Source organism: Neopelma chrysocephalum, unplaced genomic scaffold (assembly GCF_003984885.1).
Source record: "Neopelma chrysocephalum unplaced genomic scaffold, ASM398488v2 Primary Assembly neopelma1_26, whole genome shotgun sequence".
Classification (NCBI taxonomy): domain Eukaryota; kingdom Metazoa; phylum Chordata; class Aves; order Passeriformes; family Pipridae; genus Neopelma; species Neopelma chrysocephalum.
The window spans coordinates 10,395,523-10,539,701 of NW_020897695.1; the positions used below are offsets into that span (position 1 = coordinate 10,395,523).

General features: G+C 40.8%; 3 protein-coding genes and 1 long non-coding RNA gene across 12 annotated transcripts; 3 read left to right on the forward strand and 1 right to left on the reverse strand.

Moving 5' to 3' along the window:
* The first annotated feature begins 6,679 nt into the window (after window positions 1-6,679).
* GGCT (gamma-glutamylcyclotransferase) lies at window positions 6,680-16,584 on the forward strand. Its single transcript, XM_027675496.1, has 4 exons — window positions 6,680-6,863; window positions 10,461-10,606; window positions 14,120-14,255; window positions 16,173-16,584. Exons 1-4 carry the CDS (start codon window positions 6,723-6,725, stop codon window positions 16,320-16,322), a joined length of 573 nt encoding a protein of 190 aa, XP_027531297.1. The 5' UTR covers window positions 6,680-6,722; the 3' UTR covers window positions 16,323-16,584.
* A 1,748-nt stretch (window positions 16,585-18,332) lies between these two features.
* On the forward strand, window positions 18,333-47,168 carry NOD1 (nucleotide binding oligomerization domain containing 1). Of its 8 annotated transcripts, XM_027675498.1 has the most exons (14): window positions 20,106-20,450; window positions 21,171-21,282; window positions 25,284-25,335; window positions 25,896-26,233; window positions 28,080-28,254; window positions 29,063-30,866; window positions 32,910-32,993; window positions 34,025-34,108; window positions 35,631-35,714; window positions 37,766-37,849; window positions 39,914-39,997; window positions 40,615-40,698; window positions 42,765-42,848; window positions 44,282-47,168. In XM_027675498.1, the coding sequence occupies exons 4-14, from the start codon at window positions 26,018-26,020 to the stop codon at window positions 44,352-44,354; spliced, it is 2,856 nt and encodes a 951-aa protein (XP_027531299.1). In that variant the 5' UTR covers window positions 20,106-20,450; window positions 21,171-21,282; window positions 25,284-25,335; window positions 25,896-26,017; the 3' UTR covers window positions 44,355-47,168. The 8 variants fall into 8 exon arrangements, 7 of the variants coding, with proteins under 7 accessions (XP_027531300.1, XP_027531299.1, XP_027531304.1 ...); XM_027675499.1 differs by lacking the exons at window positions 20,106-20,450; window positions 21,171-21,282 and adding an exon at window positions 18,333-18,369; XM_027675500.1 differs by lacking the exons at window positions 20,106-20,450; window positions 21,171-21,282 and adding an exon at window positions 22,993-23,031.
* Window positions 47,169-57,586: 10,418 nt separating this feature from the next.
* Window positions 57,587-112,278, reverse strand: ZNRF2 (zinc and ring finger 2). Of its 2 annotated transcripts, none has more exons than XR_003533011.1 (5): window positions 111,310-112,278; window positions 80,006-80,112; window positions 60,020-60,125; window positions 59,230-59,307; window positions 57,587-58,083 (listed from the first exon to the last, which is right to left on the reverse strand). XR_003533011.1 is itself a non-coding variant. In XM_027675505.1 (5 exons), exons 1-4 carry the CDS (start codon window positions 111,791-111,793, stop codon window positions 59,250-59,252), a joined length of 744 nt encoding a protein of 247 aa, XP_027531306.1. In that variant the 5' UTR covers window positions 111,794-112,214; the 3' UTR covers window positions 57,587-58,083; window positions 59,230-59,249. The 2 variants fall into 2 exon arrangements, 1 of the variants encoding a protein (XP_027531306.1); XM_027675505.1 differs by having other exon boundaries at window positions 80,017-80,112; window positions 111,310-112,214.
* Window positions 80,646-87,961, forward strand: LOC113963933. The gene is made up of 3 exons (XR_003533012.1): window positions 80,646-81,003; window positions 81,394-81,489; window positions 87,453-87,961. It is a non-coding gene; the product is annotated as an uncharacterized LOC113963933 (long non-coding RNA).
* Window positions 112,279-144,179: the final 31,901 nt, after the last annotated feature.

Below are 144,179 nucleotides of genomic sequence, written 5' to 3' on the forward strand. Positions count from 1 at the left end.
CGCAGGAGAGGTGCTCCATCCCTCTAATCATCTTAGTGGCTCTCCTCTGGACTCACTCCAACAGGTGAGAAAGTGAGGAAAACACTGCCAAACCCCTAACCACAGTTAAGTTCTGTGCAGCTGAGCTGGACCAGATCTTGTCACTGGTCAAAGATCTGCTTACATAGAAGAGTAGAGCAATGGTAAGCCGCAGCATGAGCTCAAACTGCTGTTGTCACACCAGTGCAATGCTCAGGGCCAACCTCTTTTTCTGACACACAGGGATTTTTCTGGTTTAGCTTATGTCATGCTAAAATGAGTTTAAAACAAGTGAAAAAACGGTGCTGCTTTTATTCCTCAACAAAAGCATCCGCACAGGCCACCAGCCTAGTGGAAGGACTGAATTAGATGTACCAGTAGTTGTTACATTTCTGCCCAGAATCACTCGGTGGGGATCCGTACCGTGTTTTGCGAGATCTGTGCAGAACTAGGAGGAATAGTACAACCAGGGCCTGTTTTGACATTCATGTCACGTGCCTCTGCAACAGTTCTAGCACTGCTCTTACAAACAGGGAAATACTACTGCCTTTCTCCATTCCAACACCTCTCAGGCCATAGCTGCCCTCAGAACTCAAGAAGGGCATCAGAGTTGCTTCTGGGAAAGGATGTGGCTATGAGACACATTACTGCATCGTGGCTGGTGCCACGTGATGTCTTCTGCAGGCTGAAGGTTAGCAGCACAGAAATGCTTACAGACTTAGCAGTGCAAAAGGAGAAGTATTAACTTAGTTCCTGTGAAATACATGGCATTCAAATGTAAAGCCATAGGGTTAATACAGGACTGGAAAATACCATCTGGAACTGACTTTATTCAATACTTTTCCTGTGCTGAAAGAGAATAAAAGGAGAAATAAACAAGAGTGCTCTCAGCCTACAGAAGGTAAAGGGATGGGAAGAAAGCAAATGCACATTAAACTGTAAATAATACTAAATATTAAAGATAATAAAAAAAAACCAGAAATGCATTGTAAAAAGGACACTGAATAGCAGAGCTGTCTAAAGACAGCAGGATACAGCCCTTTTATCTGACAGTCTACATTTGATAGTTATAACTTTCATAGGAAAAAAAACCTTAAGTTCTTGACAGACTCGAGACAACCTGTTTGGTGAGACACGAGTCCCAGCCAGAGGCAGATGGCAATGCAAACTGGTCTTCTGGAAGGAGCCATCACTTCTGAGGTGGGAGATGCTAATGCACCCCGAGACAACAGGACACAGAAACGTCACACTGACAAATCCTCTTGACACAGCAAACTAAGAGACTTAAGTATCAGGGGAAACTATTTTGATAAAAATGTCCTGTAACCATTTGTGTTGTATCAGTAGAGAGCTGCTGTCATTCAGAGGAGCTGCATGAGGGAAGTAAAACACTAAGTCATAGTATAGAAGACAGATTTGGAATGTACTTACACAAAGTTGAGCAGAAATTCAACATTTAATTGTTCCCACTGTATATTCATATACAAGATAAAAACATTGGGCGCCAGGTACAGTCTGTGCAGTACAATCCAGCATTATTCCTTTGAAACAAGATGTATTTGGCAGGATTTATTAACCAGTTGTTGAAGTCACACCTGCAAGTACTTGTAGGCCTGTAAGCAGAGTAGTTGACCTCACAAGCCAAAGTGACTAAAGCCAGCTGCACGCCAGGACTGCATGCACTGGAATCTGTTTGCAAAAGCTCTTTCCCACTTTTTATGTATCCAGATTTCATACACATTAAATTTTTAGGGCCTTTTTTTTTTAATAGATCCCATACGTTTTGTCCTTCCGAGAGTTAGAAGGAGCTCAAGCAGCAAGAATCTCGTCACAGTCTGTCTGTACAGACCTGAGCTCCAGGAGTTACAAGCAAAAGCAAGACACGGATGCACACCCTCCTCCTTCTAACATTTGATCTGGAAGGGGGATTCACATGACTGTCCTTTTCCTTTGCCCCTTCCTCCACCTTGGATGGCACTGATCACACAGTGACATCTCAGGACCACACTAAGTGTGCAGCAGCCAGGGAGAGCTTGGGGCTGCTTCAGGATGGGCCCAAAACTCACTCTGGCATCAGGCAGAGCCAAAAAAAAAAGGCAGGTGGATACATGCACAGACCTAGCCACTTTAATAGTTCATCTCTCCTAAATGACTGCACATTCTGTAAAAACAGAATTGCGAAATGAATGATGGATATCCCTCCTGGTTGCCAGTGGAGCTGAGCCACAAGCCCCACGGGTGGCTATTCGGTCAGGCAGGGGGGGGAAGGAGGCTGGGTTTCTGCAGGACGGCGTGGTCCCTTTATTGTAGAGAAGGAACAAGCACAGCAACATCATGACACCTTGTAAAATCATTTGCATTCATTTGCATGAACATGAAATCTCTGCAGACCCCCAGACCTTGCACACTGTATTAAGGAGCTACCACCAGCTGTAACGATCTTGCAGCAAAAAGGTATAATTTCGATGAAATACTAATTGCAGAGCACATCCTACTAGGGCTCCTCAGGGAGGAGAGAAAAGCTGGGGGGGGGGACTGCACACGCAGTTTATTTGCATCAGTTGCCCTTATTATTCCTCCAGGTTCTCTTTTTCTTCTTCAATATCAATTATGGCTCATGCTGTGACAACCATGGGGTGTAGAGGGAGTGATGGAGAGTCACATTGAGTGACTGGCAGACATTTCAGCAGGTTTAACTTACCCTACTGCATCTCATTTTTTCCTAATTTCTTATTTTTTACTGATTTCCCTTTTCCTTCCCTAAAACCTAAGTTGGATATGCTCAGGAATATATTGCATCTAGGGTTAAAAACGTGATGGAAACAAATTCCTGCTTTCTGTGCATCAGTAATCCTGTTGATCTTCTCCATGGACAATACACAAATAGCTGTGGATATCCAGAGCTTTCACCCATGTTTGGGAAGGTCCCGAACAGGAGGCGTACTCCTGACTGCTTACTCTGCGCAGGTTTTGTAGTTACATGCAAGGGGAAACAATGCTTCTAAATTGTTTGGGGCTTCAAACAGGTTAACACAGGTCTCACATCAGCTGCTCTGGAGATCGCTTTTGACTCTGAACTGATTTAACTCAAAAAAACCCCCAGAGTTTCATTTAACACCCTCCTCTCCTGGAGTTAATTTGCACCTGAAAAGGTCATGAACCAGAAGTGTGAAATCTAGTAGCATGACCAAAGCCCAGCAGGTTTCTACTCAAATTGCTACAGGAAAGGTCCTTCACCCTGTTTTTTCAGTTGGAAACTTGTTTTCAAAGCAAGGTCTGCCCAAAGTGACCAACTATTTTCCTACACATGTACAGCCATTTGGCCATGATTTGGACATACATCAGCAGAAAGACTTGCAAAGCTTTCCCTCCAGACTGAACTCACTTCCATCCCGTGCTGCCTTGCCATCAGACTGGCCATGCTGCGCTGATGACACCAGGGAGACCCAGGCTGGAGCCCCTCTCAGGGTCATACATGCCACATGCCTCAGCAGCCCTGCCTCGGGCATTTTGTCCCTTTTGTGGCTCATAGAAAATTCTTTTTCTTCCACCTCAGGTCTGTGAATATTAAAACAAAGAGGAATCTAAGTTGTGCCACCTCACGGTGCTATGGCGAGAAGTTACAGATAGTCTGATTTGTAATGAGCATTTGTAAAGATGCCTTTGCATCTTTTTAGTGCCAAAAACCTCTTTATTTTTTTCTCACAGTAGGTTTCAGATTTAATAGTCCCCCTTTAAAGTATGCTTTGTATACTCTGTAGACACAGGAGCCCTCGTCTCTATGAGTTGTCCAGTGCTCTGCGGTAGATATTGGCCATCTCACTGCCCACTGGCTTAGGGCACGCAGTCCACATTTGCGTGCTCTATCTATTGCAGTTTTAATAAAGGCTTTAATAAAAAAAAGCTTAATGAAATGTGTTGGGAATCGAGGTTTATATTTTCCAGATAGTTTAAAGCCAAAGCTGACTGCAACACTGACCCACACTGGCAGTGTCAGCCCTTCCAATTCAAGTCTCATGTCTATCACCCTCATGAATAGTTGAGAGGCTCAGTGTGCTGTTTCCAAATTACCGTGGGCCATGCTGGGGAAGAAAGGGACTTCAGAAGTGCAAATTGATTGACTCAGTTCGATTAAAAATAATCACCATATCTGGGGTTTACCTAGATAATTCAAATAGCATTTGAATCGAAATCTAGACACCGTGCATACCAAAACCATGCTCCTGGAAATACTGGCTACTGCTCCTTTGTCATAGAATAGGTTTGGTATTCAGTACAGACTACAGAAAATGGAAACCTCAACAGATTTTAGTTTGAAAAGGTCTTCTTGAGGGGTTAAATACTTAGCATTGTAAGTGGCAGTGTTTTAAATTGATTCTCCTTCCATAAATGTGACTGTAATTTTGCTAACTGCCTTTCCTAATGAAGGTTTCCACGTGCGCAAACCCAGCCATGGGATCAGGGACTCAGTGTCCTCCTTTGTCAGTCATCTAACTTAGCTCGTAACATTTAAGTCTCGGTTTGAATAGCATGCAAAAGAACACAAGCTTAAGGAGAAAACTTTCACCTTGTTCAAAATCTACATGCTTTTGGAATGAAAAATCATCACAATTGCTGTTGAAACTCTTGAGTGTTGAGAAAAAATGGCATTTTTTGTGCAGAATGTCAAAAGTTTTAATAATTTTAAAAGTATTATGAAAGGCTGGTTGTGTTTTTTTTAGAAGAAGGTAATTTTGAGATTAAAGAGTAACAATTGTTACATGCTTCACTATAATTCTTATGTAAGATTTTTCTGTTTAGAAAGAAATGCCCACCTCAGCTCACAAGGGACAGCTCATAGCAAGCCCAGGTATGTAGCACAGTACACACTAAGGCCTGGAAAACGTGCCCACCAGCAGGCTTGGTCCCTGCGGTTTTAGGGGCCCCTCTGGAAGTCTTTCCCGTGGGATCCCTGCTGTCTCACAGCCATCCCCTGCCTCTTTTCTTGAGACCAGCAGAAACAGTTATCTTTGAAACCTTTTCCTTTCTGGTTGAAATTAGCCAACAGTCCAGAAGCTGATGGAAGATGAGAGAGCGACACTTCTCATGTAGTTTGCATTTCCTTAGGGAAAAGGAGCTAAAAGCATATACCAGAAGCACATTTTCAAAAGATAGGATCAACTACTGCTTGTTGTAAGGAGTGAGAGTGAAGAAATCTTGCTATATAATCCTGTGACCTGTGTAACCCCTCTTACTTTACAATACTTGTTCCTACATAAGAAAAATAATCCCTAAAAATGGAAAGCTGCTAGTCAGGAAGGATCAGAATCACATTTATCACTTTATGTGCTTTATGATGAATCTGCCTTGCCCAATGCCTGTGTTGGGAAAGCAAAAGCAGGGACTCAAATTAAGTGCTGCACACATCATTAAAGGAATTAACTGCTTTCCCTTCCATATTGCATGGGCAAGGATGTGCCCAGAGAGGCTGAGCAGTGTGCTGCCAGGGATCCTGTGCCAAATCCCGCACCAGCTGCCTCTGCTCAGGAAGCCAGCTCAGGCTGAGAGCTACTTTAACAGCATTAATGAGTGGTGTCTCACCATTAATTGTTACGCTGTTGTTCATTACAGCCTTTCATGGCTGTATTATACATATCTATGTATTGCTTCAGCAGCTCATGCTTTGGGGTAGCCAGTAATCAGGGCTCCTCCTGTCCCATTTGAGCATTGCTTATGTCAGGGAAGGAGAGGAAGTGCCTCTGTGCATGGGGCTGCAGTTCTACCTGTGCACACCCCCCATCTTCTCGCCTTTTACTCTTCCATGTTCCCAGCTTACTCTGCTCTGAGCACTCCCAGCTGGGAAAAGCTGCACTATTTTGCTTCTCACTGAATGCATTTACAAATCATCACTGTTTATTTCAGAGGCAGCCAGGATGCCCATTTCAGTACCAGGGTCCACAGGCCCTGCTCGCTGATGGCATGTTCCTCCCCACAGAGGATGCCCCTGGGGAAACAGCTGATCGGGACGTTTTCCAGCTACCTGTTTGCACTTGCTACAAGATGTCCCTTGTGAGCTGAGGTGGACATTGCTTTCTAAACAGAAAAATCTTACACAGGAATTGTAATGAGGCATGTAACAATTGTTACTCTTTAATCTCAAAATGGCCTTCTTCTAAAAAAAAAAACCCAAACCAGCCTTTCATAATACTTTTAAAATTATTAAAACTTTTGACATTCTGCATTTAAAAAAGCGCCATTTTTTCTCAACACTCAAGAGTTTCAACAGCAATTGTGATGATTTTTCATTCCAAAAGCATGTAGATTTTGAACAAGGTGAAAGTTTTCTCCTCAAGCTTGTGTTATTTTGCATGCTATTCAAACCGAGACTTAAATGTTACGAGCTAAGTCAGGTGACAAACGAGGACACCGAGTCCCTGAGCTCACGGCGGGGTTTGTGCGCCTCGCCCCCGCAGCCTCCACAGCACCCGCTCCGCATCCCGCGGTGCCGCGGCCGCGGGGGCACCGCTCTTCCCTGCTCCCGGCTGGATGGAGGAGAGGCACCCTCCCCGCTCACGTCCCTGCCCCGCCAGGAGCCCGCACGAGGCGCTCCCGAGGCGTTCCCGGCCGCTCCTGCGTCACGGCCCCGCTCGGCGGCGGAAGCCGCGAGGAAGGCGGGGCGGGAGGGCGGTGTTACAGCGGCGGTGGGGCCGCGCTGGGCCGGGCCGATGGAGTCGGGCGGCGGCGCGGAGGAGCCCGGGGGCGAGAGCGGCTGTTTCCTGTACTACGCGTACGGCAGCAACCTGCTGCGGGAGCGGCTGCTGCTGCGCAACCCCTCGGCCGCGCTCTACGCCCTGGCGCGCCTGCAGGTGCGTGCGGGGGGCGGCGGGGCGGTGCCGCGGGTGGGAGCGGGGGCTGAGGAAGCCCGCATGGCCCGAGGATACCCGCATGTCCCCCTGGAGCTGCGTGTCCCCCACGGCTACGTGGAGTCCGGTGCTGCAGCCGGCCGGTCCCTCCTGCGGGTACAGGGGGAGCCCAGCACGGCTCAGGCGGGGGGGTCGAGAGGGCGATGCCTGGCACTTTTCAGTGGTGCCCAGCGACAGGACGGGGAGCAATGGTCATGAGCTAAAACACAAGGAGTTCCACCTCAACATGAGGAAGAACTTTGCGTTGAGGGTGGCAAGCACCGGAACAGGCTGCCCAGGGAGGTCCTGGAGTCTCCCTCTCTGGAGACATTCCAAACCCACCTGGACGCGTTCCCGTGTCACCTGCTCGAGATGACCCTGCCTTGGCAGGGGGGTTGGATTGGGTGATCTCCAGAGGTCCCTTCCTACCCTAACGATTCTGTCCCATTGCCCCTGACACACCCGGGGCCCGCTGCCAGGGCTGCCTGCAGCCGAAGGAGCGTTTGGGATAGTCCCTCTGCTGCGGGGTTATCTGACCGGGATTAACCTGCCAGCCATGACCCTGCGTGTAAAGCACTATGGACCTGGAAACATAAAGTAGCAGGAAGAAATTCTTTGCTGTGAGGCTGGTGAGGCACTGGCACAGGTTGCCCTGATAGGATGCCCTATTGCTGGCAGTGTTCAAGACCAGGTTGGATGGGGATCTGAGCAACCTGGTCTAGTGGGAGGTGTCATCCCCCCTATGGCAGGGTGGTCTTTAAGGTCCCTTCCAACCCGAAGTATTCTGTGATTCTAGGTGCTCAGCTGGGTTTATGGGAAAAGCTTCTGCCAGTTTTAAAAGGATGATGTTTTGTTAAAAAAATCAAAATTTCTCCTTCCCCTCATCCACTCTGGGTACAGGTGAGGAGCCCTCCCTTGTGAGATATATCGGGCACGTGTGAGATGTCATGATTTCATCCAGCACTGCACATCTGCAGCCGACACCTTCTCATGCACTATAGGGCAGTTCTCCTCAGTCTGAGTTATTAAATGGTAGTGTATCAGCTTGGCTTTAGTGTAGGCTTGGAAACACGAGCTTGTGATCATTAAGCTGTTGATACACAGACCTGTACAACTGGAAGGATCCTTGGAGGAGCAGAGCATCAACTGATACCACTTAAGGATAACTTGAAGGTTCTCTTGGGGTAACTGGCAGGAAATAGTCTATGTTGGAGAGTATGAAGAAGTTCTGAAACCTTGTCATTAATAAACTCACTACAGTCAGATAGTTGGTATCTTTTGGGACTGTCAGCCTGGCACGTGAGGCCTGCACCTGTAAAGCATGTGGCACTTAGAGATACCACTGAGCCAAACGTGCCAGGAGCCCAGCACCTTGCCGGATTAGACCTTGAAAGTGAGAAGGAAAGCAGGAGTATTGCACACTTATCTTTGAATAAAGGAAAGCTTCAGCTCTCCTTCTGGCTTTCAGGTCGATTTCCAGGTTATGCAGTTAGCACCTCTTGTCGTGCTGCAGGTTGGCTGTTCCAGAGCAGACAGTCAGGCCCTGATTTCTCTAGCCAGCCTTTGACCAATTGCTATGTTCCCTGCCAACACCGGGTGGCTTCACTCCCTTGCATCCAACTGGAAAATAACTGATGCTTGGGAGTAAGGAAGTGAACAAAGGTTGGAGCTGATTCCTATTCATTCCTCTATGGTAGTGCTACATGGGCTTAAAAAAAGGAAAATCAGCCTGTAACCAGAGTACTTTGGAGGCTAAACTAAAGTATTAAATTAATTTACCTCTGGTTTTACTTTTTACAGTTTTTTTAATCTTCAGCCAAAAACTGTTAAGAAATGGGATGTGTAACAAGCACAGAAAGGGTATTACACTGGTACTTAGAAGAAGGACCAATCTCTTGACCCAATAAAGTATCTCATGTGGTTTTTTTTCTCTCTTCCCAGCAGTGTTTGCTCCTGTTGCCCACATGGTGGGGGAAAAAACAAACAAACAAACAAAAACCCACCACCAACCTAGACTGCTGTGAGAGTATTTGATTCTATCCAAGTATTTCCTTGGTGCTGCCCTGCATGCACTTGTCCACATCTGTAGCTTCAGTCTGTGATGTGACTGGACTATTTACTTGTGTGCAAATAACTCAGTGCATCTAAGTAAACTTTCTTCCTAGTGAAATTAGTTTAATAGGGGACATTTTATGGGGAAGGAAGATGTCTCTATTGATGGAGTAAACAGTGTTGCTTTGCTCGGTTGCTGATTGTCACACACGCACAAATTGATTGTGTCCTGATCAGTGCTGTTCTTCTTTGTGTAAGCCTCCAACTGCTCAATTTTTTGCAACCTTTATATATCTATTAGGATATATAACAAGAAGCTGATATGTCTCAAAGGGAATATTGATATATACATGTGTATATTTCAAATCAAAGTTATCTCCTAGCTTAAAGCATGGTGATCAAGAGAAATAAGCAAAGCTGTGGGGCTGCATAGCTTTGGGGTTTATTTTTGTTGTTGTTTTTAGTCCTTTTTGCCTTTGCCAGATTTTGTTGTTGCAGTTAAGCAGGTAGCATTCCTTAAAGCTTGTTGGGTTTTGATTTGGGTTGGGTTGATATTTTTTTTCCTCTTCTCTACTGCTAGGGGAGGTCCTACAAATTGACTAATAAGTAGGAAAAGAAACTGAGTGTATGGAGTCAGACAGGAAATTACACTCGTAAAATGCAAGAATCCATTATTCTCTTGCATATATAATAATATTGAAGTATACTTGTAAGAAAAAGTGATACTTGATTTCTAAAAGAATGTTTTCTACTTGCAAAAACCTGAATAAGCTCACTGAAGGAGGCATTTGCCTTGGCTTAAAAATACCCAGAAATGTTCCAGTTGGGTGATGAGGGATGTGTTTTATAATTGGGTAATTTTATTAGTGCATGAGGACAAGTCCCAGAACTCACCATCTTTTAGGCTTCTTTTCTATTTTCCTGGATCCTGCATAATAGCATTTAAATCTCATAAGAGCACCAAAAACTGCAAAAGAATGGGCACCAGGTAGGCACTTTTTTGATGGGAACAAGAAGGCAGTAGACAGTTCCCTCCTTCTGGTAAGCACATCAGCAGTCCTGTCGCTGCCAACATGGACAAAAGTCAAGCTGACATTTCTTCAGCACTGCTGTGTTTACTGGAAAATTAGGTATGCGTGCTACTCTTGAGAAAGGGCTGCCTCCACTTTCTTCTCACTGCTAGAGGTTGGTTGCTGTTTAGGCCAGACAACTAAGAGGTTTGGATGTTGATCCAGGTCTCTACAGACCAAGCCTTTTATCAGTGGTGCTCTCTGCCTAACCTCTCTTCCCGTTGTCCCAAGGCTGCCATTTCTCATGGGGAGGTGGAAAAAGTTGACTTCAGCCCCTCATGAGGTGGGAGCTGGATCATGTCCCGCCTGTCCATTCTTCCTTCTGTGGCCCCAACTGACTGCTTGTAGACTGTCCTTTAGCTGCCCTTTTCATGTCAAGAATAGCCAACAGCCCTTAGCTTAAGTGAAAATTGATTCTCTGCATTGGTTTCATTTGCAGGATTTTAAGCTCGAGTTTGGCCATCATCAAGGCAGGACGAGTTCTGTCTGGCATGGAGGTACAGCTACCATTGTTCAGAGCCCTGGAGACGAAGTATGGGGAATAGTGTGGAAAATGAACACTTGCAATTTAAGTTCGCTGGATAAGTAGGTGACTTAACTTTTGCTGTCTTATACTACTTTGAATAGCGATTGAAAAGTCATGGGTAATTTTTGATAAAGAGCTGTGTGGAAGTTTTGGTGTTGGAATCAAAATGATGCTTTTGATTTTAATCTCTGAAATTCACTTGACATGATGTGTATTGACTTCTACCACTTCTGTGATTAAGATGGCTTTATTTTCAAGCTAAAGCTACTTAGGGGTGTTTTAATGAGCAGCTGTGGACCTTGATTTGAAGCTGATATATTGGTCAGGCCCCTTTTTTAAAAAAAAACAACAACAAAAAACCCCACAAAAAACCAACAACAAACCCTGTCTTCACAATTTCATGCCCCTTAAATGACTCTAAACTCTGTATTTGTCCTATGTCATTTTTCCCATTGCTTTAGGGAGAATTTCCTTCCTTGAGACTGACATCAATTTCTATCTCTATACATCTGTAGACTTCAGTTATAGCAGAAAAGGAAGAAATGAGGACAAGACTTTGCAGGAGAGAAAGAGATCTTTAATACAGGCAAAGGGACCTTTTGAGGAGATTATTTAACATGTCATGTCTTCTAAGGACTCAAACTTCTGTGAGCTTGAGGAAGATCCAAGCAGGGAGCTGGGCTGTAATTGTTTCCCTCTTTGAATGGGAGAGCCTGCCTGCACCTTTACAATGCATGGTGGAAAATGTTCTGTCTGTGCCTGGTAATTAAGAGAAGTTTAAGGCTCCCAAAACTGAGCAAGTTATTCCCAGGCTGAAGTGTGGAGGACCACTTGGGTAAACAAAACAAGGAGTAGCAAGACTTCTTTCAGGGTCTCAGGCAGGACTAAGAACGTAATCTCCAAAACTTTGTCTGGTGCCATGTGCTTGTTGCAGCTTTTGGGAAGTGCCTGCACAATATGATGCTTCTGGTACGCAAGGATAGTTTGTTCAGAGCAGTTCATCACTGTCAATTAATTCCAGTAGAAGTCTGGGTGAGTGAGAACAAGGAAGCAGGGTGTAGTAAACTCAGTGAAAGCACTACAGTATTACTGTTCTCCTGCTTCTGGTACTGTTGCAGTTTTGGTTATGGCTGCACTGTGCTGTGTAGACGTGCTTACAACCCTGGCCATGAAATTTGGTTCCAATATGCTTTTCATTGCCTACAGTGAACCTGAAATACAGAAAGTGTTGCAAGGTCTGTTAGCACGTTATGGGAATGGGCAGTCTCAGCACTCTTGTCCTGGCTAGGAGTGTTAATCCCAAGCAGAGCAGGTGGGCATCTAGGTGGTGTTCTTGTGGTTGGGCAGGGCTTCACATGTCTGTGCTTTATGATCTCCTGAGTTTCCCTGCTGTTGCTTGCACTAGTACTTAACATCCTGACCCCTTTTCTCCTGACCTTTACTGAAAACTCCTTATTTACCATGCTTATTTACCAAGCATAAACTTCACAAGTATGATAATCCTGTCCAACAGCATCTGCTTTTGATAGTAGCAGCCTGCTTCTTTTCCATGGGGGCAGTATTATGATTTCCAGAAGTGTTTACATACTGTTTGGGGACCCCTGGTGGCCTAGTGGTTAGGATGCGGCACTCTCACCGCTGCAACCCAGGTTCGATTCCTGGTCCCCTGGGCAGATGGAGCTCGTTAGCCCTGTGAGGCCATCCATCTATGAGAAGGTCACTCTAAACAAACCTACGTCCTGAGGACCTCACTGCCATTGTCCAAGCTTGCTTGGCCCCAGCAGATGAACCTTAGGATTAAAGGGTGGGCTCAGTTCAGCGCATGCTGTGTCTCACCTCAAAAATCCATTGCGCAGGCTGGAAAGGTAAAAGACCTTTCCCAAAATCTTCGTTCGCGAAGACTGGCCATTATTATTACATACTGTTTAGAGTTGACATACTGTAGAATTGCAAATCCCTGGCATTTGTTTGACAGTGGATAAATTCTAATGCTTGCTAAGATGGTAAAGAGTTGAGTGCTGTAACATCAGCAAAAGCTGCAGGATGGACATTAGCACTAAAGATTACTTTTTCCCAACTGCCTCACTGATGCCATGGAGGTGAACTGGAAATGGAAGGAAATGGGATGTGTTCTTGGCTTTAACAATGATAGTCGAAAGCATTCTTCTAAGGCTTGCTCCTAACCCACCTCAAATGAGCTTGCATGTGTTCCTGCTGAAGGTCTTGGGATTCTCTGGCTGCATGCAAGCAGATAAACTTGTAAGTCCTCAAGCAAGTTATTTCCTGGAATTGCCATGTGTCAAGAAAAAAAATCACTATTGCCCCCTCCCCACTTTTTTTTTTTATCCTCTAATCTCTGTAAAGAAGTCTGTGCTTTGTTATCCAGAAGCAGAGGAGGAAATGTATGACTAATGCTGCATGTAACTAATTGAAATACTAGTAAAACAATGTAACATATAGAAAACAAATATGGGAGAGGAACCTTTTGCTTAGATGGCTGAATCCTTTGGCTTCAAATACGTTTTAGGTGCTATCCCAGGGACAGTTTTGTTTTTTTTTTTTTTGTCCTGCGTACTTCACAAATCTATAAGTTACAGACTAAATCATGACCCTTATTCCTCATAGGTCCTAGGATGTTACTTAACAGTTTTCTTGTTCTCACACAACCATGTGACTTATTTTGTAGTCTGTTGGTCTTGAATCTGCAGTTAGCTTCCAGTCTCTACTTGCACTTAACCTACTCACGTAACATGGCCTGTGTTATGTACGTTAAATAACTTGAAATGGTAGTAAGTCTTTGAAAAAAATAGGAATTGTCAAAATTATATTTGACGAGCAGGGTTAGAAACCATGCTATGACTCATATCTAAAGTTAATTGTGCTATAAGGTCTGCCTTGCATTGCTTAAGCTTCTTGTTTACTTCTTACTATTTCCTCAGATTTTTAATGGTGGCTGAATGCCAATTGTTAAGGACAATGAGTAGCCTTGGTTTTGAGTTTGCTTTTGTTTTTCTAAGACAGCATGATTTTGCTAATAAAAAATAACCATGTTTTTTGCCCTGACCTATCTCATTTTTGCTGTTCACGTCTTGTGCAAATTAAAGAGTGTATTGGATTATTCATTGGAAAGTGCATTGCAAGAGTTGTGCAAATTTCCCCTTATTAAAATGTAACACAATGGGCAAGATAGTTTGCAATTGTTTCTTTGTCTGAGGGGCAGGTAATGAATGATATGTGCCTGACTCATTAATTTTGGTTGTGTTTCTCTTTCAGACTACCAGTCTAGAGTAATTAATTTACAAGTATTCTCTCTCTAACTTTGTAAGTGACAGAGATGAAATGATAAAATTGAATACTGCTGCTTCTTGAAAAACTTGTTTTTGGGTGTGAAACAAGTTTGCACAAAAAGTACTGAAATATGTTTTGCTTTATTTGCTTTTCTTTGTCTGTTAACAGCACAGACCAATGTCCTGCCTTAAATTGTATTATAATAAATCCATGTGTTTAATTGCACACTTTGCTTGAAAGATGCATCAGTTACTTGGCATGAAAGGAATATATGTCCTTTACAGGCAAGAGGGAGTTGAAGATGGTTTATATGTCCCAATAGAAGTTAATGTGCACACTCAAGAGGGAAAGGTGCTGACCTGTCGAAGCTACCAGATGAAGGACTATGTCTGTGGTCCCCCTTCTCCGCAGTATAAAAAGGTAGGTGTTGCATCACTATAATTTTGGAAGAATGAACAGAAATTTATGATGCAGTACTTCTGTCCTATTTAACAAGTACTTTGCTTACAGTGGATGGAAGGCATGACTACTCTACTGTAAAGGTATAACAATTAGTGTGCAATGTACTACTGTAGTCATGCTCACAGAAGATTGCTAGCTCTTAAAAGCCTGCTAAATCAGTTTGGCTTTTTGACTTAGCTATGCCTTACATGAAGCCTCTGTTTACCTCGTGAATTAGTTATGACTGACACAAGGATTTCTGAAGGATGTTGTTTACATATATGCAGCAATTCTCTGTGTTTGAAAAATTAATGTACTCCACTAAAAGGACAGGGGGAAGCTTCTGTGGGGAAAACACAGCACTTGGCTTGTAGTTTCAAGGACGTGGATTATCCTTAGTGTCTTGTGAAGCAGTTGCTATCATTTAATACAGGAGTCCACTTGCTGCCTTTTAGCAGATGCATCATAAGTATATTGCAGGACTCCAGCACCCTTGCAGAGCACTGCAGGGTTCCCACTTGATGGCTTGTGAGGCAGAAGTGTTTCAACACTGTTCTGCAACAGACTGACTCTATAGAGACACATGATCCAGTCATGCAGCAGGCCTGACCTGCTTAGCTTGTGAGATCTGATGTGGGCCCTGCTCAGGTGGCATGACTGCATGTCTGAACAATGCAGTTACTGGCAATTGTAGATACCTATCACTGTAGCATGTTGACTTTTTCTACCTAAAGCAAAGAAACCAGGTTTGAGCCTGTTAAATTCCAAGTGTGCCGCCTTCTCTGAACTGAGGAACTTGCTCCTTTGAATCAGCTTCCAGGAGCATAGCTAAGGCCAGCTGTTGTGGGACTGCTGAAGAGAAACTTGCTTAGAAAGCAGGCTCTGCTATTCCACAAACCTCCTCCCTGCCAACCCACTTCTTGGCAAGACAGATCTTCAGGGATTTTCAGGAGGTTAATACGTAGTCTGCTGCTGTGTGGCAGCTCTCACTGGTGCTCTGTAAGAGCAGACCTCCACTGTTGGCACCTTTATCTAGCTAAACATTCCCTCTTGCTGTTGTCAGGATCAGTTGTAGTTCTGTTCTTACCCCACTGTCCCCAGCTTTTATTTAAGTTAACCAGGCAGGAGAGCTAAAAATTTATACAGGTGACTGCATCAGCACACAGTGATCAAACTACATCCATCTTCTGTTGTGTGCTTTTTGTGGCAAAATTCATTCTTTCTAGACACCTCATCCTTTAAATTCATGCTGTTAAATGCAAGAAAGAGTATTTAGAATACTCATTTCTATATGCAAGCTTGCTGTTGTCTCCTTCAAGCCATGGTTCCTACAACTTCCTCTTTTCCTCTCACTGTCACATTTTTTCTTCTGCACCAATACTTAGTTTATTTTGTGTGTGGAAGGAAAGCTGCAGTAACAAACTAAGGAATCTAACAAACTAACAAAGTTAAGTGTCTGTTTCTGTTACTCCTGTACTTGTCTAGGTACTCACTGTTGTGCTGTGGATTTGAATAGCTTAGTTTTAAAAATAGCTTCAGTAATATATGCTGCTTCTCACTCAGGTGTGATACTAAGGCCGGCTAAAGGCTTAAAAAGAAGTTCTCATCCTCACTGGAAGAAAGAATGAAACAACAGAAATACAGCTTAATTGTAGAATCTTGTGCACATTAGTAACACTTCAGATTCTTAGCGGTAGTACAAGCCTTTTCAGAGTAATTTTGTTCACACTGTTCAGGTGTTCAGTGGTTTCGCAGAAGCTTTTGGCTGTCCTCAGGTACAAATAGCGTTATTTGGGAGTAATTCTCTTGTTACATTCTTTCATGTGACTAAATGTTTGGAGGACTCTTTCTAACATTATTACTGAAGTCTTTTTTTTCCCCCCCTTTTGATTATAGGTTATCTGCATGGGTGCAAAACAGAATGGCTTGCCAGTTGATTACCTGGAGAAATTAGAAGCTATTGAAACTAATAACTATGCGGGACCGGTGCCAATAATGGAAGAGATTGAAGCTGCTATTAAAGCAGAGAAAATAAATTCTGCATAGAATACCTCTGCATTTGCTTGGCCATTCACCTTGATTTAGATACCTCTCCTCACTGTGCTGATCAGCAGTTTCTTTATTTATCAAGAAAAGATGAGTTTGTTGTGCATCATTGGATATAATTTGCAGTCTGAAGACATGCTGACATTGGTAACTTCTTTTTGTATGTATAGCTTGAGTACATGCCGAAGGTTTTGCAGATTTGGAAATTATCTTTCTGTAATTGTCATGCAGTGCTACACACAAGTTTGTGCTTCATGTCCTGTTTAATAATGGCCAGTCTTCACGAACGAAGATTTTTGGGAAAGGTCTTTTACTGACCTTTTTAAAAGAAAAAGGCCATCTTGATGAGTTTTGGCACCTGTTACTTTCTGAGGAATAAGGGCTGCAGGATCAGGCCCTTTGTTTTTAAATGATGTATACACAAGTACCAAGAATTTCAAAGATTTATTAGGTGTAAAGTAAACTCAAAACTCTAAGACTAAACCTTTTTCTCTGCTACTTCTCTTAATGGTTTAAAGCCCAGTCTCTCTGATGCTGTGGAGTTCCTGTTTATATAGTTAACAAAGAAGGAAAATAAATATTTTTTTAACTCCCTCCATGTTTTTAAGTGTTAATCCAAAAGGAAACTCAGGCCTGAAGACAACATTCAGCAAAGGATCTGGGTCAAAGCATCACGGCCTCCTCCTTTCTATGTTTAGTAGTCATCGTAGGTGAACTGGTTAGCTATAACCAACAGATTTATAAAGAATTCATTTTAGTTAGATATTTCCAAGTTTTCTTAAATTACTTTTTTGTACCTATCTAGGCCTTGGTCTCACGTCCAGTGAAATCAGAAAGTCTCCTGTGAATCCTAGCACATTTGTTTTGTGGGTTTGTTTGTCTGTTAAACCCCAAATGAACAGAATTTGGCTTTTTTTTGTTTGTTTTTTCCCTACAGCTTTGACAGTCCTGTGCAAAACTGAAAGCGTTTGTAAGATACAGAGTACTTATCTTCATGGTACTTGGCAACCCCCGTAGTTAGTCTATGGGCGACAAGGAGAAATTGACAACCTGGAAGATGTCAAATCACTGAACTTTGGTTTATCTTCTCTAGGGTGTATTTTTTTCTATTGATGTACAGAGGGATGTAAGATATAGTCATTATCACTGTGTGACTGCTCAGATGAACAATTGATAAAGCAACAGACTGACTGTGTCTTCTCTGTATAAAATACACTTCTGCCAGGTATGTGTAGGTGCTGTCCTGATGTCATATGCCTGTTTCTAGATTTGGGCATGGTGGCTACTGTAAAACATGGTACTTTCTGTATTAGCACTGTCTAGTCTGAAACTGAGGAAATAAAACTGCGATTACCAAACCCCTCCCCTGCCTGTTCAATGCATGCTTCAAGAATATCACAGAATTGTTAGGGTTGGAAGGAACCTCTGGAGATCACCTAGTCCAACTCCCCTGCCAAGGCAGTGTCACCTAGAGCAGGTGACACAGAAATGCACCCAGGTGTCTTCAGAGAGGGAGACCCCATGATATCCCTGGGCAGCCTCTGTTGCATATATAAGTGAAAGCTGGTGATGTGGAGATGCAACTGAAGCCTCCCTTGTCTGTGTTTTTTTAATGGATATAATGTCAGTAGGGAGGGCAAAACTGTGTGAACACACCCCTCTGCACCCTTCTTTTGCTTTACCCTTACCGTGCTCCTTTGAGCTTTTGGACTTTTAAATGTGTGCTTCACTCTTGCAAGAAAAGGCTGCCAGAATATTATTTCTGTTTTCTTTGTGGGGAATGGGGATTGACAGAAGGTACTTGATGCCTCCTGTTGAGGAAAATGGTGGGAGCTGCAGAGGGACCCCTGGCGCTTCTCTGGGCGTACGGAGAGAAGGGAGGTGTTGGCGAAGGGGAAGCCTTCGGGCCATGCCTGCGCGAGGAGGAGCCGCTTCCCGCCGGGGCGGAGAGACCGTCTGTGGGGCGGGAGTGGTGGGAAGCAGGGAAGCAGCCGTGGGCTGGCCGCCGCCCCGCTGCTCCCCTCGCCGCCGTCCCTTCGCCGCCGCGGTGAGTGCCGGGGAAGGGCCGGGGGCGCAGGAGGGTCGTCGGGGCGGGTCAGCGGCCGTGCCGGGACAGGGATGGAGGGTGTGAGCCCAACTTTCTGCTTTCTGTAAACCAAAGTTTGTGTTACCGCGTGAAAGGCTTGCGAGGTGGGAGGGAAAGGGCTGCGCCCCGACGGCTCCCGCTCCTGAACTGGAAACTTCAGGAATCCTTTCCGTTTCCTCCGGACGGTTCCTCCCGCCGCGGGGAGGAGGCGGCAGGCGGTGTTTCACGGGGAGTGGGGAGAGGGGACGAGGAGCAGTGCCCGCAGCAACTCGGCCAGGGGGACGACGCTTTCGTACAAAAACACAGCAGCGCTACCAGGAATAAATGGCGTTCCAGAGGCTGGGGGGGATGTGATGTTCCTGAGGACAGTTGGGGAAGGGTGGCGAGATCCCACGGGCGGAGGAGGTGGGATCCTTCTGCCCTTGCGCCGCCTCGCTTGCCCCGTGAGCGCCGGTAATAGGGTAGAGTAAGCCATTTGCTTCCCCGAATCCATGCGCTGACTAACGCGGGAGTCGTTTAAGCCCCAGTGCTTTGAGGGAGGAGGGAGCGATTCAGTAGGGCGGGGAGGTGCCCCGTGGCTGCGGGGAGGCCCTGACATGGCCATGATTCCATCAATGCCGTGATTCCATCAGTTGCAACTTTAGTGGTAGAATTCACTGCTGGTTGAATGTGAAAATAGTAAGTAACAGTACAAAAGCGGTTCCACTTTTATAGACACCAGTGAGTTGCCCCTTCCTCCTCTATCTCTTAAAAAAAAATCCCCAAGAGTTCTCTGGTTAGAGAAAATGTCTTTCCTTTTTAGTAGTGGCTTCTCATTATTTATTGACATTTTCACACCAGAAAAGAGTTATCAGGAAACCACATAAAATCTCTTTGTCAGGGGCTTGTTAATGCATCCAAGCACTGTATATAAAGTTCTGTTTCTATACCAAGTAATCTGTTATAATATGTAGTAACAAAACCTGTGAGGGACACGAATATTTCTGTCAAAGCCTGTGCCTTTTAAAGAAGAGCTTGTCATTTTACCGGGTGGAGGCAGCAAGAATTTCTTCTTTTATATCTGTTGCTCTTCAAATACCTAGGGATGGCTACTAAAGCTTATGCTACAGTTAGAAGAGAGAGAGGGGAGGGAGGAAAAAACCCATTGAAAGATGCTGATCTCTGTGACCCCAGAGCAATGCAAGATCACACGAGCTGTAATGGATTTACACTAACGTGATGTTAACATATGGCTCCCAGGGCCATGTAGCATCAGTGATGATAGTTACACAGAGATTGTGAACTAGGGTATGATGAGTGTGCTTTAACTCACAGAAATAGAATAATTTAAGATCAGTACAGGGACTCTGTACAAGCTCTACCAGTGCACCATTTTTACTATAAAAGTAAAAAGCTGATTTTTTAATACCTCTGGGAAATGCATTCCATTGCTTCTCATCAAAGCATGCAGACTTTTTATGTGCCCATTTGCCTCTAATCTCTTAATGTTTTACTGGTAAAAGTAAAATAGTAAAATAGCTGAAGTTCTTCTAAAAGTGAGAGCTGCTGTGTAGAAATAAATTGTGTCTTATTCAGTTGTTATAGTCAAAGACTGACTGCTGTGGCACACATGAAATAAGATGTGGAAAATCAGCCTCTCTTCTGTCTCTCCCAGTGATAGCAAAAGGTTGAGTTTAGACTGGCCTGACAGAGTCCAGATTACCAAGCATGGCAAAGTCTTCATTTCTCCTCTTGCTATAATGACTCTGCAGTGGGGTAGCTGTCACTGTAAAATAGCTTTTCTCGGGAAACAAATCTGACTTGGAGACACAAAGGGCACAGACTTTCATATGAAATGGAGCACTGTTTTCATACAGCTACCTCTCGAAGAATAATTGCATTTTGAATACTGCGGACAGAAGGCTCTGTCAACAGGGACTCCACTAGCCCTGGACTGGCACTGAAGTTTCTGTGTGTGTGCTTCACTGTTGTCCTACCAGAGCTGGCTACCAGGTGCTGTGAAAATCCTGAAGATATACCAGCTACTGGCTGCAGATAGCTAGGTAAGTAGCATAGGACTTTATTTCATTTATCATTTAGAGGAACCGTTTTCATCAGAATAGCAAGACTACAGAAGAAGTATTATTAACTGAGTTTTCAGCTCTTTGGATATCTTCTAGTTTGGTCTTAAATCAACTGCTTTAAGGGAGAGTTGTTTACTAATTTGCTCCTTGTATTGCCTTTACTGCTTCATCCTACACAATCTCCTTGGGAGCAGCCAGCACAATAAGGAGTCAATTCCCTAGTTGAGCTAGAAGTGGAAATGTTTTTTAGCTATTCTGTAAGATCCTCCAGGCTTCTTTATCTACAGCATTTACATTTGATAAGGCCTTGTTGTGATAAACCAGCGTATTTTTTGCTGCCAGGGGGCTAGCAGCACTGGAAGTTGAACAAGCATAGCAGTTTTCTTAGAAGAAGAACAAGAGAGCTTTGTGAAAAGAGGGTGTTAGGAGGGCAGGGCCAGGAAAGAGAGAATGTATATATGCTTGCACAATGCTGAGAATAGAGGGAACTCAGAAGAAACACTAGATAAATGTGCCAGTGCCTTCATGAAGAGGCCGTCAGCACCACTGCAGCTTATTCACTTAGGTTATATGAAACCTTGCTTGTAAGAACGGGTGCTTTTACCGTACCTCTTACTGTGACAAATTTCATTTCCCTTTTTCATTTCCCTCCTTATCCCTGGCCTGCCCCTCATCTTGCTTCCTCTTTGTTATTCTCAGTTAAGCAGGTTTATGATATGCATCTCTTGTCACACTTGATGTTGCTTCTCACATCACTTCAAACCCCATCAACACTTCATTTGGTCAAGGCCCTTCTTTGCCTTTACAGCTGGTGAGTAAGCACTCTGCTCTCTGGTTCTTTTTAAATTCCTCTACTCTGTTTCCTGTCTTCTTCACCTGACCGACATTGCTGTCCTCAAAAGGGCGAAATGAATTGCCTCTCCAACATCATTAGCAGCCTCTTGAATAAGTAATTGTTTTTTATTTTTCCTCTCAGAAACAAGAAGTCCATTCTGTTCCCAGATTGGAGGCTTTTCCCCATGAGTGTTTCTCATGCTGTCTCCCCATATTAGACGCCCTCATCGCCCTCATCGCTTAGGTATCATCTCTCTTGTCTGTCTCCATTCTCCTTTAGGTGTTTTGCTGTTTCAGCTACTCTACCAAGCTTGCCAATCTTTCCCTTTCTCTTGCTCATTTCTCTGAATAGATGTGTTCACAAGCTATTGCTGTTAGAGCAGGTGATCTGTCCTTATCATAACTTGTAAGAGCCTTAAGGTGGCTTTCAGAAAAATTATTTTATACATTTTAGGCATTTCAGAAATGGAACAGTTCCAGAAATAAGGCAGTAGTTCTCAATAGCAGATGTTCTTAGACCTTGATCAGTGCACTGATGTGTCTCACATTAGTGTATGTCTCAGTCTTTTTTAACAGCATCCCCATGACTGATGCAACATCAGTCGCAAGAATTGCGCTGGAATTGAATCCAGCATCTGGAGTGCCTAAGATAAGGCAAAGAATACCGTATGCACTCTACCAAGGAAATGTTTTCAATGCCTATTTATAAGCTGCATAAGCGTTTACCTTTAAACATACTAGAGTATAACCTAGCATTGTAACACCAACAGATCCTTTAACAAGAGACTTAGTACTTTGTAACCTTGTGATCCCTTACTGAAAAAACTCATGTTAAAGCACTATGGAAGCTGGGACTCTTTGCAGAAAAAGAGATGAAGCGCTTGCAGATAAGCTGGGGACCTTGTGGTGTCACACATTGGCCTCATGTTTAAAAAACAAAACAAAAACCAACCAAACAAAACAAACAAACAAAACCAAAAAACAAACAACCGCCTCCCAAAACACAAAAAAACAAAGAAACCCCCCAACCAAACAATAAAAACAAAACCAACAATGAAAAAAACCCCACACCCTAGCAAAACAAAATCATATATATGTCAGAATCTTACAGGCAGTGTGCTTCTCTGAAAGAACAAGCATATTTCTTATGCCAATCAGGAAGAACTTTTAGATGCTGTTGCTCCTGGAACTGCTATTGGACAAAATTTTTGTGTTTTCTTTAGTCTGAGTAGTCTGAAGTTTCTTCATAGAGCTGATACACTTTGCTACAAACGTGCACATACCTGCCTTGCTCTTAACTACATGTGGCAGGAAGTCTTTCTGTTCCAGCACTGTTTAAGGTGTTCAGCTGTTCATCTGATGTGGCATTTTCTTAGTCTATGGATGGTGGAAATTTCCATTTTTTCTTATTAAAAGGGACGGATGAAAAGTACAATGTACTCCAGTACTGGGTGGTGTGTATTTTTGCCTTAAATTTAATATTGTCACTGAAAATATCACTGAGTAGGTCATTGTACACAGAATTCATATTGCCAGTTCTGACTTCCCTGCTTGGCATTTTTCCTCTTTCTCCTTTTCTCCTCAATGTTTAGCCTTACTCTCTATACATACATATACATATAAATATATATATATATACACACATCTCGTTGATTGCTTTCTTGTTTCTTCGCTGTCTTGCAGATCACCCTGCGTGAAAGGGAACATGCTCTGTCCTGCAGCATATGTATGCACACCCTTTCCAGCTGCAACTAGGTTTTGTACTGACTTGGACTTAGTCAGATGCAGGGCAGACATCTTTGAGATGTTCTGATCATTCCATATTTTCCATGTTCTGTCCTGCTGCTGTATTTCTTCTTTCTTTTCTTACCCTCTTTTTAGATGGAACTGAAAGAGTGAAGAAAATACTTCTATTTGTTTTGTACATATGACAGAGCTTTGGTTCATTCTTGTGGTTTTCTGAATGTTTGTCTCAGTTCTTCTCACAAAGGAGGAAGAAAGAAAATGCATTAGAATAATGTGGTCCTAGAACAGCCAAAGTAATCGGGGAATGTTGGGCAGATGCAGTATCTTGAAAGAGAAGGGTCAATATTTCTATTGCATGTTTTAAGGTGACTCTGTCTCTTTAACTAAAAGCCTGCAAAATCTTTAGGGTAAATGATGTTTTCAACATTGTTTGACCTTCATGGTAGAGTTCATTCGTAGAATGAACTTTCCCGAACAAAGAGATGTGCCGGTGTGGCTTCTAGGAAGCTGAGTGACTCAGAAATCGGTCACTTCATCGGGTGGGTCATATGGATGGCGTAATGAAAGGTTGATTTGTCAGAGTAGATGCAGTCAGTTACTGAAGTGGCAAGAAAGTCAGATCACTTGGTTACATTCCATTTGTTTGAAAGAGTTTTGCCGGTTTTGGAGTTGGATGTGATCCAAAGAAGTTGTGCTGGAGAACTGCCTGCTCTGGCAGTCTTTGGAGAGCCCAACTCTTAATGCAGTTATCTGCATCTGTGCAGGTCAGCAACCATAAGTTAGGACCTCTCAGGAATTCAGAGGAGCTAAGCTAATTTGCCCTGCAGTTGTGGGTGTAGATAGGTAGTACCACTAAAATGTGGTCTAAACGTGCATAAATTGTGTCTTTCTCCAGCATCAAGCAGGAAAAGCTTTACTGATGCAGACTGCAGCTTCTGATATGGAAAACCCATAGAAATGAGTTTGTTTCAAGTAACAAGTCACCTAGAAGAATCTGTGAGCTGTCAGGGATCAGTTATAGCTTATCTGGGGAGCATTTGGAAAGTTTACCATCACTGTAAATGTCTTGTGAGAATTTTATTGCATCAGAGTTAGTGCCTTTACAGAATTGTAGAAGAAGGGCTTCATCTTTTGTTTTCATTGATCTGACTGTAATCAAAATCTAAAAATATTCTTCCAAATATCCCTTGAAGCACGAGTATGTTTTAACTGTCATTGGAACATGACGGTAATTTGTGTTGATCATGCAAATTCTCATTGTCTGTGTGGAGGTGATTCAGTTGTGATCTTGCAAGAAATTTGATTTTTGCATGGGAAATCGTATGTGCAAGTTTGTACCTAAATAGTACCTAAATGAACTTATTGTTGAATTGTAATTACAATATAAATTCATGCCTGCTATATGGTATATTAACTGCAATTAAAAAAAAAACCCTGCTTTAACAATACAATGGAAAACAGTCTGATCCTTATTCCTCTTGCTTTATTGCCTTGTAGAGAAAAATGTGAGTAAATGGCCATCTAAAAAGAGCTCCCAAGAGATGGTGTAGAGAATAAGGACATACACCACATATGTATTTGTAGACAAGGAGAGAGCATTCATGCTAAAGAGTATGGTTTTCAAAACAACGTCTCTCCAGCAATGAATGGGTTTCCTGAGCCCATAGCTGTCTGAGTTTAAGGACCATGTTTAGTCTCTAGGTGTAAATACAGGGTCTGAGGTCAGGCATTCAAACCTAAGTGTTTCCACAGGGTTTAAATTGTTATCTTCATTACAAGCTGTATTATGTGCAGTCTCTTCCCTTTATGAAGATGAAGGTGAGTTGTATGCCCAAAGAATGTGAGTTGTGATACCATCTTCTAGGCCTAGTTCGTCATATGAGGAAAAAGTCTCTGAGTTCAGTTATTCTGTGCAATTCCTGCTCAGGGAGAGGTCCAGAATTTTTGTGTGTCATAAGAGAGGGGATCTTGTATATGGACAATCACTTATTTTAGTCCTTTCTGTAACACTGTTCTTTTTCAGATTCTGAAAAATTATTTTTAACTTTTATAGTTGCTTACCTGAACTTAATAAGAGTAACCAATGCAATGATACCTTCCCTGTTTTACACATCAGAACTAATAGCTTTAGGAGTTGTGAAGTGCTCTGTGCCCTTAAGAGGTGTATTAGCTCTGAAATCTACAGCATCCCTCTCACTGTTAACAGCATTTTACTCTTTGCTTTCTTAACAGGAACAACTGATCAATGGTTTTTCCACAGTCTCACTACTGCCTCTCAAACCAGGTGCCCTGAAGCTAAATTCTTTTCCCTAGTTTAGCTAAAACTGTCTCAGAGTTCACAAGGCCTTGCTTTCAGGGACAGGTATCATATTGTCAACACTGTATACAGGGTCTGTTGTTGTAACAAACTAAAACCAGAGTTAATTGCTACTATAAATTAATTCCTCCTACAAAATTAATTGCTATGAAGTATAATTTTATTCTGTTTATTTCCTTGTCCAGATTATGTTTGGACAGATGCCCTCCTTTGTCTATTGAAACATGAAAAGCTAATAAAAAGTATTAAATTATGGACTAAGAACAGGCAGTTAATAAAGCAGATGGCAGTGGTATTGTGGAGGCAAGCTACAGTAAAGTACTGGTACAGAAGGGAGACTGCCTTTTGTAGACATTTTATTTTCCAAAACCTGGCCAAATAAATGGAATTACCTAAGGAAGAAACTTTATTAAAAAGTTGGTCATGATCTTACTCAAAGGTTGGAAGCATTCTTTGATGTCTATTTGAAGGGTCTGTGTGCATAGGATAAGGTTTAAATTGAGGTTCTATGCAATTACGTTTTACAGGCTCAGTAATGTGAAAGACAGATATCCTGTTTGCCTGAAGTTAACTCCAAGCTGACCTCTCACTGCAAGTGGACAGTTTCTAAAGATGAGGCTTGGTGGAGCAGCTTCTCGCTACCTCAACTATGGAAGGCCAACTCTGTGCTAACCTGGACATTTCTGTGAAAAAACCTCCAGGAGCAAGCCCTCCGTCCTTCATTGCTTTGCTGAAGGTACACCGAGAGCTCCTGGTCAGTAGAATCCGAAACACTCAGTGTTTGATTGATAACTTGATTAAGAACGACTACTTCTCCACTGAAGATGCAGAGATTGCTGTCCAGTTTCCTACTCAAGCAGATAAGGTATGATTTTTATTTCACTAGCCACTGAAGCTTTTGGTTACTTTTGGTTTACCACAAGGTTTTATGGGTTTATCTGGCAATTTTACATCTAGTGTATTTTCTAGTCTTTGTTATTTTGGAGTTGCCCCATCCCATTCCTTCTGGATGCGTGTCTCCAGCACACCTCTTTCCAACATGACTGGCACTGCTTGTAGTGCCCCTGGCACTGCTTGTAATGCCCATTGGCAGCTGTAAGAATGAGCAAGGTGATAATTGCTGTTCTGTCCCTCCCAGCTGCAGCTTTGTACTCTGCTAAGGAGGTGTCCACAATGGTTATTAGAGTATTGCAAGGAGAATCTGCTTTAGGATGCTGTGGGACAGATCATCCTGCTTTTGGAGAGACAGGAATTAAATATTGTTTTAGAAGTTAATGACTGTATGCACACCTTCCTTTCTCTTTAAAGACCTATGTATGTTGTAAATGTTATGGAAAATTGATATATCCTGGCACATTTGGGATTTTAATTCATCTTTAGGCATCAGTAGCAAAAATTATTTCCTGGTCTTTCATTAGGAGAAAATTACCATGTACACAATTGCTCTTTGCATCATAACTTGAAACAGCTGAGGAGATTGTTTCCCAGACCAAACAATCATGCAGCTTCAGAATGCTGTCACAGTTAGGGGCAGGCAGACCATAAAAAATTCAGAAACCTTGGACTTCACTAACAGTGCAGATTTTCTAGACTAATCATTCTTGCTGGCACATTGAAATGGTAACACAGTGCTCACTCTGTGTATAGGGTCAAAGCTGAATAAATGCACACTGTATGATTATCTCAATTTCTTATTGTTCAGCATAATATGCATGATTGTTGTAACAAAGCTGAGGGGGAGGCCATGCATCAGGAGTCTAAGCAGAGACAGAGAGCAGGCCACAGTAGCGTAAGTGAAGCGGACTCTGTGGGAACTTCTCTGTAAGGCATAAATTGCTTTTTAGAGCATACAAAAAAAGCTCCATGTGTTTGCTGTGCTGCATGTACCTCACTCTGCTTTAAGCTCAAAAGAGACCACAGTCTCTGGAAACCCTCTGTGTGGTTTTGGACTGAATTCTTCATTCATTTCCAGCAAGGGGACCCAGACATTCCAAATGTGCCCCTAGATGATTGCTCTGTCTTGCGGAGGGTCTTGTAGTAGGATTGCCATGTTTTGGTGCACAGAGATCACACTCTACCTTGCCTCTAGAGGTAACACTTAGTCTTGAACTGCTCCAGCCACTGGCTGGTAGTCATTAGTTTTGGTGACAACCGCAAGGCTATTGTACAGACAGAGCCTGAAGAATTTAGTTACTGTGTTAAATGGAAGAGCTGTAGAGTTTTGGCTCAGCATTAAGATCCAGAGGGGAATTCTGCCTACCCTGCTCTGGATCTGGATGGATCCTGAGGTAAACCCAAATGTGACTGGAGTATTTATGAAACAGAGGGTGAATTTAAGGCATTGAGAAACCACTTCCTTTTTTTTTATTTTAACCAGCAAAGGATTTAAAATATACCATCTAGCCAAGCTGAGGAAATCCTTTGGGTTCCCTCTTGAGGAGTGGTATTTATCCATTTTGTTTCTGGTTAGCATATGATTTATCTACATGTTCAGACCTTCAGATCCAACTCTCTTGCAACATCCAAATACAAGCAGCAATTGAGTTCTGTGATGGTTCAAATTCAGAGCTAGATTTTGCATTCATGTTTTTGAAGTACCAGTTTTGATTTTTGTCCCCTGCTCTAGTCCAGAAAGGATCCTAAAGCAGTCACAAGTGTTACCATCATCAAATGCTGTGTTATCAAAGATCTTTCACGTGGTGTTTCTTCAGGTTCGCAAAATTCTAGACTTGGTTCAAAGCAAGGGAGAAGAAGTTTCAGAATATTTCATCTATGTCCTGCAGAAAGTCACTGATGCTTACTATGAACTTCAGCCTTGGCTGGATGAAATAGGTTACGAGCCTTCAGAGAATATTTGTAGTAAACCTGTGGTAAATACAGATCCAGGTAAGGTCATACGTCTCTATCCCTTCCCTTAGAACTACCTTGCTATGGAGGAAGCTCCAATCAGGTGACAGAAGAGTAACTTCATCTGATGTCATAAATGATCCTATTCTGAGCAGGAAGTAGGACTAGATCTGAAATCTCTTCCAACCTGAATTATTCTGTGATCCTAAATGATGAGCTATACTGAAAGTCAAAGTTTAGGTAATGCAGAAATAAATTATTTCCTCCTGAGAGGTTTTTTTCCTACTACATAAAGACTTACTTTGTCCCCATCTGAAGTGAAGTTTCTGGTGCAATAAAAACACAAGCCAACATTGCACAATAACTGAGACTCATTTTTTTGTCATCTTAAAAAAATCTTTTGAGGTGCCTGGGACTTGGTTTCTAAAATGCATGCCTTCTATTTACAATAATATAAGTGACCAAACAAGTCAGGATAGAATTGCAGGTAGAATATAAATAAAGTGAAAAGGCTAATCAGTGACCGACAAGTTGAACAAGCCTTTGCAGCAAGTAAAGCAGCCTTTAACAAAGGGTCAGGGGCTTGGCTTTGAATCTCAGCTGAAAGATAGCAGCCTCTTAAGCCAATGCAGCATCAGTAGTGGCTTTCAGGTAGTGGTGACTCAAGTGACCTTTCATTAGCACCTGAATTTCCCCAGTGAGTGATGATGGCAGCACAAATAGAACTAATCTGACAAAGAACTTTTTTTACGTGAGAGTTCCTTTTGCTAATTACCCACTCTGAGTTCACAAAGAGATGGGTCATCGTCTACATGGGCTTTTTAATAGTAGTTCACTGTCTTTTTAGTTAGCAGGTATTGCCAGAAACTCAGATATGAACTGGGACGGGACTCCAAGTTTGTTATGTCCTACGCTCAGAGGGAGGAAATGCTGCTTGAAGAAATCTACTCTAACAGCATTATGGAGCTGGTCAGTTTTACCAATGAGAGTCTTGGCCAGGTGGGTCAATTAGAAGCCCTTTTTGATGATACAGTTGGACTAATTAATGAAGATGGAGAGACTGTTTATGTCTATGGTGATGCAGGAATTGGAAAATCCATCTTGCTGCAGAAGATACAAAGCCTTTGGGCCAGAAAAGAATTGGACATAGGGGCCAAATTTTTCTTCCGTTTTCGATGTAGGATGTTTAGTTGCTTTAAGGAAGATGAAGCCATATGTTTGAAAGACCTGCTCTTCAAATATAATTGCTACCCAGACCAGGACCCCGCAGAAGTGTTCCATCACATCTTGCAATTCCCTCATACAGTTCTTTTCACATTTGATGGCTTTGATGAGATCTATTCCAACTTTGATCTCAGTAGTGTACCTGAGATATGTTCACCCTATGAACCCATTCACCCCTTGGCACTGCTGGTAAACCTTCTCAGGGGAAAGCTTCTTAAGGGATCCAAGAAAATTCTCACAGCGAGGACAGGAAGTGAGATACAAAGAAATATCATTAAAAAGAAAGTGTTGCTCCGTGGTTTCTCCAGCAATAACCTGAAGGAATACACTGCTATGTTTTTCAAAGATGAGCGGCAACGAACACTGGTATTGAACCAGTTGGAAGCTAACCCCAATCTTTGCAGTTTGTGTTCAGTGCCCTTATTTTGTTGGATCATCTTTAAATGCTATGAACACTTCCATTCCATGCTTGACAGCCACGAGCTTCCAGACAGTTCTGTTACACTGACAGATGTATTTTTGCTCATGATTGAAGTTCATCTGAACCGATCTCTGAAAACAAGTTTGCTGAAGAACAGCGTCAGGAGCCAAGCAGAGATGTTCAAATCAAGAAAGGAAACTCTTCTAGCTTTGGGTAAAATGGCATACAAAGGGATGGAGAACTCTTTCTTTATCTTTGAGCAGGAAGAGGTCTCCTCAGTGAACATCTCTGAAGAAGATTTGCAATTGGGCTTTCTCAGGACAGTTAAAGGTTATAATGGCTGTGACAGTCAGGCCACTTACGAGTTCTTGCACTTAACCCTTCAGTCTTTTTTCACAGCTTTGTTTTTGGTTATTGAGGAGAAAGTGGGTGCCAAGGAATTACTTGAGTTTTTCAATGAATGCTCTTTCACTGAGACTGCCCAGCCTACTTGCCTTCGTATCCCTTGGCTGAAGAAACAACTAGCAGGGGAGGATCCTTTCCAAAATAAGGAACACTTTAATTTTACCAACATGTTTCTTTGTGGCCTTCTTTCTGGATCCAAGCAGAAGCTCTTCAGGCATTTAGTTTCACCTGCAGTCCTTAAGAGGAAGAGAAAAACACTCATCACATACCTTGGGGAGAGCATGAAATCCCACCTGAAAGGCTACACTCGGTCCAGGCTTACAAGCTACAATCAGATCCAGGTCCAGCCCAACTTTGTTTGGATGCTGAGGTGCCTTTACGAGACTCAGAGTGAGAAGGTGGGGAAGATGGCTGCCAAACGCATGCACGCCAATTACATCAAGCTGGCGTACTGCAATGCCTACTCTGCCGACTGCAGTGCCATCTCCTTTGTGGTGCATCACTTTCAGAAGCGCCTGGCTCTGGATTTGGACAACAACAACATCAATGACTATGGAATAAAACAGCTACTACCTTGTTTCAGCAAGCTTGCAGTGATCAGGTAGGAGTCTTTGTAAGCAGGTCCTTGCTTATCCATGGTTAATTTCACAAACTGGTGAGCCAAAGGAATTGATCTCGGAAGTGGAGAAAGATGGTCATTACTGCTGCTGGAAGTTAAAATTGCAGATCTTCTGAAGTCTTTGTTCATCCAGTCATAGGAGCAGGGATAATCTGGGAATTTGGAAACCGAAATGAAAAGGGTGATAAGAAGTCCTTAGAAGCCAGGACTGTTTAAACCTGTAGGTTTAGTCAGCTTCATCTCAAATTCTTTTTTCTCAAAAGAGGATTTTTATGAAAGTGCTTAGGGGAGAAGAAAGGAAACAGAAGTACGTCCCCCATTATCTGAAGATTGCCTGAGCCTATCTCTGCCCTTTGGTCGTATGGGGTAAAGAAAGGATCTACTACTCGCAATAACCCATGATCAAAAGCTCTGATTTTCTTGCTTTTCTATCCCGCCAAAATGTCTGGCTTTCACAGAACAAAAAACTATCATGTAGTACTCCATGAAAAGATGTAGCTGAAGTCTTTAGGTGAGGTGCTTCCCTGAGGTGATGTGGAGGTAGGACATGGCTGTGATCAAGGAGGACATGGTGTGATCAGGGAGAACTAACTCCACCTCTAACATTACAGACCATATTGTTTCACCCCCCGCCTTTTGAGGTTGTGCTATATAGCTATATCTTATTTGTCCAAACATTTAGGTGCAGAAAATCAGGAACTTCATATGTATCTTTTTTAAAGCTCCTTCAGCCCATGAGAATTTATTTGTTTTAACAACTGGATTTATTCCTCCTGTTTGGCTGTGCTCTGCCTTGTTTTCCTCTAAGACTAAATCAAAGTAAATGACTCTTGTTTTTTCTGGTTGGTTGCAAATTGACTGACCTCCCAAGAGAAAGCAATAAGGAAACTTCTGTGGAAAATGCATAAGTATGTAAAACAAAAAAAGAAGAAAAGGCCAGCCTTTCATTCTTTGTCCCTATCATGTGATTATGCCATACCCAGTATGATCTTAGCACCATACCTAACACCAAACCCATCTGTTAGGTTGCCAATTTGTCTTTATGGATCTTCAGATATTAGGACTTTCATTTCTAATGACCAGTTTCTGCAGGCCAGGAAACAATGTTTCAGCAGCTTAACTATCCCTGTCAAAGAAGCAGACTGTTCTGATCTATAGAAATTGGCTGATTTCTCCTACGTGCTCGTGCATTCCAGAGGGACCCAGTTACTAGCAAAGGCCAGGGAGGCTATTGATGATAAGGGACTCTCAGCAGTGAATGTTCAGCTACTGAGTTTATGTAGTAACTAAAGCCGATCATAATGTTTTCACAGGGACAGCTTTACATAGAAAATGTGATTCATCAGAATTGGAATACTTCACTTGAACTTGTCCATTTAGTCAAGGTGAAAAAGCTTGAGAAGTTACCAAAAAAAAGCAACAAAAACAACAACAACCATAAAAACCAACTGTGAGAAGAAGTATTTTTATTCTGTGAATGACTGACATTGATTTGTTTCATGTCTAGCTGGGACAACAAAATTAGAAACGTCTAGCACACCCATGGGACTGCAGTTCTATTTTCTGGCCAGGGCTTTTCACAATCTTTATTCCATGAAGCCTGAATGTGTTGAGACTTTCAAGATGCCTGGCTTTCACTAGGTACTCAGAGAGAAGGTTGCAAGAGTAGTAGTCTGCACAGTTTGATTTTGCTAGGGTGTTAGGCAGACTTTCTTCCTGAAATCACAATAAGCGCAGGAGGAGGTGAGATGTTTATCTGGTGTCTGACTTCCTATGTTTTATTGTTTTCAGTTCTATGGAAAGGTTCCAGAGCATTACCTTGGAGATTTGAGGCTTTCTGGTTTTTATTGGTTTTGAAGTGAGCCATATGAAACTGAGCTCACATTTCCCTTGACGGCTTTTAATACAGACCTGTTAAAATATCAGAGGAAAATGCATAGACCTCCAGTCATTTGTTAACTCATGGGTGATGAACACTCGTAATCTGTATTGATTTAAAGTTTCTTTTCATTCCCTTCATTCCAGGCTCAGTGTAAATCAGGTCACAGATCATGGCGTAAGGATCTTGTATGAAGAACTCTCCAAGTACCGAATTGTGGCTTTCTTGGGGTATGTACCATTTGGGACCAGAATGCTAGATATTGAAACTAGAAAATAAAATTCCAATGCTGACAGAGGTGGGGTGGAAACTACAGTTACCTCCTCATTAACTGACCATAAGCAAAGCAATATTTTGTGTCAGAAATTATTCAGCTGCCACCCTGTAACAGTTCACTGTGGTCCGCAGTTTCGTCTTCCATCACGCTGCCTCACGGGCTGGCCTCCTGCTGACATCAGACCCTTCTGTGACACAGTGCAGACCACTGTCAGGTTACTGAACTGTGTGGGCATCATAGTTTTATACCTAAAGCCTTCTGATGTGGAGGGGAAAGAGAGTACAAGCAAGAGAGCATGTGCTTTGTAGCTAGAGCCTGTTGTTTTCTCTACTGATTTATTTCAACTATGCAAAGCGGATAGAGTTTGGTAGGGAGTAGTATCAGGAACATGGATTTTCATGTGTCTTGCTCATGGTACCAATTTCTTTCAAGACCTTAATTAGTCCTTAATCAAGTTAAAGCTGGAAGGCATGTTAGCTCTGACTGCCTGCTCTTGGTGAAGTAGCTGCATAAAAATGACTTTTTGAAAGGTGAACATGAATACCAAGAATAGCTTTCTTCCTCAAGTGCCCTAATGTAAGTACAACTGCTCAGGTATCTGATCTTCAGTAATATTTACAAGGGGATTTTATGACTTTTAAAAGACCAAAAGTACGTTATGGTGTTTCCTTTTTCGACTTATCTTCTGGCAATATTATTTCTGTACTAACACAGGAATAAAGGGAAGCTTGGTTTGCTTGGGGAGATTTATTATTAAAAAAAATATATAAATATTTTCTCATGATTTGCAGTCTGGTCTCCTTGTATTTTTTATCTAGCCCTTCACAATATGAATTATATATCAAAGTAGAAATACAAGCAACTGTGAATATGTACAAAGCTATACAAAAAAGATAGATGCTCTGTGTGCATCATAAAATATTCAGGTTGTAAATATTTAACAGCAGGAATAACCTATTTTTACCAATGTGATTTTTCTTTAAGCTTATACAGCAATCAAATCACTGATGTCGGAGCCAAATATGTTGCAAAACTAATTGAAGAGTGTTCAAGCCTGGAATATGTTAAGTATGTTGGATCTTTTTTTCCTTTCTCCACGTAAAGCAACTTGAGAGGCAAGAGAGAGTAGAAAAAAGATAAAAATTGTACTTGAAATAAAATATAATTTAGGCTGCAGTTGTATGTTCTTTTGCAGTAGTCTAGCAGGGGATGGCAGCAGGGGAAACACTTGAATCCATTGTCTTTTCTGGAATATAGCAGTAAGTTAAAGGAGTGCATGAGACCTGTTCTTTACCTAAATCCAATCTGAGCACCTGAGCAAGGCATAAGTTGTGCATGAACCTTGCTGCCGCTTCCAGTAGGCAAATTCCCTTGGATTTAGTACCAAGCTTCTTAGTATCTGCTCTTTCATGGGCCACTGGAGTCAGGCTGTGCTGGTGTCATAGCTCAACTCAAATTCACATGATGAGTTGTTCCCTTTAATTCCTGGAACTTCCTCAGATAAGAGTATCTGGGCATGCACAACACTGGTTTGACATAAAGGTAGATCATTAACCAATGGTTTAATTGTGACCATAGCAGAAAACAGAGGTAACTGCAGCAATGTCAGCTATTGGTATGAGTGTAGCAACTGGCAGCCAGGGACTCTTGACTTCTAGTCCTTGTTCTACCACTAACTTGATCTGAAACCCCACTATAGCCACATCCTTCACACTTGAAATATTTGCAGAGTTTTGAAACCCAAGAGCACTTTGGTTCTTTTGCTGCTTTGACACAGTGCTTTGCTTATTTAATCTCACTTTCACAAAAAAAACTTGTTGAGAGATGGTTACTTTCAACTCTCATAGTAATCCTAGCAATTATTTTGAGACAGAGTGCATGTTCATGTGCCTGAAGTCAAACAAGCCAATTTTATGTCAGTGTAGTGACTTGAGGGGTTTTGGAGTTTGGTCTGTTCTTTACATCCATCTATATGCGGTTATCCCTTCCTTGAACTCCAGCCATTTGATATCCACATAGGCTAAAAATAGAAAAGGCCTTCTGTAGAATGCCAGCCAGAGACACTCACTGCTGCATTGACCTGTGCCACTGCCTACAGCCCATGCTTAGAACAGAAAGACACGAAATTATTGCAGTCTGTGCTTGTCAGCTGCAGTCTCCCCTGAAACCACACAATCACGAAATATTCTGTTCCCTGTGGCATCATGAAACATGCTGCATGTAATTCATGTGCTCTGTAGCAACTGCTGATACTATGAACTATACTAAAAACTAGGCCAGGGTCCTTGCCTTGAGGATCAGTTCCTAAAGCTCATTTCTAACACACTGAGCACCAAATCCAAGATTCTACTGTAATATTTCCAATTTGGAGCACTGACATGCAAAATAAGCAAAAGACAACATAAAATTATGTCTTTTAATCAAAGGTCAAGTGTCTGCAGTATTTTTTTGCTCTAGGTTAATGTTTGATAACTGTAGCTAGCCTCCAGGGTTAATTAGCCTTAATTACTTGTATGGCTTTCTGAGCTGATGTTCTAATAGCTGTACAGTTGTAAGTGATGTACCTCATCAATTCATGTATTTTGTGCAGAATAGGAGCAAACAAAATAACTAGTGAAGGAGGGAAGTGCCTTGCCCAGGCCATCCAGAAGAGCAAGACAATGTTTGAAATCGGGTAAGTTTGGTGCTAAGGAGCAGACCTCGGGGCTTGATCTTGGCAGGGCATCTGTAAATCCATTAGGATTCCTTTTTTCATTCTTACCTTCTCTTCTCCTGCTATTGCTTCCCCCCTCAACTACAGCATTAGAACAAACAAGTGTAGAAGCACAGCCACATTTTCCATGGAAAAGGAGAGCTGCTTTGTTGTTCTTCAGTTCACACAATGTTTGTTTTGCGTTTTGGTTTCTGGGTCAGTTTTTTTCACTGTTCTGTCAGAGCCTTAAAGGAGAGACAAACAAATAAGAGGACAGTGTGTAAAGATAGCCACTTTCTTTATGGCAACACAGGTCCTCTAGAGATACCTGGCTATTTTTAAATCTGTGTGGTTTTATGACTATTGGCACTGTACCTAGTTATTCAGTGTCATTGTTACATTGTCAAACCTTCTGCATCACATCCTGATGAAGCTGTGAACTAAGAGAATAAAAAGGAATTCACATCATCCACCTCTAGTCTGTCCCTAACAGGAGAGTCTGCTATTACTGCAGAGAGGTCTGAACGTACTCTAAACCTTTAGTTCCTGCCCTCTTACTCAGGAAAGGTGCTAGGTTTGATTTATTTTATTTTATTTATTTTTTCCCTCCCCCTTCTGGCAAATCCCAGTTTCTCTTTTCACTCTACAGGAGAACAAATTTCTTAAAATTTAATACTTAAATACATGGCATTAAAACCTCTGTTTGGCCCTTGTGAAAATCATAGTAACCTTGAAATATGAAAATCAGATCTGAACAATCAGATTTTTGGCCTTTAATTCTGTTCTACAACATTTCAAAATACAGTGCACAGTCTGCACACTTCCATACATCTGGGTCTGCTGTGCTGTACTTGCTGTAATTTCAGTGAAGGACTCCTATTTCCTCCTGTGGAGGAAATGATCACTCCAAATGAATTAAGGATAGCTTGGACAGAAAGGTTTAAACAGATATATTCAACATTTACAGAGCAAACTGCACTGGGTCTGAAGGACAAGGAAATTCTGGGGAACTTACTGGAAGTCCATGTGTTTAGATGCCACAAAGCTCAATTGATTTTAAAAGAGCTGCCAACTAATTACCCATCAATCTGAGTGTGGCTCTGAGTCATCAAGCCATGATCTCTGTAAAAAATCCAACGACTTAGACCTCAGCAGAGGTGCTTTCAAACCTCATAATAAAGGGTGAATTTTCAAAGTGGTTAGTCTGCATAGAAAGAATTTAATCAGATACTCCTAGTAAATATTGATCAAATCTCCCCAGCTTGTACCATGTTACCTTCTCATAAACCTTTGCTTTGTTTTGCCATTGGAAACACTATTCCACAAATGTGTGAATTTGTGTTGTACTGTCTTTGTGAAATTTTGATCTTTCTCTTGGCAGCTGTTGGGAGAGGAGATGTCACTTGGGTATAATGCTGAAGTGACAGTAACCATTTTACCAGACTATTTTGAAGGAGAAGGGGAGCCTGTAGAGTAATTCACTTCAGAAAATCTCTTGTTTGGCTGTGGGTCCCCATGCAGTTGTGCATCTGGGCAGTCTTTCCAGGACCTGTACTTTGCACTGTGTAAAGGCCAGTCCGTGCCCAACAGGTAACAGGAAAATCACAGCCAGGATATGGGAAGGAAACACTGAGCAGAAAATGATAGGATTTAGGACTTGGTGTGTTTCTCACATCAGCTCGCTGTACAAGACCTCAAGACACCTTTACCCCATAAGGGTAGAGGGCTGCAGAGGGTTTTCCCAGTGCAGCAAGGTGATCCCAAAAGCACTCCTACTGCAGCAGACTGTCTCCTAGAGCTGCTTCTGTGCTGTGGCCTTAAGGTACTGGTGAGTCAGCAGAGGCTGGTGGTGTGATGTGCAGGGAGTAGAACATACCTGGCTCAGCAGGGAGGGTACCTGCCAGGTGTCTCACAATCCTGAAAGACTGGGAAGTAATCAGGGAGGAGGGGAGAGGAGAGAAAAAGGGAGAATGCAATGCCAGTAGTCAGTAGGGCAGCACAGCTGATATCTCATGGTTTTCTCTCTTCACTAGGATGTGGGGTAATCAAGTTGGAGACGAAGGAGCAAAGGCATTTGCAGAGGCCCTGAGGAACCACCCCAGGTTAACAAACGTGAGGTAAAACACTGTCGAAACCAGGCAGCTCGTAGGGGTGGCTTTTCCATCATGCTGTGAAGCAATGACTCTCCCCACCAACTGATAGCTTGGAATCCCATCTGGTATTGCAGCCTTTGCTGTAACCAAGAAGCTTCTGGTGCAAGCAAGAGTCCAGATTGAGTGAAAAAGCCTTGTGCAGCCATTAAGCAAGTTAAAAATACTGCAGGACTGGCATCCTTTCCTCTATCTGCACGTCTTCCCCTCATGCTTCAAGGAGTTCTTGTCATTTGTGAAAGCACATGGTCAGTGGGTGCCATTTTGATCTGGGAGCACCAGCAGAAGGATGTCACAGAATCGGGCTCCGAGTGAGCTCAGTGTTAACAGTTTCTATTGCGAAGGTGCAGCAGCTTTTAACAAATTAATTTTTAGGGGGATAAACTTGATAGGGACTGGGACATTCTTACATTTGGCCTCATCCTGCACTCCAATGGAGCTACAACACCACATGTTCAGTGCTACTGCTAGTTCTTACTGGAGTACAGTGAAGCATCTCAAACTAGCCTTCTAGAAGCCCTAATGTGGGAGAAGTTGGAAGTATAGCAAAGGGAGAAGTCAGCACTGTTAAATAGCCCATCCCCTTCCTGACTCCCAAATGCTGGCTGGGGATTTAAAGATGCATATTGTGGCAGCTGCTGCTCGTTCGGAGTCCCTTCACACAGCTGGAGCACTGCGTCCAGGGTGATCCTTTCCATTTGTCTCCCAAGTCCACTGGCCTTCACGATGAGGGAGCAAACAAGGCTCCTTAGTTTCCCCACAAGGTGGCACATGGCACTAGTTTCTTTAGAAATACTCTGAGAGTTTGGGGATCTCTGGAGAGTTTATTGCTGCCACTTCAGATCCAAGGATTTCAGAGCTGGTGTCTTGTCCTCGTTTCTGCAAGTGGGTAGTCGAATTTAAAAATTAAAAGCTGAACAGGTGCAGTGACCTAAATATATTTGAACTTAAAAGCCATCTGAAATAGTCATCTTCCCATAATTGCACAATCCATCCAGACACATCAGACTTGAAAGAAAACATTTTGAACTTGAATCAGAGCTCAGGGATTCTCAGAGAGCAAATATGCTGATGAATGTGTTTGCAAAAATAAGGAGGAGTAAGTGTGCTATCTCCAGCTTGGTTTCGCTGGCACTTGTGCAGTGTGAATCCTCTGCTCTGTATTGTACTTGCACTTGGGTTTATTTCTTATCTTCCATTGGTTAATCCTGCTCCATGATTAGAATTCATAGTTAGCACCAGTGGTAGCTTTATGTGAAGATTAAGGGAAGATAATCCCTACTGCATCAGTTTATTTTATTTGCCTTTTTTAGGCTCAGTCATTATGGACTGAGAATATCTAGTTTCAGCTGAAGCTAGGAGGGACTCATGCTAATACATACTTGTGTCATTGCTCTACTTGATTCCATTCCTTTTTTGAGACTTTGAATTATTTTGAGAGGGGAGATGCTTTTTGAATTTTGAAAGCCTGGAACATAACTTTAACTGGATGATTTTGCCAATGTCTATTCAAAGAATGAAGGGCAGACAGAAATGTTTGTGGTTTGTAATGGAAAGTATTTACAAGCTCATCTCTCCATACACAGCAGAAGGTGTTGTATTTGGAAGATGAATGAGGTATTGGGGCATCTGAAGGATGGAAAGGACAAAGTGCCTAGTTCATACAGGGATTTGGGATGAAAAAAGCATGTAAAAACCTATGTACTGCTAAGTGTAACTTTTTGTCCTTGTTAAAAGCCTTGACTCTCAAAATCACTGGCTGCAACTCTGCTGTCAGTCTCAAGAGCACCACTCGCTGACAGCAAACCTGATGGCCTCTATGATAGACCTGCACTCAGGCTGCAGCCTGTGAACTGTTCTCACTTGTAAGTCATAAGGACTTTACTGGTTTGCAAAGTATGTGAGCCTTTGAAACACACAAATGCTGAACTGTACAACTGGGAAGCAGATCATCCAGGATATTCACAAGTATTTGGCAGTGGAAGGGCCAAGTCATGCTGTTTCTTACACATTTGTATCTTTACTTCACAGTCTCGCATTCAATGGCATCACAAGAGAGGGAGGCAAAAGTATTGCTGAAGCTATGCAACACAACAACTCCGTGAGAATATTCTGGTATTTGACAGTGTGGTCTCCTTCTCCTCTTCTTTCTCCAGAGAAAACTGCAGCCTAATTTTACTTCCTCCAATCTCATCACCCCTGCTGTTCTCCCCTTCTTCTCTCCCTTCCCTCATCCCCTATGCTTTCACTACCAGCAAGCTATAAGTTATCCCTTTGGAAGAATGTGGACATGAGTAATGGATCAGCAGCACCTGTCTTTTGGGACGTGTTCTAATGACCTAATGTTATGCCTCACTCTGCTCCCTTCGTCTTGCTTTCCCCATTTTCTCTCATTTCCATAATCTGAAGTTAAGTTCTTTGTCCCCAGTTTTTGCACCTCTTAAGAGTTGTCTCTACCTCTTTACCTTTTCCCATTACACCTCCTCCACCTTTTAGGCACTAAAGCATCGTGAGAAAGTATCATTAGAACACTGCTCAGAGAAACTAAGATCTGGTACTTGTCTTTTTTACCTCCAGGGCTTCTCTTCAGCATCTCTTTGTGTCCAGCCTTTACAAATTGCTCAGGGCAGGAACAGCCCTTTGGCTATCTAAATCTGAGTCACAGTCAAGCTGGAAAAACAGGGGGCTGAAAAGTAGTTACATCCTAAGTGAACATTTTTTCTCCCACTTAGGTTGACTAAAAACGAGCTGGATGATGAGGCAGCAATGAGCTTTGCAGAGATGCTGAAGGTCAACAAGAAACTGGTGCATTTATGGTGAGTTACATTCCACAGCGGCACAGGCTCTTTGGCAGTCACTACATTAAAGCTTCACCTTCCAAGGCAATGTAGGTCACAGTAAGCTTTCTGTCCATGGTCTGGATGCAGCTGACTGGTTGTAGACAGTTCTAACAGGAAGTTAGTAAAGCTGCTGTCTAGCATTTTCAACCTGCTTTCATAGAGGGTAAAGTTTAAGCTGTTTGTGTGTCCTGGTAACTTTCAAACTACTGATTGATTTCATCTTTCATTAAGGGAACAGTACTGGCCTCAAACTCAAAGGTTTCAAAAAAAAAAAAAAAGACATAACCAGACAGCTAGAATAGAATAAGGTTATTATGATTCTTTCTATTTATCATCATACTATGAAAGTAGCTAGCTCAGCTCTTACCCTTCAGCCAAGAACTTACATAACAGACACTTAAATACATGTTGCATTTGTCTGATGCTTTCTTCTAGGGCTAGAAATACAGTCATGCAAGACACTCATCTCTAAGGCACACATCCCCAGGAAACCAGGGATTATTTCTAGCAATCACAATGAGACTTATTACACTTCTAAGAAAATATAGTGTTAGCTTTTCTAATCCAGAGGTTCACAAGAATTTGTCGATGAATGGGGTTGGGCAGATGTGGGCTGTGAAACAAATAGCCATCCATTCATTTCAAGCGATCAAGAGAACATAAGAAATGGAGTCCCTTTACAGGCTTTACGAAGACTTTGCTAACCACACTCTAGCACACTGCCTGTATTAATCCTAGTTTCCACCCATTAGGAAGCATGCTGGTTGTCATGGGTGCCAAGTACTTGCAGCCTCTTTTGAAAGCAGCAGAAGCTGTGGTGCTCATCACCCTGAAAATAAAAAGGAGAGGGGGAAGTGCTTGATTTCTTTGTGCACAGCTGCAGATATAATTCACTGAGTAGTTTGGTTTGAATTCATAACAAAATTTTCCCCAGTCAAAGCAGGCATAATAATCCAGATACATGTCTTTACCATGACTCTCAATATTGTCCAAGGGTTTCTGACAGTAGATAAATTTATATCCTGCTTTGTTGGTTACACCACTGGATACCTCCAAAAAGTAGTGACTTAAATAGATAATTGAACTTGAGGCAGAATAAAAATCTTTTTCCAGTAGCTGAAAGAATCTGCTGGAACCCTTTGCATTTTGATTCATTTACCAAGTGCAGAAAGTCCTTTAATGGGAAAACCTATCTCCCTCCCTCCCTCCCTAAAAGATTGTTCAATACACTCCATTTTTCAGTCTCATCCTGAATCCTGAGGGATTCATGCAACCAGTCACATGGAATGGTACAGCTATGGGGCTCACCATGGTAGACTGAAAGGTGAGTATTGAGTTAGGATAGGCTGATGAGACTTTTTATACTCATGCAGATGATGAGCCTTTCTTCATTTTTAACTCAGAGATGGTCTGCAGTGGTTAATAAGAGCTACGTACTGCTTCATCACTTGGGCTACCTGAGGATTTCATGTATCTTTTGTTTTTCCCTGAGCTCAGATGAGACATAATTTACAGCTGCTAAGTTGGCTTCACTGGGACTGGCACCTGCTCATACTGGAGTCAAAATCAGTGCTTTATTTTTCAAAGATCTTGTTGGTTTGATAAACAAGACAGGAGGATTTGGCAGCCTCTGGATCATAACTGCTAAAACACTAGGCCTACACAGGGTCTATAGTCAGAATTTTCTGTACATCACTTAAAAATGTCTCACAGTGTTTTTAGTAAGAAAAAAGAGCTAAGAGGTTTATCTGTTTCAGAGAGTCCAAATACCACAATCTCATACCACTAGTGAACAGTTCATAGCAGAAATTTGTCAGCTGTGTAATTAAGCTCAGTATCTCCAGAATGCAAGATTAAAAGGAAAAGACTAATACCCAAATGTGGGGCATTTGGCCAATACTGTGTACCATTCTCATGGATAAAATCATAACCATCTTCTTGTGGCAGACAGCTTTGCTCCTTGATGTCAGGCTGAGCGTAGGTTGTGCATGCACTGCAAATTAGTTTGCATGTTAGTTTGACATGAAATGCTTTCTTTTTAGGCTTATACAGAATCAAATTACAGCCAAAGGGGTGAAGTGCCTCAGCGAAGCTCTCAAGGAGAATACGACCATTAAAGAAATCTGGTAAAGATCCCTTCCTCAAAGGCTCACTTGTAAACTTTCTTTCCCTTTAAAACACTCCTGGCCTTACTATTTTCCAGCCTAAAAAATTCAGACCAAGTTTATGTGAGGCAGGGGTTGTAGTTCCAGCTGTGGATTTCAAATAGGTAAAAAGCTGCTGCCATTTAAACATTTCCTTCTTTTTTTCATGAATGTCAAGCAGTTTTCTTAGTTCACATACCACTGATTTGCAGAACATGTGGGTTTGCAGAACCAGGGCCTAAATTTATAGACCAAGTTTTGTTTGTCCTGTTTTTTCACTTTTAAACTTCTGAACGTGCTCATGCTTTTCAGGACCTAAATCCCAACGAGCAGGAGATGGTTATATTTAATCAGCATTACTAATTTGGTTTGTAGAATTTGTGCTTGGATTTTCTTTGGGCGGTGCTCCAAACACACTGAAAGTGCTAAGCTACAAGAAGATTAACTTTTTGTAGGATTTGTTTGTTTTAGATTAAGTGGGCATCACATAGTCACACGTGTGCATTTAAGGCAGAAAGCCAAATACCACATTCCTTTCTTCACCTCAGGGAGCTCAGAAGTCAATAGAACTGAGCTGGTTTTAGCACTGTTACTTTATTATTGAATATGAAATTTATTTCTAAATATATATATTTGTTTTACTGAAAGGACACTGAATTCTTGCTTAGAAAGACAATGACTCACTGTCTGACTAGTGTATTCCCTGGAGATGTGGAAGAGGTGCTTTTTTCAAAAGCCACTGTCTGTAGAAGAGGCATCAACTCCCACTCAGATAATTCTGAATCTTCAAAATGAAATCTGTCTTTTGATTCTGGCCTGACTGTTCAGAGGCATTTATTAACCCAAACAATTTCATAAGTCTAATGGTTTAATAGATTTCAACATTTCTGTAAGCAGCACTTAACCAGGCTGCTCATTTTCAGTGGTGTAAATATCAGTGTAGATTCACTTTACATAGCCAGAATTGAAGATTTTTCTGTTCGTCATTTCACATTAATAATGCCTGAGTACTTCACAGAGTTTTCTTCCCCTGTTGTCAGGGAAGACACAAAATGCTCTGAGAACTGTTTAAATTTCTTTAAACTAGCCCACTACGTGATAAGAACCTTTATCAGCTATATGCTGCTTGCTGAAATGCAAACAGATGGGTTTCCAACACCAAGTTTAGTTACTGGAGTTTATGTGTGTGTTCGGTTTTTATTTCTGAAGGAGAAGCCTTGTTCCCTGTACATGCAGTGGGAACAGCAGTGCTGTAGCCGGCCTGTCTGATGCCAGTTCCCAGTTGCATGCCTCGAGAAGCATGCAGCTCACACAGCATTGCAAACCTGTGATCTCTGCTCCAAAACCTTGAAAAAATAGAAGATGGGCTACAGTCACTACCTTACTTTCACATCCCTTTTATTTTTCCCCTCCAGTTTGAATGGGAACCTGATAAGCCAAGAAGAGTCCAAAGCTTTTGAAAATGAAGAACGGATCATTTGCTTTTGAATGAGGACATTTTGCCAAGTTCATTTAACAAAGGTTACTCCTACACTGGGACCACAGAGTTTATAAAGGCAGAAATTACAGGGCTCATGGCAGGAGAGACGTACATGATTAGCTGCCTTTTTACGAACATGCTGCGCTCCCTCAGCTCCATCCCTTACCTTGCTTGTTATTCCTAATCCTTTTGGTGAGTGGGAAGTTGCCTGGGTAAATAATTAATGTTTGTACAGTGCTTTGAAGATGAAATGCAAAGTGTTAATAGAGTAAATCCACTGGCAGGTGTATGCATTTTGATAACTGAGTTTAGCTTTATTCTGTACAGTGATGTAAATAATTTCTAACTTATTTATATCCGTAAATATAAACACACACATATATATATGCAAGAAAGGCTGCAAGATGCACAAATTCCACCAGTTCACAGTATTACCTGCCTCAGAACTGAAAATGAATATCTGTAGCTTTACTGGAAACAGTATCTATACCGTTGGCATGAATGTTTTCAACATGAATACCTTCCTCCTGCCTAGAAATTAGGCCCCTATTTCTCCACTGACTACAGGCAGCATTGTAGACACTGCTTTTTTTTTCATTTGGATTTTTTGGGGGGGAGTAGGAACGGATGCGTCAGGCTCAGATTACTTACAGTAATCTTTTTTTCCATATTGAAGGCAATCCATTTTCTTTTATACAACCAGAAGTCCTTGCTGCCTTCACTGCAAAACCATAAAACTGTCAGTAAACCACTTTTGCTTAAAATTTCCAGAGGGCTGCATGGAAACTGCTACCTCCTGTTTTCACAGCGTTTGTTCTGGGGAGGGGATCTGGAGATAAATGTGAAAAATTAATTAGCAGGCTGTTCATTGCCTTGGCTCTTGGCCTAGACACTGTGCTGGTGGCAATACACCAATATTGCGTTGCCCAGCTTCAGTGGGGAGGAAGGACAATTGACAATCACTACTGTCAAGTAGAAATCCCTTCTCCCAGCAACGTGTAAGCACAAAGAAGGATTGAGATTTGCTTGGAAAGCTTTTAGTCCAAGTTTGAATTCGGGGAAAGAGCAAGGCAAGAGGCAGGTAGTAATAATAAGGATCGGCAAGAAAACATTATCCCCCCCAAAATAATTATTTTTTAGGGAGTGTAACTTTAGATGCTCTTAAAAGAAACCAGTTTGCAAAGGAGTGAGGTATTGGATTTTTTCTTTTTTTGGGGGGGGGGAATTAGGCATGCTTTGTAAATTCAAACTACCCCATGGTATAGGAACCTAAAATGGAAAAGCATGAGCCATTTTCCTTCCTTCTTCTGTGTTACCACCCGTCAAAACTTTGAGAAACAATTCTCCAGTAGCTGACTAACCCACAAAATCTTGGTAGGCTGGAAGAAGAATCTCCAGTTAAAATGCCCAACCAATAAACCCTCACCTTCCCATGTCCCAAATCTGCCTCGTGAAAGAAAGGATAAGAAAAGGCTTGCTTTATAGGTCAGAGCTTCTCCATTTCCTACATGGTAGCTGACCTTTCCCAGCCCCCCCATTCTGTCTACTCCCTTCAGCTCCCTAACACATTTTAAAATACTCATAAAGTTTTTCACAAAACCTGCAGTAAAAAAAAAAAAGAAAAAAAAAGAAGAAAACCAACTTAGTGTTTATTACTTTTCAGTGGTTTTTCTTCTATGCCTGTGGTATCAACTCTGATTTTTCACAGGGAGACAGATGAAGTTTTTCAACCATTCCAGAAGAAAGACAGCTAACTTGAATGATTTCTGCACCTGAGCCATTTGTTTACTGAAGCAAAAGGGCACACAGTTACAGATGAGCTGGATTTCAATTGCCAAAACATCTGCCAAAGCAAAGCCTTTAAAGACTTCTCAGTGACTTTAACAAATCAGACACTCATGCACCTTGTCAAAATGTTGTGTTTTACCAGCCTGCTCTGATGGAAAGGAGAAGACACTGGTGTAAGGAAGGGCATTCACAGGAGGTGTCAGTTGCCTGTGTTGGAGGGAAATGTGCTCCCAGTTTGATCTAATCACAGAATTATTTGCTCTTTTACCAGGTAGAAAATACACTTTAAAACTCCAGCTCCTGTCCTTATTTCACTGATTGACTAAAACAGCCTTCCCCAAGCTTTCCAATGCAGACACATCTGCCCCTTTTTTGGTTTAGAGCAGCCTTTGGCACTCTTTGTTGCACAACATTCTCGGCCCTGTTGCAAATCCCGTTCTATACCTGGTTGTTACAAGCCAGGCATCCAGGCTGGTGTTTTCAGGGGCAGCAGCATTTATGGCGCTGCAGCAGCTAAGTGCAGCCTCGGAGTAAGCAGTGGCAGGATCAAGCCCAGCCCCATGCAGGACAGAGTTTGGCACTGATTACGGTGCCAGTCATAGCCACTCATTTCAGAGGTGATTTTGGGCAGCTGCAAGTGCTCGTTTGGACTGGGCTGAAGGTCTGAGCACAGCTCAGTCCGGGTTTGACAAAATCGAGGGGTTTCTTAGCATCCAGCTCCCAGCTCACCTAGAGCTTCACACAGCACATCACAACTTTGGGAGTCATGCTGGGGAAACTGGTTGCTGCTCTGGAAGCAGCCAGACACTCCTTGTTTAGCAGCACAGCATTTCTGGCTGAAGTGCTTCGTTGCCTTACTGGCCTGTTTGTAGAGCGCCTTGGAGCAACACATTTGCAGCTTGCAGTGAGAGCCTCGTTCATTCAAATTCAAAGACAACTGTAACTTTTTTAGACTTGTTTGTAATTTGCTGAAGCCATCTCTGTACACTGCATCATGTTTTTCCACTCATCCACTGTGATAATAAACAGCTTTGTAAAGAAAAAGCTGCCTGCAAGTGCTTTGGCTTTGCTAAGCCCTGTCAAGTAGACGCTTGGCTAGATCAAGACAGGACAGTGACATCCTAACTAATTCTGGCTGCAGACGAGAAAGAGGAGCTGATGCAGCTAGAGAAGGCCACTCACAGCTGCCACTGCCCCTAAAGTACCCTTCCAGCAGCTGGTGCCAATCCATTTAGGGGCACCGAGGGAAACCATGATGATGGCTCTGGGACATGCTGCTGCCATGCTCTGCTTCCACAGTCCTCTGTGGCCACACTGACGGCAGAAGCTCTTTGTGCTTCCACTCACTGCTGTGAGCAAAGACTTGCTGGCTTGAGGTATTACCACTTGTATGTGGTTGGTGCAAGCTGTGTGTGTTTACTGGTGCCAGAATAACAGTGGCCCTCAAGGGAGCCCTGCTGCAACACAGTGCAATCCTGCTCCAGTCACACACTACCAGGTCTTCAGGAAAGGATGCTTTTCTGAGCCTGGTGCTGCTTACTTGTGTCAGACATGCATTTCCAGGTGTTGGACCCCAGTTGGACTTGCAGGGTGGTGCAGCCTTTGCTCTTCCACCACAGCCAGTGCAGGATCCCAGTCCCATGCCATGGGAGCAGCACTGATGCTGAAGAGAGTGAGACACCCATGCCTTTTCCCTGTAGCTTCATTCCACTCCCTTACCTCAGTTCAGCAGAGGAAAACGGGAGACTGCTGCAAAGCTGTACAAATGGCTGCAGTCGAGAGCAAAGGCGTCGGAGCCAGGCAACAGCAGCAAGGGATGGGTTTGCTGTGAGGAATGAGAGGTCACTACAGAGGCTGCTCAGTTTTCAGCTGATGCAACAAGTAATCTCAGCAGGAAAAAGCTACAGCTGTATGCAAAGGTCTTGACTGCTGCTTTAGTAGGTAGAAACAAAATGGCAGGATTGTGCTAGATGAAAATGGAGGCCAGGCTGGGAACTGTCTGCTGCACTCGAGGACTCCAAGTTTACTCACAGAAGGTGGTTTCTGCTTGCTTGCTGAGGGATCTCAGTTGCTCTGTGGGATAGGTGAGGCTTCTAAAAACACAAAATAGCAATAGTGGCAAGTCCTTCCTCATTTCTCCGAGGGGGGACAAACTGAGAGGATGCAGGGAGCACCACAGGTACTGGGGAGTCTGCCCTTTCACCCTCGGAAATTGCTGTTTGAATACCCTGCAAAGCTTGGCAGTGCCAGGTTAGCCAGTGTTCATTCTCCACTCCCAGAGGTAAAGGAGAGCTGAGAGCATGAACTGCAAAGGTTTGAAATAACTGCCCTCAGGTACACAGGGGGACGTGAAAGCAGGGATGATGTTTCAGAGCAAACAGCAGCTTCAGAAGCATCAAGGCATGAGAGATCACTGCAGGCAGGTTGAGGAATAAGAACTGGTCTTATTCAGCCAGGGGCAAAAACTACAGCCATTGCTTTATACTGGGAAAGCAGAAGATGTCCTGTGCCCTTGTACTCCTGTGAAAACTGGGAGTCCCTGAGGTGACTCCACTGGCAAGCAGCACATTTCGGGCAGGGCTGATGCCACCTCACCCACCTGAGGTCAGTGTCTGCAGGGGTCAAGCAACCCATTATGGTGGCAATACATAAATTCTTGCCATGTATAGGGCCTGCAGCCACGGCTGGCACCAGGGCTGCTGACAGAGGGGCTCCCAACAGTCCCAGGAGGCTGCGCTTTGTGCAGTGCAGGTGAGCCTGGATTTGAGCACCTTGAGACAGGTGCCATGCTTCCCTATCCCAGCCCCCAGCACAGGTAGGCTGGCTCATGAGGTGGCTGCCGATGGCACAGCTAATGGGCCACTTCCACCACTGGAGCAAGTGGCTGTGCCCAAGAACAAACCAGCCCTGGTGTGGAAGCATCCCCTTTGCTCCCATGGGGCAGAGAGCTGGAGCTCCAGCTCCAGCAAACCCTTTGCAAACAAATAAATTATGCCCAACCTCTTGCATCTGGGTATTCATCTGATACACTGAAGGCAGCAACTTAATTATCTGCTAAAGCCTTCCAAGCCAGGAGAGTTGGACCTCACAGACTGGAGCAAATGAAGCTGTCAAGCTTTCATGTTCCCATTACCTGCCAGATTCTTTAATCCTCAGTTTAGCAGATGTTCATCCTGACCTGGGTGACTTGTGAAGAGGAAAACTGCTCCCTTTAGAAGACACCTGGGTCCGCTGAGGCAGGAATCAAGTGAGGAAACCCCACCACCAGATGGGGAAGCAGCCCCATGGTGGCTATTCTCCTCAGTGACAAAGCCGATGGCATGCGGGCAGAGGCTTGGTGGTTTATTTGCTTTTCCTGCTGTTTGAAGCTGGCTTAAAGAAGCAACTAGGACGGGAAGGGCGGGGAGGGAGGTTTTGTTAAAATTTAAACGCATGTTCAAACAAAGAAATCTGTAAACAGGGTGAAAACGAAAGTAGGGCAGAAGCTTAGCACAAAACATGACTCAAAAGATAACGGGCCAAATGCAGAGGGACCAAGCACCTGCAGTTTCCACCGAGCTCAGCTGAGGACACGTCCCTGTGCTTGTGATCTGCCTTCTCTACGCTCCTGCCTTTACGAGGAGTGAGTCATCTTGCGTCAACTGAGGATGGGTTTTATGCAATTATTTATTTATGTCAAATCCTCCTCCCTGCCCCCATGCATCCCAGATCTCATCCCCCTCAGAAAACAGATGCTTTATTAAATGAGGACTGGAAAACTCCATCTCACTTGGCTTTTACTAAGGCTCCTTGTTGTCCAGTGGCTGGCTGGTGAGGAGACAGCAGGCACAAGCTGCACAGCACCTCACGAGCAATGTACTCACGGCCTTGTTTGGCTTTTTTGGACACAGACATCCCTCTCCCTGCAGGGTGGAAGGAGCTGGGAACCTCCTCTACTCAATAAACACACAGAGGGGATGTTTGCAGAGACCAGCAGGCTCCAGCCTGCACCTCCCCAGGCACAGACAGTGCTCAGGTGTCATAGCCTCAGAAGGAGAACGAGACCTTCCAGCACAGTGCACTCAAAAGCCAAGGGGAGAAAACTTCCCCGTTCAGCTCTAGTTGCTGCAGGGGACTCTCACCCCCTCCCTGCTCTCTTTGCCGCAGGCTGTGTATTGTGTTCCCCTTCCTGCTGAAAGCAGTGCAGCATCCAGAAGTGGATGTGGACAAACAACAGCATGTGGTAGCTGGGGTTAGACACACACACACACACACGTGCAACATCACTATCTATTGCTGACAGTTCCCAGGAACAGCCTGGGGCCAGCACAGCATCCCAGTTCACCCTGCAGGGCAAGCAACTTGGGGCAGAGGTGGCATATCCCACGTCCCAACCATAGCCAGGAAGGTAGGATATGATACCAACAGATGCCACTAATTTAAATTTCACACATGAAATCCTGTACCTACTGAACTAGAATGATTTCCAGCAGATTTTCCTGATGCAAAGCCAAACTCGGCTCTAACTGGTTATCAATTTCTTCCATAATACAGCTCAAGACTGAGGAGAAAAACACAGAAATTACTGGCAGTGAAGGGATTCAGGCTTTCCAGAAGGCGATCAGGGTGGGGAGGTTGGGGTGGTGGAAAAAAAGTTACACTAACAAGAGATACAAACATGTTCCTCAATAATTACATGCAACTGTCTCTCAGTGCAGATCTGAATAATTCATGCATTAAAACTATCATCTCCCACAGGGAGAATTGTGATGGTCCAATTGTCACTGTGCTCTAGCAATGGATTCCGCTACCCCCAGCCACACCAAAAGGCTTATCTCAGAAGTGGAGCAAGCAAGGATGGACACCCAGCCTTGGAGAAACCTGAGCCATAAATCCACGCATCACTGACAATCCCCCTGGCTGGGACCAGCATCCTGTTGGGTTGGGATAGAACACACCAACGTAGGAGGCGGCATTTCCCTGCTTTCATTTTCTCCCATGTTCTCCACATAACCTTGGTGAAATGTGCTTTCGTTTTGTTAAAAGCACCCGCAGATCCATTCACAACTAATGTAGGTGGAGAGGTGTTAAAATCTCACTCTCTCCGCATGAGACTTACACTGTATGCTATCTAAAACCACATGGCTCATCTGTACTCCTGTCCTCATCTCATGTACACAAGGGCTGCAGGTCCTCAGCTGGTGCCAGGGCAGGCAGGAAGATCTGGAGTGATAGCGCAGCTGGCCAGGTCTCTCACACCCACAGCTCCCTGCTGCAGGCAGCACTGGAGGCAACCCGACTTGTTGGGTAGCTGCAGCCGCTGCCCCGGCAGAAAGTTTCCAAGCAGTTGCCACAGCAGAGCTCCGCCCTTGCCAGAGAGAACGATTTGAAGTCCTCAGTGGCTCTGGGCAAAAATTTCCTCCTCCAGCACCATGTCTCTGCGGGAGCCTGTTATAGTAGGCTCCTCCCAACTGTTTAGGGACAGACAGGAGAGTCTGGGTGACCATCGGGGACAAAGAAATCCATGCACTGCCCAGCCATGGGTAAGCTGGCAGGGAGTCAGTTTTAAAGAGGAAACTGTGAAGTGTTTTGGGAGGAAGTGAGAGTGGTATTTGGGTGGAGGAAACTGAAGGAAAGAGCAGTGTATTAAGCTACTTTGATGCTGACAGATCTTCCCAGACCTTAGGTGATGAGAAAGGGCTGTTTGCTACCCTCTTCCTCCCACTCTTTTTTTTCTCTTTTGAAACCACCCATAAGTTTCCCCACCTTCAGACCTGGCAGCTCTAATGTATGCTAACCTTGAAGGCCATCATATCTGCTGAAGATCAACAGAAGACACATCAACCAGAGACATCTTGCCTCCAGTCACCCCAGGCAAATAGGAGCTACATCAGGTCTGTTCTGTTGAGACTGTCCTTGGCCAGATGGATACATGCCTGTCACGTCACTGCTTGCAGGATAGGTGAAGACTGAGAGGGATTTGGAGGGGCCAGAGGCTGGCCCAGAGGGTCTGCACTCCTACCCGCAGGACTGCAGACAGGTGAGATACCAAGCTGCTTTTCTAGCTGTGACTCTACACCATGCATTGTTTTTCCTTCCTCTGCTTCAGCTCAGTCTCCAGCACAGACATACAGAAGCTCTGTCCCACAGCAGCGCCTCTTTTACTAATACTAAAAAAAGATCCCAAAAACCACCACCTGAAAGTGTGAGGAAAACTGTGCTTCAAAAGATTTATTACATATATTTGTACATATTTTACATGAATGGAATGTTAAACATACAACCTAAAAATCAATAAAAAAATATTTTCATTCATGATTATGTACTGGCAAACCACTGAAAAGAGTACCTTAGAACAACTTAAGTCAACTTGCAATCATACTGCTCAATTAAAAAAACCCGAACAAAACAAACAAACATGTTTTACATTAGACATTGCAAATTACATTCCAATTTCTGCTCTGGGTAACGAAGGAAGATATCTTGTCCATTACCACTGCACATACGGGTGGCATTTCAGAAGCCAGCACAGAGTTCCCTCTAACTTGCTGTGGGCAGGGTTAGCTCTGTAGGAAGAGGCATATAAAAAAGGGAATGCACACTCTGCTCCCTACCAGCAGGCACCTGCCAAAGGCTAGGAAGAGCCAGAATGAGATTCACAATCAAGTGATAAGGTTAATGTTGGATCACCACTGTGTCAGTGTGACATTGCAGCTTTTAAACTTTGTTACAAGTAGTTCTTAAGTAGTTCATTAAAGCATCCCCTCTACAGCTAAGCCACCTCCCTTCTTCCTTGAAAGTAACAGAGTTTTGGCAATATCACTAGGGAGAATTCTTGACTGTATGGTAACGAATACTCCAGGCTTCATCTTAATATATACAAGTAGAGCACAGAATCAAGCTTTGATGTCTCTTCCTCTTAGCATTTCACACCTTGAGAGCTTGTGACCAGTCATGTTGAGATGTATTTACTATTAAATAGAACAAATTAGCAATAAAAGGGACAGATTTGAGGGAAAAACAAGAGGAACAGGGTTCAGCAACAGATTATGTTCCTGCAATGTCGGGTCACTTACACTTGAAATTCTGCCAGAATCGAGCAAATCCTATTTATTGTTGCAAAATCTTTGCCAAAGCACACCCAAGGGCAAAAGTCTCTCAGACAAACACACATAGATTAAAAGCTGCCAGAAAGATCAGCTAGTGGGCTGGCTGCCTTCTACTTCTTGTATACTGGCAACTTATTAGATCAAAACCAGAATGAAGTCCAACCTTTTTCAGGTGCAGGATATTCCTACAGTAGTTTACCTGAGCAAGTCTTCAACAACTAATAATGCCCCACAGTGAGGTCATTTTACAGCTTATCCCATCATCAGCTCTGATGTAGTAATTGAGACATGACTTTACAGAACACAATGCAGCAGCTTGGGAAGCTAGCCTACAATGTGTAGTAAGATAACCAAATGCAATCTGAGAGTAAGGACTGGGTTGGATTTTTTAACCCCCAACAGGCTACAATATCTTCAACTTGATTTTACAAGCAGGTTAATTTATATGGAAACAGAAACATCAAGAGTTTTACATTCAGGAAACAAATCCTGGACACAGTTCTGTCATGACCTGCTCACACAGAATGTTTTGAATGACAAAAAGTTAAGCAGTAGAAGCTGCATGAAAAAATCATATTTGGCTGGATTGTAGGAAACCTATAACAAGCCTCCCCTTCCAGTTACAACCTCTTATATTATGTTTGCTGATACCAGTGGAAAGCCTGTCCAAAGGTTGAGGGAATATGGCCTAAAATACATCGTGTCTTCAGCTAAGAAGAGAAGAAATTGATACTAAAATGACTTTTAAGCTTGGAAGGGTGGAAAGCAAATCATAAAATATAGCACTCATCAAAAAATGAGATAATCCTCCACTGGTAAAGGTGAGCTGGAAGATCCCATAGTAGCACTTCTGCATTCCCAGGTATATGGAAGTCTCTCAGCAGGAAACTCCCAACTGCCCAGCAAAATTAGAAGATACAAAGCAATACCAAATTTGCACATGAATGTTCTCTTTCAATGTGGGAAAGCAGCTAAAATTCACAGAAATTCAGAGAGATCATGGCTTGTATCAATATGTGTTTTGCTGCTGTTTCTGTAGAGAGAATAGTAATATTCAACTGCCAAGTTCCTTGCTTTTGGTGGAACACAGAAGAAATGGAGCAAGTTTCTGAAGCCCACACATGGAAAAGGCAGCATGCCAAAAGCATCCATAAGCACATCTTATGTATTAGACATTAAGCATCCAGAAACACCAAATATCCACATTTCTGAATAAAAATTATCTTTGTCATATTTGTTGAGATTTTAGTTTTCTGGGAGTCCATTTTATCAGCTCTCCAGCCTTTCAGGAAAGACTTAAAAAGCCAACGCTCCTAACATTAGGAAGTAGGATGAATGTCTGAATCTTGACATTCAGTCATAAGCCCCCTTTACATCATAAAAGAGGGGGAGCAAGGAAAAAAACCAAGGTCACAAGTACATATTCAAGTTTTTGTACATCACCTATATGTTTTCCATTTCAAGATACCGCAGTACACTTAACCTTGAATATGACAGCTACCTTGACTACAAATAAGACCATCTGGTTTTGGCCTTATTCCTCCCAAAAATAAAATACCAAAAATTTGTGGTGTGCTTTGTATTTTTGCTTTTACATCCCACTGAACTCATCATTGAATGCACACACTGAAAGAAAATTAGCTACCTCCTTTAAAAGGTGTTATTATAAATATACTGACTCATAAGAGATAGGACAAAGGGTGCCCTGTGCCAACAGTAGTGTGACTCTCTTGGTATTGTAGGGATATGGTTATATACAATTCAACTCACAGCCACCTCCACTATGAACTTCAAAACACAAGTTGCTACTGAAAAGACATGGGTATGTTACAAGTTCAGAAAAATCTCACATTTCAAGACAGTGTCGAGTCTACTCTTCCCCTGCTGGCAAGCAGCATGTTTATGGCAGACCTGAGTATGGGAATTATTTCACACCTTTACATACTTAGGGAAGATATAGGCCAGATGACAGAAAAATACTCTGAAACAGCACAGAATTGGCAATCTCAAGATATTTACAGGCAAAGAAGCATATCGCACCGTAATATAAGTTATTGCTTCTTGAGGACAAGTGTGGTATTCCTTGATCAAGACACAGGACTTGTTTGGTGTTTTATTTTCCCCTTCTGAAGCACAGTGACTCAGCACCCCTGTGAGGATGTTTTCAAAATGAAGGTGTTGCCTATGACTAGAGCTATGCCTACAGCATGGTCATCAGCAACTGATGGTGACAGAAAGCTTACCTAGATGAGTTTCCACAGGTGTTTTCAAACCCATGTATCACTGCCATGCTTCCAGGGTCATTCTAGGCTTGGTCTCTATTACAGGTTTTGATACAAGAAAACCCCCCATAGTCTTTCAGAAGAGATTCATGAATACCAAGAATGTCAAACTAAGGCTGACCTCATGTCAGTTCCTCAAATAATCCAAGGTATTGCTGCTCTACTGTGCTGATGGAAGCAGCGATGGACTCTTGCCTGCAAAACCATGCACAGTTCATTGGCTTGCGGCATGCTTTTCTGACACTGTTCCTAAACATGGGACAACAGTGATAATGGCTGGGTCTTTAAATCAGCTACTACCATGAACTACCAAAACTGAGCTCAAGTTGTAAACAGATTCATGTTTATAATATTTACCTACTTAATCCCCAAGCCAAAGGCTATCTATGACCTCAGAGCCCAGGACATCAAAACACTTACCTACCCCCTTTACATCACTACAGGTGAGTTTCTGTAGGCATGAAGCCGACAGCAAACATTAAATCAATGCAAATGCAAAAGCTTTACTTTCAGAAGATATCAGGAATTTAAAACATTGAAAAAGTGGGCCTGCAGGCAACACCACTATTTGAGTATAACAGGTGCTGTAATTCCTCATCCCCTCCCTCCCTTCCCCAAGATAATACAAGGCAACACAAATATTCTTATTGAGAAAGGGCTCTTTACAGGGAACAACTGTACATTTGATGTGACTGCAGAATTGAACGTGTGACAAAATGATTCTGCTCCCACTGAAAAAGAGAATACAACAGGGCCCCATAGTTACAGGTTCCACTGAAACCAGTGATGTAAAGCCCAAAAATGTAGAAACTCCACTGGCAACTATGACAATTATCTAGTTTGGACTCCTTTAGATTTGCAGCGTAACAAAGGCATTTTACAGAGCAACATTCAGGAGAAAATGTTATCCAGGGAAGAACTGCTCTTCAAGCGAGATGGGAGAGTTTAAGAACACGCACTGCACTTGTTCTCCAGATAGCAGCAGTTGCTCCTGTTCTTTGCCCTTTTTGATATGAATCACAGTAGCAACAGAGAGAAATGTGTACTTAAACAAAAAAAAAGAAAACCAGAATTATTTATGTACAAGAAAAATGTTTGAAGTATTGTGCAACTTATTTTAACTATTGAAACTCACTAAGAATGCTGTTGCTAATAGATATTCATAAACTCTTCCCTGTGCTGTGAAATTCAGAAACTACTACGATTAATTCTCAATATAAAAAGTATGCTTCTAAGCCCTGATATCTGTTCCAGTTTATTGTCTTTTTTTCCCTGTCTTCTTTTATTTTAACTGTGATACTTTATGGGAACTAATATTTATACACAGTTTTACTTGATGTACGCACCCAGAGACATCCTGTGTTTCGTGGAGCCTTGGTTATAACAATATAATACAGCAAAATAATAATAAATTAAACAAATGCAGATGCATTAAAAAAAGAAACAATAACCAAAACAAACCACACTGTCAAATGCTGGTCTCCACATGAAGAGACCAAGGGTTTAGATGCAAAGTACTACAGATCCTGCCACCAAAAAAACATTCAAACAAGGAAACATGAACTTGCGCATGTTTTAAAAATTAAACAAATCCCACCTCGATGTTCTCTCCCCTGTGCCTATAAAAACCTCTCGCTGTGCCCACATTTGCAGTTAGTCATTTACACCTCAGGAGGCAGCCTAGAGATGAGAGTAGTACAATAAAATAATTACCTGAAACACCTTTAAAAAAATACCCGTTAAACAAATTACCTTAACTGGCAGCACTTAAAATTGGTAATTCTTTTCTTTTTCCTATTTTAAAAAAAGTTGCATAGCTGTAAGATTTTGCTTTGCTGCATTTTTTTTTGTAGTTTTTACTCACAAGCAGTAAAAGAGATGTTTTAGTTACTTAAATAGCAATACAATGTGCACATCTCAACAATCTCTATAGTTTGATCAATATAAATTAGTTACCTGTCTTGGTTTTACTCTTTGGACTGCATTGTGACAAAGGTTTAGTTACAAAATTTTGAAATATTCCTACGCAGAGCAGTTTATGTTTTCTGTTCTTGAAAATAGTGAAGAACATAAAACCGGGTGTGAATTCAGTAAATTAAGGTCACACTATTAGAATTTATTTAGTTTGCCATTTACTATTCTTCAGCCAACAAGAAGGTGAAAACGTTCCCACTCAAATCCGGGGCCATCCTCCTGCAAGGGTCTCAGATAGCACGTATTGAACATCTCCGCTTCTACTCGAGGCAGTAGGAAACGTCCAATAACTCGCTTCTTCACAGAACCAGAAGTTAGGCTGAAATTAGGAACTTTGGCGTTCGATACAAAATAGTGTCAGTAATGTCTGTGGGGAGTCGATTGTTACAGGATGTGCAGCATTTTCAAAATCCCTGTGTGTCCTTTGCATGAGTGTTTGGTATACTGAGCACTACTGGCAAGTAACTGGTGTCTGCAATGCTTTTTCCATGTCATTGTCCATCTTTGCCTTTTTCAGCCACAAAGAACTGTAAGTCTCAAGCCAGGCATGCTGTGTTCAGCAAGGGAACCTCACATCTCCTATGTTTTCTGATCAGTGGAAGCAGCTGTTGGAAAAGCAGAAGACAAAGTACCATCATTTCAGCTGTTTCGGTACAGAACACACTCAAACAGCATGAGTACAACCACCGTGTTTTCCTTCCCCTTTTTCCTAAGCCCCTAGTTATCACCATCTCTGCTGTAAACTAAGCAAATAGAATTTAATATGAGGTTAGACACCCATGAGCATGTACAGAGACAAAGGCATTCATGAACAGCATGTAGGTTTCTGCCACAGTCAATAGTTGGGGGCAATATAGGAAATGCATTTGTTTATTAATTTTGGCTAACACTGCCCTGAGATTAAAACAATTATCCCTGTAGCAGGATACCTTCCTTCAGGTTTTCTCTGCTACCCCTGCAACACAGACTCATGAAGCAACATGAAATAAATGCACAAATAAATGCCAGTGATGAAGACTTCAGTTTCCCTCAGAACAACAAAACCAAACCCTCAGACACCAGCCAGAATTTCAGATATCTCTATGTCTCTAAGAATTATGATGATTGTTAGTGTGTTTTGAAATGCTTAGGGGCTTAATGTAAGATAAAGTTTTCAAGCTAGTCAACAAAAAGAATAAACCTATCCTTTAAACTTTTGACACTGATTGCAAATCTGCAATCATTAAAACAAAACATAAGCTGGAAATACGTGAACCTCCGTGAGATGGGATGGATAGAAACAGGTCAACGTTTTTTATTTATTTATATGTTTTAAACATCCTGGAATGCATTAACATGAAAGCAGTTCTGAAAATACCTAGTTTTAACTTTTTCATATGATTCCAAAAGCTTTGTGTCAGAAATAAATGCCAGTAGTCATGAAACAACCCAAAATTACACAATTGTATTATTTTAATTTTGTTTCATTTCCATGGAAAAATATTATTTAGAAGTTAATGGTTAAAGCTTTAAATTGCCATTACTTGCTGCTTTCCAGTACTAAAACTGGAACACAATATTTCAGACCATGCCATGTTAGGATGCAGAAACCTTTTACCTATATTGTAATATATGTCAATGCTTACTGATTAATATTATAGTTCTGAGATATAGTAGCAAATTCACAAATGAAAAAAAAATAGCATAAAAAGTTACTTCAGATAATCAAGATATTTATTGTTGAAATGTACATGTCTAAAAATAAACATTACCTAAAAACATGAATCTTGTCTTAATCTGATGGATGCTCAGGGCAAGATCGATTTACTTCAAACCATTCATCTATGCAGCTGTTGGATACAAAACAAAAATGAAAACAATTGACATGAATATCAGAAACATTTAGCAGTAACATATGAATATAAATTGGTTTGTCATAATTTCAATGACTAGTAGGATTTTATATTATACAAAGTGTATCATACACACACATAATTGGAAAAATTAATAACCCCAAACCACAATAATATTTAGATATTAAACACTGTTGAAAAACTTAATTTCCTAAGCGTTAAAATTTTCTCAGGAAGCATTTTACGAGTTGCTATCCAGCTTTTATACACAGGTTACTTCACTATTAACATTATCAATTTGCTGATATAATTCATTGACATTTTACTTCCTGTAGTTACAGACACTTGTGAAAACAAAATATGAAACAGGTTTAAAAAGCATTCCCCCTCCTCCCTGCCCATTTAGCATTTGACAAAACATAAGCACACTAAGCTCCTCAGCCATGATGTGCACTCCTTCCCCATATAGGTGATTTTGCAAGAATGAGAAGATTATAGCAGGGAAAAATAACTTCAAATACATGGTGAAGATGCAGAGAAATGTCATTTAAAAAACATCTTTAGGGTTGCTGCTGTTTGTCATTTCTTTGTCATTTGTTTTTAAATGTAAAAAGCAACTAAGTTTTAAAGCTCCTTTAAGTACCCCTTAAGGAGTTACCCAGTAAATGCAACCTTCTCATATTTTATATCCATCTCAAGGAATACTTGCCCTTTATGATATATGCAGAGGCAAGGCAGCCGTGCTATAGTATCTCCTTGCTGCAGCTCTTCCAGGCATATTGCACACTCCCCAGCATCTTTACTCAGCACATCCTCTGATAAAAGAGCACAAAGTGAAATGGTTAAAAAGAGACTACTACAGGTAAAATGTTCCTTATTCAGAACATCAAGGACAGCTACAGAAGAAGATATTTCTTGTTCTGCAGAAAGCACTGTCAAGGTAAAGTGACACACCAGCTGATTCATGATGAGAGACCTCTTAGCAGCTCAAAATGAAGTCCTGTAGGAAGACGCCCATATGGAGAAAAAGAGTACCCATAACCAACAGTCAGTATTCCTTTGGAGTTTATACTGTGCCAGCAGATCCATAACCCGTTCACAGGCTCTGAAGACACAGCCACAGTAGACAAACACTGTGTTTGCCAACACCAAGAGGTGAACATTGGAGAAACTGGGTTCTTGATACAGATGGTATGTAATGCCTCCAGGACTGCTTTGAGGATTCAAGCTAAGTGGGTTTTTCTTAGCTGTACTTTCTTCCTTATGCTCAGTTTTCAACATGGAGGCTAAGCTCAAGCCTGAATGTAACATTTCTCTCGACAAGGCACTGTAGGTAAGTAACTAGATAAAATTCTTCCAAACTTCTAAATACTTAGCCTATCGTTTGTTGTTTTTTTTTACGCTCCTACCCATCTGGCATTCTTTTACCAGCCTTGCTCATATTTCACACCCTCCACCTCTTGTCACCATGCAGCAAGTTCTACATCCCATCCACCTTTTTCTCAATGTAAAGTATCCAACTGTTAGCTGTAAGAATGAGAGATTTCCATCAGGGAAAGATCAGTGCTGTATGGCTCCAATGACCCTAAACTCCTGAAGACACTGAATTTTTTGCAGCATTACCAAGTCCCTTAACAAAGGAGGAAAAAGTAAGCTACTAGGAATGCAAAAGAGTTGGCTTTCAAAAAGAAGTTTCTGGGAAAACATATTATTTTTAATAAAAACCTTCTCTCTTGGACACTTCTCTTAGCCAGAACATGGGATGCAGAATTCAGCCTTAGTATGACACAAAACAGATCACGTAAGGCCCTGTTTGCCAGAAGCAGACTAAAAGTCCCAGTTACACACAACCTCACACAGGTCACAGAGCACTCCCAACACGGGACCACATAGCAACCAAGCTGGCAATGCAGTCTCTGGCACAATCAGAAAGGTGCACACTTGGCAAAATAAAGCCCACGTGTTCAAGTTTCCACAGTTTCATGGGAAAAGCTTCCCCTTCTTTACCAAAAGCACCTAAAGCAACTGTTTATGGAGAGTACTCGTTTCCAGGCATGACTGAGAAACCAGCATTCTATGCTGTTCTCTCCAGTGGCTCCAATACTCACCGCTGGCTTTCCAAACACAGAAAATGACAGACAACTACAAAGCTATCATGGTAGCAAAAAAAGTGAGAAGAAATTAAGTCTACATTGTTTCCATTAAATGACAGCAAGTTGTCTTGCAGGTGCTTGGGTTTCTAAAACAGTGCTTATTTCAGTCTCTGCTATATTCATTGGTTATGCTAAAAACACCATATAATGCCATCTTCCTGAGGAGGTGTGAAAAATATCTAACATGAAGTGAATTGTTATAAAGAAGAATATTCAAAACAAAATAATGAAGAAAATTTTAAAAATGTATTTTAATGTGGTAATATTATTAGTAGGCATTGTATTAAAATAATTGCTTCTGTTGTTCTATCAGAAGCTGTAAGCTTCTGAGAACATTAGAGATACTTCAGAGACAAAGTAATTTAAAACAATACAAAACAATATAAAAGATTTTAAGAACTCTTACCTGTCCACTTTTTGTTTTGGTTTTGGTTTGGTTGGTTTTTTTAATAAAAAGATATTCCAATCTCTGACACCAGGAGGCACATACTCTCCAGACAGCATTGTCCTGCTACAGAGATATTAATCTTTGCCTGAAGCTCTCAGACACTACCCTCCTAGACCGCCTCTTTGCATAAGAACTTTGCCAAAAGTCCTATGGGCAGATCTGCCTTCTTCCCACAGTTAGGTTGCAGGAAGCAGCACCATTAATAATGCAAGCATGTATCATGTACACAAAGTATACTTAATAAAAGCAGGTTTTTTCCACGGAGTCCCTTTATCAGATCAGCAACTGCTACCTAAAACAAAATGGCCCTAAGATACATTCAGTGTATTAAACCCCAGCCTTGCTCCCTCAGCACTCTTGAGAGGGAAGCATTTACTCAAGCTTTGATAACAGAAATTAAAAAGCTGTCCGATAAAAATACAGTTCATAAAATGAAGCACTTGTGTGAACTGCTTTCTCATCATTCTCTATTGTACGTGTCCGGCTTATCCTGCGTTCCCCAGATTGCACAACACTCAGGTCTGAACTCCCGCTGAGCAATTTAACAATGTTCTGCACCTTTGGCTAACGTTAGGGCACGATGCCAACTTAAACATTTGTATCTCCCACCAGCCCTGGCGCAAGTGTCTGACACTCCTTTTATTTTCCCTCCAGTATTCCTGTACTCTCCCTCTTGCCAATACTGGCCCTACTGCACAAGTCCCTGGCAAACAGTTTGCCGCCCTCCCTGGCTTTCCGACTGGGATGAGCCACCAGGCACACACTGGGCTTTGCCTAGTCATGCCAGAGGGAGCTGATATGAACACCGATGACGGCTGGCATGGACTGGGCCTGAGAAACACGGTGGAGTTCTGCCACCCCTGCAGAAGAGATTTTGTTAACAGGTTTCAATGCTCCTCTTCCTCTGTAATAATGAGGAGTCAGCATTCCCTAGTTCTTGTGTTAACCTTATTAATCCTGCTAGGCTCTTGTGCATAAATACTGAAGGAATGACTACCAAACACCCAACTGCTATAAATGTCCACATGTAACTTGGCACTACCTATTAGCAGGCTCCAAATCCATGTAATCAAGCTCATAATTAATTACATATGTAGAGCGACGACAGCAAAATCAAATCCTTCATGGACCTATGACACTTTGGGTCTGCTACCTTTTGACCATTTTAGGTGATTCAGATCATCAGTCCCAGATAAAGAAAGAGGAGTGAATAATCCTGTTAGACCTGGATCTGGTCAAACTTTGTTCTCTACTTATTTCACACTCCTGTATCAACACTGGTTTATATCAGATGGAAGTCAGTTTAAGGGCCATTTAACAATGACTCTTAAACATATCTGTTACAGAAAAATCTGTAAATCATTTTGCACAGAACCACTGCAGTCTGAAAATTTTTTTTGTTTTCATCTTTTCCTGCAGCAGAGTGATTCAGCAGCTACACATTATTTCTTTCTTTTTCTCTTAAAAAAACAAACCAAACAAACAAAAACCAAAAGAAAAACCAGAGAAACAGTTCAAAATTTCATCAATGTTATGATTAAAACATTTATATCAGTATACTACCTAAATGGAAGTGGGAAGAGGAAACAAGCATTTTTCCATTTCACCCACATGTGGGTATATACACAAATACCACACCTCCACATCCATCTGCCTTGCACCAAATAGGAGATAAACACTCCTCCGCCTTCCCAGCTACTTGAACAAGTACACACTAGCCAAAAACTGGTGTCAAAGATGAAATCTGGCAAAAGAGCATAGTATTTCTCTCCTGAGTTTGCTCAAGTAGTTCTCCCTCCCCTCCTCTATCTCTAGTTACTACTACTACTGTTTTAATTTCTGGTTGTCAGTGTTTTTTCCTCCTGAAATTCTGCTTTTACCTTCAGTGGAAAATAAATTCTACTCCACTCCTGCATTTATAGCAAAACATGTAGTACTGAATTAAAATACAATCATCCTGGCAAATTTGCACATACTTTGCCAATTAAAAACTTTTTCTATAACTTTTGAAAATATGTTGAACAATTACAAAAGACATTAACTCAGCCATCATTAGGATTATAGGCAATGTCTGTGATTAAATTGTCTTTAAACTGAGGACTGCAAAAGCACATGCAATACATACCTTATGGAATGAGTCATTAAAATCTGTGCTCCTGCTTTCTGTTTTTCCTTTTAAAACACAGATATAGCCCTAGACTCAAGAAACACCAAGTCACAAATCATGGAGGCATTGATAGTATTTGGGGAGATATCACTTTACAGCTGCAGTATTTTATTTTTCTCTAGGCATTCATTGGAAACAGAAGACCAAGTTAGAAACATCTCTGACCTAATAAAATAAAAAATTTTTCAAAATATATGTATTTTTATTAAAATTTAAAACATTAAATGTCCATGGAAGCTGCCACCATAACTAGCTTAACAGTGAAGTGCACCACAAGAGTCCACCCTTTCAGGAACACAACAGAAACTGAACTGAAACACCTTTTGAACAGTATCTTAGCAGAACTAAAACTGTAAAACAAAAGCCATAAGAGGTTAAAAAATATTGATGAAGCGTCATTAAATGGTACATATTACCATGTATCTGTTACACATTCATTAATTTTTGAAGCTGATTACTAAAAACTGTCTTAGTAAAGTACTAGAGACTGTCTTTGCTTGTTTTTAAATGTAGAGCTGAAGAATAATAGCCAACACGCTCACAAGTAGAGCATAAATTCACCCATATTGCAGAATTTATTCTACATTTTTACTGATATGACAAGTAGTCAAGGAGAATCTGCACGTTCCACATGTATCTTACTATTCGGTAGCCAGCAAGCATGTGTGTATGTGATTAACACATTCTTATTAGATGTCACTGACTTGATTTACTAAATCTTCCTGGCTTCTGCTGCATCTGTTTTTTTTCCCTCTCTATTTCTTTCCAGCTATCTCCTACTATGCTTTCCTCCTCTTCACACTTATTTCCCCCAAAATATTATTGTCTCGAGCCCCATATTTTCTACCACTCCTCCTATTCTCCAACATCTTATTTAATTTACTGTTGTAATGCAGCCACTGGAGAAAGGAGAAAGATTAATATTATTAGCCATTATCTGATGGACAGCCTTCTTGTTCGGGGTTAATATCCTTGGAGAAGTAGACACTGGAATGGAAGGAAAACCATTATGCAAGATGTGTTTCTTTCATGTAGCTCAGTAGCTGTCTTTGCAAACTGGTACTGGCTGCAAGCAAAAGCTGCCTTTTCCGGTCCATCCTAAGCACTAGGAGAGCAAGCAGCTTCTTTGACATTCCAACTGTCTTTCAGTATTCCGACTGTCACAAGAGGAATACTCTTGATTCGCTAGGGGTCATTCTTGGATGACCAGGTCAGCCATCGGCTGCTGCTCAAAAGTTGAGGCAGATAAACACTCTGAAGGAGAGCTGATTCTTTAGTGCTCAGAGCTCTCAATAGCAGGAAAAAGATCATGCAGTTGTCACTGCAGATGTTTATTTTGCCACTCAGCTTTCCCAGCTACAGTGTCAGTCAGTAGACCAAGCAAAGTAGAGCTAAAGCCATCGGCTTGGTTCGCCAATGAAGATTGTACCTTCACAGGTAGAAGCTAAACTTGCACTGCCCTCAGCAAGGAACACACCTTCTGAAGAAGCAGTGGATTCCTGACTAAAAACATTTCTTGTTGCTCTAATACAAGCCAGCTCCTCTAAATTAGATGTAAAAGGGAAGATTTTCAACATCTAGTGTTTTCACTTGTACCACAGCTAAGCAGTTTTCAGGATTCACAACACCACAAAGTTGAGTATTCAGCTCTCCTGAATAACTTCAATCCAAATTCTCTTTTATGCTGCTGAAAAAAACTAACACCTTTGTGCTAATCAAACAAGCACAGGTTGCAACTTTTTGTGCGCTTCTGAGAGGCACAGTAACACCATTTCATGACTTACGTGGTAATACATAGAATTTAAGCAATCCAAAAACATCTTTCCCACCACAATACACAAAAACTTAACATCTGTAAAACAAACTAGTCAGCTATAACAAATGTGATACTTCATCAAATACTGACAAAGCATTTGATGAATTGCTGGGGTCGATGTTGTTTGGCATCTCACTCTTCATCCCTTGCCACATGGCAGCCTGTTACAATTTCCTACTCAGAGTCCAAGCGTTCCCCTTGTTTTCCCCTTCCCTCTCACCTTGCTCAGAGTTGGTTCAAGACTGAGAAAGCTGTATACAAACAGATACCCATCATGAAAGACTTCCTGTGCAAACATTGCCTACAGTCTTTGGTTCTCCCTCTTCTTAAAACACAAAAGCAAAGGGGAGAAAGCACACAGCAAAGTGAAAGTCGCACAAGAAAAATATTTACAGAGTAAGACCTAAGAGGCAACACTTGTATCGCAACACCAGGCTGAGCTAGAAGGAAGCGGCTGCAGAAGTGTAACTGTTTCTCAGATAACCCACATTTGAAGAACCGGATTCAGATTTTCATGGGACATTCTCGGCTTTCAGCAGCGAATTCTGAGAAACAGCTAGAGACTTCCTGTTCACAGATAATGATCAGGTGTATGGTGGAGAAAAAGCACTCGCTTCTTGTTGAATAAAGATAGAAACTGACATAGTAGTGACAGAAATACATTTCAGGGAGCAGGATGAGTATAAAACAGTCTAGTTTACAAATGTATCCAGGTAGCTAATTAACATAGAGGGGAGAAGGATTTGTACACTGGGGAAAACAGTTCTTTTATAAAGAAGTTTTGCTTCAGTGCCCACAATGGAAATCTATCTGCAACTGATAGTGTCAATACAAGCTACAGTTCTGGGGGGGAATAGAAAATTAAACCCCAAGTTTAAATAACACAGCTTTAATACAATGTCCAATTAAGATATTTTGGTCTTAGACAAAGCCAAGTTTGCATCCCAGGACTCACAGTGAAAAGCTAGGTTTTGAAAAAAGGCCAGGTAGTCAGTGAAATAAAGCTCCTTGCTTCCAAGCAACAACATCCACAGCCACTCCTATGCTGTTGGGATCAGTGTAACAGCTTTCTCAGTCCATATTTGTACTGCTGGCAGAAAGTGTTGAGGTGAAATAGGTATTCATACAAGATAAATTTTATCAGCCCAATTAGACATGAAACGTCTTGCGCTCCTGTCTTGAGATTTATTGCCAGAGTGTCTATACATTTCCCGTGATTCAAGATTTGCTCTCAATACAGTTATCTGACTGAAACTTCTGCTTAAGCTACAGTCTTTCCAACTTCTGTAACTACGTTTGCTTGCAGTTTGAGATGCCCTTAGACATTAAATCTTTTCAAGATATCTAAACAACTTTCTCCTGTTGCACTGACTTCTAAAGATAAGTTCCATTCATCACATTTATAAGTACCATGTCCTTAAATTGTCAAGTTTTAGTCTAGATATGGGTCAAAGAGCTGCACCTGTTCATAAATTAACCAAAAATAAATAGCCTTGTCCTCCAGAACATGATGCAAAGACACTGTGTGCCAGCCTTACTCATTCCATACTAAGTCCCCATTCCAACTGAACTGACGTATATTCGTGTTTTGAATGACCCAAGGGATACCTTGTTCTTGAATAGTCTTCCTTGGCATGCTGTGTTTTGTTCCCAAGGCTTCCCCCTCTCACTTCAGAAACATTACTCCTAGGAAATGATAACACCTCTAAATATTGTCTCATCAGGAGGCAACTGGGAGAAAAAGTCTTGAATGCAGCAGTACCAAACTAGTGGCCCACCGTGAAACTCCATCATGAATGGTGTACCCCAACACATGCTTTCTGAGAGAAAGTTGCTTATTGCAACACATGGAATAAAGAAGCTGCCTTTAGGTTGTTTTCTTGGTTTTTCATCTTTATTACATGACCTCTCAGGTTATCGGGAATTAATCTTGAATGTCAGGAGTTAAAAGTAGCATGTAAAGGGGCAAACCCACAAGAAACAAAACAGCAGCAAAATAAGATACCTTAGGAAACAGCTTAAGAAAGTATCACTTGGGGAATGCATCCTCCTTGGCTCCATCAGGTAAGAATGATTTACACTTCTCAAGGCTGAGTTTACCATCAAAGAGGATCTTACACCACAAATATGCTACAAAAGGAGGAGTGGTTGATTAAATGGCCAGAGGCAACCAGCATGTATTGCTGACAAAGAGTCTGCTTCTTACAGGGAGCTGGAGAGAGCTTGGATGAAGGAAACTTACAGAAGCAGGCAAGAAGGAATACCAGTGTTTGATCCAAACACACAGATCTTTGTTCATTTGGGTGTTTTTCCTACTCTTGAAATTAAAGACCCATATACTCATTATCTCACTGGGATAGTAATAACCTGTAGGTAGGTACTTGTTAGTACAAGAAATACTATATCTCTCTGCTTGCTAGAATAAATGATATCATTTTTGTTCTTCGTGGTGTAAAAGAAAGCAAAATATTTAAGCACTACTTATATGTGCTTGCCAATCTGTACCAGTACTAAGAAACTATGATAGGTGAAAAATCAATTTAGACCTGCTGAAAATTTGCGACTGTAATCCAGAGATCCATTTCAGAGGTGGCTGAACGATACAGCTTCCCCTTGGGCAGAGATTAGGTCTTGTCACCAAGCAGGGTACATTCCAGAGAAATGAGAGGCCTGAAGTCCAGCATAGCAGATAACTTCTTTATCAAAAGTTTAAAAAAACAAAACAACAAAAAATAAACCAAAACAAAAACCCCATACCACACCAAAACTAAACAAACAAAACAAACAAAAAACCACAAACAAACACAAAACCATCAGCCACACCACAACCAGTCAAGCATATAACCCCAAGAATATTTATCTGTAGTAGCTTCTTATGGTAGTATGGGAATCTGTGTTAATGATTTCATCAGGACAAGATCCCTCTGTGGTCACGGGGAGAGTGAAGAATTCCTTTCATACTGTGCAGAGACAGATCTCTTCCAATAGCTTTTACAAATGGAAGGAAGACTTAACTAAGATGTGTCTGTTAAAAGGAGCAACTTTTCCAAATCACAGCTAGATGCTACCACCAACAGCATTCATAAAAACTGGGCAAGCAAGGCAGACCATGGCTGTGGCAGAGTAAGTACAACAAAAGATGAGTGTCTCTGATCAAGCTGAAAGAAAGATCTAAATTGGATAAGATCTTGCAATTGCAGGATGTGGATGTGGCTGTTCAAAAAGATCCCCACTGAGGTTAGGAAATACCTCTTGCTTTGTCAGCTTTTTTAAGTGGCTAAATTTATTTTATCCCTAGCACAAAAGGAAACCAAAAAGATTGCAGAACACAGTTTTTCCAAATGGCAAGTCTTCAACCATTCACCATCACTGAAACTACAGTCAGAAGCCAGAGAAATTGCTTTGCAATGATTTTCAATTAAGAAGTTTCATTCTTTGTGGTCTGCAATGAACCAGAGGTGTGATGGGGACATGCTGGCCTAATGAAATCTATGAGAACTCTCATCTGACAGAAGGCAGATGAAGGAAGCCCATTAGAAAACTTCACAGAAGGAAAGGATAAGGCAATAGTGTCCCTAAAGAGCAGAGGCAGAGAGGGAATGAAGAGAAGCAGCTCAGATCAAGTTAGCTATCCTATTACTCTGGGCAACATCGGTTACTTTAATAGTGACTTGTTTTGAAGTTGGATGAAGGATTTGATTCCATGTTTTGTTCACTTTATCCTTTTTCAGGTTCCTATTCCAGGCTTCCTACAGGTGCCCTGAGCACAACGAGTTTTGCCAAATCTTTTTTCCAGTCTTTTAACACTGGCCAAGTAACTGACTCATTTCTTTGCAAGCTTGCAGAGGAGTTCAGTTTGATCTGATGCAAAATGAATGCATAGGGAGCACCACTAAGGAAGATGGCATGAAAGATGAAACTATGAGCCTAAGGTCGAAACAGGAGGAGGGGAGAAAAAACAGTTGTGTGTGACTAAGACATTATTCTTAGGGAAGATATGATGTATTACTGAGCAACACACAATGAAAACACTGGTGCCAAAACTCAGCATGCATAAAGTCTGGCTTATTAACCCCACTGCCAGGTGCTAGGCCTACAGGGTGCTTTTCCCAGCAGGCTCAAGATCAGCCTTCTCCAAGTTAAAACTGAATGTCTGGTGTTAACGTGCATACACGGGACAGGGATATAAATCACTGCATAATTTTTACTTGTCTGTCTTTAGTGTTCTCAGCAGACAGACTGCTTTTTCCAAGCTATTCCTATTTTAAATGCAATTATCCTTGTGATATAGATGGAATGCAAAACATGTCTGAATGCAAAGGGTTCTGATAACATCAAATAATGAGTCAGAGTTTTCAAAGCTATCTCCATTTTTCTTCTCTACACTAACCCATTATCCACTATTATAATTTATTCCAGCAAGCACTGAGATACAGTATTTCTGGTGCTAACATATACCTACAGGTTATTACTATCCCAGTAAGATGCTGAGTATATGGGTCTTTAATTGCAAGAGGAGGAAAAAAACCCACCAAAAAACCAAACTACCCACAAGCTTTCCTTTAAATTTTAAAGCAATTAATTGAAATACAAGATGCTTATATAATTTCAACAGTATTCAGCAACTATGATCATTCACAAATAATAACACAAAAAGATTAACATAGGAGATGCGTTTACGAAAACAAAAGTCCCTAAAGACAATTCTCCAGTATTTGTTCCAAGTTATATGCCCACAATCTGGCAGTATAGTTCCACAACCATATTCAAGTTATATTTTTCTCCTTTTTTTTTTCAATTTACAGGCTAGCAAAACAATTGGACACCATTATGACAACAACATATTTCAGACACTAAAGTCATAGATTAAAACAGACTTCCTTGGAACTGGGGAGAAAAAAAAAAAGGTGTTAACCAAACAATTGTTCCCTCCATCTCTTGATTCCAAATAAATAAATATTATTTATGGGCTAAAAATTATCAAAGAATACTACATTATTGCTTAGCTACACAAAGGCTATCCAATACCTAACATTACATGAAGACTATCTAATGAAACTTCACACAAGGAAGGAGGGCACGAGGAACACGGTCAAAATTATGAAAATTTGACATGGTTTGAAATTCACAGATAGCTGTTAGTGCAGTGTTAAAATGGAAGTTGATATTTTTATGAGGAAACTTTAACAAGGTTTCCTAAGTGTTAACATAGTTCAGCACTAAATCTAGCAAGAATGAAGTTTCTTATGTTTCAGCTGTATGTTAAAACTTGGGGTTATTTCTGTAGCCAAGCGAATCTGTAGCCACGTGAGACAAAGTTAAGCAACCTTTGAGGAGCAAGGAGGTTCCTCCAGGGAGGCTACAATAGGTAAGTCTAGTATTTTGTACCTGTGTCAGTAGGCAATTTAGATCCTGGTCTAGAATCACTGGATTTTGCTAAAAATACTAGAAATGAGTAATCTTTTTCCCTGTATAAGCAGTAATAATAATCCCCAGTTTAGAAGTAAGAGTACTCCACCACAGCAATGTTTTCACCCAGATTGTTTCTGAAGTTAGGCTTGTTTTATCACTGAAATCCCCTGCAAAAGCTGGATGGACTTCTTTTCTACATTGAAGGTTTGAGTCTGCAACTCAGAAGCACAAGACTATTTAAGTAATCAAAAGGTAGCTGGTTTTAAAGCAAGACTTTAATATGAAGAAAAAAATAAACTACAAATGACATTTCAGGCAATACTTGCAAATTGACCTGCCCTCGGGGTAGTTTCTGAGCAAGAAGAGTGCCCCTTATTCTTTTATATTTCTTTAGGGGAAAAAAAAATCCTGGTCTGCAAATAATCTGTACTAGTCCCTGTAAAGCAGTGAGGAATTTAGGGAAGAAAATACCATGAAATTCCTGCACAGATCACTCAGTCTCAGTGAGATGTAGTTTGGCAGCTATGTTTTAAAACATAATGAATTCAAGTACTTTGATTTCAAAATCCAGCCAATGAAACCCATTCTCTAAGATTAGAAAAGGAGTATTTTCAAGGTTTTGTCTCCCCAGAGCAACTTTAAAAAAAAGAAAAAAGAAAAAAGAAAAAGAAGGCAGGTTGTTGCTAGTAAATGAGTAAAATCTTAAGGTTTTAGAGGTATCAGCTTTAAAGACTGCAGAATTACCATACAAAACTAGGAACATTATTTCCCCTGGAGCTAAGTTCCCAGCAGTCACAAGACTGCAGTAGTTGCAGACACGATTTATGACATCCTCTGAATGACCTCTCAGAGCTAAAGACTGATTAAGTGTAAGGCATGGAAGGTAGCTCCTGTCTGCCCGCATCACATGATGCGGAGTCACGGCACAGCGAGCGCTCGCTACCGAGCGAGCAGGACCATCCCTCGGCTCTCTGCTGCAGGCAGCACTGCGCAGGCATTATGTAAGAGAAACACTGTGACACACAGCGCAGAGTATCGGGTCCTCCGATCTGAATCACTCCCCGTGTCACCCGCAGATGTTCTTTGCAGCACTGGTTCACAGGTGTAGCTATAATCTTCTAGGACAAGAATTCTCCTTTGACTTGAGCAGCACTGTCAGTACGACAGCAAGACAATGGCAATACCTAAGGTTAAGGAGTAGCTTATAAGCCAAAGAAACAGCTTGAGCTATTCAGCACATGAATGATCCCACTTTATTTATTTCAGAAACAAGCAGGGTTGTTCTATAGCTGTCAAAAGCTTTACTGTATTTATCCAGTGCTGCATATAAAATATGCCCGTGACACAGGTATGTATTTATATAAAGCCGATTCCAGTGTACTGAGAAAAAAAATTATTGTCCCACTCCCCAGAACTGAATTAAGTATGAGGTGACATTGCAGCTATTTTGGCCATGGCTTTGTCACAGGAAGTTCAGTCTAGCAGATTTAGGCCTGACTCAAGGAAAAGTATGTAGAGAATCACCCAACCAAATATCCTTCTCTTCAAAGGTTCATTAAAGAGTAAGTCACATGCACAACAAATCAGAGAAAAGTTTAAGATATTAATAGGTGTGATCTCTGCAGTGTGTTCTTCTCAGCAGGATCCAAGCATATCAACTTTACTTCATTACAGAAAGAAAATGCAGCATAACCTATTGACCATCTCCAACCTGAACCATGAAAGTGAGCTGTCACACCTTCTTTACAAATCTATACCTCCCTTTCTCTTGTGTGAAAAGTAAAATAATAAACAATATTGATACCTCAACCACACCCACTAAACCTCCGAGATTATATTTTACCATGATAAATGGGGCAATTTGCAGTTCTGGGAACTGCTGCTCCAGACAGTCAAAGCACTTCCCTCTCAGTTACACTGTGTTCCCGTTTCATGAGCTTTCTTCACAGCCACACCATTACAAACACACAGCTTACTTTCCTGACTCCATAGAAAAGGGTGTGGAGGAAAGAGACGAGACTGTGGCCTCTAAAAGTGCTGCAGCTCCACACTATCACAGATCGACCCAATTCATCCAGGAGTGAGGCTAAAATGGGGTCACTGAAGCAGGCCCTACCCCTTTTAGGAGGCAGGCACAAATTGAAATGGAGTGTGGTTTTATTTAGTGACATCTGTCAGCATTACTCTTTCAAATGAACAACCTCCCTTCACAAAAAGCTGAACTGTAACAGGCTGCTTTTGCAGTGATGCTCTTTTGAGAGGCACCAGAAACTGTTGAAGGAGATATGTGGGATGGTGGGATGGAAATACTGCTTTACTGAACAAAGGGAGGAAGAACTACAGTTTGACACTGCTCCTCTTGGCAGTTTGGTTTGGACAAGTAGCTATCCATGGCCTACACTGGTGAACACCAGTGAAAGTTTCCTCCTTATTCAAACATTGTCAACAATTCCCAAAGGGATAAAGTATAAACCAGATAATATATTTTAATCAAGGTCTTCAAACACAATTTTCCTCCTCAAAATGACAATTCCCTCCTTAAATATAACAACGATTTGCAAGACAAGCTATGAAAGTTTGGGCTGATATTATATCTGTTCACAGAAGAACAGCTGTGCAAATGTCTGAGATGAAAATTTTATTTGTTATAGTAATGTTCTACTGTCACCACATTAAACAAAATCTCAAAGTTAAACAGCTCTACATAATTTCAAGAACTACTGAAGAAAACAGTTTTAATGCATTAGGGACACTGAATGAACCTCCTACATACTCTGGAGGATGTTCAGGAGTACATAAGATCAAAACAAAGAGTAAATATCACTATTTTAATTGCAAGCACAGGATAAGGTTTTTTATTTTACATGTTCGTTAAACTATCTTTTAAAGGCTCTTCCCCTGCATCCCTGAGGACAGAGCACAGAACCATATAGGGCAAAGCAAGAAGCTAGAAACTTCTGGAGAATCTTGTTAGACTTTAAAAATGGAAGAGTTGAGAAATTCTATGGAGAATTTTACACCTTGGGTAAAGTGGAAAGAACTGGTCTGCCTTAGTATTATTTTGTACTGCTCTGCTGAAAGTGTAGTCCTATTAAAGGATGAAGACAAAGAGGAAGGCTTAAGCTTTTCCAGGCAGACTGGCAAGATGCCCTTTTGCAAGGTTTTTCAGGGCATGATCTCAGGAACCCTGGAAGAGAAGTGAATTTCAAGTTAGTAATTCCTTTCATTCCAGATTGAAGTTTTGAGTGCATCAATCAAAATAGTTGAGAGCATCATCCCTGCAGAGTAAAATACTCTTGGTGCACAGAAGTGACCAAGGAAATCAAGTCACTGCAGTGGGCAGGACTACCAGAATAATGTATTTTGGTGGTTCAAACATCAGGTTAAGGCGCAATATTTTTCTTTCGTTCTACTGAGCAATATAAACTCATCAAGTTCTGGCATAAATATCTTGCCCCAAAGATGTTGAAAGAGACAGCAATCAATAAAGCTTATAACTTGTGTTAGAAAAAAATTAGGTCAGCCCCATTCACAAAGAATATTTCCAAAATATTTTTATTTAGTCACTCAAGTGACTCATGCCAGTCTTTAAGTCTCTACTTTTGATCAAAATGCAAATGTTATGGCTGTCATTTCGATGTTGACAACTTCTCTATCAGGATTACTGCTTACACAGATTCCAGCTCAAGATTCTGACACTTGCTCACATGCAGGCCTCAGCATGTGGCAGTCCCAGCAAGAAATGCTTTCCTCACAAGACACAACCCAATACCTCAAACTGGTTTAGAATAAACAGTGTATTTAAATCATGACAAAACCCTTTGCATCCTTGCTAATCTGAATGAGTTGCAGTGCTATGGCCAGGTCAGTTTGAATTCGGTTAGACAGCATGGGAATTCTTGGCTAGTTGTGCATGGTGTTAGATCAAACACCCCAGAAAAAAAAGTACATGGCCAGATAGGAAGAGCACTCAGAGTTCTGGTCATGTTTTTCCTTCTGGTACACCTACCTTAATTTTCAATATTCTCTCTGTGACAGTTTTCCACATACTAATTCTTGGTTTCAAAGAAACTGGATAAACTCCTAATATAAAATTATATCTGTAATCCCTGCTATCTGTGATGTCAGATCCCCTGCTCATTTTTAGTATGACAGGTCTAAAAAAAATCACTTGTTGTAATTTAAAAAGAAAAATTACTAAGTCCTTACTTCGAGTAAGGAAAAAATCTCCAGCAGTTCATGCACTGGGTGTCTCAACATTCTTCCTCTTTGAATTACACTAGTAAAAGCTTTTCCCCTCAAAATGAACCTCAGTAAATATGTTGGCCAACAGTCAGACCCACTGCCATATGTGAATTAAATGCAGAACGGTCTGAGTGAAAGCAACACTGATGTCAAAGCAGCACCACCCCTGAGCGAGCGGCTTTGAGGAGATCGGCTTAGAAAGTTTCCAGTAGAACACCATTCCAACAGAAAGTGCTGACTTGATGAAACCCAAAATATTCCACAGGAATGTGCTAATTCAATCAAAACTTTTGAAAGAGGACAGGCCGGCTCGCCAAGCCAGCCAACCAGTCTAGTGAGCTGACTGGCTCTCCCCAGCTCTCCAGGGTCACTGGCTTCCCCATCTGGCCAGGTGCCAGGCTGCTAGTCCCTGCTTTCAGAGGGGCCCTTTAATAATAACAAAAATAATATTGTCTTGCAAAGTGTTCTGAGAAACAAACAAAGGAATTTTAAAATTAAAATCAGAATTATTTCAGAACAAACTGCAAGGTTTCTTCAGAAGGAATTGGGTGCATTTGTTGCAAAGCATCTAAAAATGATGCCTCTAAAGTCACAAGTCTCTCCTGTGTCTTCTCAATTTTTTATAGAACACTTTCCAGTGAAAAAAAGAATCAATACTGTAACAACACAAAATGCACAACAATTATATCGAAAACCCAAACTTCACCAGATAGCTCTAATCATCAGCAAGGAGTCAAAGGCATGTTGCTTCCAAAGCACTGAGTAAATTCACATAAATGCCCCAGCCCAACCAAAACATGGGGCTACACTGTAAGCAACACCTTCTGCAGAGTAGTCCTGAAGTGGGCTCACCATGGCAAATTTGAACAAGGTGGTACAAAGAGCCTCATTTAACGCTTTGGAGAAGCTCAAAGAAATAGGTATGGCTACAGAATATGTTAGCAGTGTTTTTTAAAAATCCCTGTCAACTAGCAAGTAATCCACTTTCTTCATAAAAGTGGTTAACCAGTGCATAGGACCTACTCCAGCTTCTCAGCAACTCAGCAAGTAACAGTATTTTCTAACTGTTAAGAAAAGGAAGACTCTTTAAGACAGTATCACCAAACACTACAATGTTTTTTGCACAATACCATTCATTTAACCAGCTTTTGTATAAAAATTCCTAGATATTGGTTCATATGTGAGCACCACAAGTAGTTTAAAGAGATGTGGAACAAAGTTCCACAGAAAAAAGAAAGAGCTCTTTTTACATGCCCAATTGAGTCAGCAATGAGATCTCTGTTGCAGTCAAGTCATGTGATTTTGAAAGAATAAAGCTAATAAAATGTACTGATTTATTTATATGAAAATCAGTGCAACTTCCAGCATAGAACTGGGACAATTTTGTGACCACTCTCTTTCAGAAAACACATGTAAATCAGACTGCTGCCCAAGTTTGCAGTTCACTGACCCTTTCAATTGCCAAATGCAGTGCACAAAGGTAGCTCAGAAAGCAATTAGAGATTGGCTGGGAGGACTCATTAATTTTTTTAAACTTCGAATCACAACTAAACAGTCTTATAACATTTTTCTGAGGGAGACTATATGCCTCAGACTCATATTTAAAAAGAAAGAAGGTTTGTCTTCTCAGAATGACAAAATGCATAGAATTTGCTCCCTGGTGTTTCTTAGAAAGAACAACTAATACATTTACAGCATCATATGGAAACACATCTAGAACAGAACTAGACATAAATACAGTTTGAACCAACTGCTCAGTTTCTAAATATCTCAACATCTGCGAAGTCTAAGGCTCCCTTCAATGTGCAACACAAAACTCAGAGACAAAAGAAGGTGAGGTGGAAAAAAGGAAAGAAAAAAAAAAGATATTTTTCCTGTAGTGGTAATAGGACTGGGAATGATCAGTGACCAACACAATCAAATGGTGCCTAGTTGGTTCTAGTTGAGTATGTATGGCACAAGGTCAAGAAAACAATGAGAAAGTGAAGTATAAAGAAATGCCTTCCATTTTGGAAGAGGGTATCAAAAGTTGAGCAGCATCTCTTCTTCTCTCAAACAAAACTTGAGATGCCTTCCTTATGGCCTATGACAAAAAGGCAGATTCATCACTAATCTCACCATGGCAAACAGCAAAATAGACAAGCAGAAGAAGCATGTATGCTGTTCTGGTCCTGAAATCATGGCAGCATTACATTACCAATCTGCTAGTTAATTTGCTTTTACTATCCTGATTAAAGGGACCACAACCATACCACAAAGTAGCAACTGAGCACTGCACAACTCTGAAGCCATATCCTCGTTTTCTTTGTGTTGCAGTAATTCGAATGCCAGCTATAGGCTATAATTTAAGATTTAGTCCATGAGTCCAGGAGCTAACTAACTGGAGTCACAAGGATCAATGCACACTTCTATTAAGTGTTTATGAGAATGAGACCATACCTCTAAGTAAATGTCTCTCTCAAATCTGCCTACTTAATTTAGCAGTTTCCTTCTTCCAAGTTTATATAACCATTTCCTAGAATGAGTTCCTGAGGCTCGCTGTACAGCAGACACACTCCTAAACTGAGAAATGACATGTTGCTGGTAATAACTGCACAAAGTTAACAAGATGGCCCAAAGGAGCTCCACCAAGTAGTGTGCCAGCTGAGAGAAACAGTGCAGGAAGGAAAAAAAAGAGTCTGAACACACGGCACCGCTGTGATACAAACAAACACCATAAATGATACTGAAGGACTACCTTACGTAATTGCTGTATCTTCCAACAAAAGATAGTCAGCTGAGCACACTCATATGTAAATGTAAAAAGCAGCAGGGGTAAAGGATTTCAGTCAGTCAACTCATAATTTGTGCACATCCCATCAGCTGGAATACTGCCAGTGCTTGTTCTCTGCCAGTCTGCCTCCTCCTACTCCACCCTAACTGATTCCAAGTGCGTTATCCCACCTTGACTGGGGTGACTAGCCTGCTTCTCTTCTCTCCAATATCCAACATCCCCCAGTACACAACTTAACTTGAATAACACTCAGTCTGAAATTTAAAAAGGAAAAACAAAGAGAAAAAAAGCCCTCGCTGTTAGATGAAGTCAACCTTCTCAAATATACATGTGGTAACACCAGGAGGAAAAAGAAATATTTACTTTTCACAAGTGCTGTGCTGTGAAATGGATTTCACAACTCTAAGCATAAGATTTCAAATTATTTTTGAAATTATTGCTGTCTGGATAAGAATAAGGTGGGCCCAACCATTCTTCAAGACTTGTTCCAATAAAGAAGTCCAGTATAGTGTACCATAACAGCAAGGTGCCTGGAGGGTCAAAGAGCCATAATACTACAGGTTATTTATGCAATAAATAACTTATGTTTGAAGTGACCTCTGGAGGTCTTCTGGTCCAGTCCCTCACTCAAAGCACAACCAAGTTAGACTAAATTGCGTAGGGCCTTGCTCAGTCAATTTCTGATCATCTCCAAGACTGAAGGTTGCACAGCCTCTTCGAGCATCTGCTACTGTGTTTGACCACCCTCATTATGTGACGTTTCTATTTTACATTGAATCAGATTTTTCCCTGATATAACTTGTGAGCACCAGCACCTCCAAAAAAACCTCCAGCTCCCTCTCTTCTACAATTCCTTTCTAATTGCATTCTGTTCTCACATCTGATGATTGGTGAGCAATAATCTCATCGAAGAGACACTGTAAGGTTTTCTGGTAGTAGGGCAGCTCTGCCAAAGCAGGCACTAGGATTTCAGTAAAATTTTGAAGTCCTAGTTTCCTGAAGCCTTTTTGTGTGCTCACCGTAGAACTGAGTGTCAGCCTAAGCTACAGTGATAAAAAGGTTTGATCTCAGTGGCAAAAGTCCTGTTTGCCTTGCATCAAAAGTTGCCTAGAAGGAGAGCTTAGTAGTAGGGGAAAAACAGCTACTACAGGTGGTTCATTTGATCTTGGTCAGTTTGACCAAAATAACAAAAACATATATATCTACCAGTCCTTATGAAGTATCACATATGCAATCAGCTGAAGAAGGAGGAAATTCTTTAGTTCCTTCAAGAAAGGGTCATTTTCTTGAATAATGTGCAAATGCACAGTGTGTCAAGTAACAGTCCTTAATAAAGTCCCCAGGAGATTTGACTGACCCACCTCACTACTTGAGGTCATCACATGAGAGGACATGTAAGCTACACATATCTCAAGTGGACACTAAATGCACACTGACCAATGGTCAAAAAATGGAATCCATACAATCAAATGAGAATAATTTTATATTTTCAGAACACAGTGCAAATTATAATGGCATGCAGTATAAAAACACCGAGTTCTTAAGAATTAATTTGAAAAAACTACAAGCAAAAAAACATACCTAATTTCTGAGTTCACTAACTAGTTACCAGAGTATCTTATTATGAAAAGAATTATTATCACACTAATGTTTAAAATTAATAAATAATTTATCAGCTTACTTCTTTCTTACCATTGTAGGTTATCCTTGGTTTTGTCAAACACATCACAAGATGTAAATCCATTTCATCAGAAGATACAAATTTTGAACATACAGGGCACTTGAATCCTACGGAAAATAAAAATATATAAGTGTGAGTACACTCAACCATGTAGCTAATACGTGTATTCAAGCCAAAAAGTTATTCTGCACACATTAAAAGAAAGAAAAAAAAATCCTGGAAGCTTTTCAGTTTTGACCTGATATTTCTTACAGGAATATAATTCCCTTGATTTCAAAAGATCTCAAAATGGACCATTTTTTCCGAAAATTGTTCTGTTGCCAATTGCAAACATGCCAGCACCTCTGGAATGCAAACTTTCCCAATAACTCTAAGAACAGTTTAGGATAGGAGCAAGAGGATAATATGACTCTAGTAAAACAGATATTAGAAATGTGTAGAGGACACAGCCATGAAAATTTGAACTTGGGCAAGACCTCCGAATTAACATGTCTGTTTTTACCAGGAATTGCACTGAAACTTTAAACAAGGATCTCAGTTTTACATCTCATCATACAAGCAGCACCATCTTTTACCAGGCTGGGGCACTGGAAAAACATTAACTCAGGGGTGTTGCCTCACTTACTGAATCACTAATATTTCCTGTAACACTGATTTTGTTTGACTCTCTCATCCTAGCCAAGCATGACTTGTTGAGCTTTTGAGGTCATAGCCTCAGGCAACATGGGGTAAAGAATAACCAAGACAATCTGGATTGTGATGCAACTGCATAATAGTCTATGACAAAAGTGCTTAATACCTTAATTTATGTCATTGCCAAAGACAGCAGTCTTCCAGTTAAAGGACAAGATCAGCTGGACAAGATTTACAGTCCATAGAAAAGTCTGAGAAAAGCCTGATTGATTTTGATCTGCTGAATAATTAACACACAAGTGAGAGACAAAAAGCCACCAACAGGGGTCTTGATCCATAAGAGTTGTTAAGGAGCATACCTACAGGTAGGTTGTCCAATAGGACAACATTCAGCAAAAATATCTAATTTATGTCCACACTCAGTGCACAGGCACAACTTTTTCTCTCACGCTGTTGAAAAGTAACGATGCAAGCCTGTATAAAAGGCCACTGCACCTTCCAACAACATGCCCATCTGAGCCTGTTCCCACATGTTTTAGTTTGTTGCCCCTTACTTTTGTACTTTTAACCTTGAGAGTCCACAGTGAACCGAGTCAGTCAAGGATGACAAGAAACTTGATGCTGCACTTTCAAGTTACTGATGCCTGAGAATTTTCATCTTTACTGTTAATTATTATGCAGCAATTAATCTGAAGCATTAGCACTTGATAGAAGTACTGCACTTCCTTTATCAAGACAATGATTTATTTCTTTAGTGCAGCTAATAGGAAGCAAGTCAAAGAGGATAGCTGGTCATAACCATAAGGAACTCAGGGCAGCAGCTAAACATGTACTGGAAACCACTTCCTGAGGTAAAGTACAGTTCTGATTCTTCCCATTTTAGTCATAAGCCATTCATATCTATTTCTTCTTTGAGTCAATCTTACACTTCAGTTTAAATACTGCTCTTCTCTCCTTATTTTTAATCCTCCTCCCCCAACCCACATCTTTACAAACAATAGTTACAAACAGGTTAGTAAGCATACAACAGCCAAACACACCTTTTGGAAAAACAAACAAACAAACAAACAAGTTGAAAGGATTAATTTACTTGTAGAAAGTTTTATCAGTGACATTTCAGCTACTGTGTAGCCTCCTTCCCCCAGGATCCATCTCAACATGACTAAAATCGAAATTAGTATCTCAGTCCTCTGAACACTCAAACCTCCCATTACTGTTTTGTTATGGGTTTCCTCAAAAACTGACCAAGGGTAAATTTTCTCTCCATCTTTATCAGCCTAACGCAGCTGATTACCAGGCTTTGACTAGACCTAAGTCCCAGACATTATTCTCATTTATAATTGACAACATAGTTTGATGTGAAAAAGCTGGTAACTTTTTTCTATGCTGCAGACAGAGTCCTGCTGTGACAGAAGGGAGTATTTGCATTAGAGCAAGTTAACATTTATGTTCATGGCTAGTTAAGCATGGAGACAGTCATTAACAGGTTCCTTCTGCTTTATGGACAGAACTCTTCTAGTTTATTCCCAGGGTCATCAACACATGTAATTGGGAGTGACAGGGGGCAAGGACAACCACCAACAGGTCCTTAGAACCATTGCTAAAGTTAACAGTGTTATTAATAAAGACCATACATCCTGCATTCTAGCAATATAGTAAGTATTTTATCAATACATTATCTTGTGGCTTGTCCTGTGTCAAGGGGGATCTGAAGGTAATGGTTAAACAACTACAAATATCCTCCTGAGACAGCACATTTGGGATACCTGACTGCTGTAGCTCTACTCAGCATGTGGAACTGAAGAACACAAAGAATAGAGGACATCACACTTAACTAAGCCTTAAGGGGCAACTTAGCTGACAGGGGTAAAGGTATATTTGTGGAAAACATGTTTTTCCAGTGTCCAGAATCAGCTGCATGGCAAAGACTAGCATAACAGCAGAAAAAGACCCTTGGGCTCACAACACTTGCTGAAACATTTTTCAAATACAAGTGAAATCCGATTTCTCATTCTTTCACATTGTTCTGCTGCAATAACCAGCTCCTGGATTTAGCCATCTTTCCTAAAAGATGTATAGTGTATGTTTTGTGTGAAGGAAATAAATATTTCCAACTCACCCAGTAACCCCAAAGAACAGATTATTTTGACTGCAGAGACAATATTTACTTTATTTTAAATTGTATTTGAAAAATATAAGTAAGTGAAAAATCAACATTGTCCACAAGCCAGTTAAAGGTTCTTAAAAAAAAAAGCTGGTATTTTCCCACCTTTTCTCAAATCAGAAGGCAATAGTTTCATGACCCAGTTTACAATTAAGTACTTTGTAAGAACAAAGATTCTATTGTACTCCTGCCCAGCAGGCTAACAACATTTATAGCCTATGTTTGTTACCATCAGTCTTAGGGAACAATTCCAGCAACTTAAAGAAAGTTTCACATGACTTCAACAATCAACAACAGGTCAGAAATAACTTGCTCTCTACATGACTTGTTTTACTAGTTTTGTGGATAAACAATGCATGAACAGACATTTGGAAAACAAAGAGGAAGTAGTTATCAGATGAGGTACTATCACATGAAGTGTCTTCTAAAAACTGTGACACTTTACTTGCTCACCCTATTTACAAGGAGAGCACAAGAGATAATGCACAGTTCTAGGTAAATATCCATCTCTTATGAACGTGTTGGTTTCACAGCATTCCTTATAAAACCCAAGATGACAAACTGTCACCTTTGTATTAGTGTTGTCACTGTCAGCATATCACTGCAAAGCTGTCCTTAATTCTGCCATAGTAGAGAACATGCTGCCAGTGATACAACCTAAGTCAGTCGAAGAACTGCCTCTCACCCCCTTCACTACACACAGAAGTACAGCAGGAAAGAACTGAGCACCAAAACTGAGCAAACACACACATCTAACTGACTTTTCCAACTGCATCCTTAACAGGCAGGGAACCAAATTCTTACAGGCTCCGAGCATCTAGTTTCACAACCCTGACTACAATATTGAAAGTAACACATTACTTAAAACAAAACCAAAATCCTGGAAAAAAGTACAGTTACAAGAAATGGAGACAGAACAGAAAGCTGCAGTACAGTTACTAGAAAATCCCAAGGTGGCACAGAAAGTTTGAAATAATTAAACCTGCCTAAGTATCAGGACTTATATCAGAGGTGAATTCTGTCTCTCATTCTCTCTTGAATGCATCACTTTCTTGAGACATCACCATCTTTTCCAAGTGAACCTCTACTTAGCCCAGAAATCCCATTTTCTCTCACATTGATCTACCAAACCTATGATTTCCTTCTCTGGCAGGCTTGGAAACTATCCACGTGGACAGGTCAATGGGTGGCCACTCACTCTATCCATACCAGTTTCAACCTGTTAGTGATACCTTACTGTGTTTGCCATGCTTTGCAAACATCAGGCCGCTTAACTTCCTGTTCAGTGCACAGACGAGCAAACATAAAGCATCCAAATAACAAACTCCTGGACCTATAAATTTTTGCAAAATCATACTGGCACTTATTCTGGAATATCTAGTTTGTGGTGAAAAAAAAAAGAAGAGCTAAGAGCTTCCAGACAACACAGTGCAGAGTGTCACAGAATTGCACATGAAGGAAACATGTTAAAGCAGTATTAGACTTGCACAGAAGAATGAATTATTATTTCTGTCAATATTAAAGAGTTGTAGCAAGAAGTAAGCACAAATAAAACCTGCAACAACACAAAAGACTGAATCAGCCTGATCAGAGTAACCTTTCAGCAGAAAACATCAACTGGAACACTGCCAAAGGCAACCCAAAAGTATAATGAGAGCAGCTGCTCCTTTAAAATAATTATGCAATATATTAGTATTTTAAGTCTTTGTATCTTTTTGTTTTCAAATAAGATGGATAAATCTACCTTGGTGTGCATTTAAAGAAGTTATAAGAAAAGATAAATCCTTGCATCCACACACTTTTTCTAAGATGTATATCACAATAAGATGCCTGACAAATGTTACTTATATATGCACACTTCTTCGGTACTTAGAAAAAGAGGTATAGACAATCTGGTAGCACAGCAACTAGTAAATATGATGGTATGAGGGTGGTATGCAAATTTACTGTCACATAAATAAAGCCTGCATAGTGATGCTAAAAGGAAACAACACAACACATTAAAAACAAGTTCACTACTTCTTATGTGTTCAATAGACATGGAAAACAGGTAGCAACTGTGCTCAGTATAAAACACATGTTCACACCCGAAAGTGTGTGCCCTTCATCTTTTTCCTGTAGTCTGAAAAAAACCCTAGTTACTCTAAATCTTTCCTCACAGGCCCTGATGTCTAAACCTTTTATTCCTCTTGTTGTCCTCTGGCCTCTCTCCAACCTTACCATATTGCGTTGCTAAGAACTGGGCAGAGCTCTCAGGCTAAGACTTCACAAGTCCTAAGCAGAAATTAATAGTTACCTATCACATCATTCCATTACACCTGGTGTTAGATAGCTATATATAGATCCATACATACATAGAGATATCTCCTTTATGTGTGTGTATGCGGGTAGGTACATTTTAAACAAATCAACAGGTGATTGGCTCATTCCTCTCATGTCCCACAACAATCCCTAAATCTTCAGCAAAACTGGTACTAGCCAAGTCCTGGGTTTAGTGTTATATTTCTGCTTACCTTTAGTAATTCTCATTTGTCTTTTTTAATCAACTATAAACACTCTTCTAACATGTTAAAAACAATTAGGAATTCCAATTTTGCCCTCCATAGCGCTTTCAGATCTTACAATTTTAGCATTTTATTTCGTATTTTAAAGTGCCCAGCCTCCACGAAAAAAAGTTGATTGAAAACAGACCCAAAGCAGACCACACTGACACTTCATTTGAATTGCTCTCCTAGAGCAGCTGCAGGACTTTTTTCCCAACTATTTCAGCATCCACCTACTTTTTCACCTAGACCACGTTCCCTAAGTTGCCTAATAAGAATATAAAGCAAAATAGCATAAACATTTTTTAAAAGGCAAAGTATAATGCCTCTACTTCTTCTGCTTCTTCATTTTCTATTCAATTGTACAGAAGACTACGAAGTGAGGTCGTAGAACAGCAGAAAAATAAATGGAAGTACTTCAGATTCTTGGTAAAGTAACAGTCCTGTTCAAGCCAAAATTCTGTTACTCCCTTCTGCAAACTAATTTGTAAAAATTAAAGAAGGGAAAAAAAAAGAAGGTTCAGTAAAGACTACATGATCTATCAGTTATAAGGCACAGAATTCTGTCTTTTCATCAGAGAGCTGAAGTGGAAAGATAGAATGAGTAATTCTGTAAGCTCAAAACCATGAAGCCTTGTATATGAAAGCATATTGCTTTAACACAGCTCACATCTTACCCAGCAAGTTTACCCTAAGCATCAAAGAGAATATGAAAATTATTTCACAGTAAATTCAAGAACAAAGAACTAACATTTAAAAAAATGTGTAAGTTAGAAGGAAAAATAAAAAAGAGCATTACCAACTCCCAGGGAACCTTCTACAGAAGAATTTCTAGCTGCTGTAGCTGCCAATACAAGTGGCCACTCAAAAAAAATTTGCCATTTTAGGTACAGAAGTTTTTTTGCTAAGGAAGAAAATGTCTTGGTGAAAAGATACATCAAGTTCTCTAGCTTCCATCCTTCCTTATGTTGTCAATTGTCTAAGCCACGAGAACACGCACCATCTGGAAAGACTTCTGGAGATGAAAAGAAATAAAGAAATACTCCCCTCAATTTGGGAAAGAATAGGAAATCAAATAGAAATGAGGAACAAAATACAAATGTTCCAAGCTCTGTCTTTTATAGAAAACTGAATCAGGATAAGCACAAATAATATCTTCTTCTCAGCTCTTACTGATTTGGGGTTCACGATCTGCTGGGGTTTTCTTCCCCACATTTGTACCGTAAAACTAAAGTAAACAAACTTGTGAATTCCTTGAGGGAAAAAAAGTATTTTCTCTTGTATGTTCCAACTTAAAACTCCCACAGCATTCAATGGGAAAGGGGGGATATATAAAGTGGGAAATAAAAACAAACCTGAACTATTTTAATTAAGGACCCCAAAGAATAATTAGACAAGATATGTTTGGATAATAATTCATTTCCTAAGCAAAAAGTTATGATTGACAGAATCATATTATATAACTTCTTCAGCTCACTTCATCTTCATTTTTGGGAAATTGAGATCTTCAGTAGCAATCACTGAAAAATAACGCAGTATAGAATGAAGAAGAGAAATTGAACCAGACACATTTTTTATTCATAAATAAAGCTCTTTTTCAACTGCACAATTTTGAGTGTCTAATATCAATGTAAAAGTAACGTGATGATGATTATAATTGAGAGCTACACATTTTTAGAAACTGAATAAATATATCCATTAAAAGAGAGAAAAAAAGGCCCATTCTAAAATATCTTGCAAAACAGGAGATGAAATTACAGGTAGGAAAGAGCTGTGGAAAGACTGATTTCAACTCTTAATACAGAAATAAGAAGAGCTGTTATTAGAGGAACAGCTTTTTAAGAGTGACATTTCAGACCAATGCAAGCACCCAATGGGAGGAGGAAAAACCTTCTTAGCACCACCTGTGTTTGGGAGTGTCACTCCCCACCCCCCCATCCCATGATCCACAGGGATCTGTAGTCAAGCTAAATGAGAGGTTGGTTAAGATCCCTTCATACAGTTCTAGAGTCTCTGCAATTTCAAACTGACAAGCACATAAACAAGAACAGTTTTTAAAGAGACTTGTAAGTTATTAATTCACTCTACTTTATTACCTGCATTTCAGACAGTCACACCCCTCCCATCACAGATCCACACCAGAAATTCCTCAATGGACCACAAGCAGTTGAAGACAGACAAGTGTGAACATAAGCCTATGTTGGGTGTTGCATTTGGCAGATTTAAAGGCAAGAGCAAGCATCGGTTTTCATGCAAAAAGGCTCCACCCACACCCTAAAACCAGATGATTTTAGCTTTTTGCTTGCTATTCTTGAGAAGTATATTTTCAACTAGCTACCAAAAACTCCACTTAACAACAAGACTTTCCCCAGAAGAATACCATTCATTTCCATTGCATCTTTCCCAAGGGAGGGGAGCAGGGGAGAGAACCCAAGGGAACACACTTCCTCTCTCTCTTTTATGTGGGTGCGATGAGCCTCTTCCAAAATGACTCAGGGGCAACAAAGGAAAGATGTTTTTCCTCTTTCTCATGTCTGTTCGTTGTCAGATCTTCTGCAAGCAGAGATAAGAGCAAAGTCCCCTTCCAGTCACGCGGCAGAGTAATATCAGTAGTATGGGAAGAAACTAATCCTGTCACCAATTCAGAGGCTTCTGTACACAAGTGGGGGCTCTTGCCACTGCAGTGAAATCTTATGGACCTGAGCTGTTGTCTGAATATGCAGCTCAGCCAGGGGCGATACATTTTGGAGCCAAATTGACTATCTTATTAAGAAAACAAGTAGCCAGAAAGCATAGTCAACAGTTTGCGGCACGAAAGTATTTTATTTACACACGGCAGACAAGATCAACCTGTCAAACAAGCTCAGTTCTTGCATTACCAGATGATGACAACTCACTGCAGGCCAGCTTGGAGGTCTGAAAACTTTATGCAAACGAAATGCCTGGAAACTCTTACTTCAGAGATATCCCATACTCCCATTGCTTTTTTTCATCATAAGTCGCCATCACAGTTCAAGGAGGAAGAATTCTCTCTCATTCCCCATCTCTCCTGAACCTATACACTTGTTTTTTCCTTTCTTCCTTAATTTTGCTACTCCCTCAATTTTGTCTTATTGCCCAGAGCAACATTTTCCTCAAACACCTGAAAAAGGTCTTTCCACTCATCATTTCACAATGCAAGTTGAGGAAGACACAAAGGACAGCTGTGTTCTATTGCCAGAAGAAGGCACTTCTTGAATAACTGAGTAACTTGGCAAGACAACTACAAATTTTAAAGTGCAGGGAACCCGCTTGTCTACACTCCCCTGCCCTACTTTGCACTGTCAATAAAGTCACTACTTTCAAAAACATACTAGGGTTAAAGAAAAAGTTTCCATTAGAAATCACATAATTTAAAAGAGAATATAGGAAGAGCTGCTCCAAGATCAGAAGAAATAAGTCCTACTTTTTCAAAATGCTAAGACATAAATATCTTGAAAACTTGTGCTGTACATCGCAATGAATCTGATCAAAATTACATGAAGCATGATAAGAGAGGAGAGGGTGGCTATACCATGCTGAAAATATATTTAATGATAGCTAAAAGGGAAGAGGTATGATGTGAAAATGGCTGAATAATGGTTAACAAGGATGACTAAACTGAACACGTGAAACAGAGCATCTTGTTGGACGCAGAGAAGTCTTCTGAGCAAACTGGCCAAAACGCATACGAGGTCTTATGAAAAAAAGAAATGGAAGAGACAAAGTAAACACTGCACTTGAAACAGGAACAAAGGAGCAAGCCCCAGGAGAAGGCAGCATCTTAGAAGACAGCACAGATAATGATGCTGCTTGAAAGCATGCAGAAGACAAAGTCTCTCGGAGAATCTGAGAACTATTACTCTACTACACAAACAAGACGATAATGGAGACCTGAGAAAGCACAGCATTTACAGACAATTGGTCTGTTGTCTACAAAGTTTTTACCAAAGTAAGTGAGGGCCAAAAAAATAAGTCCTCACTAAGGCAAAACTTTGTAAAGTCTGAATTAGTTGAAATACTTACCAATAACCTACTTGTTCCTGCAGAAATAGAGGTAGCAGTGGCAAAAAAAAAAAAAAGGGGAAAACCAATCAATGACAAAAAAGTCAGAGTACAAAACAGAAAAGATTACATCTGGGAAGAATATATGCAAGTAAAAACTTAAATTAGTATGTGCAATGTTCCCAGGAGTGTATTTATTAATTCTAAACATAATAATGATTCATTTTTTGACAGCAACATTAAATTATATACCAAAAATACTTATCATTACATTCGTTACTCAGTATAACAGAAAAATTGTATCTATTAAAAGTACAGTTTCAAGACAGTCAAGGACAAATGTTTCAATGTATATTTGTTTTCTTGTGCTTTTCATCTCATTTTTTAAGCACACATACCAGAATTTTTATTACCTAAGCACAACAGCAGACTTTCCTGTATTATTACATTCTATATTTTCCCTCTTTAACTCTCCAAAATACCAGTCCTCTACAGGAGACACCAATTTCTTAATTCAGCAGGGAAACTTCTAACCTATGGACTCATTTACTTTCATTCACTTGAAACTGGTGAGAGTAGAGTAGGTATGGTTGGTTGGTTGTTTATTTGGACTTGTTGGAGGGATTTTTTTGTTTGGGTTGAGTTTTTCCCAGGGTAAAAGTATGGCTTATTAGAACCGAACTTATTAGAAAAGTCCAGGCTGAAAAATACCATTCATCCTTAGCACAAAGGAATTTTGTTTCAGGATTAACTTTTTATTTAAAAGTATTGATGTCTCTGCTTATCATAAAGCAGCCTTTTGTTTTTAAATGGAAAATTCAACTAGGAGAATTTCACTCTGCATTGACCTTCCTATTCTTCAAACGTGGAAAATATTTACCTTAGTTTATGGACTATTGCCGAAACTAGGGTGTTGGAATATACCAGCCTTTTAACATAATTAAAGAGAATATTATAAAATGGAGAGAGGTCTAAGTGTTGGTTACAAAACACGTTATTTCAAAAGTGTACACTGGAATTATACCATTAAATCCCTCAGTATTAATGTAATTTAAGTGTTTAACATGAATTATGTACAAGTTTTGATAAACTGTGAGAGCAGTTTCTGGAGTTTGAATGATACACATTTATGTAATATAATTACTAGTTTTGCAAAAGTTCCTCTAAGACAGAACCTTTTAAGAACATTTGTGGATGTACTATCATGAAGAAAAGATGCAAAATGCCTAATAAGAGGAACAGTAAAGAAGATGCATAATTAGTTCAGAAGAAGACAGAACTGAAGTCAAAGAGACATAATCCCCCAACCAAGTTTTCTTAACTATTGTCAATAAAAGCTGAAGAAAATCAAGCTATTGACTTACATGCTTTAAACATATAAATCATGACATATTTGTCTTTATTTACTCTTTTACCTCTCTTAAGCAAGTACATAGCACCGATATCATATTCTGCAAAATCTTCCAGAACATCCATAAATCACAAACCAACACAACTTTCAAATGACATGCTACACCATTCCTACCACAGCAATTGTCACCAATGTAATTCTCACCTTTTCATGTGTAAGATGTCACTGTTTGAGCAAACTGTTAAGAAATATTTTCTGTATCGCTCACATTTTAAATAATCTTTGTAAAGAATGCTACTGAGCATTTTCTATTTTCTGCTGTTTACCACTGCTGCATTGGTCTATCAGTCAAACTGTTGACAAATTTGATTAGTTACCTATTTTAAACATCTATGCTTAGAAGAGAAATATCTAGTTTACATTAACCAGACCACGCTAGTAAGATGTGCATACGCATGCATACACACACACACAGAGCATAATAGACTGTAAATAAGTTTTAACAGGGATGTACAGCTGTAAAAAATTAGACTAAATGGTATTTTGACTTTCAGCAGTTTAAAAAATGACACCTTAAATGCTTTTACTTATCTAATTACAGATTTTATGTAAAATATTATATCCTTTCATTGCTTTACTCATCCATAAGGCTACTGAAGGTAAGAGAACCTGCAGCTATTTAAGAAGTATGTTTTGTTCTTCCCTGTTCAAACACAATCATGATCTGTTTTGTGATATATATATATATATATAAAAGGAATACTCATAAAAAAAAACGGAGACACTGTCTTGAGTTTGAATACCGAGATAGCTCGCAACTGCAACATGTTAATAAATTATATTTTAAGAAGAAAAGGTGTTGGGATTTGTTTGGGTTTTGTGATTTTTGTTTTGTTTTTTTTTAACAACTATGATTGCTCCTATTTCAAGAATGTCCTTATTAAATCAGTATCACAACATGCCAAGTGCTGCAAATATGTTTGTGCGCATATATGTATTAGTCCCTCCTCCAAAGAGCTTACACTCCAAAACAGACACGGAAAAGCAATGGTTACAATGGGAACAATGTCACCATTATATACTTCAGAAAGGCAGTAAGACCCGCCCTGCCTTATACAGAAAGTCAAACAATTCTCCTAAGTCTCTAGGTGTCACTTCATATAAAAATGCCTATTTGCCCACAATGACATTGAGAAAAGGGCACAGAAAAAGTAAATCATGACATAAATTTGCTCTGTCTTTCCATGTGGCACTGCCTTCTTAACCAGAGCCTCGTCTAACGAGTTAGCAAGGCTCTACCACAGATCCCTAAATCCAGTGACTGGGCAGTTAAAACATCTATAATAAAATGCTCAATGAAAAGAGAAAAAATTCTGGGGTTTGCAGCATATAGAATGCCAGAGTTTGAGCCTGCACTCCCCCCATCTTGTTTATATGTTCATCCCTTCACCTTCTTAGCCAGCCTACCAGGAGTATATAAAACAATTCAGAGACTGACAGGATCAAAGCAGCAGCCAGAGGGCAAAGATCAATAAGTTGCATTTAAGTGAACCCTTACATGATATAAACAAAACAAAACAAACAAAAAAATACCCACACCAAAAGACTGTGGACTTCTAGAAAAAGACACAATCAAATGAAGGATGCACCCCAAATGTGTACTATATACCTACTTCAGCAGCAAAAACCTTACTTGAGAAAATAAAACTTCTATGACGCATGTTAAATAACCCAATACCTAGCCCTCCTCAAACAATAAGGATTTAATTCTGTTTAGTCTCCTGCTTTTTTTAAAGTGCAAAGCACTCATTAAAAAATAATTTATAAATCTTTTATCACTTTACACATCTAAAGTCCTGAGATGACACTACTCAGGACTATAACTACTACTACTAACCAAATATCACAATTATTAGAGACACAGATTTATATGTATTTTCCTATAGTAGTTTTTCATTCTAGGTTGAAAAAAATTACAAATTTCCAAAATCTTTCTGCGAAGAAAACTATCATTTTCAAAAGCCACTTGCAGTTAAGCTAACCATTGTCCAAACAAGAAAGATTTTATACTGCTAAGTATTTGGGGAATGAATTGTCACATTGTTACTTTTCACAAACCAGGTTTTAAGAATTAACAATTACCATAATTTATAGGCATTTTGTTGTTTCAAATTTGATCTCCTCCTTTATCTAAGAGGAACATTAGTCCCTCAAAAAGACTCCTGTTTCAGTAGACAGAAGATTTACTTTAAATGTCTTATAAAAGTCCCCATGATGCTCTTGAAGGATATACCAGTTTTCTAAGGAGGCTTTCTTATTTTGGAGTTTAGGAGAGGTCAAAGGAGCTGTTTCCCTCATGGACACCAGCTTAAAATCCCCTCAGAAGAAGCCCACAGAAGGCAGGTAAGTCCACTGCACACAGATAAGGGCAGTAACAGCAACTGTGATAAATTTCACAGCATGACCACCAATAAAACAGAGAGATTAAACCAGCTCTGGTGAAAAGACAGACTTGTTCCTGTTCTTCCAGAGCAAACTCTATCCATATTAAAGAGTTCTGAGAAGTAAGCCATAGGCATGTAAAGGACAGCCTCTGCCTCCAGGCTTTGATGTTTTATCTTTGTAACTTTTTTAAACTTGCCTTTAACTATCATTTTCAAAAACACCTAATAAAAGCTCCTAAAGGAAGCCTGGCATTCCTGTTGGTCATCACAAAAGCACATTTTTCCTCTCTCTCAAGGAGGTTTTGCCATACCTGTCCTTTACAGCTGTTATATCAAATCAGACATCATTAAACTGGGAGATGTGTCAATAAGAGAAACCAACTTTTATGGGTTTTTTTCTTTGAGATGAAGCAATACTCAATACAATTCCTGACTTTGGGCAATGAGAATGCCACTTAAAACACTAACTTATGTCTTTGCTTTCCAGAAGTGTGTAGACATTCATTCTATTAATCCTATAATCTACAACAACAGTTTCTGGTTTGGAAGACATCTTTGCAGGGCAGTGGGCAGGCTACAGAAAACTAACAGCTGCCTAATCCTTCAGGGAGTTCTTCCAGCTCTAGGATGAAAAATGAATGAATGCTGAACTTCTTTTGTGAACAAGAAGACTTCAGCCTGACACACTGTCTGTCAGGTACTTTGCAAAAATGTGGTGGGACAGATTGAAATTCTGCTCCTGGTATAAAACTAGTCCTTAGTTAAACTGTACCAAAACTGTCCAGAAGCTGGCCTAAAAGGGAAAAATAGATGCAGTTGTAAGGGTTATGTCATACACATGGGAATAAAATTATTTTATACTGAGAATACATTTTTGGGTAGAAGTCAACATAAACATGAAAATCGTCCTTCTTCACTGTTGTGTAAGTAGGACAATTTTTATTGACACATTCAAAACAATGCTGAAAATTAAGCTCTTAATTAAGGAAGGGCGTTCACAGCACTTAACATCTACACAATGACTTCCAGAAGAAAAATAAAAACTTCCAACTCTTTACCCAGGTTCCTACCTGCAACAAAATTCATACGGGTTGCACTAAAACTTGAGACAGACTGCTCTTGTTACACTTTCACCCTCTAGAATGATACAGTGACAGCTTCAAGGGGAAACAGTTAATTTGGCTCTTAAAGCCAAATCAAATGTTTCAGACACATTTGTGTCAATGCAGCATGTTTCTAACCTACAACATAGGCAGGATTATAAATCCTGCAGTATGTTATTGTTAGTCTCGGCCTAGGCTAGTAAATCCTAGGCTAGTAAATTGAGGGTAGTACCATCTAGAAATAAAACAGCAAGCCTTCTGGAATCAATTCCAAGTACTAAAAGAACAATACAGTATTCCAGTATTCCAATCTATTAGTATTCCGGCAAGAAGCTACACAAAACTGAATCTTTAAAACCAATTTAAACAAAAACTCTGATATCAAATGTATTAATATGGACAGCTACAAAGCTGCCTTTTTTCATAGACAAATGACTTGCACACAAGCAAATTATAAAAGATATAGGAATGTCTTCTAAAGTACCAGTTATGACAACTTGTATTATCAATTCCTATTCCCACAGGGACAGTTTTATAGGAAAAAAACTAAAGTGAGGCAAGGAAAAAAAACCCCTTAAACTACTAGCTTTTGTCTTGCACTGGCTAATCTGTTAAAGTAGGCTTTAAATTTATTTAACTGTAAATGCATATGGTGGGTTCCATCCCCAACCAAGTAAACACGAACAGCATTTCATTCACTGTCCAATCTCCACATGTTTTTGTAACTACCCAGGGAATAAGCTGTCCTTATATCAAACCTAAGAAATCAGAACACCAGGGAAATAACTTCTAGAATGTGACCTCAATAAAAACCTTTGACGTATAAATAAAATCATGTTACATATCATCTTTCAAATGAAGCAAGTTTAAGGGGAGGAAAAAAAAATAATATTGAAAGGTGGAATGCAACCCTGGAAATTACCCAACAACTTGCCACACTTCCCAGATATATGGCAGAGGTCCAACCTAAACAAAGCAAAGTTACCCATGTTAGGGACAAGTGATTTGGAAACACATCTTTTCCAGGACATGGAGAAAACTCTAACACTAATTTTTGTTAAATGATGGATTTCCATTTTTCATGTAGAAAATGTACTCCTACAATTGAAATAGCACAACCAGTTTATTTTCTTTTCCTCATGAATTTCACTTTACTTCTTCCAGTAGGGAGGGAGTGCAAGAAATGCACAAATTTTATTTGTTTAGTAGAAAAATTAATAAAGTTGCCAATGTTCTTATAGAAGGTGGTATATGGTATGGTAGTATACGAAAGATCTTCAGCACAAAAAGGAATTAATATTTACTTAGGATTCCTACCCCCAAGGAAAATCCTGCAAGACATTTGTAAAAAGGTAACAGTAAGTAGGAAAAAAAGCACATACTATCTTATATAAACTGAAGTTAACAATATGAAAAAAATATTCGAAGTGCATAGCTCTTTGCAGCAGAGTCATAAAAAAAAAAGGGAAAAAGGTCACTAAAGTATTTACAAAACTTGTTTTCACACATGAATCAAAGTATTACTGTGTTTTCCATCTTGGCTTTGAAAGCCATTAAGTGAAATTAATTATTTACATGTTTTGTTCTTTTTCCTCCACACAAAAGATGGATCTTATCTTGTTAGCTCAACATTACTGGATGCAAAACTATCCCTTTTCAAAAGAATACCACCTTGTAGATTTTATCTTTTTATCGAGAAAAACTAATGTTATTTCAAAAGGTTAATCTTTGTTATCTTTCAGTGAGCCTCCTACTACTCAAGGCATCTTTCTAATACTAACTCAAAACTTATCAGAAGTTTCTCCAGGTTTTAAACATTTAAGATCAAATACTTGATTCACCTCATTTTAAAAAAGTGGTGTCACATAGTGTAAAAGAAAAGTGAATAGATAGTGTGAGAACAGAAAGGACCTGCATAGCTTGCTTTTTTTTTTTCTACTTCCACTTACTGTAAGGAACCAAGCAGGGAAGTCCAGTTGAAACTACAAGCCTAACAAAACTTTAGCAGAAAATGAGAACTAGCTCCAGAAAGTCCTTAAACTACATGAAAAATAAACAACAGAGATGAAACTAAGAACAAGGAAGCTAGCTTAGCACCATTTTGGTGCTAGCTAGCTTAGCTGTGACAAGAAATCTATTTTCTAAGATAAAAATGAGCAAACAGATGAAGACTGAACTTCTGAAACCCAAATTAGATTTTCTAAAAAAAAAAAAAAAAAAAAAAAAAAGAAAGGCAACACAGAGGAACTGCAGGCCTATGAGTCAGGCTTAGAAAGAATTACAAAGAGCCTTCCAGGGAAGTGTATCTGGTCTACTCTCAAGGCTATGAAAGCTGTTTTCTGTATCACAAGGTACTGGGGCAAATGATAGTCTATCACAAACTCTTGGTCTTTTAAATACAGTTCAGTAGCCTAACCAGAAAGCTTTGGGCCAGCATGGTACGTACAATTCTCTAATTGCCGGGGTTTACCTGCGGGCTATCGATACCCGGGGTGGCACGAGCACCTGGACGGGAGTGGCAGCGGGACGAGGCTCCGCCTGAGCTGTCCAGGACACGGGTGCTGAACAGGTTCTGCCGGGGAGGGAATCCCTGGGGCGCCGGCTTCTCCTCTCCTTGGCTTCCACGGAGGATGGAATTCAACCCCGAATAATTTATCCTTGATTACTAGTCTTTTGTTAATCCTGCTATTAAGTGCAGTTAGCCAAATACCACAACAGTGACACAAACATATATTAATATATGAAGTCTGTCTTCTCCAGCCAGGCCAGAATCAAGCCCTTTCAATGATTTTACTCTAGGCCTTTGGGCAAGATTCATGGCTCAAGAACACAAAGATAAAAATTTCAGTTTGTGTACCAGGATGACGAGGTACATGCAAATATAAAAAACCCCTGAAATTCCCCTCTGTTTATACAGCACCAGTGCCAATTTGTATAAACAGTCACAATGGTACTTTTGTCTGTGTTACGGAAAGGTTTTTCACAGCCCAAACAGCTGCTTTGAGTTTTAAAGAATAATTGCTTCTGGCTTTCTTGTTTATATAAGAAGCAGCAGCTTCAAGCTTACCAGCTAACAGAAACAATAACACTAGATCACTCTCTACACAAGTCTGTTTTTAATGAATTCTCTTACCAATCTATCCTCCTGAATCTGGCTAGGAAGGCAGCCACTGATAGAAACAAGCAACTTAAGTTTTTAAAGACAGTTACTTTATTGTTCAATTATGTTTTCTTCATTACCATCCTGGTCCTTTTCTGTCAGACACATTTAGCAAACTGGAGCTTTCTACAAACCTAATTCAAAGTAGGTGGACAAAAAAATTGAGAGATACTGAACTCTAACAGTGCAATAAATGTCCTTTCACTTACATTTCAAAGTTATATATCTCAATGAAATTGTATCTAATAGCTAGAAAGAGTCACATACAATTAAAAAGGAAAAAAGAACCCTTTACATTTGTAATGAAGAAAGAGCTACTTGTTAATAAAAATGCATCAAATGCAAATTTCTGCATTCAAAATTGGGAATCAGTTGTGAAACACTAAGAGTAATTTGTTCATTAGGAATTTTTCCAATGGCAAAATTAAGTTGCCAAAATAAAATACCTGAGGAAATAAATGGTTTTCCATTAAGAAAATAAGAAAGATTAGACAAACATCATCACTCGGAATGGGCTAAACATAGCTGATCCTGCATTCCAGTGCCAGGAAGGAACTGTTAACCCCAAGTTCTCTTCAAATGCTAAGAACATTAACAAGGAAGCTTTTGCCCACACATCACTCATTAGAGTTAAATCTGTTCTTGTAACCCCTTTTGGGTAAAATTTTTTGGGGGAAAGTAATTCTATGCCTACTAACCTAAAAATAACCATGAAAATAATTTCTAATGTCAAATGGCTTTCCAACACACTCTGTAAGAAAGGAACATGCAATGTTTAAGTATTGCATACAACAATAACTGTTGTATCTTTCCTCTGTATTTACCTCTCTATGGACAAGTACTTGTGGTGATACTCCTATTCCTCAGTTATTGCCATAGCATTTACTGACTTTCAGAGATAGGAAAGCACCATTAAAATTTGCTTTTGTTTGTAGCCTTCTGCAGAGAGCTACAAATCTAACAATTTAAGGATCTGAATACTGAGATTACAGAAAGAGCTCCTTCCCTTCAGAAGAGGAAGGAATCCTAGTCAGTTATAGATGACAATTCCAAACAAGTGGGATTCTGCTCTTCAAGGCAGATTTGTGAGTATATCAAAAGTTCTGCACGTGTAAGATTCACTGACTTGAGTAAAGCTGTCTTCAGGGTGTTTCAGCTGTAGCAGTAGCTTAAAAACATCATACCTAGTACATTTATCACCGCCTCCTGAAGAAACACAAGGCTAAATATGTCAGAGAGAAACTACAGGAGGAAAAATGTAAGAAAAATAAGGTACTGTCTTGAGGCTTTTCTTCCTTTCCTGTTTCTATATGAAATTTCACGTCTGAAATCAAATTGCAAGCGTGTAATTTTGCAAATTTACAAATCCTTAAAGCATAAACAGAAAACCAATAGGATTAGAACTTAATATGTTGACATTTAAGTTCCAGGCTTTAATGCCTTGTGCTATATGCACAGCATATTTACATGGTTAGATCTTTGGGAAAGCAAGTTTAATCAGTTTTAACTCATCTGTGCTTCAAAATACTGCTAATGAAAATTTACATCACAATTTTCAATCTTGGGGAAATGCAAGTTAGAAAAACTGGAGACAAGAAAACACCTAAAAATAGATCCCTAAAATAAAGAATTTAATCAAAATGGCCTCTTTTCTCTTTGACATAGAACTTCAGAATTATCTATTTCAGTTTCTCTTCAGTGTCAACTCCTCCATTAGCACTACAGGTATATAACAACTTCTAGATAAAACTAGGATAATGCAGTTAAAATCCAAATTGGATATAACACCCAAAATTGTGTCCTGCAAGCACAAAAAGAAACAAGTCCGAAACTTAAACACTGTTTGGGCTTTAAATGTATTTTTAAGATCCAGCTAAATCAGTATTTCTGCACATTTATTTTTGTTTTCAACAGCACTTCAGTTACTAATAAAGGTGTTGCAACTAAGATGACTCATCCACACAGAAAAGAGCATAAGGGCAGGGAAAAGGAAGAAAAGAGGAGAGGGTCTCAATAAGTGACACAAACAGAGCTTTAGTGTCACAGGACCGTAGTTTAAGAGCCTGGAAAACAACTGCATCAGCACTCATATCCATGTATCCTGATTCCCTCTAAGTAAGAGTAATGTAACAAACACCACCATTCCATAGAGACCTTTCCTCCTCCTCTTTCTTGCTTTCAAATTTGGCATCCTTTCCAAAGGATTTCCTGTGAGGGTAACATTTGCTGGGATGCTTATGTTTTTCACTCATTTTAATTCTGCACCTTTGTTGATAGCGTCAGGCCATTGTTGAATACAAACACTTGTTTTTAAACATATTTCAAAGAATGTTTGCATGTTACAGCTTACAAAGTTTTACAGTTAAGAATGGGCTGCCATGGGACACTGTTAAACAGCCCAGAGATAGTGCAAATCTATGATGGGAAAATGAAGAGAAATGGAATCCCTAGAGGTGCATCTTATAACTAATATTTTGCAGCACTTTGGAAAATACAGAACATGTTACAAACATTACAGCTAAATACAAGTAGAAACGTTTGACTACTTCCAAGCATTGAAGAGGCTTCCTCATGTGGACAAATTATGCATCACTCTTGCATTCTTAACCTGCAAGCTAAGGTATTTATTGAACAAAACAAGGGGAAAACCAGAATAATCACCAAATTATTGTCATGTCATCTGGACCAGAATACCTTCAGGTCTCCCATTCTCAGCTCATTATAGGAGAGCTAGTAGGTACAGTAATTTCCAATACTAAAAAAGTCACATAGCCCACATTCTCCAGTGTATGTTTTCAGCATTGGTGAGGTACTGGAACAGGTTGCCCAGAGAAACTGTAGATGCCCCATCCCTCTAAGTGTTCAAGGCCAGGTTGGATGGAGCTCTGAGAAACCTGATCTAGTGAAAGGTGTCCCTGTCCATGGCGGAGGGGGGTGGAACTAGATGATCTTTAAGATCATCAGTGTAGGATCCATGATCCTACATTAGCCCAGCACCCTGTTTCTCAGCATAGTTAGCAATCCAGGTGTATCACCAAACCAACAATATGGCTGTATAGCTTTTCAGACTCAGAAAACCAACAGCATCAAGTGCCATCCTGCATCCTCCTTCAATACCAGTCTATACCCTCCACACTACACCTGCCATTTTCATTAGTTAAAGAACAACTTGTGGTATGGCAGAGATGGAAGGAACAACTTTCGGATAGCAAAATATGAGAATCAATTCTCCAATACACTTCAACAGGGGTCCATTTTTGGATGCTTTTGGCTACTTCTAGCTTTGCTGCCAAGTACACATTTCTCATCAATACAATACCAATTCACCTAAGATGGAGGTCAATATCATTAATATATTATTAATAATCAGGCAGCAGCCATACATAAGCAAGTATTTTGCAGAGAAAGATTGACACATCTGTTACAACAAATATAAGGCAAGTCATTCTTAGCATTGATAAAGACTATTCAGAGTAGAATTTTTTCCAACAGTTGAAAGAAATTACAGATATTAATTTCTACTAACTATTCTAAAAGCAAGGACTACAGCTAAGGTCCTGGAAACCTTTTGCTCTGACAGTAAGTAAGTTAAAAGGTCAAATATTGAACACGTTTTTTAAAGAATGATTTAGCCACTGGTCAAAACTACAGCTAGCCAACCCCTAAAAGAGAAACAACACTAGCCAGAATTTAAAAATTAGAATGCTTTTGAGAACCGCTCCATGACTTTAGATTCTATGACAGCATAAGTACGTGTGGATAGGATACATTAGTATGTGCGGATAGGAACAATCTCAACACTCCTGTCAGTCCAAGCAGTCTTCAGCAGACTTAATTCTAGCTCTCTTTTCATAAATTAATAGATTTCCCCAACGTATTAAACAGTTTAATGTCAAGAAATTACATCATCCAAGCTTAAAACTCTTTCATACACTTCTTCGAAGTAAAGCTTTAAAGCAAAATCTTTAAATACGTATAAAGGTTGGTTGCCTGCACACCTGTAGAACAAAGTCATATACACCAGCCCAGCCCACTAGAAGGAACTTTTGCCCTCCAGCTCTAAATGTGTTCATCACCTCTTTTTTATCTGATCAGCTGAACACAACTGCGTGCTTTACAACTGGAGGAGATACAAAGGAAAATAACCTGGGCCGAACCAGTCATCCATTTCCCCAACATAAAACACATTATTTGCATTAGCCTTTTTATTTCTTTGTTTGCAGCAGAACTAGTCCCATGTTTCTACAGAACATTTCCTCCACTCCCTAGTTTTATGCTGTCACTGGATCTTGATCTTATCAAGTGCGTGTAAACTAGTTTATTTTGGTACACAGTTTATTATGCTAGCAATAGAATCTGTATTTTCTCCAAACCAGAAGCTATTTCAGTACTGTATTTTATTTTCAATAGTATTTTCAAAATCTTGGTTTTTCACATCCATGGTTACAAAGAAGCTCAGTATCATGTGTCTTCGAAAATGTTATCACTTACAAAACACACAAATTCACAGATATGAGACACTCGGATATAAACTAATCCAAGGCTGAACTGTAGCAAACATACAATTAAAATTAACTGAAGAGTAATGTATTTCAGTCTTTAAGAAGCGAGGCAATGCCTGTACACTTGTCATCTAGTATCTAAATGTCACTCATCTAGTATGCAAATCTTAGGACTGCCAAATTAGATATTCAAAGGTTGTTTCTTTGATAGCATGCAGCCCTTTTACGTATGTGATTTTCATGGTGGCTTCGTTCATGTGCTATTCTAGTAGATCATTTCTCTTTAGCCAGCAACAGCCTTATGGCAGTATCGCATGGGTGGAAAACATATTTTCTTTCTTTACACAGTACTTTAAAAATAAAGAAGGAGTATTACAATTATGTTTTATTATTTTGGAACTGTAATTCATTAATAGATTACTAGAGCTTTAACAAAAAGTCAGGTCTTCTTTTCTCTGCCTTGTACTTGGCCAGTCAAGCTACTTGTCATTCATGTAGCACTACTCCTATAATAAAACGAAAACAAGTATCTATCCACACTGATATGACTACCTCTAACAACTATACCCACATGGATAAGGGAGTGAAAAAATCCCCAAACCAAAACATTCAAACCAGCCCTAATTTACCATTAAGGTTGCAAAATCACAACATTCAAAAATTAAAAAGAAGACAGTTGCATAGCTGACCCAGTATTTAGGCATTTTACACCTGAACTCAGTCATACTACCTTTCAGGAAACTTCATCACAAACAGCTCTGAAGATGCATCATGATTATCTGGTTTAAAAAACTATAGAAGCCCTGAGCCCACTCTGCACAAGCATAGTACACCTTCCAGTATTCAGAATGCAGGTGTGTGACTTTAAACTCCTTCTTCCCAAAGGACAACACTACACACAAGAAAATGGACAGCAAATTCTCAAGTCTGGCATCTTAGGCTAATTCAGTCATCCTTGCTTTAGAGTACTCTGGTCATCCATGCTGATACAGCAAAAACAATGAGAAGAGGACTGCTCACAGTGCAAGCAGTTAAATGACCATAGACAACAACCATTATCTCTCTGAAATTTGCTTGACTGATGATGCTCTGATCTATTTGGTAGCATCACAGCATTTTCTCAAGACAGGCAAGATTTTTTTCCCCAAACTGGAACTTCAATCCATATTCACACTCAATCCATATTACACTGAAGAATACGAGGAGTGATGGTCTTCATTCCACAATAAGTAAAGCTTCTAATAGCTGCAGGTAGTCAGGATTCAAAAGCAATGTGATTTTTAGGGAACTACCTTTGATTCTTGACAGGGAGACAATCTATTTTGTAAGTTTTCTGAAAAACTATGTCCGGATTGGTCCGGATTTCATTATAACAGAAATTTAAGATTCTCAAAAGACTGCTTGTGTGTTCAGGCAATCTGCAGAAAGCACCTCTAAGCAGACTTTTCTTTTGCTGCACATGGAAAACTTCACATCTATTACTGTATGCTCTGGTAGTTTTTATTTTAGCAGTACAGAAAAACTGCATTTAGGTTACACTCAGCACAATTCAGCAAAAACCCATCCTTCAATTTTGTGTCAAATTCAATACTAAAAGACAGATACATCTGTATTTTAATAAGACATGGGGTCTTCCCCTTTTTGCACTGAGTCCTGACAATTTGAAAAACATGGTAAATGCCGTAACTACATTTCAACTCAAAAAATTGTATATACACCAATACTTTAGGAAAAAAAATCCAGGAGAATCATAACTAGGCTTCATTTTTTTTCCCCAGAGAATAGCCTTTATGCATGTTCAAGCAATCTGCTAGTATTGACATAACAAAGGCTGTAATTTACTAGCATTTGATAGCATTCCAGATGCTAAAATAACTTCCCTATCTAAAAACTCCACCTTCAACTTTTAAAACCATAATGAAAATGCAGTATAAATCAATCTGACAAAAGGATTAATTATGGGAGCCCAACAAGGAAGTGTTTTGGAATACCACTAGTTTTAAAAGCCATTTACAGTTAAAATGTTACCAAATAATTGCTTTATACAAATGACACTTCATACGGAAAGCCAAATAAATTGTAACAGCTTGTTTTTTCTTGCCATTATTCTTAGGTGAATTTATTATAAGTTACTAGAAGACACGCACAGTGCATGCAAGATGAGAACTCTGTATTTATAGCACACTAAGTCAGTCAGCAAACAGAATCTACTAAAAATATCCCCAATGGTATGCAGCACACCCACCCTTTAGGGACACTTCACAGGCTGTGGTGGTCTGATTTTTAGACAGAGCAGACAAGGAAAAAGAAAACACCCAGGTAGGTCAGTTCCTAAAGACAACTAAGAGTAATAGAGTCAAATCCCACACAACACTTGGTATTCTGTTTGGCAGGCAGTCAGACACCCTAAGCCCTATGAGATTTTCCTACGTGCTTCCTGATCTCTCTAGGTCGATACTATTCGATTTCCACGCAGAAAATAGAAGCATGTCCTGAGTGAAAGTGAGAACCAGCCTCATTCTTTCTATGGCTTATCCTCCCATTTTTGCAAGCATCAGGAATTTGAAGCCTACCAAACAACAGACATCAAAGAGATCTGGATACACACCGAGACATCCTTATGAAAGTCACAATGATCATTTACAAAGTAAAGGTGGCCTAGGGACCACAGGCACTTGTTTAGGGATTATATAACCCCAGATAACAGACAGCAAAAACACTTTCCTAGATGCTTAAGAAGGGCTGTTCTGGTGTTACTCAGGTAATTGTGATTTTATACAAATTGTTTTCTTTTGATTGGTAAGATGCATGTCTTTAAAGATACTCCACAATAAAAACTAAGAGCATTCAAAGGTTTCTCACTTTCTTTTCATGGGTTAAACATATACAAGAAAAGCATGCTCTGCTACCAAAGTAAATGAACACAATCTGTAGAAATTACCATACATCTCTCCTGAAACCAATTAAGCTATTAATGGGCAGCAGACACACTGCAAAAAATATTTAAAAAAATATAAGATAGGTTGCATGCAAATAGCAGGGAAAACCTACCCAAAAATCTCCATAATGTTACTCAAAACTTTCCTGCAAGAATAAGACAGTAAATCAAGAACATTTGCATGATCAAGTTTTCCATGAACAGCTGGCAAGAACAGGAGAGGAGAACTTACCCAAACAGATGTGTAGGCAATGTATTCTAAAAATAGCTTTGAATTTCTAGCAGTGACAAACGGCTTTCTGCATAAGACAAAGAAATTACTTGGGAGGTTGTTGGAGACTAGTCTGCAATTATGTGACAAAACATGAAGAGAGACACCCTGTCAGAATATCAGGGTAAGATAGGTATTCAGAAGACATTAAAGAGGAAGGCCTTTGTTTAAACTGGCACTGCAAAGGCTCAATCAGGTATTATCACTGCCTTGATAGCCAAAAGAAATATTTATATACGCCATTACAATTAGGTAGTTTCCTTTTCTTCAGATGGTTAACTATTTACATTTCTCCCACAAATGCAGTGCTGCTATTTTTTATTATTTGTCTTCTTCTAACCCCTTCCGTTCACCATGAAGGAAGAGAAAAAAAAGAAGTCCTTCAAAAGAGCCTCTATCATACACCTCAGTCTTTACTTCACTGCCCCAGGCTCCTTATCACAGAGACCTGTCTCCAACTGAAAGAAATGAAAGATGGCTCCCAGGGGCTTCAGGAGCACTACTAGAAGCTCCAAACAGTTCTTTCAGCTCACTTTGTCCAAACACTTAACATTTGAGACTAAAAGCACTCTCTCGACTGAGCTGGAGCAGGCAACTGGTGGTTTTGGAACTTTTGCTACATTTTGTTGTCCCCTCTTTAGGAGGGTTTACACCTTTGCTGCCAACCAGGAACTGTATGGTACACACTGAATGCATGCAGAACAGAAGAGCCCACTAAACACAGGAACAGTGAGACCCTGAAAAGGGATTGGATTCCTCAAACCCTTTCGTCAGAATAGCTCTTCTGAAGCCCCTTATCAATAGACTTATCCTTGGACTGCCTTCCTAGCACATTTGATTTTTCAATCTGTATTTTGGTTAAGGGGATGTTAATACATTTCCAAAATCTCCCATATCTTCGGAGACTGCAAAACTGACTCCTGTCTCTCCTTTAGAGTCAACTCATTGGTATAACTGAATAGAAAATGAGGCACACATCTCTTCCCTCTCCAGCAGTGTGCTTTGAAAGTTATGTGTATGCATATAGACATATTTGTATTTCTCTCAGCTTTCAGACTGGTCTCCATTTTAACCTTCTGCAATCAGCACACTTCAGCCAGCCTCTAATTCTCCCAAAGTGGACAAACACGGATATGATTGTGTTTCACTGGCACAGCCAAGTGAATAGAAACAAGTCAAAACACCAAAGCAGAGACAGCTCCTTCACTTTTACTGTTTTACACCTTGTAAGACCTATGAAGTACGACAGCAAAACTATCTCAAAATGCACATGGGACTTTTTTTGTGTTCACAACAGCAAATAGAAATGTTATACCTTTAAAAAAGGACGGAATTTGTTATAGCTTTCATTAGACTAAATCTTTACACTCTTTACTCATGCTGAATGGTTAGGAAGCAATTTAGAGAAATATATCAAAGATTCACTGGCCTTCCTCAAACATAAAAAGAATTCCAACCGCCAGGAAGATACATCTCGTGGTACCAAGACATACAGGCTGAAACTACAATTGCAAGTTTCACTGCTTCTAATGTGATTTGCACGGACAGGATATCCCAACAGTCTCATTGCAAGGCTCGCTTCACAGCACTTCTCCCAGTTCAGGGGGCGAAAACCTCAGAGCTATTCCAACTCCTTTGGCTGGTAAGATGGGAGCAGCATTGAAGTTTGAATTGTTTAAAAGTTTCATGATTTCTCAAAGCAATAGTACTTGTGTCATACAGGAAGAGAAGGGCAAGAAAGTGAGCAAAAGATAGTCATACTCTCCAAAAAAAGGTGTGGGAAAGATGAGAACCTCAAGAACATATCCAAATGCATCATATAACTAAACAGATCTGATGGGAAACCAAACAAGATGTGACTTTCTAGTCAGTTGAGAGATGTCTAAAAAATTTCTTTTCTGAGAATTCACATCATTCTTCTACTGATACCTGCTTCCTACAATCCAGTTAGGAATTCAGGTTATAACCTGAGGCTTTCATAAACTTTTTTTTATAGAATGACGAATTGATTCATTAGTTCTACCAGCTATTATTACAAAGAGATGCTACTATAACATACCTATAAGGTTCTACCCATACTGTGCAACGTACATTCAGTAGCTAGTGATAAATCCTGCACTGTAAAGTACTTCATAAAAAAATATCTGATCATTATTTGGCTTAAGAAGTACATAACAAACTTCCTTCTCCTAATAAGGTAGAACACATGCAACTTAATCCCCAAATTATTACTACAAATCTTGGCATATGCCTGAAAGCTGTTAACAGTTGTGTCTGACAACACTATATATTTTAAAACTTGTCTATAAATACATGATATAAAATTGTATATGACTGTATAGAACATGATCTTAAATTTTGATAATATTCGTACCGTCTCTGCTCAATCAACTTGAATAAAAAACTGATGTGGAAATTAAAAAACTCAGTGTGAGTTTCTGCTATCTTCAGTTGAATTTTTGTATATTATTCCCTAAGATACTCTTCAGACAAAAAAAAAAAAGGTTTAAAGCCTTTGTTGTATTATAACAACATTCCCAAGAGCAGCTTTAAATTTGAACACCGAAAAGGTATTTTTTCTAGGCGTTTTCACCAAGAATTCTCCCAGTTATGACCACCCAGAAACAGGAACACAAACACAAAGCAGGTTCTGAGGTGCTGTCAACATTTTAAGTGATGGAAGTAACACATCAGCAGTTACCCAAAACAAAAAGAATTCCAAAAGACCATCCATTTTTAGCTGAACCAATTGCTGCAAGCATCACTGACAAAAACAAGGCATACTGTAACTACAGCAGTAGCTTTGCTGCAGTGCTGACAGTGTACACACCACTATGTAATGCCTAAAAACACAGTGGAAAAACTAACTGTGGATCTCAGGGTCAAAACTTCTACACACTGTTCATAACAGAAGGTAAGAATATTTACTTTGGGGAAGTCCCATTCACTGAGGAACACAGAAGGGAAACTACTGGTCAAAATTCCTGATAAGTGTTATCACCTTAAAGGAAGCTGGAACTTGTTACTGTGCTGCAAGAAAGCTCTTGAATGTCACACACAGGTTTGGCCCCTGCATCTGGGAGTGCCATAAGATCTTATGGAATTTGGGTCTCACTCTACTTAATGCTCTAAGCCTACTTCAGGCATGCTCATAGCACAAAGCTAAACACGCATATATTTGTTTTGTGAGACCAAGGCCCCTAATTCCTGAGTGAATTGAACTCTCCCACAGATGAGGCATAAAATCACAGAGCAGTATTTACTCCACTGTATGTTGTTCATAAAAGTGCACTAGCCTGAGGTCAGACAGGAACACGAGACCTTCACAGTCAGGAAAGGTTTTTATTACTACAGTTCCTATTAAAGGAACATGGACAATAACTGAACATACTTTCCGATACATTGACATAATTTTTATATTTTCATTCAAATGGCATATTAACAAGCATAGTATGAATTTAAGTATGTTACATCAGAGGGTTAGTATTTATACATTACTTCAGCATGCAAAACAGCTCAGTAAAAGTGACAATAGAGTGTAATTTACTAATGGCAAATCAATGACAGTAATTTAACAAATGCAACACCCACGTGTCACTGACTGATGAAGCCAAGCAGTATGCCTAGAAACACACATAGCTGGAGATTAGGTTCAACTTACAGAAGTTATTCTCGTTCTTTTTTATTTTAATTCTCATAGAATTGCTATACAAATCCTCAAAATTAATTTTGGCAGCTTTCAGGATAAAAAGAAATAAAAAGAAACAATTCAGCTAATTTGCAAGTTACAAAACAAGGGAGGGGACTTCAAGCATGCTTATGATACACAAGATAAATGCCAGATACCACACCTAGACAAGCTTGAGCTAGTTACCATTAGGACAAAAACAATGCTTCAAGTTATTTTCCACCATGCTGATGCTACTAATGTATGATCTCCAGTGGGGCTACTTGCTCCAAGCATCCAGTTCTTACAAGGAATCAAGAAAGCCCAAAGCATGCAACTACATAAGGATGGCAACACTGAGTGTGATGTGGGGTGATGTATCACTGATATCACAAAATATTTAAATTGAAAAAATGAATAATGTTTCAAGTGAGTCCTTCTTCATAGGTGTTGCAGTGTTATATGATTAAACAGTTATTCATCCCAATAAGATATACTGAAATTTTTAATGAAGAAGTAGATTCATGACCATCTTGTGATCACATAAGAGGAGTGTATCTTGAAAATTGCTACTCACACTCTTCACATGTAGCACTCCTTATTTATTAGTGAGTAGATAAAGAGAGTGTACACCCCTCCTGGCACTCTTCCTGCACTGGTAAAAGCAACAAGCTTTACATCATTTCAGCCTCTATAGTCTTTAATATAACAATGTCAGAGATTTGCAAAGGACAAGATACACTGTAGTAGAGCAATTAAAAAAATACTATGTGCCATAGAAAAGATCAAATTCAGAGTTACTTTGAAGAGACCTTCCTCCATCTGAATAAAACTTGCAAGGTTATTGATCCTCATCACATTTACATTTAAACAACTCACTCCTGGCAGCAAGTCAAGTTGTAATATAATGTTTAAGCCAGGAGACAAAAGAAGTTTGAGCAACAATTGGCTACACATTCTAATAATTCCCTTTTGCTTAGCCCAAGCTGCATAATGCTCCATGACAGGGGCCTCCTTTTGTCACCAAGAGACATACCTGCACCTTATTCCTCCTCAAGCTACCTTGATGGTGTAATGAGCATCCTTCCAACAAAGCACTCCTACTGAGCAGCTTAGTACTATGGTAATAGTTACGTTTACTTTCTAAAGAGAAAATATTACTATAATAGGGTTTGACAGCTTTCTGTTAAGGTTTGACCACTGGGATGAGGCAGTTTTAGAAATAGGAAATAACAGCTATGTGTCTTGAAATAAACACACCAACAAGAGGCGGCAGGCCATATGACTAAAACCTCACATACCCTGCGAGGGTCGAACCCCAGACAGCTCTGCTTTGGCTAAAAACTGGTTGAATTACAGAAAAAGAAAACCAACCTGCAACAAATAGTATTCACAAACGGATCAACAAGAACACAGAAACATAGGAGTTTTACATTAGCTTCTTCTTCCCCCCCCAAAAAAAAAGCATTTGGGGAAGTTAGTTAGTATTTAGAAAGGTTAAAATAGATGTGTTTATATACGAATTATCAATTAAATGCATCCGTTAAAAAAATCAACTTGCACATTAACGTTTGACCTATATAAGCAACGACCTTTAGAATAAGCAGTACTGAAAGCAGTCAGCAACTATGAAAGCAGCCGGCAACTTTGAAAGCAGCTGGCAACTAACCAAGAAGATTTTTAACTTTAAGGTAAAGAACACGGGCAGCAAAATGCTCGTCCTATACAGCCCAATTCATCTCGGTATCACAGGAGAGACAAAAACCTACTACTTGCTCCACGTTTAATATGCTTCTTAAAGGGCCTCAGCTTCTTGGTTATTTCAGTTTAGTCGAATGTTTCTCATGCCTTGAGAGCACATGTGCCCATCCTCAAGGCTACAGGGTACCGGTGCTGCAAGCCTGTACTCCAGCGGCACGGGCAGCTATCCAGTTCTACTCACCTCTTGCGGGGGGAAGGAACAAGGAAACTTATTTTAACTTCTGTTTTTCTTTACTGACTTTCTGAACAGGGAACACGAGAACTCAGAAAGAGGAACAAGCATCAGCCATACGTTAATCAGTACCTAAAGAGGAGTTTGGTCCGATTTTAGAATAAACGGCGGAGACACATGATCCAATTAAATTCTAATTATGTAAGTAGTAGGCAAGAGTATTTACACAGGCACTGATTACAGCTATTAGAGCCTAAAGTCGTCGGCCGGAGACGCTCCGCTTCCTCCCCCGCCGCCAGGCTCGTCTCATTTTTAATCTCCCCCCTTTACAGCCCTCCCTACAGACAATAGGAGACGCCGGCCCGAGAGCCCCGTCTCCAAACCCATGCCCCCTCCGGCGGACACCAGCGTGGAGGAGCCGCCGCTCTCCCCCGAGTGATGTCCCCGAGTCCCACCTCGGGGCCAAGAGCCGGGAAAAGACACCCCCCCACTCACATCCCACCGCCCGCGCCCCCAGCCCCGCAGCGGCGGCAGAGGCAGCGAAACCCCCCCGCCCCGCCGCCGCCCCTTACCTCCGAACAGGTGCGGCGAGAGGTGGGCGGGCAGCGAGCCGATCACCAGCCGAGGCCCGCCGGAGGAGCTGCCGGAGGAGCCGCCGCCGCCGCCGCCGCTCCCCGCGGGCCGCTCCCGGCCGCCCTCCTCCGGGGTGCTGTTGACCGAGTCCTGCGAGCCGTAGGGGCCGACGCTGTGGAGGATGTTTAGGGCGGACTGCGCCGCCCGGGCGCCGGAGGCGGTGGCCCCCCCCAGGGACCTGCTCCGGGGTGCCGACCCCGCGGCACCCCCCGCCGCCGCCGCTCCTCCGGCCGCCGCCGCGCCGCCCGGAGCGGCGTGAGGCGCCGCTGCCAGGTGCGCGTACCGCCCGCCGGCGCCCGCCGAGCGCCCGCCGGTCCCGTTAGCGCCGCCGCTGCTGCTGCTGCTGGAGGAAGGCAGATCCCCGCCCGAGTACGCCCGGGTGCGGCCATTGGCGGCGGTGGGGCTGCTCTGCTTCGCGCCCATGGTCCCGCCGCCGCCTGGCGCTGCCCGGTGCCCTTCGCCGCCGCCTTCCCCGCGGCGCCCGGGGGTGGTGGCAGTCCGGCGCCGGCGGGGCCGATCCGAGGTGCGGGTCGAGCCGGGGAGGGGGGAGAGGGTTCGCCGGGGGAGAGGGACGGGTCGCTCGGTGGGTCGGTGTGGACAGGGGAGAGCCGCCCGCCGGGATCCGGCTCAGCTGGCGGCCCCGGCGCGGCCGCTGCTGGCGGGTCTGGGGCGCCACCATGAGCTGCTCGGGACGGTGCTGGCTCCCGCCGCGCGGCCTCTCGGCCCCGCCGCTGCTGCTGCTGCTGTGCCCGCCGCCGCCGCCGCGACCGCCGCCGCCATCCTCCTGCGCCGCCGCTGAGCCCTGTGCGGGGCACCGGCGGCAGCAGCGCCGCCGAGGCCGCTCGCTCGCCCGCGGCGCGCCGTGCCCGTGCGAGGGAGGCGGGAGGGGGCGGTCGCCCGGCGCAGCCGCTCCTCTACCGTGTCGCCATGCTGGGGGCGGCACCAGCGGGCGGGGTACGGAGCGGTTACGGCGGGCGGGGGCCGCTGCCTCTCCTTCCCTCCCCGCGCCCGGCGGGAGACCGGCCCCCGGCGGCGGCGCAACGGGCCGGGCTCGCTGCCTTGCCCCGCCTCCCTCCCCGCTCCTCCCGCAAGGTGTGGGGCAGCGCCAGGTGAGGCCCCGCCTGGGCTCCGGCCGTGCTCCCCAAGGTGGGTAAGGAGAGTCCCCTTGGTGGGAACCTGCTGGAGACAGACACACAGACACGCACACACATACACGAGGGGGGCTCGCTGTCCACCTGCCCATAGGGGCTGCCCCGCCGGGAAAGGAGTGAACGAGCAAGAGCGCGGTGCTCGGGGGCGGGAGGCGGTCCCTGGGTCCGCTCTCCCCTCGAGCCCCGGCAGGTGAAGGAGGAGCGGAGCGGTGCAGCGGGAGGCGGCTCGGCGGGCGGGCAAGGCCGGGGCGGCGGGTGCCCTCCTGCTGCCCGGTTCTCTGCTCTTGCGGCTCCAGCAGACGCCCGGATGCCCGACCTCGGCTGCCGGGGCGGCTCCTGGTTGCTCGGCTGGGCCGCTCCCCGAGTCCCGGGCCAGCGGGGCGGGCGGTGTAAGGGCCGCTTGGCCCCGTCGGGAGCTCTCCCGGGTCCGGGACTTCCAACCTGGGCAGTTTGCTGCCAGTCTCGTCTCTCCTGGAATGAGGGCATACCAGGAGACATATGGGACGTATGGGGAAGCTGGACAAGAAGGACACCTACATTCCTGCCTGTATCACAATGGCATAGAACCCAAGCTGCTTTACAATTAACACAATAAAACTGATCAAAACCTTAATTAATACACAAAGTATTATGTAACATTTTGCGTATTACATATTATTATTATATGTATTCTGTATATATAATGTACAAATCTAACATTTACATGGAACATTATATGTACACTTATGGCATATTTGATGTTCCTCCTCAGATGGAAATAGGCACAAAGGCCTCCCTTTCCCCCTCCTTTCACCATCTCTGTTACAACTACACGTGGTCGTGTTCTGGCATCAGTGCAGCTCACAGCTGAATTTGCAAGAAGAGGTACCATAGTTGGGGGTGGCACAGGAGATTACTAGCCCCAACTCTTCATTCCAACACCCCTTTTCTGGATAGCTGAGACACTGTGAATAATCTGAACCCCATTTAGAGGATGCTGCTGTAAACTATTGCCCGTTTCAGTAAGAGGCCGTGATTCCACAGCTGTCTCATGAACAGCTTGGTCCTTTGTGTGCTGGGTGCTGGGCAGACAGCTGGGGTCGATAATCTGCGTCCCAAGCTATGTCATCCCCACTTGTGAATTATAAGCTGCAGTCTCTCCTAGCAGTGGTAGATACTCCAAAGTAGATCAATCATGAGCACTTTCTAGTTGTTTCCTACAGAAAAAAAAATCAGTGTGAATACACTGTCTGCTCTACCACTGATTACTTTTTAAATCCTTCTCCAGCTTCAGCCAAATCTCTCAGAGACATTAATGGTATAGAAAATAAATGGTTATGTAGAAGACAGAGATCCTAATGTTCCCACCAAAAGGAAAGCTACTGTAGGAATTCCTATCTTGCTAGATTCCAAGAATCTGCTCGGGCAAGGGATGTTGCAAACATGACTCATAATTTCTGCTGCTCACAGAATGCCTGTGGCATGTTGAGCCCTATTGGAGCAGGTTTAGAGGGAGCATGCTCAGAGTTTTATGGAGTTTTTAAAATTTCCACTACTGAGTGCTAGTAGAGCTGGTCAGCTGCTAGAATAAACAGCATTTTGAAAGTAGTACATTGCTACACAGTACCACAGTACTTTCTGTATTTTTTTTTACAGTGAATCTAAGAGTTGAGTAGGTATTAAATACAGATTATATTTGACTGTTAATAACCTTTTATTCAATTTAGGATTAAAATATAAAATCTATGGGGGGAAAAATAGCTCTTAAAACATCTAGCCAGTTACTGTCTAACAGTCAGAAAATTACTTTTAATAGCATAGGATATGTCACAGAAAAAAAGTCACAACAACGGTCCAGCCTGTGTTCCCTTCTCAGAGACCATGACTGTTTCCTGTGGAATGTGATTTTGGTTTTGTTTTTTTTTTTAAAGACTTCAGTTTTTGTTTTGTATCTAGGACGTATTTGACTCTCACTATCAAGTGTGAGTTCAAATGAGACACATATCTCAAAGAACATCTAGATCTTCAGAAAAGCAATGTGTCATGCCTCTGAGCCAGCTTTTTCCCCTCTATTCTTCCTGTCTCTCTTAAAAATGGTTGAATAGAGATTTTTCTACATATCGAAATTTGCTTTATATCAGCAACAGTACAGTCAGGTTTTCAGGCTAATGTTTCTTGTAACAAATGTCTACTAGTCTTTTAGTCTTGTAGAGGCAAGTATCTGGCACTGTAACCTCCACCCCTTTGTTCATTAACACACTCCAGAAATAGTTTGCATAAAAAATTCCTAAGTTAAAAAAAAAGTAACTAGTGATGGGAGGAAACAGTACAGAGAGAAAGTAGAATATCTTGGTGCTGACCATATTTCCACAGATTTCAAGGACTCAGTGTAAAGCAGATAGTTGTATAAAAATTGACTTTGATAGGCCTATATGGGTGAATGCTGCTATTATTCCTGTGGAAACAAATCTAGGGAATCTTATTCATACTTAAATAAGCACTACTTGTTCCTTGTCCAGGATAGTGGGAAAAAACTGGTTTAGACAGGCAAATATACTTGCTGTTCTTTGTTACAAGCTGCATACCTCCACTTCAGTTTTGGTTACACCACCTCATCTATCAGCAACTGAAAATAATGAACTTGTTTCTTGACCAGTTTCCTTGAACATGCCAAGTGGCAGGTGTGCCCTAGGCATACAAAATTAGCCGTCAATTCATAATACTGCTGATTTTGGAAAATGTGTGCTGATAAATGGAACAGGGGTCTGCATTTTACTCAACAGTGAGCTATGCAGACAGATCAGCCCCCCTCTCCCTCCCTGCCCCCTTCTTTGGTGACTTTTAAAGGGACACTGAAACAAGGATTTAAGCAAGGTTTCATTTCTGACAGAAGCATCTGACCCTGAACTAATAAAGCCAGCCAGAGTTTCATTCTGTTCAGAACTGATCAGACACTCTTTTCTAAAGGAGAAAGATTTAAAAAGTAGCAGCACAGACTCATAACATGTAGCTTAATTTTATAATAGCTAGTGTGGGCTCCTAAAAGGAGCCAACTAGATTTTCTGAGCAGTTACCAAACTAGAAGTGCACAATGTGATTGGAAGAGATCAATGCAGTTTTTACATTACTGTGTATTTCATCTGTTTAAAATAAAAAGTGCTGCACACCACTTCTGCACAGATACTGAAAATAGACACTTCTGATGTGTTCTGTTGCTCATAGAGAAAACAAAACAGAACATTTTGTCCCTCAGAAATAAGATGTGTAAAAGACACATGCCTTCCATCTGTAGCTAGAGTAAGCTATCCAGCAGGCGAGAGTTTTATACATTCACATCTGTATCCTAAGGGAAATAGGTCCCATATTATCCCTCTCAGTGTGACCTACAAAGTATACATAAACTTGTTGTAGGAATCTCTTTAGATATATTTTAGTGTCAGTGAATCTCCAGCTAGTGACTGGTATTTCAATGCAGGAGACCCTATTATCCAGTATCTTAGATTTTTATTTGCACTGAATAACTTTTTGTATGTATTGACTTTAATCCTATGGAGATTTATGCGTATGCTTACACTGATGTATGAAAAACAGTTCTGCAACATGTTGTGATCAGTCTTCATGGAATAAAAAAAATAAGCAGCTTTCAAGCTCAAGGTTTAGGTTGTGAAATTATTCTAGAAATGTGTGGTGATGCTTACAAGGGTAAGGAAGTTTATCCTTGCTTTATAAAAATTCTGTTAAAGCCATCTATCTACCTTTTGTTTGAAGTTTATGCTTTTTTGAAATTTCTGTCACACTGCAGGCAGTATGCTTGAATTTTTACACTAGAGGTACCTGTAGAGAAAACTGATGTTCACAGAAAAGATAACTTAATCTTAAAAATAAGCTGACATTTTGACTGGCCTTATTGATTGACCATTTGGTACAGGAAAAAATACTTGGAAATAACATGCTTCAAGAAATGGCAACTTCTGATATGCACTTCATTACCACATGCTACAAAGTAGTACTTTAAGAAATATACTTCAGTCTAAGATTTTTCATAGGAAAGGGCATTCACCTTAATAATGTTTAAGCTGTTCTACATTCACAGTTGTATTACTGTAACCATGGAGTACCTGTGTAGGTAACCAGATGCAATACCAAATACTATTCATATGAACTTGCCATTTTGGTACATGATCAGGCCAGTACAGTTCTCCCACAAACTCCATTAGTTTTCCTCATTGGTGGGGATTTTTTGTTATCAGCTTTTCATCAGTTATCCTACTGTGTAGTTTACTGACCTTTCATGCAGCTATAGCCCGCCCAATGCTATCTTTCTTTAGAATCTACTGTCCAGCTCATTTTTCTTATATGCTCAAGGAACAACAAAAGACAAATAGCTGCTTAGACTATGCCCATTTCTACATTACAGGCATTTGCACCAATTTGTAAATGAAGTGACATCAATGCATGTTTATCTGGGTAAGGCGTGGGATGCGAGTCCAGGGCAGATGAGCTGACATATAAAGGTCGCATTGAGCTCATTTTTCTGTTTCTGTGATTTCTAAGAAGAGGGGGTGGAGGACAAACCAGCAGATGGGAAGTATGTTTACTCTCTTATTTTCCGATCTCGTGTATTGGTACCCAGCAATGCCAGCTGAATGTGGATTCAGGAGTTGGGGGAGGACTATTGGTCACCTAAGCTCCCTTTACTTGGGCAAAAAGAAATAATGGTAGTCTTTCAAGCTGTATTCCTGAACTACACTAATTTGCTTTGCAATGCGGGGTGTGACCGTGAAACCCCTCTGCAACTAGAGAGGCAGCTGGTTTTACAGAGAGCCTTATCTAGAGCAGTTTGTCATAGTTAATAAGGAAGGCACTTCAAGACATGACACAGTTAAATCAGTTTTCAGAAACTGATTTCAAGCAAGCTCTTTTACAGGATACATCTTTCGTTATTGGTACTAATTGCTTGAATGCCAGATATCTAGAGGAAGAGGTGAGTAAAAGGAAAACAGTGTTACAGAAAAATAACAGTGAAATATGTAGGAATCAAAGCAGGTAGTAGAGTCATGTGACATTAGATTTGCTAAGTACAATTTGTATTCTCTCAGGTTCTGGATTATCTACCAAATATTACCTTAACTTCTCAGAATCCAGAAGAAAAATTACTTTTGTCCTTATTTTTGCACAGTATTTGCTAATGTTTTATATTATTACTAATTATTAATTAATATTCTATAGCCTCCTACTTGCAATCTACTACTGATAAGCCTAATAATGAGAAACAAAAACACCTTAGGTAGTTACTCATAGGAATGTTAAGCACAGCTGCTTGGACAGTCACACATCGTACTGACTTTGTGCACCAGAATTCAAAGGGACAGTAACAACCTTAAAGTATAGTAAAAGCAAGGCATACTATGTATGCATCAGGGTAATACTTTATTAACTAATGCATAGTGGAGAATACAAAAGCACATAACTGAATTTTTTCGAAGGCCTAGATCACAGCTGCAACTAGACCGAGTCGGGAGGAATGTCAGAGAGCTCCACTTTGCGTTCTCTGCCAGAAACATTTTCTGCCTTGGCTTCTGTGCATCACGCCTGGTGTAAACCCAGCACGAGGGTGGTGTAAAAGGCTCCATCTGTCGTGTTGGCTCAGATCCACTTGACAGAAGCCAGAACCCATAAAAGTAAGAGATGAGAAATCAGAATTGTGAACCCACTTCCTCCTCTCCTTAATTTCCCCTTCCCCAGTTTGTACTTCTCCAAGAGCAAGAGAGGCAGTGTCTTGTTCTAGTTGCTGCTTGCAAAATGAGGGGAATGGGGATGCTTCATGCATCTTCCTCAGTCCTCCCATAACAGCACAGGGATCACTCACAATTTAGACTGAAGGAATTAAAATTCTTAAAGAAAGAAAATGTTTTCCAAAGAATGGTAGAAACCAGTCATTTCACCACTTCAGAAAGCCAATGTACATTTCCTGGCTGGTTGTTCTGCCTCAGGCTGGTTTCAGTTCAGTATTCAGAAAATGCCAGGCAAACAGTAAATCAAGTTCAAGTTAGAACAGTCCTTGCAACAGGCTGGTGTAGCAAAACATTTCTAGATGATGCAATGTCTTTCTAGGCAGTAGGAATGCAAAGGTTCAGTCTTGTCAGTAGGTTCTTGTTGAGATGCGAACTGTTAGTTACAGGGCTAATCATCCCCATGGAGCACCTATGCAATGCTGCCTTAGCAGGGTCACAACTTATCAAGATAACTCAGAACCACTTATTTTCTTTGTTATTTTCTAAACAAAGCTTTTGCTCTGGACTCATGGTAGCTCCTCTTTAACTCAATCATGATATGGTCACAAAAGGACAGAATGGAGTTGTACACTTTCCACATGGAGTTCAAATACTAAACAAAAGACCTGTTTTGTAGGAAGCACATCGTGAGGCTGGAGAAACTTGGATTCATTCTGGGTGGCAATTCTTCATTTCTTTGACAATACGGAGCAATTTGGTATTGCAAGTCCACACTGACATCTAGTGCTGAAAAAATTGCACTAGCCAATGAGGAAACAAAGAGGAAAAAGATGTTGGATTGGAATGAAAAATCTAAAAATACAGCAAATCATCCCTCCTGCTTTATGAAAATGACAGTCTGTGGGTCTGTCCAGTGGGCAGGAGGTGCTTGGCTCCATGAACTTGGGTGCTATGGGGACATCCCTTAGAGAAATGCACAGGGTACCAGGTCTGACAGCCAGACAGCATAGCAAGCCCCGGCTGCCCCTGAAAACTGCTCTTGAGGACATGAGCAATCTGGAGCTCTGATTTATTTTAAGTTTGTTTTTTAGCCACTGCTACTGTAGGACTTGGTCAGGAGCTACATAACTAATAGACCACTGCTGCCAATGGCCTGGTAATCTTGATTTTACAAACAAAGACTTCACAAGGATGAAATGTTCTCACCTTCCAACCTGAGAAGAAAACTTCCTGGTACATTCGGAAGATTCCGCGCTCTAAGGTTTTTCTAGGGAAGGAGATCATTTGTTTAACAGTAGCTTTTAGTCCTTGATGTTCTCTTACTTCCAATTTTAATACAAAACATTCTCATCATTTTTACACACACACAAAAATTTGCACTTTATAATATTTTATTTTGCCTTTAAGGGCAGGCAAAGATTGTAAAGCAAAATATTTGTCATTTTTTTATCGTAATTTCTATCTTCTATGGGAAAGTAAAAAGTAATCATAATGTACAGAATAATGAGCGTTTTTCGGTATCTTAGCTGCCAGCACAGTTCCTCCCCTGTCACCAGGGAAATGGTGAGATTAAAACCATGTGCTCTGTGTGCTTCAGAATTGAAATATGCATGTTAGTGTTGTATAAATCATCAAAGGAGATGAGCAAAAGGACAGATCCAAAGCTACCAAGATCAATGGACTTTTTTTTCCCCATTAAATCCCAGGAGCTTTGGATCAGGTCCCAGAGGATGTCAGAGCTCTGCCAGCCCTACTGAAAAACTGTAGTCCAAATGCTGGGGTGCTGTTTGGCAAGCCACAACCATAAGGTTAAGCAGAGGTTGCCAGATGTATCCTCCATGGAGAGAATCCTGGTGTTGGTGAGTACAATTTCACAGCGGGATCCAGCACAGGGGATTTCTTGTCTCTCTGCATGGAGGCAAAGCAAGTCTTACCCTACCAGTCATTGCTATGTGTGAGGGGATCCTCTTCCTCCAGAAACCCTACACTGTGCATTGAGGCACATGGGCAAGCTGTATCTCCTACCATTTTGTACTACCTGGGGAATAGCTCTTACCTCCTCACCTTTCACAGCACAGCAAGCAACAAATGGCAGGATTTAGCCCTTATTGCCTTGAGAGTGTGAAAGTCTCAGAAGAAAACATAGTTTTTTTCCTGTCCATAGGAAAAAACCCTTCCTCCCCTTATAGTCAGAAAGCCCAAGTATTCAGATATAATTTCGTCCTTCAATTTTTGCAATTTTTAATTTTTCTGAGAAATAATTACATACAAGTAAGCATGTTGTCACATCTAGGCTGCATTCCGCCCCACCCAATCTCTTGTAATCAACAACAGTATGCAGATTTTAGAAATGTTTCAGACTTTTGTGTCTGGGCTGGACAGATTGGGATGTGCAGGAAGGATTGGCAGACCCAATTAGACAATAAGTAGCATAAGTAGCTGTCAAAAAATAAGGCTAAAGTAGGAGAAAGCATGTGGCATCTCTCACTAGATAAGCTAGAATGATTGGCATATTCAGTCAGAAACACTCATTTTCTGATTTAATGGGGGCTTAAGACAAATTGTCTCGCAGCTGAGACCATGCAAATCAATCATTAAAATGTCAGGTTAGAGTCTGATGCCAGTTTAAATTCCATTAATATCAGCGGAATTGCACCAAATTTATCCATCCAAATTTATAGGGTGCAAAATTTGACCCATAAGTATTATTAGGAGCAAAAGCATGCAAAACTGTATCACATGTATAGAATTTCCTTGAAATAAAAAACAATAGAATAGTGAAGCCAAGAATGTAGAATAGACTAGAGTAGAATAGAAAAATAAAGAAAAGGAACAGGAAAAGGAAATGGAAAAGGACATGAAGGGGACAAAGGAAAGAGGAAATGAAAAGGGAAAGAAAGTGAAACACTGAAAGAAATGCCATGAAAAGAATGCAGGAATTTAGGAAAATTCCCTGAAGACATTTAAAAACATGGGGGGGAAAGTTCTAAATGTATATTAATAGAATTGAATTAAATCAAATCACTTCAACGTTGCTGTCATCATATCATGTTCCTGTCCATCCTTTCCTGTTCAGCTTCCAAGAAGACCCAAAGGACATGCAATCTGGTGGTAGTGAATTATTCAAGAAGATGCCACTAACATTTTAAAGGTGACTAGTTTACAGAGCATATTTGATGCAGCGATTGAACATCCAGTACAAACATATTCAGCTGACATTAGTTCCTAAGCCTTTAGGAACAAGACTGTATGGAAATCAGTGTTTTTTTCATTATGGTACTAGGCAATAACAGATACATCCCCAGCTAACAGTACTGACTTGCTTTGTGCAGAACACTATTTATTGTAATGAAATTTTGAATATATTTTGGGGACCAGTGAGTTAGGTTGAATGGTAATAATTTAGTGTTGCATACTTAAGATTAAATCTCTCACCTGATCTTTTGCCTTGTGCTTAGGAATGTTGTTTAGTGAAGGGAAAACTCCTGTTCGTACAAAACCAGCATGAGTCAGGGCTACTTTTCAACAAGGTTGAGGGACCACAACCCAAATCAAAGGGCCCCTATTGGCCCTTTTAGTGACTCAGTGACTCAGGATTTCAACAAATGCCCAGTCTGGGGTAAAGGAGTGGCTTTGGTAAAGCAGTAGGCTGGTTTTATAAACAGTTGCTGCAGGAGTGGCAGGAGTGGCAGGGTTTTGGCAGTGTACAAACCGTGCTGCAGCAGATCAAGCTGGGGTGGCTGACACAACTACCAACCTTGCCTGATTGTGCTGCCCTTATCTTAGAGGCTAGCATCCTTGCCTGGAGCTGACAGAAGGACACAGACAGCTTGACGTGTTCAAGTAAAGCAAAAAATATGTCAGTCGGGAACAGTGGCAGTTCAGAAGCAGCTGTGTGACCCTTCAACACCCTCCCGCGTGAGGCTAGAAGAGGTGGAAGAGCCCTGCTTTATTCCATTGCCACATCCAAGTTAATATCCTGATACTTCAAAATTTGGCTATGAACAGCTTCTAATTCAAGCTGGCTGTCCTCAGCAACAAAGAAAAATGTAAATGCACACTAATGGTTATGCAGTGCGCTGTTTTAGACAATGATGGTGGAGGCAAAGAATGCTTTAGAAAATTCACAAATGCATAATAATAAAAGCCCTTGAACTGAAGAAGCTGACGAGCCTTTTTTTATCTTTTTTTAACTCCCTCGCTATATTTTGAATAGTTTTCGCCTTTATCTGAGAATGGTTCTTTCCAGAATCCTTTCAGATTTCAGACTTCATTTAAAATCACATTTGATGATCTGATAGTTTGTTCTGTCTGACAATATTACAGTGCAGTTTTCATCAGCTGCAACCCACCTGATCTGATGTGCCTCAATCCAGGCCTTTGATTCAGGTCCCTATTTGCAATGTAGACTGAAGGAGAAATCTTAATGCACTTCCATTTTTATGAAGGGCATTTTGCAAAGAGAAGAGAAAAAGCCAAGCTGAATAAGCATGCTAAAAATTATTAAAAATATGTTGTTAAATCAAAAATAATTTACATGAAGAATATCTTCACAGTGGAAAAAACTGGAAAGAGGGTACAATGCTTGGAGAGCAGCAGTATTGGTCTGAAGAAAACTTGTCCTTGATTTTCATCTATCTGGCTTGATTATTTGGAAAACTTATAAGTCACTTTGACTCTAGTTCATTCAGTTCCTCTCTTTCTACTCCCTACATCTTTATCATTTTGTCAGGATAAAACACATTACAAATTGCAAGAAGCTCACACAGTAAGTAAAAGTATGTTAATAAGCACAGAAGGTGAATACTTTTTGAACCAGATCCCTATGATAAGAAAAGCTTTGGAAATACAGAACTTTTAGGAAAGCCATGGTATCCAAGTTATGGAAATACCAGTCACAAAAGAATTGCCACTAATGCTTGCCTGCTAAGCAGAGCCATGAAGCACAGAACATGCAATAAATATTTCTGAAAAAATACCTTGTAAGTTCATATACCGCAGGATATATCTGAAAAAATGAGTCATAGAAATACTTCATCATGTAGAGATTGTAGTGGCCTGAGAAGCCACTTCTGAGTTCACCTGGCAATTTATGGATATGACCTATACTGGAAGAAAATAAATATTTTTTCCAATCAGCAGCTGATGTAAACCAAACATATTTACTGTTAATGCTGCTGTCACAATTAACCACAAAAGCCCAGAAATCACATTGTGCAGAACCTAATATTTTACATTAATATCACTGTGTGGTATGTATTAGGGCTTTCTCAGATAGGAAATTAATTATTATTAAAATTTCTTGTGGGCGTTAAAACTGAATTAATGAGACAAGAATGAGATGGGAGTCCAGAGGCAAATGAGGTGGACAGGTTTATATAAAACAGCTCCTTAATAAACAGTAGAAGAAAGCTCATGAGAAAGGAGCAATATGACAGATGGAAACAGCTTTGCCTGTTTCCTGAATAGAGTCTTTCACCCCATTTTAGAGAGGTAGGGTGAAACATTGTCAAGGCTGATCAGACCCACAGATGGGCAGTAAGGAATTTGGTCTGTGTCTCTATTACTGCTTGCTAACTGAACTGACTGCCAACTCAGACCATTGGTAGAAGTTTAATTATCATCCCTGTTGTTTTCATTATAAACTGCTGTTCCTTGGGGGTTTATCACTTCAGTTTTTAAGGTCTTTCTGTGAGTGGTTTGGTCACAGGGATAACAGAACTAGATTGATTTAGAAACAGATTTAGCCAGACTGGTGCTAAAATTGTGGTTAAACTAGCTTGACATACCTCTTCACCTCTTTCTGTAACACACATGCTAAAAATCCTGCCCTTATATTTACCACAGTCAAACATAACTGGAACCATGTTAATAGTCTTCACAGAAAAATCTCACTAAGATGCCTCTTTGAGGGGTGTAGGGTTAATCTGGAATCTCTTTGTGAGGCTACAGCCTGGCACATGGCCAATGTGCAGGTCAATTGGTCAATATTTGCAAGAAATCCTGAATTATATTCAAAATTTTGGTTTTCACGGAGCTCAGAAAATCCTTTCTCTGTCCTCCTCTTCCAGATCTGGAATGTGCCAGTCTCCCAGTTCTACTGGCTAATAAAGATCTGAAAGCATAGTCGTTACTGAGAGGCTTACATGTCTTTCACATACCAGCAAATGCATATGCCTGAAAAGTAAGAACCTAGAAGGATATAAAGCAGATTTCTATAGACGAGTATTGCCTTATGCTGGTTTTCAAAAAACACTTTTTAAAAGTTTTTCCTCCCCAAAAATCAAAGAGGTTATAGAAAGGGTGATTAGTTCCTCTTCTTCTCCACAATAGACTGTGCTTTTGAAGTCCTTCCAGAGTACTTGTCATCACAGTGGGTGTAACCTAACTGTTCAGGTCTTTGGAGGGCTACAATATATCATTCTGGAAGGTGTAATTATATGGGTACGAATCCAGCATGTTGTGTGGCTATTTGTGTAGGTAAATTTTGTATAATGCTTCCCAGAAAATGTTTCAATAGTGGGAAGAAAGAATTTGGAATTGACGAACCAGGTTTTCCTAGGCCAAATTGTTCAGGTTTATCGCCTCAAGATCCATCTCCACAGTAGGTTTGATTCAAGTGAGCAGCTGACCTAGCCAGAGCATGTGCAGCCACAGCTGCATTCGAGTGCCATCACCCACTCAAATGGGTGGAGGAGAGGAGGACAGGCAAAGAGAGGTGGAAGAACTGTACAAGCAATTTGGTTATCATTTCTGTTTGGTGTCAGAACTGCTGTGGTTATATCCCAAAGGTCTCATCATTATACTAACCCAAGATACTCTGTCATTTGTTTCAAATGAACCACAGGCCATAACTAGAAACCCCTCATTTTAAATGGTTTTCCTGCAAAATGTCCCTCCTCAGGTTGCCAGTGTGACTGTTGACAGCAGAAGGATTTTGGGTTATGACCCAGCCTAGTGCAGTGTAAAGGAAACACACGGATGAACTGGTCTGTATTTGTGTACACATTTGGGCGTAGCACCCAGCTAGGACCTCGAGTGACTCCTCAGGGATGGCTGGCCTTTGAGCCACACGTACACAGATGTTGCCATTTAACGGACATCTCTGGATATTTAGCCAAAGCCAGGACAACAGACAAATGGGGGATCAACTGCAGTTGCCTATCCTCATCTGTCTTCTTGTCACGGCTCTCTGGCTTGCTGATACGTTACCCTGCTGATATGCCCACCATGCCCCAGGCAATGCCCCTGTCTCAGGAGACATCTATAAACCATTTGTGGATCCAAAGAGAATCCCTTTTAGCATATAGGGATATGTGTTATCCAGCCTACCCAGGATGAATTTTAACTGGTGCATAAGCGCTGTGTAATCATTGTTTTGTATTCTAATTTACGCATGTTTTATAAAGATACCGCCCTCTGCATAGCTGGGGTGTCCCTCCATTTGTATGGTAACGAATCAGTATTCAGGGGGCCTTTTCTGCTCTGCTTCTTACACCAGCCCTGGTCTCTCTGATAGCTGAGCAAGACCCACAACAGATTATACGCTAATGAAGGTAAGGGAGATGAGGACAAAGAGCCCAGCCATACCTATTCAGGGAGAAATCTGCATCTGAAAGTGCCTGCTGGAAATGGGCGAGATGCCAAACAGCAGGGAGAAGGGGGATGCCCTGGAATATAAAGGAGGGCATACTATTATGTTTTCCTGTCTTTAAGTCACTGGTTATTTGTAAAAAAAAAAAAAAAAAAAAAAAAAAAAAAAAAAAAAAAAAAAAAAAAGAGGAAATAAACAAGGGGAACCGTTTGATTTGGCAGCAGCACGTTTTATATCCTTATCCCAGCAAATGTAACACCCCTTCTCTCCCACAGACCTGCCTGCTGCTGTCACTCTTCTTCTAATATTGCAAGCATTCTCCTGTTCCACCTCTCCGCAACCATTCTCCCGTTCCATCTCTCCATAATAGAGCCTCTACCAACAGCTGATGAATGTGCTGGATTTGCAGTTGCCCCAGGATGCAGCAGTCAAGGCTTTGCTATCTGAGCAGGTAGGTGACTTAAGCTCTCATTTTCAGGAATCACTGCCTTTTGGGGTGCGTAGGTTACGCAGCTGAACACATGATGCCTACACTTCAGGTCACAGCAATCACCATTGCTCAACAGCCGTTGCTGTTACAGTTGAAAGGGGTTTTGTTTTACTGTTTCTGAGCATGCTGCCATGCTGCTTTTCCAGTTCTGCTTCCACCCATTCCTATGGTGCCTAGGTCCTTCCCATTATAATCTCTGCATGTCCTGCTGCCTCCAAGAGACCCTGGCAACCTTTAGGTCCCAGTGTTTAATAGTATCCCCTACTGAACACAGGTCCAAACACACAACTCGTGTCAAAAGAGAAAGTGGGAATCATCTCGGCAGCAGAAAGTTGATCAGTACTCACATTCACAGGGGACAAAGTGCAGCAGCAGCCTGGATGACAGGTAGAAATGACATGCCCAGCCAGCATCAGTGGATACAGTAATGCTGGAGAAGAAGCCTGTGATCTCCCTCCCCTACTTCTTTTATGGCAGCTAGGCTGGTTAATAGCCAGCAACCTTCTTCAGGAAAAAAAAAAAAGGATTATGTGTAAGCCCAGAGTGAAAGAGTTCAACTGGAAAAGACCATCTTCCCCCAGCAACCCATTATGCTTAGCTCTAAACCCGATGTTCAGCATGGTGGCAGGAAAGCAAATTTGATAACAGCATGTAAATCATGTGCCAGTGGACCTGGGCTGAGGACCTGCTATCTAAATCTCAGCTTCCCCTGTGCCAGAAGCATCCCAGCTGAGGCTCATCCAGGATTAATCTGCAAAGACTAAGAAAGAGAAGGAGCAATGATTGACGTGGTAATACAGCATCCCCCATGCAAAAATGCCCTCAACTGCCTCCAGCATTTTCATAACCAAATACACACCTTGTTTTGCACTATAAAGAGCATGGGAATGAAATGTGATAATGAGACATAAAGAGATGCATGTATGAGACAAGCTGTGGACAGGCAGTGAACATAAAAAGAGACATGTACATGTGCACATATGGGAGAAGCTGCAGATAGGCACTTTCTTATAATCTAGCAACAATAATCATGACAATAACTAAGTTCTGTTATAATTTTCCATCCTCCATGCACCTTTGCGTCTCTGGAGAAAAGAAGCAAACGACCAGGCTTTCTATTCAGATTCTTGTAACTAGGCTCCAGTGGTCCCTGTCAGAAATACCCTGTCAAATATCCACTTAAATCATCAGGCAAGTTTGCTTCAGCTGTCTTCCTGCCACTTGTATTCTGTATTTTTTTCTTTATTAACAAGAAGGATGCTTCATGGAAAGCCTACAAAAATGCATTTTACAGAGACTATTGGAAAATATCAGTTCAGAATTCACTTTCCACAATCCATGACACATCCAGTGCTAAAAGCTGCTTTCACTTCATCAGGAATCAGAACCAGTGCCAGACCTGCCTCTGTTTCTTACACTTGCAAAATTAATACCAATAAGCTTCAGCTCAGAGAGGACTTGAAGAGATTGTCTGGCAAATATTTTCAAATGGTAAATAATAGGGGGGAAATAATACCGTCTGGACAGTGCAGCAGCAGAAAAAGAGGCAATATTTGTTCTCTAAATTCTCTTCTAATTATTGACATACTGCAACTAATCAGCATTAGAAGCAAAAAGAAGCTGTAATCTGGGCTGTTCCCAGTACTAATTGCAGCAGAGGAGGATTCTGGACTGAAATCCTCTGGCTTTTCACTTAGAGGAACTCAAAGACTGCACAAAACATTACAGGTTTTCTGACTTTCTTGCAGTAACACTTTTGCCCTGCCATTTTGTGAGGCTATGGATCCACAGCAACAACCCTTTATCTGAAAGCTTGTTGTAAACTGAACCAACAGTAGCAGATGCAGAAACAGATTTCCCTTGGGAAATAAAATCAAGTCAGTCTGACAGCCGTAGTGGCAAGTACTAGCAATGTTCATTGCCCTTGTAAATCTTGGGGATAAACACCCCTAAAATGTCAATGACTGATGGTGGAGATTGAGTAGAGTGTAGGTGTTGTAATACACAGTATACATTCCTGTGCTCTCTGTGCCAAAATGGCAATGAATGATCATTCATATTGGGCAGGTTGTAATTGCCTACGCTGTGTCATGGAGCTTGTGGGCAGGCAGTGCTGGGGTGGGTGAAGATGCTTCTACATGAACACGTCATGATAATCAGTGTTCATTGATTCTTTTACTCCCTTATATTTTTGTTGCTGTCCAGGTGAATGCTTCCTCTTATTGAAGTAGAAATTGTTTATGCATAGTGCAGTGCCAAGATCTGTGTAAACATTAAAATGTGGATATGATTCACTCTTGCTGATGGAAGCAAACCCATGGCATAAGAGAAGGAAATTGTTCTATCTCTCTCCACCATGCCATGGACATCTCTATAACAGGCTTGGGGGATTTCTAGTCTGGCTTTGCTCCCTATTCAAAAGAAACACTTACTTTGCTTCGCATGTTGCAGTCTTGCAGAAGTTGTGCTGGCTGCACACCCCCTTTGGGCTGGGACATGTGCCTGCCTTATGACAGTGAAGTCACCCTCTAGGCAAATTTTTCCTCTCAACCATCCTTCCAGATACCATCTTTTTGCCCTTTTTGCCTTAGGGGGCAAGGAAATTACTGGTGGGACATCAACAAAGAGAAGAATTTCACTGGCGAAACCAGCAACCTGCTTTTCATTGTTACTTTTTACTCCTGCCTGGATCATCTTGCAGTGGTTTCTATGACAACAGAAAAATTATTTCTTAACATAAATCAAATTTGTCAGACTTATACTTGTGCATACCACTTGCTGAACGCTAGGAAAGCAATTCTGAGACCAAAAAGCAGACAAACTGACCCACTCTATGAAAATGGAGCTATCAAGGATCTAAAATAGAAAAGATTCCTTGTTTTCCTAGGTAAATTTGTTCTGACTATTGAATTGTTGTTCTTTTATATTTTGAGAAAGAAAAGCATGAGAAGAGGGTATATCATGAATTAATACACTTATGTTTTAAATACAGACACTTTGGGACAAATCAACTGTGTTTCTAAGAAAAGAAGCATGAATATTCAGCACATAAACAACATAGGAAAAGGAAGAAAATAGAAGATTCATGGGAGCTCCTCTTTGGAAAATGTAAAGGGACTTCTGAAAATTGCATTCTGTGCCTGTTTGATGCATGGGTAACAATAACAGTTTTTCATAGCCTGGTCCCCAGAGTGCAAAATTATAAGTTTACCTTTTGCTTTCATGCTGTGTCTTATCTTGTCCTCTGACATCTTTTCATTAGACCCTAAAAATATAGTTAGCATTGGTAGATTGGAACAAATGTTTTGCAGGCAGTTCATCCCTATGGCATGTGTTTCTGCTGCAGAGCAATGAGCCTTCTAAAAAAGTTTGGGTTTTTTACAGCCTGAGTGATGAATGGTAGCATCACATATCTATTTAATCTAGAATGATCATAATTTTTAATTATGGCAAAACCCTTTCAGAAGTTTAGTGCAGTTTGTAGTATTGATAAAGCTATTAGTTCTAGGCAGTGGGTTACTCTTGCTAATCTAAATTGGTGGTTAACAGGCTGTTTTAGTTAAGATGTCTCTGACCAAGGAGGCATCCTATCCATCCTGTGGAAGACAACAAACTCCACCCCTAGGTGTGGAGACTGGGCTACAATATGAGTATAGGTGAGCGTTCTGTCCACAGCACAACTCCTATGTGTCTTTAAGAGAAAGTTTCAAAGAATGAACAAAGACAAAGCCTCATCTTTTGCTACAGAAGGTAATGTACTATTAATTATCCTTTTACTCTGTTAGTACAAGGACTCCCTGAAACAACATCTCAGCCTTGGCCATATTGATCACCATAACTGCTCTACTCTGGCCTCCAATCGGGAGGCCTGGAGACAGACCATCTATAATGCTGCTGATGCTTTTGAGAAAGCACACAGGATCACCCTTGAGGAGAAAAGACAACGCAGAAAGAATCGAGCCTTCCAGAATATACCACCTAAGGAGTCTTTCTGCTGCGCCTTTTGCAGCTGGACATGCCTATCTCGTATTGGCCTTTTTAGCCACCAACGCGCTTGCAACAAACGTGGGTAGAGCCCTTCCCAAATCTTCGTTCGCAAAGCCTAGCCATGAAAGCGAATGACTCTGTTAGTATTTGATTCAGCAGAACTCAGTAGGAGTGATTCTTTTTCTCTTCCTTCCCATCTTCCTTTCTCTGTTTCTGCTCTACTTCCTTCTTGGCATCTCTCCTTTCTTCATGCTGCTCCTTCCAGCAATTCCAAACCCAGCCTCAACTGCATTTTGGCTTCATTTCCATTCCTCTCCATCTGCTAAAATGCATTCATGTATTATGTATGAAATGTTGACATTTATAATGTTGTCAATAAGGTTTTGAGTCAAAGCCTGAATAGAAACAAGCAATTTGGGCAGCATTTATGTCTCATTAGTATCATTTCAGACTATTTTTGGACTGAAGAAAGGAAACACTGCACAGTTTGATCCTACTAGGAAGATTTCCTGAAAAAACATGATGGATAAGAGCATTTTTTTTTACTTTAATTGAAGATTAAATGCTGAAGAGTATGGTGGTTCCATGTGGTTAACTCATGAAGCAAGGTGACCCAGTGTTTCAAGAATACTGTATCAAAGTAAACATACGCCACTGCAGTAAAGTGAACATGTACATCTTTTGAAATATCCACATACACACATATGCATGACTGGGAGTGGGATTTTGTTCTTAAAACTATAATTCTGCAGCAGTTTAGTATGGCATCTAAGTGGAGATGACTTCCACTTTTTCTTAGATGCTCTCTCCATTCTTCTTTTCACTGATATTTGTGCTATCAGGGATAAACACAAATATCAGGGATACAGGGAGCCAGTTAAGGGAGACAAACTAGCAGCTCATTTCATGAGGGGGACAGAGGGGAAAGAAGCATTTCCTTCCAATTTAGCTCCCCAAACCAACTCACGGAAGGATTAGTTATGTTTTTGCCAATGTGAGGGAGAGACGAAAAATCCAGTCAGCAGTGTAGTGAGGCAGAGGGGCAAGTAGTCAAGGGTAACAGCAACTTTGGTCAGGTAGACTCTGACAGAACTGCAGCTTCAGGTGGGGATTTTGAAAATCTCAGGCATGACTTTGCTGTATCCATAAAAAAAACAGAGCTCTGTCAAACTTGCTTCAGAAATATTCTGGCGTTTAGGGATGCTTAAATTTACAGCCCTGTTTTCCATTTCTTGTCTTTGATGTATTGATTGCTACTCTTCTTCCAAGATGTTTGCTATGCATCATACTTTGATTTTAGGAAAGGTCTCAGGCATATATTGACAGCTCTGGATATCTGGAAAGACAAATTTCTCCAGCTGAACAGATTTATTTAATTTATGTTTATGGGTTGCCCATATCTGACTGTTTGGATATGAACTGTATATACAGAATAATTTGACTGCCAGTTCCATAGGTCTTTCAATTACAAGGCACTACATTTAGTTGGAGGCAAAAATATGAAATAGGATCAGCTACAGGAAAAGTCATTCCTTATTTTTCCCAAAAGGAGATTTTTTTTTTCTATTTCACCCAATACAAGGTTCAGCACTTGGAAGAAAGGGAACAAAAAATGATAGAAATCCTTAGGCATGATTTTCTCTTGGTAAAAAAACAATTGAAATGAGCTGAAATTTGGCTTCTCCATTAACGTGAAAGTAAAAAATAGACAAGGTAGACTAACAAGTACATGGCTGAGTCTAGAAGGAAACAGAGGTGAAAAGAGGTTAGAGATGAGAAGAAAAAAACCAGTGGTTTGTTGAATGCTTCAGGTAATCAAAGCCCTGCATGAATGCTCAGCTAGGTGAACTTTGTCCTCTTTACTCTTTAATCTTGGTCTGCAAATGATTAATGGCATTTAGTGACCCGCTACACCCGCTTGCAAGTCAGTTGTTAGGGAATCATAGCTCCTCTTTTTTACATCACATCCTTGTTTTCACTTCATTCCCTGAATCTCTCAGTGATATATGTACAAGTGTGAAAGAAATATCAATGACATGGAAAAGAGCTCTCTCTCTCTGTATAGCACCTCTGCCACCCCTGCCTTTGTTCTTAAATGTTTTCTCTTGTGTTTGATTCTTGCTGGTCCTGGTATTTTGCAATACATATAATTTTCTCTAACCATTTTCTCTAATCATTTTACACAGACTGAATCAAAGGACACCCTCCAGGGGAGAAAGAACTTGTCTTAAGATCAAAAGTTTTGCTTTATTTGCTGTTAGAGGTCACTTAATCTGAACATGGCATTCATAATTTATTTTCAAATTGCTGTTTAGTCACTCTAAGTGGTTCAACCCATACATAACGTCCTAAAAAAGCCCTGGTCTTGGAACACTCTGAGGACCACCCAAGAACTGCTGAACATTTCCCATTCCCATGACAACTGAAGGTTCAAAGTAACCCCCTGTGCTGTGCCTTAACTCTTCTGGCCAGAGCAGGACTGAAAGGCTTCACCCTGATGCATCTGCTCCCCACATTTCTTGTTTGTAACCGTCAGCTGATAGATACCAACTAGACCAATGCATTTCTTCAGGTGTGTCTCAAAGAGAGAAGAGGTCAGCAGCACACTTTTTTTTTGTACATTGGACAACCTCTTGTAGCTATCCAGTCAAAGGAAATTAAATGTGGGAATCTTTGTAGGAAAATTCCAAATCCCATCACTCAGTAGATGAGCACAAGCCTTCATGGAAGACCATGTTTTGTATAAATCTTGAGAGTTTACAGTTTAAGCATCTCATTCTAATGCTTGCGACATCCATGATTTTTCATCAGCTACAGTCTGACCCCGCAGTGCCATCACAGGGTGATACACGTCTGTCCTAAAATGGAGGTAAAGCTTCTTCTCTCAGGACGTGAATTCAGAAATGGAGCCAACCTACATGTGAGTCACAGGAAGGAGTGTATTATTTAGTTCCCCTTTTTTATTTATAGTCACTGGGACCCATTAAAGCTGTGAAGCTGCACAAATGTTTGCCAAACTGGAGCTGTGTTCTTTTAACTCGTAGTGTACCTGGAAACAAAATACAACATCATAATAGATTCTTGAGGGTATTCTCAGGGGGAAAAGGTGATGTTGTGAAGTGATTTCAAAAGGAATCAGAAGTGTTCAGTCATAAAGCTAATATTTGGCAAGGGAAAAGTGGAAGTCACTTTTTAGTTGTCACTAAGACAACATAAAATATGTCTTCAGAGGACAGCGAATGGAGAAGGATGTAAGAAGACTGTGCCAGATGGCAGAACCAACAAATGAAAAAATAAACTGTACCACTCACAGGAATTTTACATGGCAATACATAGTCTAGTGGGCTGTATTCTCATCTGTGTAGGCTGGAATAATCCCATTAAAGTCAATGAAGTCAGCAAGTCCAGCTGAAGACATGGAGAAAGATGTGCCTTTGTCAAGCCTTTTTGTTTAAGCCACACTTTGGTGCTTTTTCCCCTTGTAATACACTAAGGGCCAAATTACAAGGTTGTCTAACATCCAACCCTGTCAGCATCATTGCTCCACTTTCAGAAACAACACATGGAGAACACGGCAACACACAGCAAACAACACTCTGTGGATCAAAGCAAGATGACCATGCTGGGCAATAGTAAAAAATAGTAGACAAATAGGAACAGACTACAGCCTCAAAAACAGCTGTCTGAGCTTGCCTGCTCTCGCCAGTGTGCAGCCCAGGACTGGCAGGGCCAGAAGTGCTTGGGCAGTCATCACACCTAGAGAGATGTTACGCCTCATCTCCTCTGCATGCCAGCTGCTTCTGCTCCTTCATTGTTTCCAGAGGAGGCAGAAACAAGCAATTACAAATCTGCGCACATATTGGCCAATCTGTTGTCCTATTATATCCCTAGATCTGCCCTCACTATGTTTAATGCAGTAGTGAAGTCAAACACAGAGTGCTCAGCATTCAAAGGACATGAGCAATCTTAAAGGAAAAGTGAACCCTTTGACAAGAAAGAACTTGGAAGGAACTAAAAATTGTGTTTATAGCATGTAGAATACATGCTTGTGATGAAATGACTAAATCATATACAGCAGACAGCTTCCAGAACACCACCAGTGCTAAGCACAAAGCCATTTGAACAGAAACATGGGGCTCCTGGGAGGTTTTGCATGTTCTGCTTGTATTTTCCTTTGGCAGCATGAATGCAATAGAAGAAAACCACCTGATTTGTTTTTCCCTCCAACTTATTTTCCCAGACGTCTACATCCACCACAGGCAAAATTATGTAGCAATGACCAAATATGTCAGACTTACAGGTAAAATGGATATAGTGGCTCAGAAAGTTCACTGTTCTCAAAGTGAGTCATGCCTGTTATTTACTCCCTCAGATTTCAAGTAGTGTTTATTGAGGTCTTCTCTCTATCTTTTACCCATCATCAAATGCCCTTTGCCTTGTGGACAACACTGAACAAATATGACCCTGTCATAAGAGGAAGAGCCTAGAAGAAAGGTAAGGGTTTACGTAAATACAGCACCAACCAGCCCATGTATTCATCAACTAATCTCAGGAAAGCCTCCTGAGATGTTTATCAGGTCAAATGCTCAGTTCCTTTCTTTCTTTTCCCGTTTTTCCTTCTGTCTTTGGATTTGTTACCTATTCAGAATAGTTATTTGGTTTTGTCTTGGTAAATAGGAGTCCTTTGGAACCATGTGCTGGCTCTTCTGGGTGACTTTTCCAGAACAGTTCCATTCCTGAGCATTACAGTTCAGTAGCAAAGCATTATGAATTGAAGCTTAATGAGTCCATTACTCAACTCCTCTCTAAATACAATATGTCCTAATTTCTGAGCAACGTGGACAGTTGCAGAGTTTTTTTGGCATGGTTAGGATTTTCTTAGGTCGTCCTCACTATGGTTATAACCATAAGAGAACAACTGTTAAGGACCTGTTAATTTTCCAGCATTTTCCTGCAACACCCTCAGAAGCCACCAAGAGCATCTCTTTTCCAATGAAAAGTCACTTGCTGCTGTCAGTAGGGCATCAATGAGTTGTTTCTCTGACTCAGCAGCGAAAAGACACAGAGGGATAACCTATAAAGCCAATTTAGGTATTTTTTAGTACTCTTTAGTGCAGCATAAATGTATATCCTATATGTGCTCTCCAGGTTGGCTATACCAGTTTGTGTTTGTACTGGAATGGCTGAAGCAGTGTAGCTTATGAGTACAAGCTGTTGTTAACCACTGAGAGACTACAGAAAAGCCTCTGCTGGCAAGTTGTAGTCTGAACCTCCATCTACCTGCCTGTACCTGCTGCACCAGAGGAAACCTTGAGAGAAGGATGGAAGACAAGTGGGTTTCAATAAATCACTTTCCTGTCGGTGTGGAGGTCCATTTTCAGAGCGTGTAGAGAAGAATAGGTTTGAGTAGGCTGCTCAGCTCTCCTTCCTCACTCCGGAGATACCTGGGGAGCTTATCAATACTGGAAAGTTTGAGAAGAACCTGAATTTCTTGGGTTCAGGTGATTTTGAAAGGCTCTGGGCAAGGAGGTCTGTTTTGCAATGTACTCTCTTTTCCCTTCATTCTGTTACAGACTGGAATTAAAAGTCTTAGTCACAAGGGTAAACTTCTGAACAAAAATCAGTCCTGAGACTAAGGAAGAAAAGGCTGGCATCCTCCACTTAACCTTATCTGGTGTAGATAGCCTCTGTTTATAGTCACTGGTCATTGATAGGTATCTCCCAAAAGCCATTCAGCCCACCCAGCTTACACTCCTGTTTTAGGATGTGAGTGATGGTCAGTCTCCACTGACTATAATGATGAGCTCTGTGCCAAGGTTTACTTAGGTGCTTGATATCTAGGAGACTAAATTTGGGTAAAATTAATGCTCTCCTACATGATAAGATTTTGTTAGGACTTTGGGCATGATCACCACAGACTACACTGAGCTTGGCCACTGTAACCCCTCATTTGGTATTGCAACTTCTGCTCCTTGGGCACTGCCTTTCTTCACTGACACTGTAAGAAGCCAAAGACTGGCCATTCTAGATAACAGAAGTCAAAATCTGTCTTTCCTTTCTTCCCTTCAAATACCAGGGCTGTCAAACTTTATGTTTGAGATAGCATTTAAACTGCAAAATAGCTTTCATTTTTTATTTATACATACATTTCTTTGCCTCTCCTCAAGCTGCCTGAATGTCACATTTTGGCAACCAAAGTGCAAAAGAACTATGTGGGACTGAGACTGAAAGAGGCCTCTGTGCCACAAGAGAAGTCATGAGTGTCCTGGGGACAAGGCAAGCTCCTTGGAGGTAATGAAGAGATTTGATGAACAAGGGTTGTTAATTCTGCTGGAACACGGTAAGGTAGGGGTTGGTGTTATCAACACTTGGAGCCAGATTTGCAGTGTATATTTAGTTGCAAGACACCCAGGCTTCATTTGCCATTAAGAGGGACACTGTCCATGCCTATATTATTTGTGAGTTTGAGCTTTATGGCCTAATTTTCAGAGGCAGCTCTCTCCTCCAGCCCCAGTGACTATAACTGCACTTTGGGGGATTTACTTCCTGTGAATTCTTAACTAATGTGAATTGCCCTATTGATTACACAAGGGGGAAATACTACTGCTGTATATAAGAGCTACAGTATTGGACTCTGGAGGGTTAAGATTCTCCTGGCTATGATCAGCTTCCCCGTTTGATCAGCCTCCAATAAACTGAAGACAAGCAAAGCATTAGCGTACAGTACACAATTACATTTCTGACACATCACATCTTGCTGTGCTATCACTTCTTAAATCAGAACCTGTTTTCACTCTTATAATTTCATAGACCATCATATGAAGCCTTGAATAGAATGCATTTATTTTAAATTTGACTGAAAATAGCTGTCCTTCCACAGTGAGCTCATGTCTTTTTGTTTTGTTTTATGGTTAGTTTACCTCCCCTTCACACATACACATATTTTATTAATTGGATTCATACAAACGAGATCTCTAAATTATTTATTTATTTTGTGCTTTATTTTAATAGTTTCCTGACATGAGTTCTCAGAAAAAGAGTTGGCTGTTATGCAAATGGACATTTTGCAGACATAGGACCTATTCTTGTACATACTCAAACATAGTCAAGTAAATGTGCTTATACTTTTCATTTGAAAACTAGTAGTTTTAATGGCTGATGAGGAAGAGTTTAATTTATGTTTAATTTGATTTTTTTCACCTCTGGGTTTTGTTAATCTCTGTGATGGTAAATTTGCAAAATAAGTTGTATAAATTTCTTGACTGGATATAACAGAAGGCCCCCTTCTAAGTAAAAGCTGGACCCTGTTCCTACTGAGTTAGGAACCTGGAGTGAGGTTGTGGGAAAAGCTATACTTTTTATTTTTTCAGCCCTCTAAGGCAAGAGGGCTTCAAGGCTGTCCTACATTATCTTCTGCTTCCCAAGTATTTCTGTTAACTGTGGGAAATGAACATCTGCTGGGAACTGTCCATACAATTCCTGGTCAGCTGGCTGGCCGCTTCAGTCTCCACTTATGTCTTAAATCCCTTTTCTGTGTACAGTGCAATCAGGTTTCTTGTCCCGGCATGGATTGTCCATTTTTATGAATACACATTGCAGCAGGAAACCTGGACATTCTGGTAGGCAAATGTTCTTAATAAAGTGCAGGTGGTATATTGAAGAGAGCTGTATCTCTGGGACAAAATTTCTCTGCATTACCTGTCAAAAACCAAGTTGCTTAGGGAGGGTAGGAAGTGAATTCACATTCCCAGAGTTCAGTTAAACTAAAAAGCCCTGCTCTTACTGCCTCATTAGCCTGACATTGGTTTCTGCGTCTGAGTACCACCATGGTCAATATTTGTTCAGAGGAGCTGTGACTGATCACCAACAATGATGCAACTGATTCCTCTGAAGACCTGAAGAGACTTGCAAGGGGATTAACATAGGAGAACAGAAAATGCTCTTGGCACAAAAGACCTCATTAGAATAGATTTATTTATGGAAAGAAAACAAATTTGAAGGTGTCAGTTATATTCCACAGAAAACCTCTTTGTGATACGATGCTTCAAGAGCAGAAGACATGTAACATATTTACTCTGTAAAGGTTATTCAGAACCAATGCATTAAACGTGGTGGTGAAAATTAATAAGGAGATTTGGAAAAAAACCCATACTCTCAAGTAGGAGCCAAGTTAAGTTTCACGTATGTTAGAAGCTGCGTCTGCTGCCTCAAAAAGCTATAACATTGGTTAGAGGGATTCTGAGCTTGTTTGCAGGAGGATACAGTTTCAACACACCTGCAGAAGTCTGAAATGTTAGAGTGGCATTAAGACAACTTGATTACACCTCACTAGACCAATGTGACTTTTCACAAAGCATTTGTTACAATGTCCAGAAATCTGCTGAACAACCAGATTAAATTATTTCCTTCCTCTACTAGGCCACTATAACGGGGGGGGGGGGGGGGAAAAAAAGAAAATTAAATCACAGTGTTTTCGTGCAGTTTAGCAGGATAACCAAAAAGACATCCATCAAGTGGCAGAGGTTCAGCCATAGAGTCCTTTGTCTCCTAATCAAAGGGAAAATAAAGGGAGGAGATGTCTGGTTGCCCTGTTGCACAGTAATTTGTTTTTGTACTTTGCACTTGAAGCAAGAGACCTGATCTTGATCTTCAGGGCAAACCTGATCTCCAAAGAGACCTATACAGAGGGTATAAGCACTAAGCACTTAAAAAAATCTAAATCCTGCAAGACAATTAAGATCATGTTTGATTTCACAGCGTGGTGATAGAGCTAATCTGTTAGCACCACAATTAGCAACATGTAAGTGCCAAAACAAATGTCTGTTTCAACTCTGCTAAACAATACCTGTCCATGGACAGGAGATGAGAGTATTCCAAATGACTCAACAGCTTGAAGTTCCCTTGGTGTCAGCAAGGACTTCAGAAGGTAGTGAAGTCCTGGTTCCATGGAAATGCATTAAGATTAAGAGCATGGCTCTCCTTTAAAAGAAGACCCTATGAAACTTTACAGAAGATCTGTATTTCATAGAAACATTCAACGTAACATTATAAAAATAGTACAGAGATCATGACTGAGCACCAGAATTGTCAGTGTTATAACCTTAAATCTACCCCTTGGTCCATCACAATACCAGTCTGGCAAGGCATACTTTTTAGGATAGATGGCAGGCTGAAAGGAAATCATGGACAGTCTGTAGCTTCTATTAAAATGTATCTCAACATATTTCTCTCAGCAGCTCTCAAGTCCCTCCCAAGCCTGTGGCTGTGTGTACATCCCATCGTTGTTCCCCCCTCCCCCCCACTTCCTAATATAGCAGTCTTTGTTTTCTAATACTTCTTTCCTATGGAATCTGAGAGAGGGGAAATTCTGCTACTACCTTGTGGATACCCTATATATTCTGAGAAGGACTTTTATCAAATTTACTATCAGCTAAGCACTACTTGGTTCAGGTGATTCCTGAACGCTATAGGAGGTGACACTTTAGAGAACAGCCATACCTGGACTGTATCTTTTTCCTGCTCCAACAGGCAGCAGGAATGTGGCACAAATGTTCTCCTTTCACTGAAGTTAAACCATGACCCAGAATGCTACAACTGTAAATTCATCAGCTTTATCCAAATCAACAATAATCGCAAGAAAATTTCTGCATGTTAAATAAAAAAATGTTTTCATTTCATAAGACCTTCAACCAGCACTTCAACCATAAAGTAGACGTCAGTTGATTGTTGATAATTTTGTCATATTTTAATTCTTGCTTATAAGCATGTTGTATTTTTTTGAAAAGATAAAAAGCAAACTATAAAGTTCCCCAGTTCTTAGTGGTGAGTATTTTGGTGTATGGCTCATGACATTTGAATGTACATATATCTTACCTGAACAAAAGAACTATTTCCAGTTCCTCATCAACCATTAATAATGTTATGGTTAACCAATACCTCAGCACTGTATCATGAAGTGTGCTGATTTGGACTCTTTGCAGAATGCAGATCTCCATTATTTGGGGGAAAAAAAAAAGATTATGTAGGTGACTGTCTCCATTAATTAAGCTATTCAAATCCAATTAGCTGTTTCCAGAGGGTACTTTATCTCATTACAGTTCTCTCAACTTAAACAATAGAACAAACAAGCAAAAACTATAAACCCAATCTCACTGTTCCCAATGTCACAATGAGTTAATGTCCTGCTCACCAGAAAGTGAGCAGTGATGCTAACACATCTGGTCAGGCATGCTCTTTGCCTTCATCTAAGGAGGGGAGCAAATCTGATTTTCATTAGAGACGCTCATCACTGTCACAAGAGAATGGCAAGTCTTTGCACCACAAGAGTAGTGGCCCACCACTGTCCTCATATTCCAGCAGCAAGAAGCTTTTGAATGTAACTTGCCTTTGTAGGCAACCACAAGCGTCACTACTGTGTTTAAAGGTGAGGCCATAGTTCTGTTCTTGACTGAGACGGCATTGCTCGTATACTGATAGTGCAGCACATGTGTGAGGATTTCCAGGACTCAGGCTCAACATTGTTGTTTCTCACACAGGATTTCACCCAGTCATGTGGAAGTGAAAAGCTACCACTCACCAAGTTGTTTTGCCATCTGGACACTGCTGGAAGCATTTTGCTTCTCATAAACTGATTGAGATCATCTTTCCTCATTAGCTAGGTATTGAATGGCTGGCTATTGTGCCGTGCTATAACATACACATTTCAATGCTTAATCACTTCAGGCCAACAGCCTTCAAACTGCAAAAATAAGGACAGATTCATAATTTTACTTTTCTTTGCTGAGAGATGTCCCAAATTCCTGTTCAGTGCTACTTGACAGTGTGAACAAGCACCAGGTCATTTACTTAATACTGATATTGATTGGCAGCTCTAAGAGAAATACCCAGACATTCTTGTTCATTTATTGCCACCTTGCAGGACTCTGGCAGTTGACTGTAATCCAAGAGAGGACTCATAAAACCAGAAAGAGGGGTAACTAAAGGCCAGATATGCTGGAGAGCCCAGGAGACCAGAAAACAAGCTGTTCTGCCAGTGACTCAGAAGAAACCTCCTCCCTTTGGGGGCCTTATTTTCGTTAGAGGGCAGGATTTGGATTAATGAGAGATTTGATGAATATAATTAATAACATTGCTATTTGGGCACTTGAACAGCTAAGAAAAAGGATGCAAACAATCTGCGAGTGCTCATAAAAATTGATAGCCCCTGAACTAAAGCAATGTAGGACTTGGCAAGTTAGATCTCTAACCCTTTTGTCCATAGTTGCTGGCATGCAGGTGGGACTCAGTAGTTGCCAGGAGCAAACGGAGAATTGTGTTCAACACTGAACATCACCAACAAGCCTGAGAGAGAGAAAACAAATATGCCAAAGTGTTTTTAAATTAGAGTATTTCAAAACACTTGTTATTGATATAAAAAAGAGAAAATTTGACATACAGTTCCTTTCCTCCTCTGGTCTCTTGTGTCTGCAGTGTTGTATTGTACCATATCAGATTCTGTAGTAGTGCAAAATCACATGCCATGACCCTTCCCTTTGTCCTGCCCTTCTTCCACAAGTGGTGAAATTTCAACCTATGTGGATAAACAGTGATTGAGAGATCAGATCTCTGTAACCCTAGTTGCCATCTGTGCATGGACTCAGAAGAAACAGCACCATAGACCTTGTTACTTTATCAGATGACCTGGGTGAAAGCTGGGAATGCTGTGGAGGGCATAGCTGGAGGCAGATGAGGGGAAATATGACACAAATCTGCAGGAATTGATTATTCTTTTGTTCTTCTGTTGATAGAGCAATGTGCTTGCCTGTGACAACACTTGCAGCTTCAGCACCAGGGTGTGCTTTTTAATGATGGTGACACCTAACAGCAGAATTTCCCTGTGATGTTTGAATGGTTAAACAGGTTTTGTTTTGGAAAGTGAGAGAAAAAAAAATCTCATTTATTGAATTTAGAAAGATGGCAAAAGTTGCAAAACAAAAGGAATAAAACGAAAAGGAAAAATTACAACACGTGTTGGGTGTCCTAGGCATGCAGGATTCCCAGGAACACACCCTTCAATTCAAAAGTCCCGCTTTTTAAACATTCTTAAGGTTCAACCCCGTTTACGTCATAGAAGAGGCGTTCCCCTCTCCCTGGTTGGCTGTGTCGTGCTGGGAGGTGGAGTGTCCAGCAGCATGGCAGCTTCTAGGACCAGCCATGTGGTATAAGGGGTTTCCTTACCAATATTCATTTACAGTTCCCTATTCCCGTTCGCATGTTTCCCTGACACCGGTTCCAGGCTGAATCCGGCGTCTTACAACTCCGCGATACGCCCTATAGGTTAGTAAAGAAAAACTCTTATGTTAGTGATTTGCTAAATTCATTTGCTTGTAATAAAACCGATTCTTTATTTCTCACAGAAACTATGACAAGTATTATTATGATTAATTTTTTTTTTTCATGTTGCCCATTTCCTAGCTGTGTTGTAGCTAATTTTAGCCAATGCATCTACTCTTTATGCAGTCACATGAAAACACACCAGTCTGTGAGGAATGTTCAGGGCTACAAGATGGGCATAGGAATTTTAGATGTCTGCAAAAGTGGCTAACTGATTCTCTTTAAGCACCCTCTCCTCTCTTCTGCCCTCCAGGCTGGCCTCAAAAGTTGTGATCACAGATCTGTCAATAGATGCTGTGTCCAAAGTTTTGCCCAGTTACTAATTTTGACTGGCTCTGCAGGGTGATTTCAGGGTATTCTGAAAGCACTGTCTTGGCCACTAGTGGTTCTTTGCCCCAAGCTAACTATCTGTGAAACGAGATGCCTGTCCTCACTGAAAGCATGTTGAAGTGCTGTTGAGATCTTAATAAGGTTGTGGCACTGAGAAGACTGTGGCAAGACAGAGTCTTAGTGTAAATGACATATTCATGTAGCACACACCCAGAACCCAGTATGGGCAGGAGCCGGGTTAGGCAACTCTACAGAGCCTGAAACTGCCATCCAGGGAGGAGAGCAGAAATAACATGCATCAGACATGCAGTCATTTTGGCTGAGCCCTGAATCCTTCATTCATTCCAAAGACAACTCTGTAGATGATGAAATGACAGGTTTGTCTTTGGACTGCAGCATTTACTGCTGATTTGAAGGAATGGTGTCAAGACTGATAAACTTGACAACCACTGGCCCTGGCCACTCAGGGAGATTGTGACCCTGGGGGAAAACCCTCTTTGTCAATACTTATGATTAGGCTAAGATCCTGGGTGATGCTACAGAAGTTGCCTTCTAAGCATGTGAAGGTGTTACAGTCACCAAGAAACAGGAGTTTCTGGATGATCTCTTCAGTGACCCTTGTTGTAGGATCTCACCAGGTGTGAATGAGACAGTGGCCACTGTCACGGCTTGTCACAGTCTGTGGAGGACAGGGAATGATAACTGAAGACAGGTGGGATTGAAAAAGGAGATGATAACTACTTGGTTGTGTCTTAATTCTGAAAACCTGCTGCCTTACTGACATTCATATTCCTACATCATGTATTGGTGTATCTGCTAGCATAGTTGTCACAGATGCTCAGACTAAAATTAACTGCTACAGCCACCAGTCTGAACAATCGCATAATCTGTGCCACAGAGTTTAACCCACAACTTTGTCTCTGCTAACCTGATCCAGGTGGTCATTCCTGTGAGGCAGAATGAGCCCTGAATGAACGGTGACTTTCTTCTCCAGCTGATATACATTGATGTGAGAAAGCAATTGGACACAAGATTTCTCATCAAGTCCCCAATTAGGGTAACATATTATACAGGTCTATTTTAATTTGTCTGACTTCAGGTTTTGCATCAGTAGTTTGCCCAGTCAAGGTGGGAGTCATCTCACTTGACATCAGATGACTCCATCTGAGCT

What these genes read in the sequence shown, in the direction of transcription:
- GGCT (XM_027675496.1), top strand. Translation starts at nt 6,723, where the DNA reads ATGGAGTCGGGCGGCGGCGCGGAGGAGCCCGGGGGCGAGAGCGGCTGT. An exon ending in AATTTAAGTTCGCTGGATAA is followed by an intron (nt 10,607 to 14,119) that starts GTAGGTGACTTA and finishes TGTCCTTTACAG; the next exon opens with GCAAGAGGGAGTTGAAGATG. An exon ending in CTTCTCCGCAGTATAAAAAG is followed by an intron (nt 14,256 to 16,172) that starts GTAGGTGTTGCA and finishes TTTTGATTATAG; the next exon opens with GTTATCTGCATGGGTGCAAA.
- NOD1 (XM_027675499.1), top strand. Translation starts at nt 26,018, where the DNA reads ATGGAAGGCCAACTCTGTGCTAACCTGGACATTTCTGTGAAAAAACCT. An exon ending in TTCCTACTCAAGCAGATAAG is followed by an intron (nt 26,234 to 28,079) that starts GTATGATTTTTA and finishes GTGTTTCTTCAG; the next exon opens with GTTCGCAAAATTCTAGACTT. An exon ending in AACTCCGTGAGAATATTCTG is followed by an intron (nt 39,998 to 40,614) that starts GTATTTGACAGT and finishes TCTCCCACTTAG; the next exon opens with GTTGACTAAAAACGAGCTGG.
- ZNRF2 (XM_027675505.1), bottom strand. Translation starts at nt 111,793, where the DNA reads ATGGGCGCGAAGCAGAGCAGCCCCACCGCCGCCAATGGCCGCACCCGG. An exon ending in CTCGCCGCACCTGTTCGGAG is followed by an intron (nt 80,113 to 111,309) that starts GTAAGGGGCGGC and finishes TATTTTCCGTAG; the next exon opens with GATTCAAGTGCCCTGTATGT. An exon ending in ACCAAGGATAACCTACAATG is followed by an intron (nt 60,126 to 80,016) that starts GTAAGAAAGAAG and finishes CTCTTTTATCAG; the next exon opens with AGGATGTGCTGAGTAAAGAT.